We start from the raw sequence: 109,271 nt of genomic DNA on the forward strand, positions 1-109,271 counted from the left end.
TGCGTCTGTAAATGAGGCAGAGGGGTGCATCGCTTCAGTCCTGGAGGGGCACATTTCAGGAGGTTTTGGCACCACCACTATACTACACTGACTCACACAGGGGACTCTGAATAGACAACACCATTAATTCAGATCTGTTTTCAAGAAAATAAAACACCATACTATATTCAGAAATATATATACTGTATATGAATTTCCTAGACTGCAGCAGTTCTCCAAGCTATCTTAAGGAATGAATATGTGGCTTGTTTAAAATGAAGCCTGCTAAACTTGATTGTGAAAATCATGTATTCTTTTTATCGGGTGATGTCAGGCATCTTTCTGTTTTGGGATTTTACTAAAAAATGTAATTGTAACATTCTATATTGGTGTGTGATTAGCTCCACACAGATTTCCTCAGAAAATTATGGAAATGACTAATGACTGCAGCATCACTTCAGGCTTTATATAGATGTAAAATGTAAAAAAAAAAAAAAAAAAAAAAATCCAGTGGTTAGAAGGAAAAAGGGAAGCAACTGAAGGTGCAGATTTTCTTGAGGGAGTAACATGTTAAATGAGATACAGTAGCTGCCCCTCATCTCCTACTTTGTGGTGCATTGTTGAAAGCCAGCCGTGCTGTAAGGATACATTAATGCTGATCCACATTATCATAATTGAGGTGTCTTCTGAGGCTGCATGTGTGTTTTGTGTGGATGTCCTGGGGGAATACAGTGAGAGGGGGTCTTTAGAGCCAGACAGACTCCATGCTTTCATCTCTTGGCTTAACTCTACAATGGAAGATAGTCTCCTTAAAATGTCTATACTTGTGTGTTAGTGCATCACCAAGGCATGGAAAAAAAAGCCCCCTAAAAGCATTATCAAATTCATCTACAAGCCATGTTGACATTATGAATCATTGCACAAGTGCTTCAGAGCCAGAGGCCATACAGTATGAATACATTAAGACTTTATTACACATGGAACCTTATTAAAGGGCGTGCTGATCAAAGTTCAGAGCTGTTGAGAAAAGGGGTGGAAGTTGGATGAATGTAATTTTGAATTAGTGTAATTCATTTAAACCTATTAACGTAATAAAAGTTCATTGCTGACAGTCAACCTTTAACAAATAAAGGTGAGAAAGGTTGACTGTCAGCAATGAACTTCTGGATTTACCGATCAATCTAAAATCTTACCATCTTTTCTCAAACTGAGTTTTCAGTTCAGTAGATTAATTTAGCCTCAAGCAGCTCTCACACCTGGCTGAACTCAGTACAGAGTTCTCCTAGCTGATGTCCCTGCATGGCTTCTGGTACTTGACATGGCTTGATCAAGTCTGAAAAGGTCGGTTAATGTTGTGAGCTCAGTTGGACTTCAGGCTGCCGTGGCCAAAGTCAACGTTGAGTCAGTGCAACTCGGTGTCCAGTTTTCACGCAAAGTAGAGGAAAAATTCACCCAAGATACCAAGAGTTTATGAAGAGTTTGCCCTGAGTGTAAAATGCTTGGAGCCTACCTTTAGCCATTTTACAGGCAAACGTGAGCCGATTGCTGGTAAGGCTGAGCTTAAGGAAAAAATCTTTTTCCGAGCTGTACTGAGTGGTGTGCCTGCTTGCAAGGACTCCCTGCCAAAAGTGAGACCTGCTTGGTGAAATCAACCAAATGTGCATGGAGTTGTAACAGTTGCTATAGTATGAAACAATGCCAAGCTGGTGAGAGAGCTGCTTTAGTGTTGGCTTGCTGTCAATTATGAGTGACCACCAATGGTACAGCAATGAAAAAAAATCCCCTGAAGTCCCCAAACAGACAGATTTCACTGGCCAGATGGACCAATCTGATGAAAAATTTGAAAAACTGTAAGATGAATGACTCTGTCAACACTACTTTGAGTGTTCCAGGTTCTTGTCACAGGCGCTTCTTCATAAATGTGCAACTACCAAACAGCACTCCCAGTGTCCATTTAATATAAAGACATGCAGCGTTATCTCGCCACAACTCGGGCAAAGCAGCCCAACTTGGTGATGCTCAGGCAATTTTTCCAGCAAGGCATCATTCTACCATTGTTTGTAGTTACTGTAGATTTCATTATGACATCATTACGGCAGCGTTTTAGACAATCTCATCAACTTAAGTGCTTTAATGTAATAGTCCTTTTGTCCACATGGGGCCTAATGAAAATTGCAGATTGCATTGGTTACATGGTGACTTGTATCTCACAAGGGTGAGATCACAGATACAGGCATTACTCTGATTGGTTGTCTGTGTATCCAAGAGCGTCCAGGGGCAGTTTTGTCTGTGCCCAGTGGTACTGGTCCCTGGAAATAAAACATGAACGTAGGGGTACGAGACACATTATCAAGATTACTGTGCAAGTGCATATATGAGTACATGCAAAAGACAAACTAGATTACGAGCTGGCACACTGAAATATACAGTAGTGTTCAGAATAATAGTAGTGCTATGTGACTAAAAAGATTAATCCAGGTTTTGAGTATATTTCTTATTGTTACATGGGAAACAAGGTGCCAGTAGATTCAGTAGATTCTCACAAATCCAACAAGACCAAGCATTCATGATATGCACACTCTTGAGGCTATGAAATTGGGCTATTAGTAAAAAAAAGTAGAAAAAGGGGTGTTCACAATAATAGTAGCATCTGCTGTTGACGCTACAAACTCAAATCTATTATGTTCAAACTGCTTTTTTATCAATCCTGTGAATCACTAAACTAGTATTTAGTTGTACGACCACAGTTTTTCATGATTTCTTAATGTCTGCGAGGCATTAATTTTGTTGGTTTGGAACCAAGATTTTGCTCGTTTACTAGTGTGCTTGGGGTCATTGTCTTGTTGAAACACCCATTTCAAGGGTATGTTCTCTTCAGCATAAGGCAACATGACCTCTTCAAGTATTTTGACATATCCAAACTGATCCATGATACCTGGTATGTGATATATAGGCCCAACACCATAGTAGGAGAAACATGCCCATATCATGATGCTTGCACCACCATGCTTCACTGTCTTCACTGTGAACTGTGGCTTGAATGCAGAGTTTGGGGCTCATCTCACAAACTGTCTGCGGCCCTTGGACCCCAAAAGAACAATTTTACTCTCATCAGTCCACAAATATTCGGTCCTCAGAAGGTAGATCATTTAAGTTTGGGATCTTGCATTACGAGTACAATTTTAATCATATTTTAATGAGGTGAACTTGAGCTGTTGTACCTGGATACACAGCAGAAAATGAATGAATGAATGAATGAACTTCATATCATTAGGAAATAAACCATTGAAAACCCTGATGAAAAATGCATGTCCATAGTCGTTCTGGTTAATAAACCGAAATAAATAACATTACCTGGGCTCATTATAACAGTTCACCCCAACCCCGATCCTTTCCATCACTACCCTCAATACAACAGCACAACCCATTGTTGGGGGATTAGTGGTAAGGTTCTGGGCTGCTTGTTCTATTTCCTCCTCAGCAGTGGTTAGGCATGCAGCCAGCTGCGATAAAAACATGAGTGAAATAATAAGGGTGGGGAGGGTGCTAAATTGATCTGTTCGCTAATCTTATATAGTCACAACTACGATTCGGCTCGAAATTTCGATGTGGCTCCTCTGATTGGCAGCTGAACTGAGGGGGAAGTGTGCTCGGAAGGTGGAAATACGATGGGAAACGAGGCTACACTGGTCTCCGTGTTTTCCTTAACGAGTTCTAATGTTGGCTGGTGCACACATACTTGCGTGTTTTCAGGCAGCCACAGCCTCCACCATACATTAACCGCAGGGGTGCAGGGTCACGGATTGCAACCTCCCCAACACCAGGTTGTGAATATTAATGCGTGGGGACAGATAAGCAGCCGTGACAATCCCTTTAAGACCGTGCTCCTCTCTGGTTGGTGCATCTGCTTAATGTTGCCAATCTGTGCGAAACACTGTTTTTTTATTTTAGGCGATGCTGCAGAGTGGCTCGAAGGCTTCAGGTTATCTGACTGTGGGCTGATCTTCCACAATCAGCACATGCGCAGTGCAAGTATGATTATTTCTTTCCAGTGGATGCAGCTCTCGTTTTCACACCCTGCACCCACAGCACATAAATATCAAGTATAACTGCGTGTTTTTTGCACCCATGGGTGTGTTCTTCTAAAAATGAGGTGTGGTCAGGTGGAATTTTGGTGTGTCGTTACCGTGTGGCAGTGCAAATGATTACAAACCAACAAAGCCTGCACCCAAACTGAGGCTTTTTCAGCTCAGTGTTGATATGCCTCACTGGGGTGGTTTCACCTACACTCTGGTTTTACACACTTACACATAAAATGAATTTAAAACAAAAATGAACAACAACACAACCCTTTCTTTAAAATTCACAGTCTATAATCATGACAAACTTGCATTTCAAGATCTCTGTTGACCGTGAATGTGATCTTGTACATTACTTGATGATGTAACTTACTGGACTTTCCACCATGTGACTCTGTCCAAAACCAACCCTACCTGGAGAATAACTTTAGCTCAACTTTGATACTTCAGGAAAACCTATTTGTGTCACAGCATGAATGACAGTGTTAATGGGCTCCACGGAAATGTGAGGGATTACCAAAGGATGACTAAAATTTGCAATGAAAAAAGGACTTTTCAAACATCTTCAAAATCCTGCTGTGGTTAAAACAAGACCACGGCACATTGACAGAATATCCCGGTTCATTATAGACACTGTTCCTGGACTCTCTCAGGTTTTTAGAGGTATGAAAGGACAAAATTTCAAACTGTGACCTTCCAGGATGCATATTCATGAAAGCGAGAACAGGACTTAATAGAAAAGCATATATATATGAAAATATGGTATGCTGTTTACTTCCTCCCAAGAGGCCATGGTGACCAGTTGCAGCATGAGTACTGATTGCTGTCTGCACCTGGTGGGGATACAGAAGAGATTGGGTGTTTGGAGGCGGATGAGGAAGAGATGGTGTGGAAAGAGATGCTCGAATGCTTCACCTCAGGGAGCTGTGGTGGATAATTGCTGCTCTGGTAAGATGCACAGATCCATTTCCTCAACAGAAAGCCTCTTACTTTTGAGTCCACTAATCTAAACAGTAATATGGCAGGTACTAGCGCACTTGTGTCTTAAAGGCATCCCAAAATGATTTCTTGATTTCATGCACATGAAACACCCATGACTAATTAATTGGCTCAATGCAGCCGGTTTCCATCCTGTCTGACTTTGCACTTGGATTATCCATCCATCCATTTTCCGTGACCACGGGGTGGGAGTGGGGTCGGTGGAGGTTGGGCTGGAGACTATGCCAGCAGTCATAACGTGTGAGGCAGAATACACCCTGGACAGGACGCCAGTCTATCGCAAGGCCACATGTAGACAAACACATTTACACCTGCATGCACACCTGTGGACAATTTAAAGTTTCGAATTCACCTAACGTGCATGTCTTTTAGAAGTGGGAGGAAGCCAGAGCAACTGGAGGGAATCCAGAATCCGTCTGTGAAAAAGTAACTTGAAGAATTTGGTCAGAATTGAGCCAAAGTGGTGGACTGTTTGACCGACAGCCAATGGCAAAGTGATTTAATTTTTATACAAATTGGTTAAAGGTCAAGGTCACAGGTCAACATTTGGAAGTCATACTTACGCAGTACATAGGGGACGTTTAGCATAGATACTATGAGGAACTGGTGAAAGATGGTGACTATTAAATACTAATATGAAGACATTGATCACCTTAGGTGACCTTGAAAGGTCAAACTCAAGGTCATAAAAGTTGAACTCAAACAGTTTGGAGACAATATGGATTAAACATTGTGGAAGAGTTTTGCATTAATCACAAATAAATTGTTTTCTTTCCTACGGTAAGAAGTGGCTTTTTTTAAACAATGTGCTCAGTTTCTTTAAAACCAGTGCAGTGATTTCAATAAACTGGTCACTCATACATGTTTTCTGATAAACAATCAATCACTGAAATTTTACACAGCACCAGATAAACTTCCAGATCTGGTTGTGTGAAGCACGCATATGTTTTTAATCTGGTTTACATGTGTTTGTCTTGAGCAGGATATCTCAAAAACGTATGAATGGATTTCAATGAAATTTGCTGCAGATGTGGGACTTGAGTTTAAAAAGGTGACCAGATGCTGAGGCATTATAGTTTTAATAGATTTTACCATAGTATGTCTAAATGGTTTCCATGCTATCGGCATTTTAAAGAAACAGCGCCCACAATCATGCTTCAGCATGGTTAAGGACGGATAAGCGGGTGACTCTTGGCTTTATGTCAACATCTGCTTTAATCCAGATCCGCTGTGGTTATTCCAAGCAGACCCAGACGTGAACCTGAGCTTCCACCCTGACACTGATAAATATGCTCGCCACCCACTAGCCACGGGTCTAGGCGGGGTCGGGCTCTCTGCAGCCGCCGCTGATGAAGACATCCATTGTGATGCTGAGTGATGTTGAGTCACTCAAAAGTGTTTGGCCGCGTAAAGCAGAGACATGCACAGTGTGAGCTTAATCAAGCCCGATTAGAGACGCCACCGTTCACTTCTTAGCTCCATTTGGCTTTTCTTTATCGTCGCTCCCCACCTCTGACCCCTGCACCCCTCCTCCCGCTCACCCAAATCCTTTAATCCAGGCTCCTTGGTGACCTGTCCCCTTTGTCCCGGTGTCGGGGAACATGTCTGCACCCTCACCCCATGAAATCGGCAACTAAGCGCAGACGACCGCGCTGCTCTCCTACTGAGACAAACAGAGCGCGTGGTAAGAGAGCGTCATGAGACTTACAGCTGCTCCACCGTTAATTAATAACGAATGAACGCTGCGCCCATAAGGAGCATTTTTCTAATGAAACAAGCTATTTTCACATGAAACAAACCTCTTTGTGGATTATTAGAGATGTTAAAGCCTGCAGACTGTTGACCTCGTATCTCGGATTTAATCATCTTAACCCACACAAGCTCCACCCCAGGTGTCACATGACTGACAGGAAGATTAAGGAAGCCAGACCACACAGTGAAAAGAGGACATTTCTGCACAAATATGCAGCCTTTAAACAGCTATTTTTATATTTCTCAAAATTATGTTACAAACCAATTTATAGTTTTGTAGAAGGAAAATATTTAAATGTGAAAATATTTGCAAAAATATTCAGCATTTTAAAAGTGTTCTTTCTTTTACAAGAGCTTGTGAATTTGAATTGGTCTAAGTCAAATTAGACCTGTAATCCATATTTGTCTCTCAAATGAAAATGCAGTAATATTAATTGCATGATGATGCCTGAGATGTCAGCATCTTTAATTAAGAAGGATATATTATGTAGTCCATTTGTTCATTTCTGCAACAATGAATCCAGGGATCATCAGTTGCTCCCCTGTACACTGTCTGCTGGTTGCTATTGCAGGAAAACAAGTTTGTGAAATGTAGGATGATACATACTTATCACAAGAGAAGCGAGGGGGCATGAATCCGCAATGCCAAAGAAGCAAAAACGTGACTAGCATAATGCAATCAGAAATCTCCTCACTTGATAACACAAAATCCCCCACAGTGTCGCTTTAAAAACCTAAATTAAACTTTGTAGCTAAAAATACTACATAAATTTACAACCTTTAAAAAACAATTTTCAGATTTCAAAATGCTGGGTTTTACTTCTGTGCTGCAGCACATTGGCACTGGTGCTTGTCTAGACAATTGCCTTTGCAGTTCTCAATCACCAGCAGGGGGAGGTGCAACAAGCGGGTACCAGGAAACATAGAAGAAGAATCCCAAACAGTTTTCAATCTGTTAGCCTAGGCTAGTTTAGCATCATATGCAATTTCTCCTGGGTTTATATGACATCATACAAGAGAGCAGTTTCCTGGTTTTCCGGTGGACGAAGTTTCATCTGCGTTTCTTGGTAGATGATATGAACATCGAGCTCCTTGGGCAATTAATTTCAAGCTAATAACTTTTTTAGTGTCAAACAATGTGTCACTCAACCTTAAACTGTCTTTTTCTGTGTATCAGCTACAGATTACACAGATGTGTAGTGGCGCAGAAGGAAAAAACAATCTTATTCTGCACCCATTGCTTTCAATGGAAATATGACCCCAATGAACAACTTGGGATATGTGACAAAATCTCTATCTGGGACGAACAGCCTGTAAATGACCACACCCTTTTTCATCCCGAGTGTTACTTCAAATACAGCTGTATTTTCCTAATTGCAGCAGCTATAGATTTTCCAAGGTATTCGAAATGTCCAGAATGATCAATGCATGTTTGGGAGGGTCAACAGCCAACAGCCCAGAAAGTTTAAGGTACTAAATATGTGACGATTGCGGACAGTAGGTTGTTGACCTACTGTTTTCCGGTGGCTTTCTCTTAAAATATCAAAATTAGAAATTATACACTCTTCTATGACCCTTCTAAACATGTACTGGTCATTCTGAACATATTGAGCACCTTGGAAAATCTGTAGCTGCTGCAGTTTAGAAAATACAGCTGTAATTTCCAGTAACACTCAGGACAAAAGACGGCATGGTCATTTTTGGGCTGTTTGTCCCGGATAGAGATTTTGTCACATATTCCAAGATGGCATATGTGACAATGGGAGCCTAGTCTAGAACAGTTGAGTTACCCTCTCCTAAATGATATGAATACATGTCCTAGACTATATAGCAAGTTGTAGTCCGTGTGAGGACATCTGTGACATATGTCACGGAAGGCTAAAATTGGGTGTTTCAGAAATCAGTGTACCTTATTGCAGGAGATTTTCCCATACAGTCATAGAAGTGTGGGACTTTGGGTATGACACCTTACTATATATTTATGTATAAATCTGAGTACAAAATTATTTTACAATAGGACACCTTTAATATCCTGAGTTCTGTTCCATGACATTTGCAGATTGGAAGTTTATTAGACACAATATCATATATTTTACCTACTATGACAGATTTCATTTGATGCATGTGTCATTGTAGATACAACAAAACAACAGAAATACAAGAAAATATGACAATGTGTAAGTTTGAATATTTCCACGAGACAATTAAAAAATAAAATAAAATGGTTGCAGTCTGATATTTACAATCACATTTATTAATATTGTTACATTTGCATTCAGTTAACCTTGAATTACAATCAAGATTTCAGAATAAAGTAATTTTTTTTTTTATCTTTGTTGAACATAACCTCAAAACAAAGTTAATCAAAGAAAAAATTACAATGTTTGCACAGTGTCCAACCTGAAAATTAGTGTTTGTTTCCAGTAGATGAGAAGTAAAAAGATAAAAAATATATATATATACCTGTCGGCTCAGTGACGTCATCGTTTTACCTGTTCGTCCAGGTGGGCGGGGCGTATTTTCTGCAGGTTTTCTGAAGCACAGACATGAAGATTCACAGACTCGAAGATTCATTCACTCATGGAGGACATCTACTGGAGAAGTAGTGCTAGTGCAATTTATACTCTGACCAACATGATATATATGTGTGTGTGTGTGTATTTATTTATTTTCAAGGAAAAAACGCACAAAATTTGTCACTCTGTCTCAAACTGTAGTTGAAATTTCACTTGTTCTTCTCCTTAAAACCTTTTTCTTTAACACTCCATCATCATCTGGTCTTCCTTCCACTGACAATATGGGCAGATCACACAGAGTTTGTGTCTTGCAGGCTTCTGTAACGTATGTTACAAAAACCTAAAACAAGCTGTTTCAGGCTTAAATTTTGTTCACAGCGTCATTTCTACATGAATAAACCTGAATTATGGGACTTTTTGGGATGTTTCACAAGAAATCAGACAATATTTTTACACTAAAGGTCAATAAAAATAACTTTTTGGAATGACCTCTTTTAACTTGTTACACTCTTCTTACCTCTGATTTTATCTCTCATTTTTTTTGGTGTTAAGAGTTTTTGCTTTGTGGTGTGTTTCATGTATTATGTTTCGATCTTATGCCTTTAAAACACACAAATTTAAGTAATATTAACATACAGATGAGGAATTTGGACAAAGGAACCTCACAGCTGTTCCAGATTTATACACACTAACATAAAGACGCACAATAAATGTTTCATGTGCACACAAACTGTGAAGCTCCTCCCGTATGAACTCGAGCTTTGAAGCGTCGGTGTGTCAAGCTGATCGTAACAGACCGGGAGCGAGTCCTCGCCGTCACACACAGCCCAGGACACTGATCGTTATTCCGGAACCAAAAAACTTTGGATTACTTTGCAGTGCAGTTTGTCACCGGATTTCTGCGCAAACATCACTAATAATCATTCCTCTCTTGGTGCACGCATGCCGGCGTTTTTTTTTCTTTTTTCTTTTTGCGGATTCAAGCTTCACTGAGCAGATGCAAGCACTTCTGTGCGCTTTGTGCACACTGCAGCCAAAGGAATAACGCATCATTTAGACGATCGTGTTGGAATTATTAACTCATTTTGCACTGCGCGCTCTGCGCTTCCAAGCGCCAGCAATCTGGGATTTTGGTGGTGAAATCGACACGGTGGTGAAAAACCCACAGAGAGCCTTCACCCTCCAGCCCTCAGCATACCGGGGCAGGACGGGAGCCGGATCGCGATGACTCCGAGCGCCGCCACGATCCTGCTCCTGGTGTGGTGCCTGCACGCCGGAGCGTCCTCGGCAGCATCCCTGCGCGCGCCTGGAGGTGAGTGCGTGTCAGATTCTTTGTAAAAATCACAACAGTGTGGTTGGAGGCAAATCCAGACCTCCGGCTGTGGAGTCATGGCTTCAGAGTGATCGTGTTCATGCTGCGCACTAAGTTCCTGAAGTATTCGTGCGCTCTTGTTTTACGCACTTGGAGCGCGGTGCCAAAACCTTTTGACTGTGGTGCGACGCACGTTGATGCTGAAGCAAACAGGTGCCGGACTTGTTCAGCACGGACTGGGCGCACACAGTACGCCGGACGGCTGCTGCACAGCAGCTGTCACATTTAGAGGAAGGAGAAGTCAGGGATCAGGATCTCATCTTCACGATGTTTCTCGGATATGTTCACATTACAGATTGAATGTGACTTTTTTCCGCAAGCATGGTACTCAGGTCTGATCTTTTTGTGGAGTATCAACGTGCCAAATTATTATTATTATTATTATTATTATTATTATTATTATATTATTATTATATATTATTATTATTATTTATTTATTTTTTTTTTTTTACAAATTTTGGCGCATGCACTGGCAGCTATGTTATTGTAGCTACATTCACATTATTAGATGAAATGACTTGAATTTGACTTTTTTTTTTTTTTTTTTGCATCGGTGTGACACAGAAACAATCTGTTCTGACTTTATGATTCCAAGAATTTCCACTTTTTCATTATATTTGTGGTACTTGTGGTACCAAATCTGACTTTTATATATGGATATAGTCAGATTTTTTGTGTGCATGAGGAACTCAGAGCAGATCTTTTTGTATAGTAGGGACATACCAAACTAGATTATTTTGTATCAAATTTGGGTTGCATTCATATGTATGTAGTCTGTATGTTTATTATGACTGCATTCATGTTATAAGATGACCTGAAATTTCAAAATTGCATCAACATGCAAATTTGATTTTTTGTTTTGGTTTGGTTTTTTGTTTGTTTTGATCAAATTGCATTAATATTTTATACCCACCTACAGAAATTAAGGGTTGCTAGGAGGCTGGAGCCTATCCCAGGACTCATAGAGCACCCTGGTACACCCTGGACAGGATGCCAGTCGATTGCAGTGCCACATATAGACAAACACGCATATTCGCCTACAGTCAGTTTAGTCACCAGTTCACATAACCTCCATGTTTTTGGAAATGGGAGGAAGCCAGAGGAAATCCACACAAACACTGGGAGAACATGCAAACTCCACACAGAAGGAACAAGGCGGGAAGCGACCCCAGGACCTTCTTACTGTGAGGCAACACTGCTAACCACGAAACCACCCTCAAAAGTCAGCTATTTGCATATATAAATAAATATATATAAAATATATATATATATATATCATATCATAGATAGATTGTCATTATGGCTTCATTTACAGTATTGGATGAAGTGACCTGAATCGACATTTTTTGCATGCATGTGACAGATCTGATGTTTTCTGAGTCCTGTGAACATGCAAAATTAGGGTTGTTTTCTGTTAAATTTGGACTCATTTTACATGTAGTTAATATAATTGTGGCTGTATTCACTTTATGGACTGAAACCTCAAACTTTTTTTTTCTTTTCGTGTGACTGATATGCTCTTTTCTGAGTCATATGACACACACACATATATATATATATATATAAATTTTTGTGTGTGTGAAAAAAATCACACTAATACCACTTTTGATTTTAATGCAAATGCAGCCTCTGATTCCGATCTATTTGTATTCTTCCATGCAACAGGTAGATTAGATCACACATTGCTTACAAACATGAACGTTTGTGATTTCATTTTATTTAGTCTTGAAGGGACAACTGGCTGAACGTGAGAGTGATGAAGGGTAAGACGCGACCAGCGACACATTCAAACGGCTGTAAGTCAGAGCAGATGTACTCTGACAAGCCTGGATCTCTAACAAGCTCTGTCTTTGTTCCGTGACCAACAGGGTCAGTGGCACAGACTCGCCAGCCTTTTTGTTTTTTGGGAAACTGACAGCGGGTTAAAAGGAAGCTGGGAAACGACAGGAGACATGCATTACAACAAAATATTAAAATCTGGAGCTGTTGTCACCCCTTGGATGGACATGCTATGGCCAGTGTCTCCATTTATATAGTTCCTGCTTACGTCCTGCTTCTTTTCTTGTGCTTTTTTGGTGGTGTTGACACAGAGGAGCAGTGAGGAGGAAACATTCAGAGTTTGTGTTACTCTATGTTCATTGACCATGAGGCTGCATGACAGTCAGCTGACTTTTAATAGGCTTTTCTTTGCTGCTGCACTCTGCAGGTCCTCCTGGTGTCCTTTAAGTCTCATGTCTCCACCATAGTCAACATCGGCCATGTCTACATGAAAACAATTGCAGATAAAGAAAAGCGACACTGTCAGCTTTGAGAGATTAAAAGTAGAATGACATATTTGCATCTATGTGCATAATCATCAGCGTTTGCACATGTTATGATTACTACAGAAAGACTCTTATGGAAGTTCTTCTTATTTGTGTTTTTGTGCGAGTTAAGCTGGGTATGCATAGAGTAGCTGAATGAAAAACACCACAGCTATGGACTGAAGCCAAGGCAAGGAGGCAAGAGTTGTAGCTGTTCTCTGCATTAATTGTTTATACAAGTTTGTGCAGAAACATCAGCCAGATTCCAGAACTGGATGTTAAACTGTGCACCTGCAGGTGTAACATCACACCGTGGCCATGACTTGCAATACCTCAGCTAAATTGGGGAGCAGTATCACTGTTTCAGTAAGACAATAACAAAACAAAAAATGCAGATGGTTTCAATGAGAAACTGTGCAATATGCGTCACAAAGATTTAAGTATATCTTGATTAGGAGGAGTTGGTATCGCTGTTGAATCAAGCTGTTAGAGACAATAACAAAACAAATGGCAGAACATTTTGATGAGAAACTGGCCTTATGGTTCACAAAGATTTAAGTATATCTTTTGTTGTGCCACTTAGTTTAATTGAAGTATGTTTGCAATTGAAGACACACAACAGTTGTAAGTTCATTGTAGCACAGTTATCTTTTTTTCACAGTTTGATGTTCTACAACACACTCAGAAGCATCTACTAAATCAGAGTACAACAGCAACCTGAACTATCCAGACCATCAACCTGACTATCCGGACCATCAACCTGACTATCCAGACCATCAACCTGACTATCCAGACCATCAACCTGACTATCCAGACCATCAACCTGACTATCCAGACCATCAACCTGACTGTTTCGACCATCAACCTGACTATTCTGTCCATCAACCTGACTATTCTGTCCATCAACCTGACTATTTCGACCATCAACCTGACTATTCCGACCATCAACTTGACTATCCAGACCATCAGCATGACTGTCGGACCATCAGCCTGACTATCCTGACCATGAGCCTGACTATTCCGGCCATCAGCATGACTGTCGGACCATCAACCTGACTATCCTGACCATCAGCCTGACTATTCCGACCATCAGCATGACTGTCGGACCATCAGCCTGACTACTAACCATCAGCTGACTATTCCGGCATCAGCATGACTGTCGGACATCAGCCTGACTATCCTGATCATAACCTGACAGACTACACCTGACTATTCGACCATCAACTTGACTATCCCATCAGCCTGATATCTGACCATCAACCTGACTATTCTGGCCATCAGCATGACTGTCGGACCACAACCTGACTATCCAGACCATTAATCTGATTATCCCAACCTTCCTGAGTGTCAGACCATCAACCTGACTATTCCGACCATCAACCAGACTATCCTGACCATCAACCTGGCTCTCCTGACTACCAGCATCAGGGGCCTGTCTCTGCACACATGAGAGTGAAATCTTGATGTCTTTACAGCACCTTATGTTGAACAGGAAGGAAACAATGAAGATTAAATATAGTGTGTGAATGCAGCAGCATCATGCTAGTAATGCGGTACTGATAGATGTTGTTGAGATATGTGTTAAAAGTAGTTTTGTTAAAATTATTCTGCTGTTCACTGTGGTATCATGCACTGTGCACAGCAAGCATTTGTCACAGTAGAAGAGAAGTGGTCAACAAAAGGACGAGAAATAGTTGGGTGATTTACGTCAATAAGGTCCAGATTAAACCTAACATCGAATGTTTTCAAATGCCAGGAAGAGGCTTTTAATTCTTCATTGGGATCACACAGCAGCACTTATTTTCCATTTCTTCATGCACTGGCCAGAACTCATTATAAAAATTGTGGGGCTTGAAGTAATTAAGAATTGATGTCTGTCAGCTCTTGATTGGCTGAACATGTAGTCCCGCAGTCCTGGTAAAATTGGGATTAAGAACCACCCGTTTAAAGTTTGCTACTAATATCATAAACAGGCTTTATAAACACAAATCAAATGCACTAAGTCTTTGCGTGTGTTTTATGACTGGATGGGAGGGTGGGCCCTCTGCCAGACTCCTTCAGTTTCACTGGGATAGCTGCCGGTTTCAGAGCTCCTCACATGAAACTCATTAGGGTGTTGGCACACAAGGAAGGGCCTGAAGCATGGATTTACAGTGGAGGCACTTTAAGGAGTATTTGGGGTTCCCAACCCTAAACTTTTGTTCATTCAGGTTTTTCATCACAAAAGATTTCCTACCACATGCGTCCAACTAGTCCAGCAGAGCTGAGGGTATCGTTTTGTGAGCTTTCTGACAGATCTTGAGTTGGTACTTATAGGAGTATTTATCATTCAGATTGGTAAGACTTTAGAAGCTTCCTGCCTCGAGGCCACCCACTGTCCAGCTACTGTGCCACCTGCTTGACAAGCAGAGTGAGTTTGACTTGACAAAACAATATTTTCCTTTGTTTATCATCAACATTGGCTTAACAGAGTCTCTGTTCCTTAAATCCTTGAATCCTTGAGTCTTTGAATCCTTGAAGAAGTATCGACGCACCAATATGGTCTCTCTTTTTCATAGTTTAACTTGCTAGACAATATTCTTTCCACATACTGACTGAGGGAAGTGTTGGATGAAAAGTTAAAGAATCAGACTATTCCATTGTTAGGTTGACCATCTGGACGTTTGGGTGGGAAAGGTGAAAGGCCAACAATTGTCCAGCCGTCATTACCACTGCAGTTCTGCTCTTGATTGACGCTGTTAATCTGCAACTGCTCCAGCAGATGAAGGTGTCTAGTTGAACCAGACACCCTTCAGGTTCTAGGTTTAGGCTGAATGTGTTACAGAAAAACAGCAGCTCACAAAGTAATCGCGAAATGGATTTCAAGGCTTAACGTTAATGTTGGCCGGCCCACTCCATAATCTACTCTGTGGCCTGTTCAACAGATCTTCGTTTATCTTCATCTTGTACCCTTAATGTGGTTGAAGTTACCAGATGATAGAATTTTGTTTCAGAGCTATATTTAATAAACTGGAGGGGGATGGACTAATTTATCAGTTTATTTTAGAGGGTACATGCCATTGACTTTTAAAACAATAGAATAGATTTTAAACTTGGGCCGCCAAAAATGTACTTTGGGCACCAAGGTTTGGTTCTTGGTGGCTCGTGGGGCCAGTGCTTAAAAAATTAGTGATACCCCTAAATTTGCCGTATTTGTTTTGTTGTCTGAGTTCATGTGTGAACATGATGGACAAAATGCTCACTGCGTTGTTGTTTAGCGTTCAGAAAAAAGTGTCTATTGCATGAGACATGGAAAACTGAAAGAAAATACAAGAGGACTGCTGTGGATTATGTGTTTGGGTTGAGGTTGCATTGTTTTCCTCCCACCAGGGAAAAAAGGAAACGTAGTTTTACAAAGAACAGGATGAGATCTTTCTTTCCTTTACAGTCCCCACCCCCCCGCCTTTTCCGCGCCCTTCTTTCCAGTCCCTATCTCTCTGTTCCATCTAAGTGGAGCTGATAAGGGGATGGCGGAGTGGAGTGGTACCGGGGGTAAACGGTCACTGCAGAAGAAAGGCTTTTAGTTGCTTTCTTCAGTCTTGTCTGATAAGCCCTGCATCTTCCATAGCTGTGTTTGGGAGCGTTGTTTGCAGCATTTTAAAAGCTGGACTCTTTATCCTCCATTGGCTTATGTGGTAATCGATGTCACCTACTTTTAAAAAGTCCTCTTATTGTGCACGCCTCTGAATCAAACTCAATTTTCCTCCTTTTCTGTGCTTCTTCTCTCCTTATAGTTTCTTGTTCATGTTCCTTTTTGTCGTTTTTCATCACCGTTTCTTGTTTTATAGCATCAAATACATTTCTTTTTTTTGCTCATCGCAAATTGTATCTGATGGTTACTTTAATACGGGACAACCATCTAGTAGCTCTGCATAGGACCCTGGTGCCAAGAAGTGAGAAAAGGAATATTGGAAGGAATATTGCGTTGTCATTTTCTCGTGTGAAAATTCAACCCCATCATGCAAAAAGTCTGAATTTGCATCTCAAGTCAGCCACCTACACGAGCTCTGTTTTACATTCATCAGCAACATTTTTTAACACACAGTCATTTATTTTATTCATAATGTATGGTCTGTGAAGCTTTGACATTGTTGGCGAATGACATTAGCAATGCATATTGCGCCCATGATATCTGTCAATGGTCAGCCCACATAAGCACTTCTATGACTGCAGCTTGTCAGAGTAAAGGTCACACCAAGTCAGATGTTAAAGGTCACACACACAGTTGACGCAAGCACATTTCCTGGATAATTCATACTGGGAATTCCTGTGGGCTTTTTCTTGAAATACCAATTCTCCAACTCTTGTTCTGATTCCTTGCCCACTTTGTGTCTCGCTACACCTTGTTCCACTGCTGACAGTCGTTTGCACACATGCTGCCAAAAGGTTAAGTGGGATGCTGATATTCACTTCCCTGTTCTTTTCCTCCTCCATTCATTCCTCCTTCTCGCCTGGTCTTCATTTTTCACAGCATCAATGGGGCAAACAGTTTAAGAGTCACTACAACAAATAAATACAGCATGCAAATGAAATAAAACAGCTTTGAAACAAACATTCACTTAATCCTACGGATAATTGATTATAAATAAACACATGCAGGAATTCAGGAGATGTTAAGTACAGTTCAAATTAACACCTGACACAAGGATCCAAGAACTGCCATCATTATAACTCAATGAAATAATATTAATGAGCTCATTATAAGTTGCAGAAAATAGATTTAAGTTTTACTTTAAAAGACACCAGAATTTGTCTGATTTCAGCAGGACATTTGTTTGCAGATTGCAAAGCATGCGGCGGCACATAAGGCTCTGCAAACTGTAAGACATAAAGGCATAATGCTATATCACAATTTATTAATTCATTTTCTAAACCTACTTATTCCAGTTAAGAGTCATGGGGTGCCGATCTCAGTAGTCATTGTGCAGCCTGGACAGGCTGTCAGTGTAGACACATATAGACTGACAAACACTTTCACACTTGTATTCACACCTATGGTCAATGTAGAGTCACTGATTCACCATGTAGAGTCACTGATTCACCTAACCTGCATACCTTTGGCAATGAGAAGAACCCAAAGCATCCAGAGGGAACCCAGGCAACCAAAGGGAGAACATGCAAAGTCCACACTGAAAGGACCAGGTCGGACACAAACGTTTGACCTTCTTCCTGTGAGGAAATAGTCCTAACCACTAAGTCACCATGCTGTCCCATGTCATAATTTGTATGATTTAAAAACAGGGAAATTTGATCTCAGTTGTATGCATTGGCAGTAAAGTTCGGCTGTTGTGATCAAATTGACATGTAATAGCACTCGTGGGAATAAAGCCAGTAAGGACTAAGGCAATGTGACATTTGACCCCAGTGACGTTGACCTTCACCCAAATGATTGATCTCTGGCTGACCTTGCCAGGGAAATTCTGGAATCTACCTAACTGCGCCACATTTGGTCCAAATAGAGATGAAGATAAGATTCCATGATGATGACCTTTGCAAAAAATGAATTATTACAGTCATTTTGGGGTCAGCCTTCATTGTTAGTTTGTTAGAAATCAGCAAAAAGGACCTTAGAGGAAGAGGCCAACAAACACAACCTCTCCCCAGTGATTGACCTTGGCAAATTTTATCGGACTGGCAAAAATTCTGGAACCCACCTCCCATTGTGTGCCACGTTTGGTGCATATTCGTGATAAATGGGATATTGACCTTTGAACCTAATAACTTTTGTCAAAACAAACCCATTAAAAACAATTCTGGGGTCAACCTTCATCCACTTGCCAAGTTTGGTGGATCTCAGCCACAGGACCTGAGATACGTGAGGGAACAAACAGTAAAGCATTGCTGAAACATACAGTATGATTCGTTAAAAGTCTTGCAGCTTCACTTTGAACACTCTATGCACAAACGTATGAAGCAGTTTCTTCGAACAAGATAGGTTGGATCTTTGAAATATTTTGCAAATTAAAACTCATTCTTGGTTATTTCTCTAATGTGCAGATCAAAGGGCAAGGTTTGCTTTTAAACTCCTTCTTTGTAACTTTGTGAGGGAGCGTTTGCGTTCAGTATTCCTGCAAGGCTTTAGAGGAAATGATTGCGGTGCACAGCTCGAGCATGTATCATGAACTCATTGGGATTCACTCCTGCTTCCTCTTCTACACTCTTTCCTGACTCACCTTCTTTTGCCAAAAAGTTTAATTTCACTCCAAACAGTGGCGTAGGCAGGCCTCACCCTTACTAATACTCTGAATAAAAATTCACACTTGCAAAAAGTTTTGTTTGGTGTGATTTCATCTTGTGTTCGATGCCCACATATTTCCTGTCTGAGATGTCACGCTGTTCAATATTGTTTGCCCGTCATCAATCTTATAAATCAGTATTGATCACCTTGCTCCTCAGTTCAAGGTGAAACAAAGGAGAACAAGAACAAAGAGAAAGCACACTAGTTAATATTTACTGACCATTGATACATTTGTATTAAAATGAAAAGGTTGAATGAAAAGGAATCCAGGAGAGGAGGGGATTAAGTTAAAGTTAAAAAAGGGAAAGAAAGTGACAAAATTAATGTGATAAATGTAGATAGAAAATATGACTGGTAAAATGAAATAATGTGCATAATCAATCAACTCTGATCTTATCTTTGACCTACTATAATAACAACAGGGCATTTTATATGTAGACCCTCATTTCTTTGAGTCACACACTGACACACCTGTAAATGCTGCTTTTAGAACCACAGTCACACAGTAAACACAGTGTTAGCATTTTAAAGAGGGTCTTCTTTACTTACCACATTACACTGTCAGCCATTATTCCTTGGTTGCTTGAGAGTTGATTGATGACTCTACTGCATATTTCCACAGTAAGCTTAAATTATTGATCATAATTTCTTCTAGGTTATGTCGGCCCCATGATTATATCACACGTATGTATACATCATATACGCACGTATATGATGCTTGTTTCCAGGACAGCTCTGTCATGGTGCTGTGGAGCACTTCAACCCAGTGTTTTCATAAAAAAAGATCATTGCAGATGGGTGGTGTTCCTATGACAACACCACTTCCAAAAATGTTTGAGGGTCAGGTCACTTCTGTTCTGCAGGGTACACTTGTTTCACGGGTATTTGGTGCCACCAGCTTTTGTGGATTTATTGACCTGTAAACGTGTCGACCCTGAATATAAGACAACCCCATTTTTTCAGATGTATTAAAAACCCTCATCATCTAATACTTGAAACAATGTGGTATTTTGTTGTTTACACCATCTGATGATTTTTAACTGTTTGTTAGTTTCATTTGTGCAGCCCACTGAACTGCAATGTGCTCTAGGGCCATAAGGTGCAGTCGAGAAGTTTACACGGGAACTCTAAATTGTTCACACATTGCAGTCACACTGAAAAGGTCTTTGTGAGTCTGTGTATGTTGACTGACTGATTATCAATTGATCACTGGAATGTGGAAGCATGTATCTTAATTCCATTTCCATGTTATATACAGTATTTGTTTAAAATTTCACTTTATATAAGGAAACATCATATTCAGCACACAGCATGTTTACTCAACAACCTCTTCCATAGCTGAAGACTGATTCACAATTCTAATAATCAAATGGCCACTCTTGGACACTATTTCAGATGTTTTTGTGCTTATATGTAGGAATCCAGTGCAATATGAAAATAAAAAATACATGTACAGGAATGTTATGTCATATTATCTTACATTGTTTAGATGGTGGCCACCTCATTTTGCAATAAATGTCACATCAGCACTGCACCGGCAGAAGCGACAAGTCAGCTTGTTCCACATTTGTGCCTGCTGGCATTTTTTTTAATTACCTTCAATGAAAGGTAGACCGTGGAGGAACACATTCTGTGAAATGTGCAGAGTATAAGTGCTGCGAAATAACCTGCAAATTTCAGTTTTACTGTTTTTTTAATTAATTAATTACTTTTTTTTTTACAGCAACAATAATGAAAAAGAATTCGCATTTTTTAACCTGGATGCACTTTGTCACAGAATATCAACAACAGTAGTGAAAATTATGAAAATAAATTAATATTTTGAATTCACATCATCAGTTTTACAGAGGATCAGTCTTTAAGAAATACAAACAGGGTGGTAAATCTGTCTGGAGGAAGCAGTTCTCAAAAACTGAGTGACCGTGCAAAAGTGAGGGGAACCATCAAGACACCCAGGCACTTCTGTGGCTGTGATTGGAGAAGATGTGCTAGAGTGCAACATTTGTCTGTGGCTTCACGAGTATTGCAACTTGGAGTGGCCCAAAAAAGATGGGAAATTTTAGCTATAGCTTGCCAGAAGGTAAGTGAGCTAGATTTGATCTATTGTCGGAAAATTCTTCCTCGTGTGACTCCACCATTACACTATGACTGCAACAGACAAACTTTGCGCTGTGCAGTTTCTTCAGTCACTGGTATCTTGGTGGCTTCCCTCACTAGTCTCCTTGCACGATCACTCACTTTTTGAAAAGGGCCTTTTCTGGACTGTCTTAATTCCTTTTTGTTGTGTTCAAGTCGAGTGTACGTACATTGTGTGCCTGCCAACGTTAGACACGCCTGATTATTGCACCATTATAAATGGCAAAAGTTACACTCAACTTCAGACCAACGTTTTGTCGGTCTCTGGTGCAATTACTCTTTCCTGCCTTACAAAAACAATCCTCCAGCACTGCATCTGGTCACACCTCATTTTAAGATCAACACATCCGTGAGTGCACAGACGAGCGCAAGATCTCTGACTATTTAAACAACACAGGTGTTGCATGTATGAGCAGGTGGTTAATGCGCTTGGTTTCAGTTCAGAAGGTTCCGGGTTCAAATCCCACCCCTGCCACATTTCTCCATGTAATGTGGAGTTGCGTCAGGAAGGGCATCCGGCGTAAAACTTGTGCCAATTCAACATGCAGATCCACCTTGGACTTGCTGTGGCGACCCCAAGTGCAAACAAGGGAGCAGCCGAAGGGACTTACTATAGGTGTTGCATGTATAAATGCAAAACACAGCATTTGTGTTGCACTGTGCACTGTGGCGTGCAGGGCACAGTGCACTGCATGCACTCTGCGCTTTGCACTGTGCGCTGCTGCATGCAGAAAAAGGCGGAAGCTGAAAAAGTTGAATTGGTCTGATGAGAAACTTGGATAATTAACATACACTTAGTCGCTGTGAAATTCCACCTTTGAGGAGAACTTGGCAATCAGGTTGAGCTGCTCTGGCTCACTGCTGTAAACACAAATGTTCTGCCAAACTAGTTTGTAGAGAAAATAGAGACACGCGGGCGACGTTATTTAGCTCATTCGGGAGTCTGTCTGCAGTTCATCAGGACTGATCAGCACTCTGTCATACAGGTAACACACCTGGCTGTAAAATGAGCATAGTGACACACGCACAAACCCACACACTTGCTTTGCCTTCAAAGAGAAGCTGAGTAATAGGTGTTCTAACGAAAAAGGACACACTGATTTGACTGTGTGCTGTCGGCTGTAATGAATCCAGAGATCTATTTCCTCTCTGCATATTGCTCTCGTTCTGTCTTTGGCAGCCAAGTAAATCAAACCATGTTTCACTCCCCGTGTGTGTGTGTGTGTGTGTGTGTGTGTGTGTGTTCTGGCACGATGACAACAATGAGGCCTGTTGTTTCCTTACACACACATACACACAAGTTTGACAGTAAAAGCTGCTCTGCTGCTCCTCTGTTGTGTGTATTGATTGTTGGCATTTTCCGCCGTAGCGATCACGTAGTGAAGTTTTGTGTGTGTGTGTGTGTGTGTGTGTGTGTGTGTGTGTGTGTGTGTGTGTGTGTGTGTGTGTGTGTGCCAACAATAACACGTGTTGCACCAATCTGAATTTTTTTCCTTCTACTCTAATTTGTGGTATCAGCAGCTCCAGGGCGGGGCTTAATGGGGCTACAGCTCTCCAAAGAATTCCAGAATCCTCGCCGTAAACACAAAGTAGGAAAAGATTTGATTTGCTATTGAAAATTGTTGCAGCATAGATTTCTCAGTACCACACCATTCTGCAGCAAATCTGATTGCACTTCCAGTGTGCATAGCTCCCATTAGATGATGTTTATGTGCTGCACCGGGATCAACAAATTCATGCCGTTCATATCCTCTAAAATACTCTGTTGTTTTGTTGTTAAGGCCCACGTGTAGAGGTAGCACATGTAAGGGAATGTTTTCAGGCCTGTATTTTGTGTTTGATGGTTGTGAACATGATAACTGGGATTGGATCCATTTTTGGACCAAATTTGGTGGAATGACTGGGGGTTCATCAAGGAGAAAATGATTCGATTTTCATTAGTGTTATTTGAAATTGATTGATTCAGATGTGAACCTTAGAATTGAGCGTCAAAATTTGGTCCCAATGCTTATGGAATATTTAGATTTCTATTGTGACAAAACTGGTTGCTGCATCCACACCACTTCAGGACTTAAAGTCCAAGCAGATGTCGTAAGTGGAGCAGAGTGGGGCCTGATAGGGACTTGGTTGGACTTGGTTGGTTGGGAACACCAGGAGCATGGTTCTCCAGCATAAAACCCGGGCTAAATCCCTGTGTTAAACTGTACCGGATCTGATGTGGCAACTCTAAGCGACAGGGGGCAACCGAAAGGAGCAAACATCAAAGGTTGGTGGAGATACACCTATGGTTACTGTTAAACAATATATGAAGTCATTAATCACCTTTTGATATGTCATCTAACCTTGGGTGACCTTCATGGGATGAGGTAACTGGGAACTTTAGATAAATGTTGAAATTGGATATGTCCATTTGAATGCTGACATTTAGAATGCATCTAACCTGGATTGATCTGAGAAATTTGGACACATATTGATTTGGGATGCATCATTTGGGATACATCTTGCAGGGATGTTTCCATTTGGGATGAGTCCAACTTGAAAATTTGGACAGACATCAAACTGAGATGTGCCTAACAGAAATTTGGGCACACACCTAACTGGGATGCATCAGCCTTGGAAGTTTGGACCAATGACCATCTGGACTGAGTACATTTTGGATGTGTTGAACTGGGAAATCTGGACATGGCTCTACATGGGATGCATCCACTTAAGATGACACCATTCCTTCCATTTCTCCCTATTTGGACCGAGTCATTATTATCCCCCTGCATATTGATCTTCTGCTTCATTATGTAATTTCAATTTGGTGTTCACGTCCTGGAAAGAAAATGAGAGCAGCACCAGGATTCTTAATGGCAGGAAGCAGGCGGGAGCAAACACAAAGGGAAACCTGTCAGCGCCCCTGCAAACACACAAATAAATACACACTCTTCCTGTTCCTGATCTGTTTTAAAGCGCTTATCGTTTCGACTTTAAAAAGTTTCGAGGTATGAAAATGTGTTTTCTGCGTGTGCGCACAGTTCTGTGCTTTTATGTGCATGTAGTGTATTAATGTGTTCAAACTTCTCATTAAATCTGCACTCCCTTCTCCCCCCCCCCGCCTCCTCCTCGTCTCCCTTTTATTGTGGTTTCTTTTAATTGGCGTCTGAGGGTGGTAATTACAGGGAGTGAGTGAGTGTGGGACACGAGGAAGGAGGGGGAGGAGAAACAGAGGATGAGGTGGAGGAAAGAAAGATTGTGATGAAGAGTCACAGTGGAGATGAGAAAATAGTGGAAACAATTTTACCATCTCAGTTATTGGCAGCTATCAAGAACTTCTGATGTACTTCTTTTTTACTTAGACAATCACTGCATATACGAGGGTAGGCTGAAAAGTTCTAAGGCTCACTATAATGCAGTTAATGCATTACTCCTTCATGGGGAGCCTTAGAACTTGTCAGCCTACCCTCGTATATAAATGGCAAATATTCTTCTCTTGCAATATGATTTTATAATGGATTTGAATTTTTATCTCCACCAAAATGGTAAATTTCACCTTTCAATTAGCTACTGTTTAGCAGGACCCACCCCCCTCCAACATTTTACACAGTTTTTACAAACTCAGCACTTTTTTTTAATTGAATCTGCATAACTTGGTGGAAGTACGAAACATTACAAGAAAAATATAGAATATATAATATTCTAAACATTGCAAGGTTGTGTTTTGGTTTGTATGTTAGCCAAGTTCTGTACTCCTGTGAGTACTCATTTAATTAATTCATTGCTTATAAAAGTAGAATCAGAGCCACGTGGATTAAGGAAAACTGTAATGTTGCTGTGAAGTAAAAAACAAGTAATCAAAAAGGAATCAAGCATTTTTAATGATTTTGTTTATAAAATGAGGGTGGACTTTGTTTGCACTTTTTTGTGCCCTCATTTTATTCCTTTTAAAGTATTGCTCTTTTGCTCAGCAAAGCACAGACTTCAGGATTTGTTTGTCCTTAATTTCATTAATTTATTTATTGCTCACCAAAGGTCACCATGTGATCCCTGCTGTGGCAGCATACGTACACTTGGATGGGAACTTGGGTAGATTGAGGTGTAATTCCAGAAGCATCATGTTTCAGTCATGCTTTTATTTTAATTAAAATATTTCAGTGTATATCAAGGTAATTTGCCAGATGTCGACCAGGAGACAACACAGTTGCTTGTATAATCTGAATGAACGGTCATAACACTGTTGTTATTGCTTACGCAGTGTTCATTAATTTTTGTGATTGAGCTGACAGAATTCGGATGCACTTAGTAATAAAACAAACGCTGTAACCCAACTGCTTCCTGTTCGATTTTACTTATCCTGAAGTGGCACACCTCTCCAAGTCTTCAGTGTCACACTCTTCCGTAGTTTCTCCTAGACACGTAATCTTGTCCAAATGCACAGACAGGTAGCATTGCCTGTCAATCTCATGAAAGCAGCACCTTTTAGGACTGTGGCATTTTGGGGGGCTTCTAACATTACACTCTGTCACCTTATTTCTTGGCTGCTTGAGAGTTGTTTGATGACTCTGCTGAATTTATTACTAAGAGCTTAAAGGTTGCATTAGAACTTCTACTTTGCTTGTTAACTCATGATGTGCACTCTTTCCAGTGAGTGCGTCTGTAAATGAGGCAGAGGGGTGCATCGCTTCAGTCCTGGAGGGGCACATTTCAGGAGGTTTTGGCACCACCACTATACTACACTGACTCACACAGGGGACTCTGAATAGACAACACCATTAATTCAGATCTGTTTTCAAGAAAATAAAACACCATACTATATTCAGAAATATATATACTGTATATGAATTTCCTAGACTGCAGCAGTTCTCCAAGCTATCTTAAGGAATGAATATGTGGCTTGTTTAAAATGAAGCCTGCTAAACTTGATTGTGAAAATCATGTATTCTTTTTATCGGGTGATGTCAGGCATCTTTCTGTTTTGGGATTTTACTAAAAAATGTAATTGTAACATTCTATATTGGTGTGTGATTAGCTCCACACAGATTTCCTCAGAAAATTATGGAAATGACTAATGACTGCAGCATCACTTCAGGCTTTATATAGATGTAAAATGTAAAAAAAAAAAAAAAAAAAAAAAAATCCAGTGGTTAGAAGGAAAAAGGGAAGCAACTGAAGGTGCAGATTTTCTTGAGGGAGTAACATGTTAAATGAGATACAGTAGCTGCCCCTCATCTCCTACTTTGTGGTGCATTGTTGAAAGCCAGCCGTGCTGTAAGGATACATTAATGCTGATCCACATTATCATAATTGAGGTGTCTTCTGAGGCTGCATGTGTGTTTTGTGTGGATGTCCTGGGGGAATACAGTGAGAGGGGGTCTTTAGAGCCAGACAGACTCCATGCTTTCATCTCTTGGCTTAACTCTACAATGGAAGATAGTCTCCTTAAAATGTCTATACTTGTGTGTTAGTGCATCACCAAGGCATGGAAAAAAAGCCCCCTAAAAGCATTATCAAATTCATCTACAAGCCATGTTGACATTATGAATCATTGCACAAGTGCTTCAGAGCCAGAGGCCATACAGTATGAATACATTAAGACTTTATTACACATGGAACCTTATTAAAGGGCGTGCTGATCAAAGTTCAGAGCTGTTGAGAAAAGGGGTGGAAGTTGGATGAATGTAATTTTGAATTAGTGTAATTCATTTAAACCTATTAACGTAATAAAAGTTCATTGCTGACAGTCAACCTTTAACAAATAAAGGTGAGAAAGGTTGACTGTCAGCAATGAACTTCTGGATTTACCGATCAATCTAAAATCTTACCATCTTTTCTCAAACTGAGTTTTCAGTTCAGTAGATTAATTTAGCCTCAAGCAGCTCTCACACCTGGCTGAACTCAGTACAGAGTTCTCCTAGCTGATGTCCCTGCATGGCTTCTGGTACTTGACATGGCTTGATCAAGTCTGAAAAGGTCGGTTAATGTTGTGAGCTCAGTTGGACTTCAGGCTGCCGTGGCCAAAGTCAACGTTGAGTCAGTGCAACTCGGTGTCCAGTTTTCACGCAAAGTAGAGGAAAAAATTCACCCAAGATACCAAGAGTTTATGAAGAGTTTGCCCTGAGTGTAAAATGCTTGGAGCCTACCTTTAGCCATTTTACAGGCAAACGTGAGCCGATTGCTGGTAAGGCTGAGCTTAAGGAAAAAATCTTTTTCCGAGCTGTACTGAGTGGTGTGCCTGCTTGCAAGGACTCCCTGCCAAAAGTGAGACCTGCTTGGTGAAATCAACCAAATGTGCATGGAGTTGTAACAGTTGCTATAGTATGAAACAATGCCAAGCTGGTGAGAGAGCTGCTTTAGTGTTGGCTTGCTGTCAATTATGAGTGACCACCAATGGTACAGCAATGAAAAAAAAATCCCCTGAAGTCCCCAAACAGACAGATTTCACTGGCCAGATGGACCAATCTGATGAAAAATTTGAAAAACTGTAAGATGAATGACTCTGTCAACACTACTTTGAGTGTTCCAGGTTCTTGTCACAGGCGCTTCTTCATAAATGTGCAACTACCAAACAGCACTCCCAGTGTCCATTTAATATAAAGACATGCAGCGTTATCTCGCCACAACTCGGGCAAAGCAGCCCAACTTGGTGATGCTCAGGCAATTTTTCCAGCAAGGCATCATTCTACCATTGTTTGTAGTTACTGTAGATTTCATTATGACATCATTACGGCAGCGTTTTAGACAATCTCATCAACTTAAGTGCTTTAATGTAATAGTCCTTTTGTCCACATGGGGCCTAATGAAAATTGCAGATTGCATTGGTTACATGGTGACTTGTATCTCACAAGGGTGAGATCACAGATACAGGCATTACTCTGATTGGTTGTCTGTGTATCCAAGAGCGTCCAGGGGCAGTTTTGTCTGTGCCCAGTGGTACTGGTCCCTGGAAATAAAACATGAACGTAGGGGTACGAGACACATTATCAAGATTACTGTGCAAGTGCATATATGAGTACATGCAAAAGACAAACTAGATTACGAGCTGGCACACTGAAATATACAGTAGTGTTCAGAATAATAGTAGTGCTATGTGACTAAAAAGATTAATCCAGGTTTTGAGTATATTTCTTATTGTTACATGGGAAACAAGGTGCCAGTAGATTCAGTAGATTCTCACAAATCCAACAAGACCAAGCATTCATGATATGCACACTCTTGAGGCTATGAAATTGGGCTATTAGTAAAAAAAAGTAGAAAAAGGGGTGTTCACAATAATAGTAGCATCTGCTGTTGACGCTACAAACTCAATCTATTATGTTCAAACTGCTTTTTTATCAATCCTGTGAATCACTAAACTAGTATTTAGTTGTACGACCACAGTTTTTCATGATTTCTTAATGTCTGCGAGGCATTAATTTTGTTGGTTTGGAACCAAGATTTTGCTCGTTTACTAGTGTGCTTGGGGTCATTGTCTTGTTGAAACACCCATTTCAAGGGTATGTTCTCTTCAGCATAAGGCAACATGACCTCTTCAAGTATTTTGACATATCCAAACTGATCCATGATACCTGGTATGTGATATATAGGCCCAACACCATAGTAGGAGAAACATGCCCATATCATGATGCTTGCACCACCATGCTTCACTGTCTTCACTGTGAACTGTGGCTTGAATGCAGAGTTTGGGGCTCATCTCACAAACTGTCTGCGGCCCTTGGACCCCAAAAGAACAATTTTACTCTCATCAGTCCACAAAATATTCCTCCATTTCTCTTTAGGCCAGTTGATGTGTTCTTTGGCAAATTGTAACCTCTTCTGCACATGTCTTTTATTTAACTTTGCGGGGGATTCTTGCAAATAAATTAGCTTCACACAGGCATCTTCTGACTGTCACAGCACTTAAAGGTAACTCCAGACTGTCTTTGATCATCCTGGAGCTCATCAATGGGTGAGCCTTTGCCATTCTGGTTATTCTTCTATCCAGTTTGATGATTGTTTTCCGTTTTCTTCCACGCATCTCTGGTTTTTTTTTTGTCCATTTTAAAGCATTGGAGATCATTGTAGATGAACAGCCTATAATTTTTTGCACCTGTGTATAAGTTTTCCCCTCTCCAATCAACTTTTTAATGAAACTACACTGTTCTTCTGAACAATGTCTTGAACATCCCATTTTCCTCAGGCTTTCAAAGAGAAAAGCATGTTCAACAGGTGCTGGCTTCATCCTTAAATAGGGGACACCTGATTCACACCTGTTTGTTCCACAAAACTGACGAGCTCACTGACTGAATGCCACACTACTATTATTGTGAACACCCCCTTTTCTACTTTTTTTTTTTACTAATAGCCCAATTTCATAGCCTTAAGAGTGTGCATATCATGAATGCTTGGTCTTGTTGGATTTGTGAGAATCAATTGAATCTACTGGTACCTTGTTTCCCATGTAACAATAACAAATATACTCAAAACCTGGATTAATTTTTTTAGTCATATAGCACTACTATTATTCTGAACACTACTGTACTATACTCTTTATTTTAAAAGTGACCTTAGTCTAAACTGAGGTTTATGAATTGTGTGAGCGAGAAAACACTTTTACAAATTGGAACTTTGTGCACGATTAAACAAATGCCTCAAGCCTAATTAAAAAGTGGTTAATGGAGGCCTTCAGCTATTGAACTAATAGGCTCTTGACTGAATCACAATCTTTTAAAGCCATCATTTGTTCCTGGACTTGTGTCTGTTATAGTGTCGACTCTGCCTAATAAGGAATTAAAAGGAATTACTTCACAAAAGAGACTAAGAGGTGATGTGGATTTATCCTAACCAAACGTGGGTTAGGTCAGGTACGCGTATGTGTTTGTGTATTTGCCTATTGTGCGATTAATGGGGGATTTAGAGGTGTGACGACTGCTAATAAGCTTTTAGTTTAATGTGAATTACTTTGGTAATTAGTAATTCGTTTTTTCAAAGGTGTGTGTATGTGTGCGGGTTCTTACTCAGTTGGTTGGCGGTTACCTTACAGATACCGACGAGGTGTTTATGTTCTGCTGGCATTCGATTGAGCGAGTTAATAGGAGTCAGACTCCTGCAAAAGTGTTCACACCCACCTTCGCATTGGCAGGATGTGCTGTGTGTGTTTACGAGCCGAGGAAATGTGTCAGCCGACCTACTGTAGTTGCACACGTAACAGAGTTGCTTAGCTCTGATAAGCCTCCAATGCAGCTAAATTCTTAACTTTATTAATGGCCTAGTAATAATAAAAAGTGGAGATAAGACCATGTATCAAGGTTTGGGTGGGTTCCAATTGAAGCAAAAATCACTGAATTGAAAATTTTCTAGATAAGTGGAGTTGGATGTAGGTGACACGGTGGCTTAGTGGTTAGCACTGTCGCTTCACAGTGAGACTTCCATAGTGGGGCTTTCTTTGTGGATTTTCGCATGTTCTCCCCGTTTGTGTGAGTTCTCTCTCTTGGTGCTTTATCTTCCTCCCACTTTGAAAGACATGCAGGTTAGGTGAATTCATGACTCAAAGTGAGAGTGTGAATGAGTTGATCTGTCTAAATGTGCTGGCAGCCTGTCTAGGGTCTGCCTATAGCCTCTCGCCCACTGACTGCTGGTATAGGTTCCAGGTCTGTTTGATCTTTAACTGGAATAAGTAGGTTTAGAGAATGGATGGATGGAATTGGGTATTTCTGGTCTCCAGAAGTGATCAGTTCCTTGATTTTTTTTTTTTTTGCTGATTTTTGTGGCTCTGTGTGGTGGGAAAGTGTCAAAATCCTCCAGTAACATTTATTTCTCTGGGTCTTCTGCCTTTGAGATGGAGAAATATCTGGGAAAAGCTTATGGAGTCATGAGGTTGCTGGACATAGGTGTTTGGCCACATGCCGATGTGTTTGCAGGGGAATGAAGGTCTAAGTCTTTTGGGTCCTGGTGCTTTCTGTCTGTCTGTATGGTTGTGAGATTTGGGCACTAACCATTTACCTATGATTGGATGTATTTGGTACTTTGGAAGATCCTTGGGTACCACTGTAGTGAAAGACACAGAGCATCACTTGAACTGTGAGAGCCATGTGGTGTGCTTATCTGAGCATGATCCAACAGGTGGTCATCTCAGTGTTGAGGACTATAGCAAATGGAAAAGGCCGGGATTTCATATTTCACCTAGATGTGACAAATCTTTCAAGATGTGGTCAGACTGCTGTAGCAGTCAGAGGTGTCGGCTTTCAGATAATGTCCTCTGTGACAGATAATCAAACATAAGACATATATACACTTTTAATGAGTGCAATGTCATATTTGCAAGATTCGTGGAAATGCAAAACAGAGCTGAAACGTCGAATGATGACGTCTCTGCAGGGAATTCATTTTCATAGTTATTTCAGCTTCATGCAGATTGCAGGAGAATGCTTCAAGCCCATATTTGACATGGAACATACTGACATGACATTTCAATCAATCAATCAATCAATCAATTTTATTTATATAGCGCCAAATCACAACAAACAGTTGCCCCAAGGCGCTTTGTATTGTAAGGCAAGGCCATACAATAATTACGTAAAAACCCCAATGGTCAAAACGACCCCCTGCGACAGTGGGAAGGAAAAACTCCCTTTTAACAGGAAGAAACCTCCAGCAGAACCAGGCTCAGGGAGGGGCAGTCTTCTGCTGGGACTGGTTGGGGCTGAGGGAGAGAACCAGGAAAAAGACATGCTGTGGAGGGGAGCAGAGATCAGTTACTAATGATTAAATGCAGAGTGGTGCATACAGAGCAAAATTTCACACCACATGACATCTTTACATAGTCCTACACTCATAAAACTCATCCAAACTACAATTATGTGCATCATGTTATTTGTATATCACAACAAATACTGATGATAATAATAATGTGGATTGCTCTGCAGGAATAAGATGTAGTTTGCATTCCTGATATCATCTGCTGTCTTTTTACCAAAACGAGCAGTATTTTGGGAAAAAAGGTATGTTTTTATGCCTGCTTGTTGGTGCATAAACACCCGCACTATACGTTTAACATCATGGCTGCTTTCGTACAGCGTGTGCCAGTGTTTGCATTCCCATGTGTGCATCTTAGCATGGAAATGTCTGTGTTGCTTAATTACAAGCTGACTCCAATGTTTCCCATGAGTCAGGATTTTGCCCAAGCACACACTGGCACAAAAAGTACACACGCACTTCCTTTGGTGGCAGTGGCACTTAAAGGTCATACAAGATGCTCCCCTTGTTTTCTAACTGTCCTTTCAAACATTAATAATATAGTAGAAGGAAATCAGGTTAACAATGCATATGAGGGTTAATTGATTTGTTTTTGCAGTAAAGAAAAATTACAATTAATACTTGGAAAATAACATTGTGTAGAGCTTTTTGGAGTAAACAGTTTTTCTTTGCATATGATTTCAGTTGAGTTTGTTAAACTTTAGCCTGTGAGTTTGTAGTCAAACATAAGACATCTAAGAAACAACAAAAATACAAATCTCAAAATAAGAAATGTAAATTGGCCGCACTATACAATTTACTGTCATTTTATTCTGTGCAGTGCAAACATTTTGGGCATTATAGTGTTTAATGTCACGTCTTCATCACTGGATTAATAGAACATTTAAATCAAAATGTCCAAACATTCTGATTTCAAATTCATGAAAGAAATAAAACAATTAGCAAATTTGAAATCTCATGAGAAAAACAAAATACCACACTGCAAAAAATAAATAAATAAATAAATAACAGAACAACAACCCATTGCGGGATGATAATGATGATGATGATGATGATAACAACAACATAAACAAAACAGTTGAAGATGATTGTTCAAAAATAAAATCATTGTCCAAACCCAATTATAATTCTTATACATTGCAGGACAACATCTGAAAAATTATATAGCACTCCCACATAAAAAATAACATAGTTTTGCAGAAAAAAAATGGTCAGACATTATACACATTAATATTTATTTATAAATACTGAGATAATTTTTCATTAGTTGTCAAAGGCTTAAGGCACTGCCAATGTCCTTTTATAAACTGGAGTAGTCCCATAATTTGCAGTGAATATTAAAGCAAAAATGGATAGTACAAATACTATAAAATTACTGTATATCCCCTGAAAATAAATGTTGGCCTATTTTGCAGGTAATGACCAAGCAAGCAAGGTATGATACCTCAGCAAGACAGCTAGCATAGCTAGCTAGCATAGATATCTCGTAAAAGACACTGAAATCATATATTCAGAAAATATGTGTTCTTGGATATCACTAGACTGCTGTTCAGTTATTAATTATATTAACTGATGTACTACATTGTTGTTGTAGTACAAAATAAATGTGTTTGTTTGATATTTAGCTTCACACTGATTGTTTTTTTAGAAGCTATCTACACATCCATGCACTTCAGTGAAAGAACATGGGAATAGGTATTTAGAAAGTGGATAGAATTTCACTTTTTGTTGCTGTCTTGTTTTGTAATGATTCCACGAAACAGTCTTGTTGTTAAAAATCAGTCACCATATATAATGTCAAGCATTTGTTGCTACAAAATGCTAACTTCAGCTATACAGTATATCCACAGGTTGTAGCTTACAGTTCACACAGCGTCAAGAAACAACGTTTGAGCGGTTGGCGTGTCGGGGAATGAGGGAGGGATGAGATAACAGAGACAGAGATGCAGGACTACTTAATTATTCACTCCTAACCTTTTTACTGTCTGCTATTTTAGCTGATCAGATTAGACGAGCTTGAACGGCACGGTGATGCGTTTGTGTGCCATCAGATGAGCCGGGCATGCTGAGTTCTGCAGCATTAAACCAACAATGTGGATTTAACATCAGCATTTCTGAAATGTGTTACATTGGATTATAGCGCATGATTATGTGAGTTTATGTTTTTTGTCTTGTGCTTAGTGTTTGTTTTATTGTTTGCCGACAGCTTGCCAATAGGCAAATCCATTCATTATGGAGCAGACCATGCTGTTACTACTTAGCAGAGCCGTGTGCAACTCATTAATTTCAACAAGATCCAAATATCAGTTGAGCTCATTAGTGATTGGAAATTATTTTAATGACCCATATTATTTCTGTTTCCAAATGTAACACAACAGTCGATACGGTTAAAACGTGAGTGCCATTTTCTTCAAAACATAGGGAGAACCTGTAGTCATGGCATAGCTTTTCTTTATTGGCTGAAATCATACAAAATCCTTTCTGCTGGGTTGTGTGTTTGAATGTGTTTTGAATGTGTGTGAATTTCATTTTTTTTTTTTTAAATAACAAAATAAAGATAGATTGTAGAAACGGTCTGTCTCTCATGGACCTCGTTCGTTTTCACTCATGCTTGAAATCATACAAAATTCTTTCTGCGTGGTTGTGTGTATAGCTGTGTTATTTGAGTTTACAAAGTAACCACTGTGAAACAATCAGCAAATAATGATTTACTTCATTTCATACAGAAATTGTTGTCTTTCATGGACACCATTATTTTTCATTCGCAGTTAAAATCAAAGTCCTTTCTGTTTGGTTATACGGTGATATGACTGTGTTCGTTTGAGTTTTTGAAACCTTCCACTGTGATTTGGTGGGACACGCAGGTACAGCATTCAACACATATACTGTACACAGAGAGAAATGGAAAGAAATAGTTTTTGTTTTTTTTTAAATCTGTGCTTACCCATCAAAATCACACAGACTCCTGGACAAGTCATCTTTATCCCTTTATTAAAACTGCATTTTGGAGGCCTGCAAATGCGTGTTTCCCACTAAACTTGTTCCTGGATTTGGAGCACTTACATACAACCCTGATAGCATCTAATCCAGTTCCATTTCCAGGCAGTAGTCTGTCCCATTTCCAGGCAGTAGTCTGTCCCACAGCTGTCACACAAAAACAAAAAAAGTGGATCAGCAGGTTGGGATGCAGCTTAAAAGCCCTTTCAGGAACAAAGCTTTAGTTGTTAGGTCAACCGTACCCACACACACACACTTTGTATTTGCCAGGAGTGAGCTACTCATTAATCTTGATTTGCTTGGAGTAAACTGGCCAAACACACACACACGCACACACACATGCACACACAGCCAACCAGGCAGGCACAAAAAAAAATCAGCCGTCGTGTGTTTTCTGTGTCAACAAACACCCCCTTCTCATGTTCTGGGTCATGTGACATATTTTTGTGGCGCCCCTCCCTTCAGGTGTTCCAATGTACAGGTGCAACCACATCTGAGCGTGTGCGAAGCAGAAACAAACAAACGCAGACAGGGCGGCACCAGGCTTTCAGCGCTTTGTTTTTCACACTCGCCTTTTGCATGTGCAACTTGTTATTCAACAGCACACATTGTTTTTCTTCAAACAAGAAGACCTGATGCATTTTTTTGTCATTTTTTTTTTTTCTGAATTGAGAAGTTTTCTGAGTTGAGAAGAGTCTACCTCAACCCCCCGCCTTGATGTCCTAGGACTCATAGCCACATCTTCCCTACCTGCGCTCAGCTTTGTAAAGCCTGATGACATGCACAGTAACTCCAGGCAAACCTGGTGTTTGCTCTGTTCCTGACTTTGCTGAATTTCCACAGCAGATTCTGCATTAAGATTTGGCACAAGTTTTACGCTGGATGCTTTTCCTGATGCAGCTCCATGGAGATGCGGCTCCAAGGAGTGCTACATGTAGCGGAGCAGATAAGTATGATTTTCGGCCAGAATTGTTCACTTGGTGATACAAGCATCAGATCTGGCATAAATATTCTTCAGAAATCAGCGTTTGAGAAAAAAGTGATGGCCATTTGAAAATCCAATATGGCAGCCAGGTAGAGGTCAATGAAGAATTACACAGGGGTCATAATTTAAAAATGCTTCAATCATATTAAAAAGTATAACACATTATTTGTCTGATCATAAATATTCCAAAAAGGTATAGTTTGGACTATCTATGACTGAATGTTATGAAGTTACGGAGTAAAAACAGCAAGAATGGTGACAAATGTGAGTTTCAGTTTGTACAGGAGTCAAAGGTTCAGTCATAGATAGTCCAAACTATACCTTTTTGGAGTATTTGTGTTCAGACACATAATGTGGTGTAGCTTTCAAAATGATTCAAGCAATTTTAAATTTTGACTCCTGTGTAATTCTTCATTGACCCCCTGCCTGGCTGCCATATTGGATTTTCAAGTGGCCAGCACTTTTTTCTGAAACACTGATTTCTGAAGAATATTTATGCCAAATCTGATGCTTATATCACCATGTGAAGGATTGTTTCAATTATCTGTTGCACAAATGGAGAAACATGCAAAGCAAACGCCCAATCAAGTCCTAATCAGGTCCACTTCTGAGATCTGATGGGATCACAGGTGCACAGAGCTGGAATGAATATTGAATGATGGGTTGCGCTGATCTTGCTGCCTCGAGATGAGCATGAGGCGGCTGAGATGCGCGAAAGTCCAGCCAATACTCTGGAAAATTATTTGCACACTTTTGTCTGGAGGATGAATGGATATCAAGATAGAGGGGAATAAAACATTATCTCATTGCTCGAAGAAAATGAAAGTCAATGTGGAAAAAGGTAAAAGATGAGAAACTGTCACCTCCTGTCGACTGATGGCGGCATGCGAGGAGGAGTAATGAAAAGAAGAGTTGCTTCTCTCTTGCTGTGTGACCTGCTCTGTTCCTCCCTTTGGATTTAATCATCCAGACAGTTGGTTCGATCCATTCCGGGGGGGATTCTTCATCAGCAGGCATTAATCGGTGTGACAGGGGTTTATGAAATCGGGGTGACCACCCCTGCCCTGACTGGGAGGCGGCTGGAGGGAAAGTCGCACAGCGGCGACGGCCAGGACACAAAAAGACACACAGATTTATGCAACTTTAAGAAAGCGTCTTTTTTTTTTTTTTTTTTGATTGGGTGCAGTTGCAGTGACGTAAAGGAAATCTGATGCGTCACAGAGGTTGGCTGTTGTGTGTTTGGAAGGTCAACATCAATTTTATGCACAGTGGAAGCGAGAGCTTTCCATGTCAATATTATCTGACTGTGTGTTGTGTGTGTGTGTGTGTGGCTGAAAAAGGCAGGAACATGCTTTGTATCGTCTCTTGTATATGCATCTATTTTCGTGCACTTTTGTGTGTGCTTTCTCTCTGATACGCTGTCCTCACACATGAATGGCTGATGTTTAGTGCTGATTATGTAACAACACAGCAGTGCGCCAGCGTTCTGTCCTCTCACTGGGTCTCCTCAGGCTACGGCAGGACGCCTGGAGACTTAACATTTCAATGCTTTATAAAGTCTCCTCTTGCTGCTGCTCCTAACCTCTTTTACCCGGCTGCAGGAGGCGGCACGTTGACGTGTACGTACGTCACCTGTGCTGACTCATGCTTCTTTGTGCAGAGCAGTGAGGGCAGAGGACCAATCAGGGAAAAGGAACAACATCAGCCGCACCAGGAAAGTGACTATACAGCAGGGGTGGGCAGCGAGGGCCGAGACACTGCAGGTTTTCCTTGCAACCAATCACCTCAACAGGTGGGTTGCTGATGAGCTTCTCCCCTGAACATAAACACCTGATTGTCAGTGACATCACCTACAGAGACACCTGATCATGAATGAAATCACCTGCTGAGGTGATTGGTAGCAAGGAAAACCTGCAGTGTCTCAGCCCTTCATGGCACATGATTGTCCACCCCTGCTATATGGAAACGTGTCACCGTATCCACTTCAACACAGAACCGCCTTGGGTTCTGCATGGCGACCATCTCTCAAAAGTACCCAAGACCCAAGTACCCAAGAATCCTCTGAGGAGACTGAATACCGCACACATCCACTCAGTCACTGCTGAGCATCCATGTCTCACAGTCATACAGTAAGACTGCAAGAACCAGGACCCTAAAGCCTTGGACCTTCGTTCTTCTGCGCCCTTGTGGCTCCGTAAGCTTTAAATCTCATAGGCAGAGGAGCCACACACAGAAATGTCACTGCTAAGTTATGTAGATATGGGAATTGATGAAGTTTTTGTCAATATCGATGCAATTATTGATTCTGAAAATTGGCCCAATTCTTATCAGTTCCCTTATCGACTCCTTGATCAATTTTGTGTGTGGAATAATCTACATCAGCATAGGTTGTCATTTCCTCTTTTACTAGGCATACAATAGTTGCAACGCTGAACTGTCAAAAAAAGGTGGTGGCGCTGGTAAGAGGAATTGATAACATCTGATTCAACTGGATCAGTTCTCACTTCCCATCCCTAGATATAAACAAATGTTTCTATAAGTTCAACACTTTCACCATACACTTCTGAAGGCCGAGTTCAGGAACTCAGTGAAAACCATTAGTCTTGATCCAGGACAGTTGGAAGCCCTTGTGAAATAGTGGGTCATACACCACAGGAAAATTTTGCCTGTTCAGTATTATTGATTATATTTCTGGCACCGGTCATCAATACAGGACAAACAAATGAATCATATTTTTCTTAGCGATTTCAAAGCTCACATTGTATGATGTTTCATGTAGGAGGAAACACACAGAAGGATATTGTGACTGCAAAAGTTGTTTTCCAGGAAAAGCGAACGCAGTACAGTACGTGATACTACAGCCGTGGCCCCACAGTCGTTAACGTTTTCTCACTGCACATTTCTCATCTTGATTTTGTTTTGGCGCTCCAAAAGCTGGCAGGTTGTCAATTGCTGATTAGAGTTTAACCACATTTTTACAACTCCTGCCCAACAGCCAGAGTTACGTGACGCACATTAGTAAAGTTGTAGTATTTGGCCCTGCAGGTGTGCGCGAATGCCATGCCTGTGGCTTTTTGCAATTTTTTCATAAATTCTAGTAAATATGATTTGTAAAATCTCTAACGACTGTCTGTACACATAATAATTTAGGGGTGATTAATTTTTAAAGGTGCAAAATTTGAATCATACGCTCGAGTCTAGTATGCGTTTTTAAAATGCCATTTGCAATTTAATTGCGGTGTTATTTAATTATTCAAAACTTACTTAGAGGGATCTGGTGCATAATGAACAGCTGATTTGTGGTTTTGAGCACTTTGCACAGTCACTTCATTTACTGTTTCAGAAACTTACTTTTGGTCAGCATTTTCTTGCAACTTGAAACTGTGGATGCATTGCAGCACTTAAAGGTGTAATGTAATCCCTTTGGACTTTTTATGAGTCATAAAAACGATTTTATTGTGCACCAGTATATGTAAACTTATTCCCTAGTATTCCGATAAATGATTCACAATTACACTCACACAGTGCACATCGTTCACACAGCATGAACTTCACACCTTGCACAGGTGCTTCCTCCTTCATGTCATCTACAGGATTTCACAGAACAAATTGTTCCACACAGTATGTAGATGGTAGACATCCTCTGCAGGTTGTATAGTCTGATACAACATTTTTGGAAGGGCGTTGCACACGAGGCTCTTAACCTGGTGTTTCAGTTGCCCACCAACTTTGTAAATTATTTTCACAGAATAGAGTTAGTCTTAAGATTTATTTTAGGATTTAATTATGTGAAAAGCTTTAAAACTGCATTCCAACCGTGGCTTTGCACACTTCTGGAAGCCTTGCACACTAGCAGAATTCTGATTATGGTTTGGGTACAATAGCTACATTTGAAGATACTAGGGGTGCTGTGGTAGGTCACGTGCGCATGCACCGCCAACCTAGCAACGCGCCTGGCCGGGCACAACAAGCCGCGATACCATTTTGAATCTATGTTTAGGTAGTTGAAGTAATGCCTTGGTCAAGAAATGGATGATTAAAAGCACCAGAGAGTATTTAAAAGATAGGAATGTTTCAATCACGGGTTACAGAAAGCAGGAGATTTGTTAGATTTGGCGTAGAGAACGGATGACATTGGCCTGCCAGTGGGAGAAGATGATGATCAGGAACGTGAATACCAACAACATTGACTGAAGTCACTGGACATTGTTCCGATGGACCGACACCACCAGTAAAATGTAATGAGCAGACTCTAGAATTGTAAGTTGCCTCTTCTTTTGCCAACCCGACAACACATCTTCACCCATTGAGATCTTAATATAGCTTGATGAGTTTTGGGAAGGGGAAGTAAGGACAGGAGCTGGGGGAAGGATGGGCAGAGTCCATGTTGACAAACCTGTTGAAGAACAGGTTTAGCTCATTGGTTTCACATAGGTCTCCTTCCATCATCGGGTCCACCTTCTTACCATGACCAGTGATGGTTCTCATCCCACTCCACACCTCCCTCATGTTGTTCTGCTGGAGCTAGCTCTCCAGCCCTCTGGAATCTTCTCCCTCAGTTCTTGCTGCACCCTCTTCAGCTCCTCCCTGTCTCCACTCCTGAATGTAGCTTTCTTTGTGTTCAGTGTCACCTTGATATCCTTGGTCACTCACGGTTTGTTTTTGGGGTAATGACACATGGTCTTAGTTGGGATGATATTGTCTGTACAGAAGTTGATATAATCCATTATGCAGTCCGTAATGTTTTCCATTTCCTCTCCCTGCACATCACAGATCACACTCCAATCAGTCACCTCAAAACATCCACGAAGACTGTCTTCTGCCTCCTGTGACTACCTCTGTACCAGGTTGCTGCTGAACTGCAGGAATGTAGATTGGCTCTGAATAGACCAGGTTATGGTCCGCTGTACCGAGCGGGGGGAGGACTGTGGCGCTGTATGGCTCCTTGACATTAGCATACAGCAGGTCGATTGACTTATTGTCTCTTGTTTTACAGTTGACAACCTGCTTGAAAGTGGAAAGGGGTGTTGAAAGGGTAACATGGTTAAAATCCCCAGAGATGGCAATGAAAGCATTGGGGTGTAGGGTCTGCAGCCTTATTGTCGTGGATGTGATGACATCACTGCCGCCAGTGGAATGTAAACAATGAGGACGATGGCATGTGAAATCTCCCTTGACAAATAATAAGGATGAAAACTCGCTGCCAACAGTTCAATGCCTGGGTTACACACATGCTCATTCACCATAACGTGTCTTGGATTGCACCACTTGTTGGTCATGTAGACAGCGACTCCCCTGCCTTACTTTTTACGGCTGTTGGCGCAGTTCCAGTTACCTTGCATTAACTAAAAGCCAGGTAAACTCACTCCACAGTCCGGTATGTTGTCGTGCAGCCATGTCTCTGTGAAACACAAGACTGAACCCTCACGAAAAACACTGTCACTCCTCGCGAGTGATGTTAATTCATCCATTTTGTTCACCAATGATTTTACATTCCCCATCACAATGGAAGGAAGATACGGTTGATATCTCCTCTTCCTTTGCCACCATCTCCTCCCGGCTCTACAGCCCCAATATTTCCTCCGCAGTTCTTTAGGGATATCATGTCTTTCCCCATTTGGACAACTGTGTTGGAGCTCCATCAGCTGGTCCCTCGTGGAATCAGACTGTATAACTCCTCCCCCTTCTGCAGAATGAATACATAACGATCAGCGTTTTTCAGTTACTCAGAACTATGTGCAATAGTGTCAACATCTTGTGCAAGTGTCTTCAGTCATTTTGCATAAACATTTTGCACTCACTGTTGACACCATAAAAAAAAAGCACTGTTACTGTTTCGGCACTTTGGCAAAGCAATTTCCTTCGGGATTAATAAAGTTCTTATTCTTATTCTTAAAGAAATGAGCCCTGACGCTGCTCTGCCATCCAAATGCCAGGAAATTAATAAATAATGCGTGAAGCAGCATGTGTTTACTGGCTAGTAATTATTAAAAAACTATTAACTAAAAAAAGTAGAGGAAGAAAAATAAAAAGTGGTTAAAAAGGCACAACAACGGGGAGCATCTCTGGCAGGAAGCTGTCCGTGCGCGAAAAAAAAAAAAATATGTTTCACTTCTTTGTTCCTTCTCACTGCTCTGAGGATGTGCACCTTGCTTGACTTTTAACAGATCACATGTCAATCAAAGAGTGGGGTCAGTTTGGTTATTGTTTTTCACTTTTGTGGTGCATATAAACACTAAAACTTTGTTCCACTTCTTGTTCCACGTGGAACTGATCCAGTATTGAGGCTTCACTCTGGTCTCTTACTAGATTTTGTTTGCCTGATACAGACATGAGGGCCAAGTTCAGGAACCACACATGCCTTTACAACATGCAAATGTATTTTGCATCAACCACACGAGCATTTCCTTGCAGTATGCAAAGCTATGCATGTGTCTCCATGGTAATGGGGGGGAGGAAGGAAAGTCCCACCTCTGCGTTTCCCCTGCTTGCCCACTGTGTCAGTGATATGGCTGTGGGTCTTCGTGCAAGACGTCGTGGAAAATAACCTTTAGACTGAGTGAACTTACAGACCAAAGATGCTGTGCAAAGTACAAACTCAAAAACATCCATCGAACATGTGTGTTTCTACATTACAGTGACATCAGAGATTCAACACTTCACACCTGAGTCATTAAGGTCACCGAAGAATATTACTGATAAATAGTTTTTAAATAGCTGTGTACAAGAACAGAATTTTATCGTCACCTTTTAAACTGCTAAAAAAACAAATTTAAACTGGTCTAACCAGATATGAGTGATTTGGTCCATAAATAACTGGACATTACCACAATTTTTTAAAAAATTGTTCCTCTGTACACCTCCAGAATGGAGACGAAATGAATCAATCGAGACATACTTATTGTGGAGTTCAAAAAAGGATAATTTTTTTAAAGCAAATCACTTTTACAGCCAGTTTTCTTTAGACAAGTCAGGGAATTGATATATGAACATTTCCAAGTCAACGAATATGCCTTAGACATCATTTACATCAATCATTCAACAACAACAGAAAAAAATACAAACAGTATGGTGCTGTATGGTCAATATGTCTGCAATGGGCAGCACTGCAATACTGAACGGCCGTTCAAACATGAAGCTAGTGAGGGAAGCCACAAAGGCACCAAGACACCTTGGAGGACGTTCTTGGGTTCTGCAGTTGTGATTGGAGAAACTATGCACAGTGCAAACATCGTCTGTTGCATCACCAGTTGTAGAAATTCATGGTGGAGTGGCACAGACAAGAATTTTCTGAAATAAGAGACACAAACTTTCAGCTACAGTTTACCAGAAGGCACATGGGAGACATGAGCCTAAATTTGATCTGTTTTCTTGTGTGGAAAATCGTTTTCCATTCCACTCTGCCATCAAGCTGTGACTGGTGGAGCAACAACATTGGGAAATAAATGGACTGCATTTATATAGCGCTTTTCCATCTGCATCAGATGCTCAAAGTGCTTTACAATAATGCCTCACATTCATCCCGATGTGAGGGTGCTGCCATACAAGGTGCTCACTACACACTGGGAGCAGCTAGGGGATTAAGGACCTTGCCCAAGGGCCCTTAGTGATTTTCCAGTCAAGCTGGGATTTGAACTGAGGATCCTCTGGTCTCAAGCCCAACGCTTAACCAATAGACCATCACCGCCTCTGATACTCAACAAGATAACCAGTTTCTCCAATTACAGCCAAAGAAGCCTATAATGCCTTCAGAGATGTCTGCTGTCTTGGTGGCTTCCCTCATCGGCCTCCACCTTGCAGGGTCATTCAGTTTTTTTGAGGACAACCTACTAAAGACAGATTTACATACAGTACCATACTGTTTGTATTGACTAATAATCAGCGGTAGGACGAGGTCACCATCAAGTCTCTCTCAGGTCATGAATCAGCAAGTCCCAAGTCAAGTCTGAAGTCATAATGACCACCAATTGTTTGCAAGCTGACTTCAGACTTGACTTGGGACTTGCAGACTGATGGCTTGAGAATGACTTGACAGTGACTTTGTCCCACCTCTGCTAATAATTGATATAAATGAAGATATATTCACTAACTTGGAAATGTTAATGTGGTCATCTCCTCACTTGTCTACAGCAAACTGGCTGTAAAAGTAATGGTTCATCCCATAAAACCTTAAAGCTAAAAGTCTCTTGATTGTTTCATTTCAACTCCATTGTGGTGGTGTCCAAAAACAAAATGGGGAAAAAATATTGTCGCTGTCCAAATACTTATGGACCTGTCTGTATTTTGCACTAGCTTCACATGGCTCCATTTATCCATATTGTGAAGCTACTATTGCGACCTGTAGTGTTCTAGATCAATACATTTGATTGGCAATAGGGATTTTTAGAATTTTTTTTTGTTGAAATTTTCAGCATCCATCCATCTGCCGTGCACATGTGACTCCACCTACATCCGGCCACTTAGCAAATATCTTCTCAATTTCAAATCTGCATTATCTTCAACCTGCAGGGAAGTATGGAATGCATCTAACCAAAATGCACATCTGCCTGTGCACAGTGATGAGTTTTAACAAATGTAAGTAGACAAAACACTGCACAAAAACAGCTTTGCTCGCTCGTCTCCGCCAGACTCTTGTTTTACTGTCAGATATTTAAGCAAACACACGGAGCAGAGCGAGCAAGTGCACAATGAACTGAAGAAAACTCGATTCCTTTCACGTGATCGACCCACATGCGGGAGCGGATGTATTGATTTCCGGTCAGGCTGTAATCATACGATGAAATGACATCCATCTGTCGATTCACGGGACTTACAGCCAGTCGGAGGCAAATAGCAACTGTAGATCTCCTTCTGTGGAAGAAAATTCTTTTAAGTCAACTCAAAGCTGTTTTATTTTTACAGTCCAGTTGCACAAGGAGGCGACTTCACAGCTTGTTAAAACACACACATTAAAAGCAGCTGCAATAAAATCACTCGCTCCTTTCGATTTCCTCATGGGTATAGTGATTTGTGTGCTGGACTAACCCTAACCCTAGACTGGGCACAGTAACAAAAGATAACTGCTAACCTAAGCTAACTAAGACCATGAAAAAGACGCTGAACACCAGCGTTGATTGTTTCGCTGCTGATTTATTCTTCTCTCCTGCTTCATGGCCTTTTGGGACTTCCTGCTGCAGGCGGTGTCAGGAAGATATTTGCTCAAGTGACAGAAGCTCAGGATGTCAAGATGACAAACAGGATGGAGTAGCTTACAGTACGTTTTTGCAAAGCTTCACGGAAATAAGATGATGTTCACACAACACGGTTGGTATTAAAATTTTGCAGAGCAGGAAAGCAGATCAGTTGCTTCTGCCTGATACCCCGATGTCCCATTTGGAAGGACCAGAGCACCTTTATCACAGCATAGAGGTCAGGTCAGGTTTGAGAGCGTGCACTGGTGCCACGCTTCACCACGTCCACCACACGAAAGAAATCAATTTGGGTCCTGGATGGCAACCACCCAGGCACTTCTCAATAGCAACCATCTATCTTCTGCAGTCAGGTGATGCATGAGTGTCCACTTGTCATTCTCCAGCCTCTTGGGTCTTCAACACTGAGACAACTGCATGTTGGATCATGCACCACATGGCTAAAATGTTTTTGCTGGTGTTCCTTCAGAATGCAAGTGACACTCCTCATCTGAGTCTCCATTTGTTTGACACAAAGTCCACCACAACCTAAGGATGCTCCAACGAGACTGAGTGTCAAAGGTGTCTGAGTTAAATATCACAATCATACAGTCAAAGAGGAAGCACCAGGACCCTCAACATCTGGACATTCATGCTCCTTTAAAGGCAGAATAGCAGCAATATTATTATTGGGAAACTCAGTGCCAAATCCAGTCACTCAAAACTCACTGAAACACAGACAGACTAGAGATCTGTGGTCAATAACTGGCTGAACTCTGTCTCACCCTAATCTTGCCACATTTTAAATGTTTCATAACTCTCTTGCTTGACTTTGGGTTCACTGGTTAACTCCCCTCACTCCCTGTCAGTGTTAACATTTTTTAAACTGACTTGAAGATCAGGAGCTACAAGGAAAACATAATGGTTCTTGATGAATGTTTCAGTGGAACACAGTGGTGAGTTTTCCCATGCGTGTGTTATGTAAAGACGAGGCCTTCTTTATCTGAGCGAGCTTGATCAAGCCAAGTCAGAAAAGCCTCTAGAAGTATTCAAACCTCAACACTATGTTTGAAATCCACCAGTAATGTGCGAGACTGTATATTGACTGTTAGATGTCAGTAGTGTTTAGTGCGATCTTGAATGAATCTTCAAATCATAAAGCTTTTGGTGAAGCAATTGGCTATTCGGCTCTTTGAACATTCTAGCCTTTGATGCTTTTTGGCCATCTTTTCCTTTACTGCCAAAGGGAATGGTGTGTTGTGGCTATTGCAGTTTATCTTGTCCTTTCAAAAGTAAAGCCATACATACTAGCTCACATTGAAACATGTATACAGTTCCTGAAAGATACATATGGAGGGAGATCTTTGTAGATATATGGCATTTGTTTGCAATAATAAAGGGTTTTTTGCATTTAATCACCTTCTGCTTGTTTATCAGACAGGTAGGAGACGACACGCCACATAACCAAGAGGACTTTTGTCAGACTCGCTTTGATGTCTTGGCCTAGTATACTGGTTACAAGGGCTGACTACATGCAAAGGGTCATATTACTAACAGTTACCAATGAGCATGTTTGGCAGTTTTGTTATCATTGTGAACAGTTTTATTGTTGTTGTCGCATGTGTGCCGAAGAGACAATGTGAATAAACTTCACTCCAGGTCTGAAAGGGTGGAAAAAAAGAGAGAAGAGATTCTGGCCCAGAGATGCAACTACTTACTCATCGGTAAGAGATTAGCGAGATTTTGTCAGGTGTCCAACCTTCACCTTCTGACATTGACATGAGGTCTCAGGGCGGTTGTTGAGAATCTGAACAGGAAGCTGAGGATAAAATTCCACTGTCTTCAGATAGTGTTCCTTTCTCACCTTTCTAAGATTACCTCATGTAGAAGATAATGGCACCGTACAGATTAATGACTGTCACATACCGTGTTTCGGATGTGGAACACGTACATTTTCAGTGACACGAACAAGGTGAGAAATATGTAATGTGACAGCACGACAATGCACAATCATTACTGAGTGGGTTTTACATCGCATGCAAAATATCAACTTCAGTCAATCTGATAGATCACAGGCCTGTTGCCCTCTAGTGGCCACTGGATATTTCAACTGTTTGTTGTACAATCAGCTGCAGTAAACACCTACACTTTGGAAATAAAAGGAAAAAACCTAATTTCAAGCTACCTGTATCTCCAGCCATGCCTGATCTTAATTTTCGTCATTCATCCAGCGTCTACCAACCATCTATCATTGAGCAACCATCAAGTAATGTGGAATAAAATTCTTACATATAATACAATGAGATGAACTAGAACACTGTATACAACAGAAGAACTCCTAGATGTGGTGTTACTGTCTGACAGTAGAAGTAAGTTCACCTTTGACTGATCCTTGCCCGGCACCACCAAGGCGCCAGACTGACCTCGGAATGCTGTTCCATGACCAACCGGAGGTCCTGGCCTGCAGCCTACCGGTGCTGGACATTATATATTAGAAACCCAAAATGGAATCTACTGTATTTTCAATTAGGGACTTTGTTTTTGTTGCTCTTATGTTCCATCTGTTTGTAAACAAACTTTTGTACAATCTGTAAAAGCGTTATAACTGTTAAAATGGCCTAAGCAGTGGGTCAACCCTCTGGGTCTGGTCTGCTTGAGGTTTCTTCCTCATTATCACCAGAAGGACTTTTTCCTTACCACTCTCGCCTGTGTGCTTGCTCAGGGGGGTTGGTAAGGTTAGACCTTACTCATGTGAAGTGCCTTGAGGCAGGTTTGTTGTAATTTGGCATTATACAAATAAAATTAATTGAAATTGAATTGAATTGTAAGTCCAACAAAGGCCGTGAAGCTCATCAGTGGCCACGCATATGCCCAGATTCTGGAACACGAGACAGTTGGGATGCCAGTCCATTGCAGGTTCTGTACTTCCCCAGTCAAGGCTGGTACCCATTTACAGCTCAGTGGACTTGGACAATGCAGATGAAGTGTCTTGTCTAAGGACACAGTTAGGTTGCGTAACAGGTCTACAGTACATAGTGGTCACCCAACTCCTTATCCCACTGGTCTACCTGGTCTACACTTTCTGACACATAGATATCAACTTAAAGTTCATTGGTTCTCAATGTGACTTTTGGCCCTGTATTGGAGTGTGCTTTTAGTCGATGTTGACTGGATCAATAACATTTACAAAGACTGATGGCTGGACCTAAAATCCATGATGTATTATGCTCCTTCCAACTCATACAGTTTGTCTTCAGGCCCCCCCCCCCACTGGGGGTCTTCAGGCCCTGATATTGCTGACCCTCAAAGAGAGTCAGCAATATCAGCTCCATAGACCCCCAGTGACCCTTAGCACACATTTCCCTACAGTACAGCAGTTAACCTGACAGTCTGTACAATATATGTCACTAGAGGTAAAACCACCTTGTCCTGTGTGTGAAGGAACTCACAATATGAGAATGCGTGTCCAAACGTTTGACTGATAGTGTAGCTGTTGGATAGGATTGTGGAAAGCAGTGGTTTCAGTGCCTTTGTTGGTGAGGAATGACTGACGGACCTTGATTTCACAGGCAATGCTGTCATCTTTACAGAATCAATAGGTGTACTAATGGTAGCGCTTGAGGGTCCTGTGTTTGCGATTGTCCTGGATTAGGATTAAGATTCAGGCTTTCAAGGTTTGACTCAGCCATCTGAATCTGTATGCAGTGTTGAACTTGCAGAGACTCACTCATCACCTCTCTCTGCGTCCTCAACATCCAACATTGTGAGATGCCAAGGAAGAGCTTCTGAATTCATGAGATTGATGGACAAGGGGATTTGGCGATGCCGATACATTTGCATGAGAGCGAAGGTCCAAGCCGTCAGGCTTGTGGTGCTTCCGGTCTTATTGTATGGTTGTGAGGCTTGGACACTAATGAGTGACCAAAGGTGTTGGCTAAGGTGATGTCTTTGCTCCTAGGTCTTTTTTGGAGAATCGGCGGGTACCAGCACCACATACTACATTTCTCTGGGCACCATCAAGCATGTATGTGTCTGTTTATTTGTTGAGAACTCCAGCATCTGGAAAAGGCCAGTGGGAAGTCCACATTTCACCTGGCTGCAGTCGATAGATGATTACTTTTGAGAAGTTGGCATACATGAGTGGTTGACATCCAGGACTCAAGGTGTTTGGTTTCATAGTGTGATGCATACAGCAATGTGTGGCACCAGCAGCTGATACTCGTCTTATCCTGATCGCTCAGAAGCAGACTGCACCAAATGTCAAATCTGTTGAACTTTGAGTGCACAGTGCGCTGCTAAACCTTGTGCATACAGCTAATAAATGTAGCGTTGGACACCAGGACGGGATACAGGAGAAGTCAGCTCGATGCCAACCTTAACCCTAAGCCATACTCAACTCTAACCCCAGCCTGGGGCCAGGTCTCCCGGCAGCCGAGTTCTCTCGTTAGCCCAGGGCAACTTCTCTTGTTTCCGAAAAAGGTCTGTACTCACAATGGGGGGAGGGTAATGCTAATAACAGAATTGTATTTTCCAGAATGGCACAGCAACAAATTACTTTCTTATGGACAAAATTAGTTTTCCTATGGACATGGCACCAAATCCCCCTCACTCTGTGCCCTGCAGGGTCCTGCTGTATGACTGAGTTATGTTAAAAACTGTGCACACAATCACTCAGAGAGAGAGAGAGAGAGAGAGAGAGAGAGAGAGAGAGCAGCCAATAAATGCAATTTAAGAAGAATCAAAACAATCTGACCAACCGTATCTGACCTTTTCAGAACAGCCAAGCGTGGAGGAAAAAAGGGAAATGATAGATGTGGAAATAACAGCGAAAGGAAGCAGGAGGACTTTTTCGTGCTTTCTCTTTCGGCCTCCTTTTGTTGGAATGTGTCCATGTTTTTATCATGTTGCGTGGTGAGACGAGTGTCTGTGCAGCTGCAAGGTCATTATCCCCCCCACCCCACCCACCCAACACTCCCCAACTCCACACACACACACACACACACACACACACACACACACACACACACACATGTAAACACACGCTGATACTCAAAAGATCAAGCCGCATGGAAAGAGAGGTCAAAGGTCAAAGTGGGTGTCATGTTTTTGTCCCTGTCTGGTGAGAGCTCCAAATGCCCCGGGGCTCTAACGTCCAGTATTTTTTGCTCACATGCAGACGTACAGAGAGATCATTTTAGCGTCTGTTATGTCTCAGTAATAAAGCTTCTGTTGTTCTTCACACGCTTGGAAAGAGGCCATCAGAGAATTTGGGCGAACAGGCAGATGATGAGACCTAAGGGGGTTTCCAGTTTCAAGAATTGTCAAGATCGATAAGACAAACTGTTAGAAACTGTAACTCGTGATGGGTCACCTCAAAAACTGCCCCGCCTACTGTGTAGCTACGATTCGGCGATGTTACTACAGCAGAGTAGTGTGGCAAGACGCCACCACGACCGCAGCTATCATGGTACCACATGCCACTGTGCGTACAGATGTAGACAAGGCATTGCCACTTTGTGATTGACATCACGCCAAAATCCTGTATAATTGTATGTCTCAATGTATTTTCATGTTTCTGACATATGGACAGTGATTATGAAGGATGGATGTTGCTACAATCTGCAGCTGAAGAGGAGGAATGTTTGCTGTCACGTGATCTTGACCTCCTCTTGATGGCGTCTGGTGATCTTCTTGATTCGTTCGTAACAGCACCTTCCTCATTCACCACCAATTATTTGGTGGTGTGACCACGTGTCACAGTGTATTCAATGGCAGATAATGTCTGTACATTTCAAACAAGATTGTGGAACCTGGCCCACGATGAAGCATTAAGTTCTTCAGTTCAGTGCACATCATCTTAAACATCGTGTAGGTGGAAACCCCTTAACTCAGAGAAGAAATCAGACTTTCAGACCTGATGATCTTAGAGAATGGTCAATAATCTGATACCCAATCTGCTTTTCAGAGGAATTGTCCGGATCATGTCATTGGATATGATGATGACTATTGGATGGACACATGTTGGAGGTATAATATATTTTGTAATCAAAAGACCACATGTTGGACCAACATCCTAAAGGAAGCATCACAATGATACAATGACTATCCAAATTACATGGTCCTATGAGTTCTGTGGGAACTATGATTCAGTTTGTGCATGTTGATTCTACCCTAAAAGATCGTAGACCCCCTCTCCCTCACCCACACGCCCCCTCTGGGTTACTCACTTACCATTGGTTAAATGTTGGGCGCTATTCGCTGTGCTATCTGTCACCCAAACACAAGAGTAATTTTCCAGGCAGTGTGGAGTCAAGATGTGTCTCCAGTGTGTCTGTGGGCTTCTAAATTCAACACGTGATGGAAACATGTGGACGGCCAACGTGGTTTGTAGAAACAGACGTTCATCGGCGTGATTGTGTGATTATGGGTTTGGGCTGTGGCGTCTCGGATGTGGGATTACCTGGCATGTGTGGTCGTCGTGGTGGCCTCTCCATCTGGATGTGTGAATGGAAATGTATTTATTTATTCGATTGCAGACATGGGGGTGGGGCTATGTAGGCTCCGCTAATGTTTATGACACACGTGGAGGGCCGATGGGTGCCACACTTCATTATAATTGTTTCATATATTCTTTCTAACACTTTTCTGATTGGTGCCTCATGGCTCATATTGCATTTTGGGTGGAAAGAGAAAAGGAGTTTGGAGGTGAAAACAAGGAGATCAGGATTGATAGTTGTGTTACTTTATGATATAGCACGTTCACGTCTGAGTTGTCCAAACGACAGGACAAGACGACTTTTGTGTGTTGACTTAAAGGGGATATCTTGCATTTTTGTAAAATGGGCTTTATGTTAATATGTTTTTGGGTTCATCTTTTCACTCAGGAAAGAAACAATTTGAATCGTTGCAGTATTGATTTAGAACACAAACACTGCCATGGGTTAATAATAATGATAATAATAATAATAGTAGTAATGATGATGCAGGGGTGGTGGCCAAGTGGTTAATGCGCTTGGTTTCAGTGCAGAAGGTTCCGGGTTCAAATCCCACCCCTGCCACATTTCTCCATGTAACGTGGAGTTGCGTCAGGAAGGGCATCTGGCGTAAAACCTGTGCCAATTCAACATGCAGATCCACCTTGGATTTGCTGTGGTGACCCCGAGTGCAAACAAGGGAGCAGCCAAAGGGACTTACTAGTAGTAATGATGATGATGGTGATGATGTGGTTATACGGGACAAGCTATAAACACATAAAGTAAACCAAAGGATCTTTATGGAGGCAACTGTGCATGTTTATCTCTCTAAATGTAAAAAAAAAAGTAATAAATGGCCAATTATGCAGTTAGCTGCTTACCTTAGCCTTCTGGGCCTATGGCGGCACTGCTGTCCACTGAATCACCACAAATCCATTTGGTAGCACAGTCTCACTAAAGGAGTAAAATATGACGCATATGATGTAATTTCTCTACTTCCGGGGACAGAAACATGACACTTTCTCTGAGGTTTTGGGTAAATTACACACAAACAAAGTGAAAATGCAAAGAAAAAGTGATGATGCGGTTGAAAGTGGGCATGTGTTGCACTTTGTTTATGACTGAATGGTTTGTGCTGAAACTCCCACACTCCACGTGGGGATTCTCTGCCGTGTGCGTGCCGGCTGTCCCCAGATATGGTCAAATCCCGCGATATCGTGGAGGGGGTTCAAGCGAGACTGCGCTGCCCTATTGATGATGTGGCGCTAGTTCTTCTGCTTATCCATCCGAGGTTACTTGCTCAGCCAAGGCTGGTACCCAGTTACAGCTGGGTGGACTGGGACAAAGTAGACACAGACATGTAGCATCACCGCGAATTGAACCCATATATATCCAAGTCCTTTAACACTACACAACCTGCAGGCTTAATCAGTTACACCACAAAATTGCCTTTAATCTTGTATGCCAACCAACGGGGCAGACACCAGCCCATCCCAAACACTCAAAAGTAGACATCTATCTGCTGCAGCCAGGTAAAATGTGAGTGTCCTCTTGTCCTTCTCCAGCCACTGGGGTCTTCAACACTGAGGCATGTACGTGTGGGATCATGCCCAGAGAAACACACCATATGACTAATACATTGTAGCTGACATTCCCTTCTCGTCTCGTCTCGTGTGCGTTCCCAGGTTTGCTGGGTGCTACCCTACCATTTTGAGGGGGGAGCAGCACATTAGTATTTTAGATTATCCTCGATCCGTGTAAGAGCTTTCGCAGTTTCTCTTAGTTTGGTTGTATCTTCTTCAAAGATATCCTCAGTTGTTACTTTGGGGTACTCTTGCCTATTGATTTGCTGGCATTCTTCTAGTATATGTTTTTGGGTTTCCTCCTCAGCATTGCAGAACCTACAGGATACATTGGCATATTTATTCCTATAGTTGCATTTTACTGCCAGCATTCTTATTCTTGCCATCATGATGCTATGTGCTTCCATCCTGTTTAGTTTGTCCAGGTAGGGTTTCCTTTTTCCTATTTCCAATGTTTTTACATTTTCAATGTAGTGTTTTACCTCTGATTTGATCTCTCCTTGTTCTTTGATATTCTTCATTAGCTGTTCACCTATTTTCCTTTTTATATCTCCTTTGCTTGTTTGATATGTTATTTGCAGTTTTTCCCTAATCTTGAGACTTCCCTTTTCCATGGTTTACTGTTGTTGATTATGCTTTTCATTAGGTCTGATCCTACTGTATTTATCCTCTTTTGGAAGTTGACCTTGTTTTTTGTATTATATGGTCTATATCCCCTCGCAGTGCAACTAATACTCTTCATCTGAGCATCCCAAAAGCTAAAATACAAAGCTTTAGAAATTAAAACTCTGTCAGCCCCAACTGAAGTGAACCATATGTGCCCCAGTCCACTCAACTATAAATGGGTGCCTGCTTTGGTTGGGGAAATCATTATCATTACCTGCATCCCATTGGATGGGATGCAGGTAACTTCCCAGGGTGAAAAAGAAGTCAGCAGGTCAAAGAGCCTTCCCAGGGTGAAGAAGAAGTCAGCAGGTCAAAGAAACTTTTCGTATCGTGCACCCACTCTGTGGAATAGTCTTCCTGCGACCGTGAGGCAGTCGGAGTCCGTGGACATTTTTAAGTCAAGACAGAAAACCTATTTTTATTCTCTTTCTTATGGATAGTTTTTATTTTTTTTATCTGTTTTATTCTTTTACTTCTGTTTTCAATTATGTATTTGAATTTTTTTAAATTCTTTTTTAATTATTTATTTATATTTTATGTTGAATTGTTTCATGTAAGGCGCCTTGAGTGATTTTGATGTGATTTGGTGCATTATAAGCTAATTAAATTAAATTAATTAAATTAAATTAATCCAAGGGAAGGCGTAGTCTTTCATCTATCTAACTCTACAGAATCACCAACTGTCTACACCGCCAGTGTAGGACTTTCTTCTTCTGCTGTGTTTTAAGACATTTTTGATAACTGAAAATGTTTTGTCACTGAATAGGATTTAAAGTAAAATTTTTGTTTGGATGATTTTGGTGAAGCGTGAAACACCAGACCCTGTTGGGATTGTCACCATATTCTGTGTAAGGATTTTAATATTGCCTGCCAGTGAAACAGTTCTTGATGTGGTGACTAATCTTGTGCAGTTGGTTGCCTCATCTGTTGGGTGATTGTGAATCCCGTTTTGTGTGTGTGTGTGTGTGTGTGTGTGTTCAGATGATGAGAGCAGTGCTGATATTTTCAAGCATGCTTGAAATTTGTGTCTGGGACACTGCCAGAGTCTGTCTATGAAGAGTCACCATTTACTGGCACACTGGGAGCGTGTCCACTGATGCTCCCCGATCCGGAGGGTGGTTGTAAGTTTTCTGCAGGGGGAATCACTGCTAAAATTGGACAGAGTGAATGAAATTTACATAAGAATGATAGTGATTTCCCAACTGTATGGGGGAGTAAGGGGGTAGAGCGAGCAGTCAAAAAGCCATTACACTAATGCATTGTCAAGGAAATCGGTGTCAAATTCTGAAGCTTTCTCCTCACCTCTCCTCAGGCAAATTGACTAATCTATTATTGATCAGCTCTTTACCAATTAGCTCTTAGTGCCAGCAGGTTCACTAACGAACAAACCACTGGGTTGCTACTGAAACCTTTTCCAAAGCTCGACTCACCTCTTTGCTTTTGTACCCATTTTTAAGAAAGGTTTGAAAATTAACTTCCTGTTTTTACTGTTACAAAAGAGAAATGTTTATTTGAAATAATGGTAATACCGAATTATGTTATTTTATTATAAACTTAAATATTTTCTGCTTGCAAATACTAGATGTTGAGTTCACTTCCTGTCTTCCTCTTAATTTTATGCATATGTTTGAAAGGTAGAGAGCAGCTGAGATGTGGTCTTCCTATTTCCAACTACAAGAGGGGAATATTTTAACATCAACTTCATTGATTTTTGATAGCCAGGCTTATATAATGAGAAAGGATGTTGGAAATAGTTTGCATTAGAATCCATCAATAGTATACAAATATTGAATGTTTAGGAGTTCAAAGGTATGAATATTTTATGAGGTGAAATCTGGAACAAACCATTCAACGAGGCTGCCTTGTTGAATGGTTTGTTCCAGCTTTCACCAAATTAAATATTCGTTCCATTGAAAGAATGTAAAAACATTCATTATTTGTTTTATATGATGGTTAAAACAGATCCTTGTTATTTTACATTGTATTAATTTTCAAACAACAGAAAAGGGACTTACATTTTGGTACCTTCTCAGTGTGCTCACACAAGCTGGAAGGCACTTGTGCGTGCGTGTACTACCAAAAAAAAAGTGTGTATTTTCTAATTGCAGCAAAAAAAAAAATCATGCCAGACAGTTTACAGCGCAGTGGATTTGTTTTCTGTGTGTGTGTGTGTGTGTGCGTGCGCGCGCGTTGTGTGCCTATGTGCATGTGCATGCACGTGTAGGTGTGTGTTTGTGTGTAGAGTGCAATGGTACCAAATGTATGGAACCAAATTTGCACTCTAAATGGAACCAAATTGCACTCTAAATGCAGTGCAACACCAATGATGAATAATTCATGTCATGTGACATACAAAGCACCAATCAAATGACAAGGATCCACTCAGCCGTTACATAAACATTTTTATGATGTCCAGTGATGTTCCACGGCCTTATATGGAACATTACAAAGCCCCTTCAGCTTCTCAGTTTTTTCACTCGGTGGGGGGGTCCAGGATGGATCTACCTGTTGATTTGGCACAGGTTTTACACCGGATGTCTTTCCCTAGACAACTCCACATTACATGGCGAATGGGGAGGTCTTGAACCAAGAACCTTTCCTCTCTGGAAACAAGTGCATGAACCACTTGACCACCACCCCTACACTGCTGTTTCATTTGGTTCTACCCAGTTTGGAGTGACAATTATAAGGTGGAACACAAAACCGGAGATGTTAAAGTTCTGATTCTCCTCAGAATAAAGCGATTGGGGGTGGGAGCCCTGATTTTTTTATTTCCACATTTTATCCTTCAGTATCCATCTTTCCTCCCTTTTGATCTTCTCTCTTTTTCATGTATCTCCTTACAGAAGAGCAGGTAGTGCAGGAAGATATGGGGCTAATCAATCAATCAGCTGTGAATGTGTCCTGGCTTTGGCTGCAGAAGTAACCTGTGTTGGACTGATGTCCCATCCAGGAAGAGCTGTGGACTCTCATCTGTTTCATTCTATATCTGGACATAAGCTCTGGCACCATCGTCTCTCAGGACTGACTTATGAGTTATTGAAAACCTGGTGGTGTGAAAAATCTATGGTTTTTGTAAGTGGAAATATGACAGTCAAGTGTGGCGCAGCAAAAGCTCAATTAATGGTTCACTAGTCACACAGGAAACCTAGTTCAGCCTTGTGGTTGTGTAACTATGCTGTGGTTGTGTTTTTTTTTCCATCAGATGAGCTCTGTGTATACCATGAGGGGTTTCTGCTTTCTTATCAGCAACTAACACCTTGATGACTCACACACACACACACACACACACACACACACACACACACACACACACACACACACACACACACACACACACACACAGTCAACACTGTTCTTACTCATCAGTGGCAGGATGTCGGTTAAAAACGACTATAGGTGGTTGTCATTAAATGAGAAATTTGTTTCAACTATCGCGTATGTCTTCACACTTTATCATCTGTGGCAGTATCAAGTCCCACTCTGGTGCCCTTTTATTTACCTTTAAGAAATGTTGGTCATAACATTTTTCTGCAGGTAAACCAACAGGATTGTCAGTAAAACACTGCCATCATAATAACTTTGTGCTTCTGTTAGAGCTTTTGTGTGTCTGGCTGCTTCATCATGTGCTTTCGATTGGGGAAGGCAAGAGGAAGAATTGTTAAACTAGTGTTCTTCCACTTAGCCCCAACAATAACTTGTGCTATCAGGTGTTTTTATATTATGTGTTTCTGATTTTGAGCTTTGTGATACTGGAGTGCCAGTCCCAACACAAACCCCAAATTGCAGTTTTTGGGGTTTGTGTTTGCTGGAGGACCACCTAAGGTCTTGGATGCAGTTCATCATCATGCCCAGTCCCATTGGGATCAAGCAAAAAGCAATAATATAGTTCTGCTTAGGGTAAAAGCGACGGAGGAAGTCAACAAGCATATTTAGTTTGTGAGAAATCAGTGGGAAGTGTTCTAACATTTTGCAGATGGAAACCTCCAGTTACATCTCATTTGGATGAACCCCCAATGATATGGATCTCCTGTGGTTATTTAAATCAAAATCAGAATCATAATTCTCTCCACCCTAGGTGTGTCTCCATATGGCTTTGACCAAGAAGGTGAAACTCACCTGAAACTGGTGTGAACGGTGATTGGGCTAAGTATTAATAATAAGACCAGCTTCTAATCAAAAGACCAACTTCTGCTGTCCACCTACAACACTGTCCGAGGGCGCTGGCTATCTATGGCCGGCTACATTGAGGGTAAACTGGAAATCACCTATATTCATTCATGCAGTCAAGCGTCATGGTGTGTGGGAGGTTCTGTAACTGCTGTGGTAACAACCGTGCTCATCTGTGACACTTCTTGACTTCCATCTAACACTGTCGGACGCTGTCTCACCACTATTCCACCACTCACTCTTACATCCTGTTAGTATGACCACGTGTTTCCACATGATTCAGGTGAATGCTTTGCTGTTGTTAAGTAACACCAACCTACCTGACAGAGTGTCACAGTGTGTCGACTTAGACACGAGACCTGCTTTGTGTATGAACAAACCAAAAATTGCAGTCTAAAGGTGCACCCAACCGAGAACCTCGGTTGAAAATCATCTGTTTGTGTGTCATTTCATGCATGGGGTTTTTGATACCTCTCTCCCTCTCGCTCTCGTTCATTCTTCCCATTTTTTCCTCCTGTCAACACAACCAAACCCCAGGGAAAACATCTGCAGCAACAATACAAACAGGTGAACACATCAAGCAAGATACGTGTGAATTCTGTTAGAAAAGAAGAAAGGCTCTTGTCATCTTTTTCTTTTTTAAAGTAAAATTCTCCGGAGAAGTGAGTTATTACAAACGATTCCTCTAGCTTTTGTCAGAGTCAAAGTCACTTTAAATGCATCATTGATCGCTGCACAGAATCACTCTTTCTTATCTCTCTCTTTTACAACTTGTCAGTTCATGTTCTTTTCACTATCTTGCTTGTGGATCAAGCTGAAATGCACAGTATGCTTTTCATGGGTGACGGTCCTGATCATGTATTGCTGTGCCTCATGAGTATTTATGTTCCTTATCACCCCAATAGAGCGCTTCGCTCTCAGACTGCAGGCTTACTTGTAGTTCCTAGGGTTTGTAAGAGTAGAATGGGAGGCAGAGCCTTCAGCTTTCAGGCTCCTCTCCTGTGGAACCAGCTCCCAATTCAGATCAGGGAGACAGACACCCTCTCTACTTTTAAGATTAGGCTTAAAACTTTCCTTTTTGCTAAAGGTTATAGTTAGGGCTGGATCAGGTGACCCTGAACCATCCCTTAGTTATGCTGCTATAGACTTAGACTGCTGGGGGGTTCCCATGATGCACTGTTTCTTTCTCTTTTTGCTCTGTATGCACCACTCTGCATTTAATCATTAGTGATCGATCTCTGCTCCCCTCCACAGCATGTCTTTTTCCTGGTTCTCTCCCTCAGCCCCAACCAGTCCCAGCAGAGGACTGCCCCTCCCTGATCCTGGTTCTGCTGGAGGTTTCTTCCTGTTAAAAGGGAGTTTTTCCTTCCCACTGTAGCCAAGTGCTTGCTCACAGGGGGTCGTTTTGACCGTTGGGGTTTTCCATAATTATTGTATGGCCTTGCCTTACAATATAAAGCGCCTGTCAAATACTTCCAATCCATAGCTTCAATGTACTTGCCAAGTTTGATAATTCTGATTCGCCCACAAGAGCGTACGCCTCTGGCGCCATAGCTAAAGAGTAAATGGTGTCATTTGTTCCACAGTGATACGCATAACGTAACACCCACACAAATTATGTCACTTTGTACCCAAATTTGCACATAGATATTCAGGACTCCCCGTGGTTCTTTTCTGTGTTTTTTGGCCCATTTTCCCATGTTGCTCATTCTCTGTTTGGCTTTTGGAAATACACCGACTTGCTGCTTAGTCTAAATCCACTGACCAGAACATAAACATGGCTACGTGACGGACGTCTACGTCTGTTTGTTTAATTTGACTATTTCCATTCAAATTTACTGGTAGTTGTTCATATCTTCTTAAATAATTCGTCAGAAAAACCTTCAAAAGCCTCCTGGGGGTGCAGTTGACGTCATGCTGAAATATTATGCAACCATATGTCTTTATTTTATTTCTGCAGACAGTTTTACTGTAATATAAAAATAGCAGGATTGTGGCTGTTCGGTGATTCAATCATACTGGAACTCGCTCTGTGTCTTTCCCACTCACGCGGTAATCCTTCGGGGCATGCGGGTGAATTTAGGGCAAGCCTGATTAGTAGTGCTGCCGCTTATCATCCAAAGCCAGCAGTCTTCTACCCTCGAGAGCGAGAGAGAGAGAGGGAGGTGGAGAGTGAATCCGATGGGGAAGTCGAAGTGAGAGAATCTCAGGTGCGGCATTACACACCACTGAAATTTATTTTATTTATTTATTCAATGTTTTACCAGGTAAGTCAATTGAGAATACTTTCTCATTTACAATGACGACCTGGACGCATCATGATTCAGACATTCACTTTCTCACTGTACACATGCTGAATGTTAACATCCTGATCCCACACAGCGACAAAATATCAAAAGGACTGGCCACTGCAAGCTCCGCCCCACCACCCACCTCTCTGGCGCACTTCGTTCCATTTCAACTTCATCTTTTCATCTCCCTCCCTCCTTTTATCTTCCTATTTCTTCCCATCATCTCATCCACTCCTCTGAGTGTGTTTTCTTTACGGTGGATAATCCTCCGGTTCCCTCATGACTCTTGCGTGTGTGTGTGTGTGTGTGTGTGTGTGTGTGTGTGTGTGTGTGTGTGTGTGTGTTTGTGTGATCACTCTGAGTGTAACACAGTTTTTTTTAACAAGAATCATAACTGACAGCGAAGCTTCACCAGTCATAACTTCTGATGTCTTTTACATTCGTTAGATCTTTGTTTTTTAATTGCACATTTGGACCATAATGCCTTCACTTTCTCAAACTGCCCCAAAAATACTGAGTTTAACAACTTAAAGTTTACGCTTACTTCACTTTTAAAGGTCTTATAAACGTGCGGTTTCTTTGTTCATTGTTATTCAAGTGAGAAATCAACAGTTTTTCATTAAACATCAATTTTGAGGCTGACGTTATTTCTGTTGCCGTTTATTTCAGATATCTTAAAGTGCATTACAACCTGTTTAATCTGACTTGATGACATCTGCAGGCACACTGGTGTGCTGGCAAAGCTTTGTTGTGGCTTTCATATATGTAACCAAAATAAAATATTTCATGACCTTGCAAAATCCTGACAGGGATCCATGCTGTGTCTGTTTAGTCAGTTGTAAATTTATAGCGGCTCAGTACTTTGTCTCCCAGCGGCTGTTATTATTGTAGTTTAGGCGTAATATTCATAAAATGTAATGCTCCTGTTTGCGTTCTGTCTACAACACAATCAGAGTGAATTCTAATTGAATTTTCTGCATCCACTGCACCGTGGAACTGATCTGGGACCCAGATGGCAGTCACCCAGGCGGGAAACTTGGGCGTCCACTTGGGCTCCTCCACACCCGTGGCCTGAGAAATGCGCAACATGGCCAAAATGTCAGAACTGATGCATGCTAACCTTTCAGCTAGCAGAAATAAACTCTTTCCAAAACTCCAATGGGTATCGTGGTCATGTCAGGTACACTTGATGTACTTCTGCCCAACAAAATGTAAACTCTTCCAAAAGCAGACTGATATATTTTAATTGCAAAACAAGACTGGCTATAATATAGATATGTTCCCTGAGTTTGATTAACTTGACACATGGCTTAGCCCAGTTAATAAAATGCTTTGCCAAGCCAGCTCGTATGTATCTCAACAAGGATCTTTGTTGAGCTTGTTAATTCTGTTAGTTTGTGTTCACCAGGTAGAGTTGCTCAATGGTGCAATCCAGAAGGTGATGTTACTAAATTATTTCATTTTGCACATGGGATATTGGTCATTTTTGCATGAAGATTAGCCTCATCGACAACACCTGTGTAATCAGGTAAGGTAGCTCAGTATGCTAAGAGTAGGTTGCTAGATAGGGATCGATCTAGGTTCATACCCCCAATTGCACTTCCTGTTGGTGTGCTTGGACAACACATTTATTTGTTATTTTCCCAAGTCTTCCTGGTTGTAATAGGCTAGGCTAGTAACCTGTGAAGCATTGGTGCCCATTCAGTATCTTGGGGTAAGCACCAGTACCAATGGGACTCATGGACTACCTAGGATTTAAAAGTTAGGACACTAACTATGCTATTATTTTTAAGATGTGACTCCATTGCGACACCATCTATTGAGCTTTCATTGAAAAGAGAGAGAGATGATTAACATTTTGTCAGACCTGGAGAGAGACAAGTCTTCGATGCATTGTCCTATTTTCATATGGATGAGGTGGAAGCACGGAACTCTACTTGTATCTCCTAAAACAGGTTTGCAACCTAGTTTGGGAAGTCATTTCTACCCAAGTCTGTACCACTCAGTTCTGCTTTTAGATACCTCTGATCTTTTGTGGGTCACTGCATATTTTGTCTGCAAGATACCTCTTTGGATGCTGCTTGTTAAATGAACTAAATCACAGCTGCAAACACTTCAATGGAATTATCTCTGTTTTCAACTTCAAGTGGGTGATACGGTCTTTGTGCAGCATTCAGCTGCATTTGTATGGACTGACTGATGCTAACAGCCTTCTCTCTGCAGATCTAACAAGCACACAGCTTTGATGTGTTTGTAATGCCTATTTATTGACATGAAACGGGCTGAAATTGCCCGTGACTACAACAAGAGGAGGCTTGTGTCCTGCTCTTTCCCTCTGAGCCGCCTTGCACACACGTGCAAACATGAACCACTCATACATATGATACATGAAAGCAAAAATTAAGAGGTTGAAGGTTTTTTTTTTCCCTTCTTTTGTAAGTACAAGATCCAAGCCCACATTTCTCATTTCACTTTTGGAAATACATCTTTGCAGAACACGGCTCTGTCGTAATTAACTGCACTCTAGAAACAGCTGTTCGGATAGGATATGACTAAATACCCGACTTCTGTCATCAATCAAAGACAGTGAACCAAGGGTTTAAACAAACTTTGCACAAGAGTACAATATAATCACTGTTTTGTTATGTAAAGTTATCATTAAATTAAAGTACTGTGTATAATAAGGATCACCACCATGAAACAAAAACAGAAAATACTCACTACATATATGTATTGTTTTTGACAAAGTGTTCATCAATATTGTAGGTGTAGACCAGGTAGATCAGTGGGATAAGTTGGAGTTGGCCTACCAATATGTAGACTTGGGTTCAATTCCTGGTCATCCGTGGACAAGACACTTTATCTGTGTTGTCTCACTTCACCAAACTGCCAGTGGGTACTGGCCTTTACTGGGAAAATAACCCTCACACAATGGAATCTGGCGAAAAACACATTCTGATTACTTTTGTTAGCTCATCAATATCTTTGTGTGTATTTTGCATACAGTTGTGCACTGGAAATTTTGCTCATGCCAATAATTAGCTTCTGCTAAGATACATTATGGGAACTATGGAATTGGTGTCCATCCATCAGTCTATCATTCTGTCACAAAATCACATTAACCCTCTGGGGCCGACGCCGTCGTATATGACGGCTAAGACCAAGCTTTACTAAATTATAAATAACTTTCTAATGATATGAAATAGAAACTTACTTTTTTGCTGAAAAGTTAACTCTGCAGACTTTCGAGCCAGCCATCGGCCATCTTTGTACTCCTCATAGAAGCTGTGTGATGACGTGCGCAATGTGAGTGTCCAATCGGAATTGTTTCACTGTCACATGGTTTTCCAAAATCCAATCGTAGGGCAGATTTACCTCACGTGAAAAACCAAAGATTGTTTTCAGGAGTGATATGTTACTAGTTGGCCCGTTTGAATAACCCCCTGGGTGCTCCAATGAGTACATACTATTCCAGTGAGCCCTGCATCATTATGCACAGTGATCAGTGAAAGCAGGAGCAGACGGAGAGCCTCTGATTACAATCTCGTGTGCTCAAACAAAGAGTGTGTAACTATCAGGATTGCTCCACTATTTGCATGTGAATGTTACTGGATAACTCTGTTGCTTTCTCTGTGTAAAGCACTGTTTACCATATCAATGGACAACAAAACGCATAGACCATTTTGTATATATTGTTCAAAATGTGCATTTGTGTTTATTGTTTGAACCTTTTTGTTGTTCAGTCTTTCACACAAGACCTCAAATTACCTTCATAAAGTGTCAAAACAGTTGTTTATTATAGTTTGCTGTGTGTTTTGAATAAATGTGTGTGGAAAATTATTTTTCGCTTTATTTTTTCCTTGCCTATTTCTGATTGTAAACCTTTATTACTCTTATAAAACACAACAAAAACATATATATTCTGAAAGCACAGGTTGTCCTGAAAAAAGAGACATAAAACTTGATTGTGGGATGCAGGGAGAGCTGTTAACAGCAATAATAAAACATTTATGCCAGGTGAGTAAACAGTCCAAAAAATGCCCTCGGACCCCAGAGGGTTAATGCAACTCCTCTTCAGTTGGATTTGATTCAATGGATTGGGGGTGGTTCGCATTTTGTTTTGACTTTGCCCTTTGAAATGACATTGATTTGGGACATTAAGATGCAGTTTTGAGGAAATTGGGTGGTATCTTGTTTCCGTGACTCTCCAAGGCTGCAATGATACAAAACTAACATCAGTGTCATTGACATTGTACCTATTGTTTTGACCTTCAATTTAAAATGATCTTGATTCAGGATATGTCCTTATATATTGAAAAAGACTTGAGATATCAACACCAAACCAAAATATCATGGAATAGTTTCATAATGGAATAAGAATCTCAGAAAGAGCCGCGTGAGTGACATGTCTCAGATCCGTTATGCACCTGGACATGCAGACATTCTACTTGTGTCTATAAGCGATACATGGTCAAGTTTTTCCTTTTAGATGCATTTTGTTGAAAGTGCATTTTTTTGTGCATGTGCATGTGAATGATCTGGCTGATGCTCACTACCTGCAGTTGCACAGCGTAATGCATGGTTCTAGCATTAGCATTCATTCTGCTAATAGGTGCAGTGACTAATAGGGGGAACCTGTGGATTCCTCTGGCCTGGAACATTTCAAAGGCAAACAGCACGGTGGCGCTGTCGCTGCTGCTTTGTCTCCACACAGAGACAAAGCAGCTGCTTTGTCTCATGCAGCTGCGTCCCGTCCCACCAGGAGGGTTAATGTGTGTGCATGTGTGAAAAGACTCCAGGGGCAGGAGCCCATGAACACTGCTGTGCATCTCTTCTCTCCATCTCAGTTTTGATTGACAGCTGGAGCAGGGAGGTGTATAATTTATCACTTCCTGGTTGGTGCAGTCCCACAATGCCCTGCAGACAGAGACCAGGGATGGTCCTTTGGAGCCCGAGCTAGTTTATTAAACCTTTAATGGACACCACACACACACACACACACACACACACACACACACACACACTGACTACCTCTCTGCCATGTTTAATGTATTATGAATGAATGATTCATGGCAGGGGAGCGGATTTTGTATTTTATGACTACTTATTCATTTATACTCACACCAGTCGCTTTTTATACCGCTTGGTGTGATTTTATTTTTCATCTGTGTCTATCAAATCATCCTGTTGTCTCACAATAACACATAACGTCCAATGATTTTAATGTGCAATTTGACATTCTAGGTAGAGTCTGCATACAAAAAAAGAAAGAAGACAAATTGCAACAGTTGCAAGGCCATAAAATGCGGCTCGCTATTCTGACTGTCTCCACTTAATTCAATAAAATGCACTTTAACTGTGTTGTATAATCAGTGACAGCTGTTCTCTCAGTCTTTATTTGTAATTCAGTTCATTTGTTCATCTGTGTACACTGGCTAATTGAAAGAAAAATAGCATAGAAAGCAATTTTGATTCATCATTTTGAGTCACACTTTTCAAAAAAATATTTTTCTGGGTCCAGCTCTTCAAATTTGTGCTTTTTTCTTTTTCTTTATGAATTTTTTATGATGACAAATGGAAAAGATTTTTGCTTATGAGTGTTGAACAGAAAAAAATGTCATTTGAAGACATAACTTTGTTGCAGCCCTCATGCACACACAGGTATGCAGATTTACTAAATTATTCATTACAATATTTACCTCTTTTTAAAGCTACACTGTGTAGGATTTAGTGCCATCTAGTGTTGAGGTTGCAAGATGTATCATGTCATCGCTAATTTAGCAGTGGAGATTCATGCTGCCTTGCCTTCTCTTGTCATTAGCAATAAGCATGATCCTCTGTTTCACAAAAATGAGTTATAAAATTTGCTAGCATGTGCTAGCAACCAGTAGACAGTGTACAGGGGAGCAATGACTGATTCCTCGTCTATTGTTTTTTTCAGTCTTGCTGCAAAATGAGAAAGCTGGAGTAAATATGTCCCTTGTGGGCTTCTGTATTAACGTGGCACTGCAATATGGCAGCCTCCATGAGGGGGCCCACCCCCATATTAATATGAAGAGCTCATTCTAAAATTATGAAAACACATCAGTTTGTTGTCGTAGATAAATTATACTCTAATGAACAGATGGTTATGAATGCCGTGTTCCATTTCTGCAAATAAATGCCTCTAAATTCTGCACACTGTAGCTTTAATCAACATTTTTGAATTCTAGCTGGCTCCGCTCATGCACACACACACACGCACACACACACACATGTATATCAGATAACATGTGCAGGAGGTGATATTTGGTCCTGCTTCAGGCTCCTGCTGTCAAAGAGGAGGCGCTCACTCGACCTGCAGAGCATCGCCTCCTCCCTCGTGACACAAGTCAAGTCAGTTTTATTTATAAAGTGCTTCAAACTGCTGGCTACGCACGCCTGTGAGGATTTAAAGCAAATATTAGATTTTTTTTTTTAATGTAAGAAGCATATTTGGTTTTAGTTTGCATTTGGAAGCCTGGGTTCGGGGTTGGGAGGAGGAGGGCAGACGGTGTCGCTCTAGGAATCATTTTTGTACATTAGGATGCTCAGCAGGTGGTGCCGCCATGTGCACGTATGTGTTGTCATGCCGTGCACAGCCAGTGGGGACCAGATTCCAAGGACATCTCAGCAGACTTTGCCTGCAGCCTGTGTCAGTAACACTTATATCTGTAAGTGTGAAGTGTGTGAGTCCACCGGGCAGAAGGACAAAGGCTATGCAGGGAGTTTTTCCTTAAGAAGTGATGGAGTGCCATGTGGCTGAGGAGGAAAAGGATCAACGGTAAACCATGAGATCGACACCAGGAGGATTGTGTTGCTTGTTTTTTTCATTTGGAATCAGCTTGGACTGACAGACTGAGGAGAAAGTGTTTGTTTCATGAACTTGAGCTGTGAAAATGACAGTGAAAAGGCACAAAACCAACATAACTTTTCATCAACACAATGGCTTCCAGTCACATGGAAGCTCATGTCTGCCAACAGGAAACACAAAAAATGTATCTCCACTATGATTTTTTTTAAATACTTATTCTCAAAAGGTGCTTCATCATAATTATGAGAGTTGAAGTAATTATTCTGAAATAGCCAGAATTATGAAGATTCTGTGCAATAACTACGAGATCCCGTCATAATTGGGTGATGAGATGTTAAGTCAAAATAGCGAGATCGTTAATCAAACTTATGAGATACTTGGCCTTAATTCTGAGCTGTAACTGTCATAATTCTGAGATTCAAACTCATAAATACAAGACAGTAAGTCATAAGTACGAGGTAATAAGTTGTATTTATGAGATGCTAGATCATAAGTCAGTCATGACTATAAGAGCAACATATGATCTCATGATTAAGACGGCATGAATCAAATAATTATAACTTCTCACAGTAATTACTTAATATTTCTATGAGAAAGCAGCACTTGGGAATGAGTATCTGCAGTCTTGTAATTATGAGATGCTATGTTATAATATGACATGCTAAGTTATAATATTGTACGTTATCCTTATACGATACTAATATAACAAGATATTAAATCACATTATAAGATTATAAGTCATTGTTATGAGATACTAAGTAATATAACAAAATAGGAAGTCATCATTATGAGATACTAAGTAATAATAACGAGAGTCATAATTATGAGATATTAAGTCAATTATAGGATTGTAAGTCATTGTTATGAGATACTAAGTAATATAACGAGATAGTAAGTCAGTTATGATAACAAAATAGGAAGTCATCATTATGAGATACTAAGTAATAATAACTAGAGTCATAATTATGAGATATTAAGTCAATTATAGGATTGTAAGTCATTGTTATGAGATACTAAGTAATACAACAAGAAAGTAAGTCAGTTATGAGATGCTAAGTAATATAACAAAATAGGAAGTCATCATTATGAGATACTAAGTAATAATAACGAGAGTCATAATTATGAGATATTAAGTCAATTATAGGATTGTAAGTCATTGTTATGAGATACTAAGTAATATAACGAGATAGTAAGTCAGTTATGATAACAAAATAGGAAGTCATCATTATGAGATACTAAGTAATAATAACTAGAGTCATAATTATGAGATATTAAGTCAATTATAGGATTGTAAGTCATTCAATCAATCAATCAATCAATCAATTTTTTTATATAGCGCCAAATCACAACAAACAGTTGCCCCAAGGCGCTTTATATTGTAAGGCAAGGCCATACAATAATTATGTAAAACCCCAACGGTCAAAACGACCCCCTGTGAGCAAGCACTTGGCTACAGTGGGAAGGAAAAACTCCCTTTTAACAGGAAGAAACCTCCAGCAGAACCAGGCTCAGGGAGGGGCAGTCTTCTGCTGGGACTGGTTGGGGCTGAGGGAGAGAACCAGGAAAAAGACATGCTGTGGAGGGGAGCAGAGATCGGTCACTAATGATTAAATGCAGAGTGGTGCATACAGAGCAAAAAGAGAAAGAAACAGTGCATCATGGGAACCCCCCAGCAGTCTACGTCTATAGCAGCATAACTAAGGGATGGTTCAGGGTCACCTGATCCAGCCCTAACTATAAGCTTTAGCAAAAAGGAAAGTTTTAAGCCTAATCTTAAAAGTAGAGAGGGTGTCTGTCTCCCTGATCTGAATTGGGAGCTGGTTCCACAGGAGAGGAGCCTGAAAGCTGAAGGCTCTGCCTCCCATTCTACTCTTACAAACCCTAGGAACTACAAGTAAGCCTGCAGTCTGAGAGCGAAGCGCTCTATTGGGGTGATATGGTACTACGAGGTCCCTAAGATAAGATGGGACCTGATTATTCAAAACCTTATAAGTAAGAAGAAGAATTTTAAATTCTATTCTAGAATTAACAGGAAGCCAATGAAGAGAGGCCAATATGGGTGAGATATGCTCTCTCCTTCTAGTCCCCGTCAGTACTCTAGCTGCAGCATTTTGAATTAACTGAAGGCTTTTTAGGGAACTTTTAGGACAACCTGATAATAATGAATTACAATAGTCCAGCCTAGAGGAAATAAATGCATGAATTAGTTTTTCAGCATCACTCTGAGACAAGACCTTTCTGATTTTAGAGATATTGCGTAAATGCAAAAAGGCAGTCCTACATATTTGTTTAATATGCGCTTTGAATGACATATCCTGATCAAAAATGACTCCAAGATTTCTCACAGTATTACTAGAGGTCAGTAATACTAAGTAATACAACAAGAAAGTAAGTCAGTTATGAGATGCTAAGTAATATAACAAAATAGGAAGTCATCATTATGAGATACTAAGTAATAATAACCAGAGTCATAATTATGAGATATTAAGTCAATTATAGGATTGTAAGTCATTGTTATGAGATACTAAGTAATATAACAAGATAGTAAGTCAGTTATGAGATGCTAAGTCATAATTATAAGATAATAAGTCATCATTATGAGATACTAAGTAATAATAATCAGTCATAATGATGAGATATTATCTTAATTATAGGATTGTAAGTCACCGTTATGAGATACTAAGTAATATAACAAGATAGTAAGTCAGTTATGAGATGCTAAGTCATAATTATAAGATAAGTCATCATTATGAGATACTAAATAAAAATAATGAGTCATAATTATGACATATTAAGTCACAATTATAAGAATGTAAGTCATTGTTATGAGATATTATGTAGTAATAACAAGATATTAAGCCATAATTATCACATACTAAATCACTGGTATGGGATAATAATAACAAAATAGTCATAATGATTAGACAATAAGTCACAATTATAAGATTGTTAGTCATTGGTGTGAGATACTATGTAATAATAACGAAATAGCAAGTCATAATTATGAGACGCTAGGTCATAATTATAAGATTGTAAGTCATTGTATCATTGTAAGTGCAACGATAACTTTGTTGCACTTAATAATGTAATGACAATAATATCTATCTATCTATCTATCTATCTATCTATCTATCTATCTATCTATCTATCTATCTATCTATCTATCTATCTATCTATCTATCTATCTATCTATCTATCTATCATCATGGGATATGAAGTAATAATAACGAGATAGCAAGTCATAATTAGAAGATTGCAAGTCATCAGTATGAGATACGTAATAATTATGAGATAGTAAGTCATCATTATGAGATGCTAAGTCATAACTGGAAGATTGCAAGTTATGATCATCAAAATTATGCAAATATGAGATGCTCACTATTAATTGCAATACAGTAAGTTATAATTATGACATGCTAGGTCAAAATAGCAACACGTATGAGATAGTAAATCATAATAATGAAGTACAGCTTAGCATCTCTTGATTATGACTTTAAGCTACAGTGTGAAGGACTGAGGGTTGTTTATTAGCAGAAACGTAATATAATGTTCATAACCATCTGTTATTTGTGTATCTGCAACAACTAATGAGTGTCTTTTCATAAGCTGAGAATGAGCCTTTCTTACCTACATGGTACTGCCATGTCAATACAGTTGCCCAAAAAAGACATATTTACTCCACCGGTCACATTTTGCAGTGCGGCGGCCAGATTGAAGTATAAAGAATAGTAATCAATGGTTGCACCCCGTGCTCAGTCTACGGGTTGTTAGCGTAGGCTAACAAATTTGACAACTAATTTTTGTGAAATAGAGTATCATACATGCTGCTTATCACAAGAGAAAGCAAGGGAACATTCTCAAAGAAGTGAAATGTGACTGGTGATGTCACAATGCAGTCTGCAGCCTGACCACTAGATGACACTAAATCCAACACACTGTAGCTTTAAGATCTCATTATTATGAGAATGCACCACTGGATGAGTGCAAAATATTGCAAAGTGTTGGCCATATGCATGTGCTGCAACAGACTGCAGTATTCCTTCACACATTGGCTGATTTACAGGAAGTCCTTGTGGTAGCAAATCAGTGTGCAGAATGCTATTTGACAGCCGCTGCCTGGAGGCTTTTGAACTGAACAGATGGCTTCTTAGTCAATGAGAAATGACATTAATGTGAAATGTTACGAGAAGCAGACGCACACCGAGTGGATGAGAGTCTGGATGGAGAGAGGGGAGGTAACGTGGTCGGGGAGATGAACTGTCTGTGATTCTGACAGATGTCAGTGGGTTTTTTATGACAAGGAACACACAGACGGGATCTAAGTGGAAAACCATGTCAGTGCCATTTGCCAGGGGTGGCAAATGGCACTGATTCAGGTGTGTTGGAGCAGGGAGACAACTAAGAGTGTCAGGAATGTGGCTCTTGAGGACCGAACTTGGCCACCCCTGCCATATGCCATATACTTACAAGAGTGGCATGGGGCATCACACCCACCAAAACTGAAGCACACGATGACTGCACAATCAACACTGACTATTATTTAAGGTTGTTCTCATGAATTCCACTTCTGATCCTCAGTGGATTTTCCTTAAAGCATCTTCCCCTTGATGGTACACATGGTGTCCATTCTAATTATGTGTCTTTAATATTGCATTGAGAGCCATGTAATTATCTTGTGTGACCACAATGCAATAAATAAATGTTACATGAAGGGAGTATAAATCCAACTGAGTGTGAAGTATGGATGTGTTTTTGGAATACTTTGGTAGGGCAGATATTTTTTTAATTTACAAATTTTAAATTTTAAGGTTAACTAATATAGCAGCTTCCACAATAAGCTAGAATGGGGATCTATTAGAATGAGGGGGTCTGCCTTTTTTCAGCTATACCCCCTATCAGAATGGTTAGGATTAGGGTATTCAGATGCCTTCAGAAGGGCATCACCCATTAGTCAGAAGCTCCGTTAGTCAGAATGTTCTGTTGTCAGAAGGGTTACACAGTAAATTTGGCCAAGTAAAATGTACTCTGCCAGGATAACACTTGGTCCTAGTCCAAATAGAGTTAAATATACTCTATCATAGTGCTAAATCAGTTCTATCACAGTGTAAAATCAGCTCTATCATGCTGTGAATGACTCTTATTGGAGTTGAAAAACATGATTTGACAAGACGGTAGAGCTGATTTCACGCTATAATAGAGTGTATTTAACTCTATTTGGACTGGGACCAAATGTTATCCTGGCAGAGTACATTTTACTCAATTTACTGTGTAGGATTAGGGTATTGAGAGGGTTTTCTCAGGAAACCCAACTGATTTTCTAACTTCTGAGCATTTGGACTAACAAACCTTCAGAACCCTTTATCATGTCATCCATTCATCAGGAAGTAGGTAGTTGGTCCAGTAGTAAGAAGGTGTTTTAAAACAGGTTATATATTAGTAGAGCAGAATTTTTTTGCATTTTGATTGTGTTGGCATGACCACAATTTTTTCTTTACTTCCACTATGTAGACTTCAAGTCTGAACCTCAACCCTGAAAGCTGAGCCCCTGTTGTAGTATTCTGGCGCAGGGTGTGTGCGTTAGTGTGTTTGTGCTATTGTTTACTCGCCTCTTTAAATTCTCATGTTATCAGGTCAGAGAGTCAACCCCATTAAGGACAGGAAGCTTGTTTGTTCTCTGTCTACTGTTTTGGAGATTATGAAGCTGTTGACAGCTGCACATTAAGCAGAGGGTGTTACTGTGGATTTGGTTTTTGAACGACAACAAGGCTGCTTATAAGACAAAGACGCAACATCTTGAAGCTTGCAGAAATCGAGGAGGGTCCACTGATCCTAGTGTCCACTGGCCCGAACCTCTTTATATTATTTGATGGTGTATATCACAACCCCAGAATGATTTTAAAGTTCACTAATAAATGTAATATTTTCAAATAGCTAACAAACTAGATCCAGTTTTGTTCAATTTACAAAAATAAAACATATGATTCTGTTGACATACACCATTAATCACCTTTAATTGTATTGTTGTCAGTAAATCTGTTGAATTGAAAATAAAAAAAAAAAATGGAAATTCACCATAATGAAATGTTTTGTTTGTTTTTTTAAATTGTTACACTTTTGTAACATTACTTAACCTACTTTGGTGCAACATATAGCCTACCTTAAATGTAAAAACAACTTCAACATGCTCTCCGTAATAGTAGGACTAGGACTAGTGGACCCAAGGACTAGTGGGAAGTTCCCGCAGAAATCTGCCTTGCTTTTTGGTAACAAGTTAGCAAAAAGCCTTGATGCACTTTGCATTCAGCAGTAATACATCAATCTGTAAACTGTTATTGAGGTTGAGTCCATCTGTTAGCTCTGTTGTGGTGTTGGTAACCGTGAATCATCTCCTGAGTGGTTCTGTTCAATCTTAATGATGATCTTGATGAACGGTGGTAGAGCAGCTGGCTCAGTGCAATAAGCAGTTTGGTTACCAATATGCACATGAGTTAGATTCCTGGTCATGCTACCTATCTGTGTTACTGGATGCTACACTTCATTTTCACTGTCTCAGTACATGGGTACTAGCCTTGGCTGGGGAAGTAAGATGCGTCTGACTGGCGCTCCCTCCAGGTGGAGTTGTAGATTCTCCTCTGCTTCACACATCCAGAGCTTCAGGACATATGTATGTAGGATTTACTTTGAACAATAGTAAACAATCCATCTGTCCATCCATCTATCCAGATGTTTTCCTCAGGAACCCGAAAACAAGCACACCTGAGTAGCCAACCAGACAAATTCAGGAGGTGCACTAGAAATTGCTGTATACAAGTTAAAATATTGCGAAACAACAATGAAGCTGTTAACCTCCTAGGGCCTGGCATCCACATATGTGGACATGACATTTTTGGTTGTCTAGTCCATAAACTAAGTTTTGTTTCATGAGAACCTCCGGGTCTTAGGAGGTTAAAGCATATTTAGTGGAAGCTTGCAGACCGTTTCTGCTTTGCCTTTGCAAGTCTAGATGAAGTTTGACGGCGCAACAAGACTGAAGAAAGTATATACTGACAATGCAGCGGAGTTAGCAAAGCACCCCTGAGCAAGTAACAAATAAAGTGAACAAATGGTGACCAAGCAGTTTTAAACCTGTTTTGTAGATGATTAATAGATTTCTGGCAAGTCAACCAGTAAATCATAGGGTGCGACATTTAGTAATACCAGAATCACATGTGCTAAACAGGCATGTTCATTTCCTGTATGTGAAAATAATTTTTGTGGGGGTGATGCAGTTTGGACTGACTGAGAATCAAACCTACCCAAAGGTTGTCAGCTGACACCTGCACTGCAAACCCCCATCCACTGGTGTGGCAACAATGCTGACTCCACAACTAAAAGCCCAACCAGTGCATATTGAGGACACATGATTCATTATGATTACAAAGCCTTTGTTTTGCTCATATGATTCATGTTTTCATCAGCACATTGAGAGCTGCTCTTCTGCAGGGCTGTTGTTTTTGCTTTTCTTTGGTTGTGTGAGCACGACGAATGCCACGTAATGAGTCATGTGCAGGCCATTTACGTGAGGTCATATTAAGATTACCAGATTTACTTATTAGCATCTTTAATCTGTTTCGCTTGAGGGGTTCATGTGCGGCGTGATGCGTATATTTGTGCGTGTGCATAGGCTGAAGTTGCGAGACTCACTAAACAACTGCATGTTGAGGTTTTTCCGTAAAGGCCAGCTGAGGTCAGGGGTGTAGGATTAAAAAAAGAAATCCCACTCCTAAATCTTTTTTACAGCCTGTCTATGCACTAAAACACAAATTCCACCCTGACAGCTTATCTCAGAGCAGAATAGGAAAACAGCTCAAAGAGAAACCACAATTTAATAATTTGGAGTTTAATATAAAAAAATGGCTGAGATAACTTATCATCAATTATAAAAATAAAAAAAAATGTAGAATGCATTTTTTATTGTGTCATTATTGTGCATAATTTAGGTAATAAAGGCAAGAAAATGAGTGTTTTAAAGGAAAAAGAAAACAGAAAATAAAGCAATATGACTCAGACATGTCAGTTAAGAGATTCTATATTTGTCTGTTTGGGCTGAGAGTAAACATGGAAACTAAATGAAACATACTATAAGAGACTGAGAAGGATTAAAGGATTTAACCTGTCATTCTGGATGTTTTAAAGGGTGGGGTGAAACACGTGTTAGTCTCATCTCTCTAAAACATCACACCATACTTGCGCAATAGATATACCATAAGGAACAGATGATCACGTTGTATTTGAGATTTGTTTGGTGCATATATTTGCATATTAATAGGTCATTTTTTTCTGAATAAAATAACATATTAACAGTGCATAGTAGACACTTGCTACTTACACCATAGGTACCCCATATTTGATTTCAGGTGTTGTTTGTTACATATTAACAGTGTTGCCACAGTTATTTTGAAAAGTTACTTTATTACTTACTTTTTACTGTTACATTTTACAGTTACTTTATACAGTTACTACAGTTACTTGTTCGCAGCTGCTGAATTTATCTAATAAAGTAACTAGGAATCTAACGGGTATTTTTAAGATTGAGTACTCAGAAAAGTAACTATTAGTTACTTTGCTGATGACTCAATCTTAAGAGTAACCAAGTTAGATTACTAGTTACTTATTAGTTACAAGTTATTGGCAGCTGCTGATAAAGTAAATGCATGAAGCTGCTAATGAAGTAACTGTATAAAGTAACTAAAAAATTAACTAATAAAGTAACTTTTCAAAGTAACTGTTGCAACACGCCGTATTAATTAGGATTGTGTGTATAACATCATGAGACAAAAACTCTTGAAATTCATAATCCTGGTTTATTATAGCGATGAACATACAATATCATACACAAACAAAGTCTGCAAACATGACATTTTTAATCAAAGTTTTACAGCATTGTGCCTGAGAAAACCACAAGATGTATTCTGGATCCTATTACTGACATGCTAACTTGAATTTGAATTTTTCTGTGTTTTCAGATGCCATTCTAGGACCAGAAGATTTGGAGGGTGTGACAAACTTTAGCACCTTCCTCCTAAACCGTATGTCGGGCGTGCTTTACCTTGGTGCCAGAGACGCCATACTGGCTGTGGACACCAACAAAGTGAAAGAGCGTCCACTAAAGGTAGGGAAAAAAATTGGCTATCATGTCGAAAATTCACAAATTATTTACGGTGTTGTGGATAGACCAAGTGATCATCTGTCTTTTTCTCCAGATAAAATGGGATGTACCAAAGGATAAGAAGACGTTGTGTATGGGAAAAGGAAAGTCGGAGGTAAGCGGTCAGGCCCACAAGTTATCAGTCAGCAGGTTAACTCAAAAAGTTCTAAAGCAATTTTCATGAATCTTGTTGGAAAGGTTAGGCTCTGTCTGGAATAGCAACTCTCAAAATTTGGGGTTATATGGACAAAGGAATAGATCCAGATCACTTTTGTAAATTTTACCAAAACAAATGCACAGATATGAAAAATAAAATAACCCTCGTCCCATCCAGAGGGAGTCGTAAACTCTCATCTGCTTCACAGTACACAGTTACGTCTTCTTCTATTTCTTCTTCTGAGTTAGAATTTTTATAATCAGGTCATGATCAAGGAGCAAAGGCGGGATCAAGATCAAAGGAATCAAGGATTCACGCCTTGATCCCGAGCCGTACTCAGATGTAAACAACTTTTTCTTGACCTAAAGTCTTTGATTCAATTCTGTTCATGTCCTTTTGAGATATCCAGTTGACAGCCAGACCAGTTGGAACAAGAACGTCACATCTGCCCCCACAGATAGGATCAAATCTCGATTAATCAAAACCCTGTTAATGATAATTTAGTGTCTTCAAGCAGCTTCGTACATTAAAATGTGCAATTTCCTGTGCTTTTGCACATTTGGACACCAACATGCTGGTGTTTGTGTGTGTGTGTGTGTGTGTGTGTGTGTGTGTGTGTGTGTGTGTGTGTGTGTGTGTGTGTGTGTGTGTGTGTGTGTGGGTCGTAACCCCATGCTGCTAGGAATCGGGTGGAAAGTTCCGGGATTCTCGCCAAGTGTGTGGAAGCGTATATACAGGAAGAGAGAGAAATGGGGGGAGGGGAAGGGGGAACAGAGGGGGGGTGGGCAGATGTCCAGTAGCGGTCTATGGAAGCTGATTAAATAGAGCGTCCCGTGCACCCAACCTGTACGTCTCAGTGTGCTGCCACTACAAGCTAAATGAACTACCAGCATACTGGAGATACGTTTGCACAGTTCAGGTTCATTCATACTCGCTACAGTTATGTGGACATGTCCAGCACATACGTACAGCCTTTACGACAACTTTTTTTTCTACAATTTTACCTTCAAGGCCCACTTAAAATAAAAAAAACCCACCACCACTGTAACACGTCTGCAATACCAGTATCAAACAATAGGGGCAGTACATCCACATCGACAATATGATCGGAGAGATGTTATTGATAAATATTTGTATGTGTGGAGCTGAAGCACAAATGAGCTGGAATAAAATCTCCAACAAGACAGCACTCCCACGATTTTGTACTATTCTGCCCCCTGGTGGACATATGTTTTAATCTGTCAGGTTTTCGTGATGCACTTTAATTGCGTGCATATTGCACGGTTGAATTAGACTTTAATCGGACAGTGCCACAAGAAATAGTTTCTGTCTGTTGAGAAGAGAATTCTGCAACCGTGTTTCCACAAACACAGTACGGTGGTGTGAGTGGTTAGCACATCACAACCAGAGGGTTATGGGTTCAAACATTATCTTGGCCTTTTTTCCATGAGGAGTGGTAACATGGGAGAGTCTCTGAGCATGTATTGATCCTTTATTGTCAGGTTATTTATTGACTGTGTAGTGAAAGCTGGTCTTCCCACACACAGTACGTGCGTTAGGGGATTGGGTGCAGTGGTATGGTTTCTCTACCTTCAACCCATTTTGTAACATGCAGATTAAGCCATAGGTGTGAATGGTTGTCTGTCAGACAGCTGTACTCTCCAAGGTGTACCCTCTCTCTCTCACTCTCTCTCTCGCATTGCATAATGGGAAAGGTGCCACCCTGCCAGTGATCCAGGCAAAAGTAATTTGATGGGTGCTGACTGTAAAAACTCCTTCATTCCAGTTAAATCAGGTCGTGATAAACAAAGCCAACAGTTAGTTTTGACCTGTTATTACAACATTGTAAGAGAGAAAGGAGAAGAGGAGACCAAGAACGTATGAAGGGTTGTTGTTCTGATCCAACAAGACAGAAAAAAAGAGAGAGTGGAGACAGAAGAGACGCAAGACATCAGCAAAAAACTGACATGGAGAACAAAGGAGACCAAGTTATCAATGTTACACAATGTGTTGTTACTGTTTTTACTTGACTAAACAATACAAATCAGGAATATACTTCAAATGAAAATGCATTTTATGATGGTTTAATGTTTAAGCAGAAAAATACCACGATGTAAAGAATTATTTTTTTCTTAAAATTACATATGGGCATGATTTTGTCTTGAATCTGAAAATGTTGGACGAAACACATGAAAATTAGTATGACAATATTCACATGCTGCCACGTTCCAGCTGTTGCAGCTCATGCAGAGGTGTTGTCATCTACTTTGCAAATTATTAACATAAATAATTGCAAAAATCAGTTTTGTTCCGTGGTGAACCCGACTCTTTTCTATTTTCTAAATTTTTTTTTTGTTTAATTTGTGACTTTATTTCCTGAAAATGTCAGATTTTTTATTTATTTATTTATTTATTTATTTATTTATTTATTTATTTATTTTATTGCAAATTTCTGTGTTTATTTTCTGAGTTTTGTTTTTCCTGACTATACACTCCCCAAGACACACACACACACACACACACACACACACACACACACACACACACACACACACACACACACACACACACACACACACACACACACACACACACACACACACACACAAACCACCATTTATTATTATTATTGCCTACAATGGGAATAATATGTCATAGGCAACAAAAAATAAGTATTTTGTTATTTTCGATGGTACTCTTTACTCAAAAATGTATACGCATTTATTGGTGGAGCTTGATGACTGATTATTCCTGCATTTTTAAATCAGGCAGCAGGAAGTGTGTTTTCAGGCCTTTCTCTGATATTTAGTGAACAATTTTAAGAATAAAGGCAAAACTATTTGCAGAAGATGATTTATGTCTATCTTTAAGTGCAACATGTTTAAATGTATATATTTTCTGGTGTTGGAGAATGAAGCTACTATATGTTTTTTGGCATATTTTGTGGTTTTAGGGACATCAGTGGACTAATAAAAACACGTGCAACAATTTAAAAATAAATTATTGCAGATAATATTGGGTTAGAAGCATAACTTGATGTTGTAATAAGTGGTGCGCTACGCTGTCAAAAAGATATAACACATATTATGATCACATATAACACATGTTACGATCAGCCTGTCCATGTGGAGCTGTAGCAGTGGGAGGGTTGGGTGTTCAGTGATATGATCTCAGTGTCAGAGAGGATCAGGTCCCTGGGCTGAAGGTGACTCAAGGTCTGGAGCTCATCCAGAATGACTTAAGGCCATTATTCGGCCCACAAACACACAGATGCTTGCTGACATTGCTTGCGTCACACTTGTGGGTGGTCTCTGTTCAGAGCTTCAGGGATTATCAGGTGTCCCTTCCAGCAGTGGGGGTCTCCTGTTTCCAATCAGGCTCATTGATACTCAAATGGTTCTCAGAATCACCTCCAACCTTTCTCCTAAATCTAAAAACCATCACGACTGGAGCACTAACACTGGAACCAAACTCTATTATGTATTTGATGTTTATAACATATATTTTTGAACAGTCTTTTTTATGATATATGAAACATTGTGATGAACACTTCTTCATTTCTGTCTTTATTTGTTTGTGTTTGCCTCCCCCTGCAGGAAGACTGCAATAACTACATCCGTCTTTTGGAGTTTTTAGGAGATGACCGAATCTACGTGTGCGGCACTTATGCCTTTGACCCTCAGTGTGCTTTTTTGGTGAGTGTGCACGACTGCTTCCTGTCACAAGGAAGATCGACATTTGCACGTGATGTCATTTCCCTCAGGACTGATGGAAAAACGGCTGAAAATGTTTCAAAATTTTGTATTCTGTTTTACAATTTTGGTATCTACAGTTGCAGAAACTCATCAAGTTTTTTCTCTTTTGCAGATTCTTCTTCTTCAGAATTGTAAAATTATTCATGTGACTTTTGATATTATAAATATTTGAAACTAAGGAGTGTTTTTGTGTTCACCCTGTATATTCAAATGAGGAGCAGTGAACCTACAATTTTGGGCCATTCTGGCATTTTTAACAATAACATGTTTTTATTCTTTATATATTGTATTAGTTTAAATAGGAACGTTGGCAATTTGGGCATGTCAAACTTGTTGCTACCAACAGGGTCCTGGTGGCCACGAAATCCATCATTGCTTGTTTGATAGTCAAGATGTTTAGGTGCACTGGGAATAATGTTTCCAGAAGTTATGGTGAATAGTGGTGTTAGGAAAGCTTTAAACATGCACATTCTTCTTATATCGCAAGAAAGCTTGCACATCCTTATGTGCCTTCCTCCTGTTGTGCTCATTTTCTTTGGAATAATCTGCTGACATGAGGCACCTTTTGATTGTGTTCTAAGACATAAAATGTTTCCTTAAGGTGCCTTAACGCTTGCATGAATTTGATACGCACACTCACATGCAATCTGCCATGCCAGAGAGTAAATTTGCTGGCCAACATGGAAGGCTCAACTGGATGCAGTTGTGTCAAGGTTCCTCTTTACTGAGCTAACGCTCTGTTGGAATGTCAGCCATTTATGGGTTCTTGGATCGAAAGCGTTGAGGTTGTTTCTTGTTGGACAAACCTTTGGTCAGAATATCGTTGCAAATGGTTGGCACACCTGCCTCCTAACAAGTAGGTCCCTGATTAAAGGACACCCACGGGCCATTGTTCTTGTACATCTGGAGTCACATTCTATATGAAACTTGCTGTGGTGACCCGGATCCAAACAGGAGAAGCCAAAGAAATCTCAGTTAATTGACAAATCTTCGCTCTGCTTCTAATCTCTCGTCTTTTTTTTTTTTTTTTGTCATTTTGCAGGAGCTACCCTCCTTCACTCTAGAGGAAACTGAAAATGGTGGGATAAAGTTGGAGACTGGGAAGGGCAAGTGTCCCTTTGAGCCCATGCAGCACTTTACGGCTGTAATGGCAGGTGAGTCAATGCCACTGGAGAGTTTGATTTATTGTCCCATTTTTAGCTTGTTGGGTATCCATCTAGACTTTTGTACTACCTGACAAATACTCTACCCTTGAACTCTAAGCCTGGAGTATTTGCAGATGAACCCCTCTATTTAAATTCATCGTACGTTCGTTGAACTTGCTTTGGTTTTTCTTTTCCCTGCGTCTTGGTGTGTGCTTGTCTAGATGGTACTCTGTATACAGCAGCCACAAGTAACTTCCTGGGAACGCAGTTTGACATCTCCCGGGCGACGGGACCCGAGCAGGAGCGCATCCGCACGGAACAATCCATCAACTGGCTCAGCGGTGAGACAAAACAAACGCGCCTGCGCAAGCCTTCCCTACTTACACAAACACATTCACATTTACAGCATTGTTCAGCCCAACCTGTCTTAAGGATTGCTATGGGCTCTAACCCCCTGTGTGTCTTATGTGTACTTCACAGACCCAGAGTTTGTGAGTTCAGCCTTCATAAAGCAGTCTCCAACAAACAACCCTACTGGAGATGATGACAAAATCTACTTCTTCTTCACTGAGGTGGTCAGGGAGAATGACCTGTACACCAAGGTCCAAATCTCCAGGGTAGCTCGTGTCTGCAAGGTAATTTGCCGTCTTTCTAAATGTTTGACTGAATGATTCATGGGTCACCTTTCCTCAGTTCCATGTTGACTTTGTCTTTTGCCTGTGTAGTCTGACGTGGGAGGGCTGAAGACTTTGCAGCGACGTTGGACCACCTTCCTCAAGGCTCAGCTGGTGTGTGAGGACAAACCCAGTGGGCAGCGCTATAACATCCTGACCGACGTCTTCACCGTGCAGCACACACCAGAAGACCCCAGCAGCACACACTTCTATGGACTGTTCATGTCCCAGTGGTAAGCTGAAGATCAAGCAGCCCCAGGACATGGAAAGAGCAGAGGTCTGTTGCTAGTACTGGCCTTTGAACAGCTCTCACCAGCTCTCACACATGGCCAAGTTTAGCATCATTTCAGGCTGTGATAGGACAAGTTATATTTTGGTACAGCCTAGCTGGTTTCTAAAAGTAGCTCTTGCCTGGCAGTATTTCTCACTAAGTTCTCCTGAGCAGGTACAACATTCAGAAAATGTTGGAGAAAAGAAGTTCTTGCACTTTTAATCTCTTAGGCTCAGAACAGCCTGGGGCAGGACCGGTGTCGCCGATCGAACAGTCCCTCCTTAAAAGTGGTCCACCCTGCCTTCACCATGCATGCGTCATTTCAGACCATAGCAGCACATCTGAGTCAGACTCTCTACACCCAAAGTGATCAAATGGAAAAATGTGATTTTTAACCATCAGATAACAAAGTAAAACCTCTTAAATCATACTAAAGTCAAACGAGGCAATAATCGCCTCATTTCGCTACTGACGCACCGAAATGATGTAGGTGCAGCAACACATCAGACGTCTGCCGTGCTGCTGTGTGCTCTGATCGGTCCGCTGTCTTTTATGATGAAATAATGCTGAATTTATGTGGAAATGATTGTTGTACTAAAGCTTCAGATAGCTGAGATACAGTAGATGATGACTGGAGTGCAGTTTTAAGCAGAAACGAAGTGATAATCGGTGGATCGTAGCTGACGCTCCGAAATGACGCATGCACAGTGAAGGCAGGGTGGACCAATTTTTAGAGGGGACCGTTCGGTCCATGACACTGGGGGAGTCAGTGTAATCCCAGTAGAAAATGCTCACTCTGTCCTCAACTCTCGATATCTCAGGGTAATTCATGCCACGTTTGGCATGAAGAATAGAGTTGAGTCAATCCTGCATGAGATCACCTGGATCTGAGTGACAAGCAGCATACCGACTTTGGTCCATGCCGAATTGCAGCTCAGGAAAAAGTGATAGATCCTTATACACTAAGGAGGCCAAACGGTTATGACTGAAGTGTTTTCCCAGAGGCATCACCTGGTTCTCATGGATTGGATCGTGAGGCCAAGTGATGCATTTGTGATGATGAAAATAATGCAGTCACTCAGCTGAGGAATTTGGGGCTATTGAAGGGTACTGGTCTTTGACAAGTAAATCGCTGCCCCTGTCCACGCACAGCCCTTCTTCAAACTGCTCACCCAAAACAAATCGTGCAAAATAGATATGAGTAGCTAGGTTCTAATTTGAACTTTTTAACTTAAATTTGCCATCATCAAATGAAAAGAAAATGCATACGAAGGAATGATATAGTTTGCAGTAAGCTGCAGCAAAGAATTGGTCAGTACAGAAACACACCCTTCCAGTAACTGTTAATGTAATTGGTATTGACCAAGCTAGGTAGCTAGCTTAACTCAGGCACTGCACTCCAATGGGCCTCAGGGCCTAAAAAGGATTTTCTTCTCTCACATCCTGTTGTCCTCTTTGTGCACCAGTATATTGAGTTTTCCAGTCTGTAGCTGTGACTGACTTGCTATGCATGATTGACCTAGAAATGTGGTGAGACCATGGTGGCGCCTTCATGGTCCTTGAGCCACTCATCAATTTTGACCTAATCGGTGTCACTTTAGGTAACTCAACAACAACACTTACAATCCAGCCTCAGTGTACCATGGCCTACACAAAAATGTATGATAGCCATCTCAGGGTGGTAGGTATAGCCAGGGAGGGGTCAGTGAAGGGTTACACAGAGTCTAAATTTTAAAATGCTCCAATCATGTTGAAAAATATACCATATAAAGGTATAGTTAGGACTAACTATGACTGAATGTTATGGAGTTATGGGGTAAAAACAGCAAAAATTGAGACAAAGGTCAGTTTCAGTTTGTACAGGGCTCAAAAGTTAAAGTTGTTCCAGTTTCAGTAAAAACAAAATATGCAAATTATTAGTTGAAATAAAAGGATTAATAAATTGAATAGTTTTGAATGTCTTGAATGCTTGGCCTCCAAAGTAAAGGTCAAATAAGGTCGACATCCATTGAATTCTATGACATGTGACATATGTTACCCTGTAATGATAACTATGCATGACAAATGGTGAATGGATGTCTCTGTACCTGAGCTGTGAATACTTATGTACTTGTGATTTCTTCATTTTTTTATTTTTTTTTTATTAATTTGTAAAAATCTTTTAAAAAACAACTTTTTTCACATATCATTATGGGGTATTGTGTGTAGAATTGTGAGTTAAAAAAAAATCATCTATTTGGCAATAAGTCTGTAACATAAAACATGGAAAAAGTGAAGCACTGTGAATATTTAGTAATATTAAGATGCACTGTATGTAGTATCTGGGACATGATGCCATCTCTCTGTGTGTGTGTGTGTGTGTGTGTCTGTCATAGGGAGCGCGAGGCAGTATCGGCAGTCTGCGTTTTCAGCTTGTCTGACATTAGTGTGGTAATGGATGGACCCTTTAAGGAACTGAAGAAAAACTGTGACTCCTGGATTAACCCTGAACCTGTTCCTGCACCAAGACCTGGCCAGGTCAACTCCCAAATTATTTTATGGCACAACATTGAAATCTCCAACAGTGAGAACTGGCAACTTTATTTAATAACATTTGTTTCATTGGTAAAATCTTCTTTCCTCTTCATCCTGCTGCTGTCTATAGTGCCTGAACAATGCGTTGAAGGCAGACGGGTGTGACTCATCCTTAAAACTCCCTGACAAGGTGTTGACTTTTGTGAGAGATCACCCGCTGATGGAGAACAGTGTCGCCACGGCACCCCTGCTGGTCCGGCAGGGAATCACATACACCAAACTGGCTGTGACGCGGAGCGGCAGCGGGAAGGCGAGGAAAGGAACAGTGTTGCACCTTGGAACAGGTGAGGAGAACAAGACAGTGTGAAACAGAACATTATAAATGCAGGATGTTGTTGACTACATGCTTGTGTTGCAGATCGTGGGGAGCTCCACCGGGTGGCAGTAGTGGACCAGAGAGCCACCTTACTGCAGGAGCTCTCGCTGTTCACTGCACAGGAGCCTGTCAACAATATATTACTGTATAAGGTAATAGAAACACAAAAGCACACTTGGAAACATGAGCTTTGCTTTTTTAAAATTCTTTCTTTTTGTTGTGTGCAGGGCTGGGCACTGGTGGGCAGCCCTCGGTCTCTGGCTCGCGTGCAGGCTGAAGGCTGTGCTGTGTATAACAGTTGTAAGGTTTGTGCTGCAGCCAGCGGACTGGGCTGTGTGTGGAGCAACGCGGAAAAAACCTGCACAGCCACAGAGGCTGAGTGAGTAATACAGGGGAATGAATGCACAACTTCAAAACAATGTCATACCTATTTAAAATTTAAAGCTGTTAGATAATTTATTTTATATATAAACTTTATAATGTATTTATAAATTGTTTAGGCTCTTGTTATCATATGCACACGATTATTATTATTATTATTATGTTATTACTTCTATTTTGTCATTTGATGTTTAAATGGACCACAATGGAGATAAGTGTTTTCACTTTCTTGTGTCATCCATGTATTTTTAACATATTTACAATTATATTGTGTACTGACATTGAACTTACTAAATAAAATCACGCACGCATGCATGTTTTAATATATAGGTAGCCCACTGCTGGATTACTGTGAGTCCAGAATGTAAATATCAATGTCCATTGTTCAGTGATTTTAGATAATATTTCTTTACAAATATTACTCCTATCAATGTTCCATTTTGGCGACGTTCATCCTTGACCCAAAATACATAAGCATACCAAATGGCAAATGTCAGGTCTCCCCAGTTTGTCCGTTCTCAAAATTGCATGCACTCACGCACACTTTTACTTTTACACACCTACAAACAGAGATGGTGGCAGAAGACATCAAACGCACTATCCTTTTCACTCATGGTAATGGCAACATGACACTTATCTCGCTCATGGTAACGGTGACATGAATTTAATTTAAATTTATTTCATTTTATATAGCACCAAATCATAACAAAGTTGCCTCAAGGCGCTTCATCCAAGTAAGGTCTAACCTTACCAACTCCTAGCACACAGGCGACAGTGGTAAAGAAAAACTCCCTCTGATGATTTGAGGAAGAAACCTCAAGCAGACCAGACTCAGGGGGGTGACCCATTGCTTAGGCCATTCTAACAGTTGCAAGGTTTTCACAAAGTGGAAGAAACAGAAAACAATGAAATCAAAACAACATCTACCGCATCAGCTTCAGACCAGCCACCTATTCAACAACATCAGCCTGCGAAATGCCTCATCATTATCCTGGGAGGGGAAGGGACCAGAGACTATTAATTGATGCCGACACATATCATTGCTGCCAACATGAATAACTATGTGGCTATATCAAGTGTTGTGTTCTTTTTGCTGACTATTCTTGTGCAACGTCAGCACCCTAATGTGAGAGTCAGTGTCGGGTGCTGTGGCCCTAGGAATACGTTTAATGTCATGTGGTGTTTATAATGTAACTTTGCGGGTCATAGAGTCCCTTATCAGTAATGCATGGCTTTTTGGCCTGGATATAGGGGTAGAAGTCACCTGTGGACTTGGAGGGCAATCAACAGGCATGTCCAAGGCTGAAAAACAGTTCACAGTTGGCAGTGGCGACCGTGATCTGGGTACCACAACCAGGTATCAGGCCCTACGCAGCTTCTTCTGCCAAACAACAGTCCGAAAGCCGTCCTCTTTATCCAGCGTTGCTAAGCCAATGCTAATAAACACACTACCCGGCCTGATACTTCTCAGAAGCTGCTCTGGCTTGAGACTTACCTAAACTGACAAAACCAACTGAACTACAAAAACACATTAAATCAATAACACTAACAACACCATTAAACCAACATGAACTACAATAACAACATTTAAAACCCGAAAACCCTAAACTCCCATGGTACATTGCAGCACATCCATTGTTCACTGTTGTTAGCTAATATTGCTAATTTCTCCAAAAATATTAGTCCTATCAACTTTCCCTTGTTGGCAACGTTCATCCTTGACCCATCCTTGCTTGTGTGCATGCATGTAACTTTGATCATGAAGAAACTGGGGAGACATTTGCTGTTTGGTATGCTTATGTATTTTGGGTCCAGGATGGACGTTGCTAATTACATTCTGGACTCACACGCCATTCCAGCAGGGGGCGGTAAGTCATCTCTATATTAAAAGCGTGTGTGATTTTATTTAGTCAGTTCAGTGTAAGTACATAATATAATTAAATACATTAAAAATATATGGATGACACAAGAAAGTGAAAACACCTTTTTCCATTGTGGTCCATTTAAAAATCAAATGACAAAATAGAAGTAATAATAAAATAATAATAATAACAACACTGACAATAATAATTAAGATAATAATAATAGTGTGTACATGACAACAAGAAAATACATTAAGACAGTAAATTAGCATAGAAAAATGACGTAATTAACAGGAAATAAATGGGTTGAGTTCTTCTTCTAAAAATGATTGAGGTCTAAGGTCCTAAAAACATTTGGGACTTGCACACCATTCCAACTCATTGTACAAACTTTCCAGAATTTATCACCACCTTTGAAAAATGTCAGCTATCCCGTGGATCCCCATGGGCAACACGGGATAGCTATAGCTATATATATATATATATCCTTTCCAGGTTTAAAACTCACACCTTAGGGGAGGTGATGGGTTCAAATCCCCACCTGACTGGAAAATCACTAAGGGCCCTTGGGCAAGGCCTTTAATCCCGTATTGCTCCCGGTGTGTAGTGAGCGCCTTGTATGGCAGCATCCTGACATTGGGGTGAATGTGAGGCATAATTGTAAAGCGCTTTGAGCGTCTGATACAGATGGAAAAGCGCTATATAAATGCAGTCCATTTACCATTACCATCAAGTAAGGCACTCACAAGTCCACAAAACCCCGCAGAAAGGATTTTGTATGAGACTCACCAAAGTTTGTCATTTTTATTTCTAATTTTTTTTTCATCTGAGGTTTTATTTATTTATTTTAATTTCCAAAGTCTAGATCTGATGGGCATGAAGGCCAAAACTGCTTTTTGGTTGGCCTGATTATGAAAAAATTATTTGAAATATACATGCTTGACGTAATTACTCTGATAACATTTTGTGTTTCCAGGCCTGATTCAGGTGATACTGTCGACGCCGCCTTGAAGAAGTGCAACATTTATGAGGGTAAGTTTAATTTATTTTGGTGAACACACGTTCCTGCTTGATTCCAAGTGTGTTTTACCTACATTATTACACCTGCTGTATTTGATTAGGGCGGTGCTCGCCGTCCATCACGGAGATCCAGGTGTCCAGTGGACTGCACCTCGTGTTGCCATGCGTCCAGCTCTCCTCCATGCCGTGTAGCTGGGACCATCCTCCCCACAGACACACCAGGCAACACCACTCTGACCTTCACCTGACTGTGTCTGAGGAGACCGTGGGGAAATACATCTGCACCTGCCAGGTAACACCGCCACCTGAGACCCGCCTCCACACCTAATTCCATTGTTTTGCGCACATTTCACGTCTCTGCTCTCTGTCCTGCCTCTGCTGTAGGAAGCGTGGCCGGGTAAAAGAGACCCTGTTCCCTGCCGCAGGGCGTTCTATCAGCTGACACTAGAGGGCCCCATTGCAGGAGGATCGTTTGCGAGGGCTGGAGGTCGTGACCGCGTGGCTACCTACATCCTCACCTTCTGCGCTGGTGTGCTGCTGAGTGTGTTCGTCATGTTCTACATAAACCGCCGCTGCAGCCTCGGCCATCAGGGCCACCGCCTGCCGGATAACTCACAGTCCTCAGAAAAGGGGCGGGAACTGCTGGGATCCTCTGCCACGCCACAGTCACCAATCAGCACCAGTCTTCTCTCTGACGGGTTCCAGCTGATGGAAAAACACAACGGAACTAGCACCACGAGCACCACGCTGCACAGTATCCAGGGCAATGGTGGTCACCACGGAAACAGCTACAACCTGATCCATTGCAACCCCAGTAATGGCCATGGGAACGTGCTGCACACCAGCTCCACGTGCAACCGGAGCAGCACGGAGCTGGATTTCACCAAAGACATTTTTGCAGGAGATGGAAGGACAGAGGAAAGGGTGAGGGGCATGCAGGAGAGGGAGGACAGGGAGTTGGGGGACGACGTGGGCGATGGGTTGAGGGATGGATTAGGTGACAGCGTGAAAAGACTCGAGGAGCTGTCACGCTTTCAGGCGTACAGTTCACCAGCGCCACTGGCTAAGTGTGAGGAGAGCTCAATATAAGCCAAAAACATGCAACAGACTTTCGGAAAAGGAGAGATAAATATAATATATATTCTGTCATTTTGCATTTTTGACTGATCCGGATGTTATGAAGAGAAAAGCAAAACAGCTGCATCAGATCAGCCACTGCCAGATGGGTTTGGACGGAAACAAAGAGATACTAAAGAGATAGAAATCTATAAGAAGTATGTGTGAGACAGACTCGGCTCCTCCGGAACTGTTAAGAGTCGGGACTTTGAGAGCCACGGCGAAATGTAAATAAGATAAGACTTTATTGATCTCACAGTGGAGAAATTCACGTTACGTCAGCTCTTAATAAACACACAAGTTGAGAGTTTCAACTGTGGATAAGGAAGTGAGTCAAATGTTAAAGAATCAAAGATGGAAAAGCCATACCGCCTTTCCCCAGGTGCACAGTATTTCGATCCTCCCTCCTTCGTTCTCTGAAGCACGGCTTTAAAAGGCTTTTCAGTCCCTGACCTTCCTGCCTCTGAAGGAAGCCTGCAGTCAAAACGGACACGGAAAATCACAGCTAAGTGTCAGCTGGTACCACGTGGTGCTCCGTGTCCGTCTTGGTAGTTCCTGACTTTCTGATGCACCCTGGCAGACACACAGCTGCCATCACCTTTCATATGTGTGTGGATTTAAAAGCGTAAAGACGTATTGGTTTTGTCACTGTGTGTGTGTGTGTGTGTGTGTGTGTTTTTATAAATAAAGCATAAAAAAGCTCTTTCCAACCTGTTTTAAGGTCTGTGGTTACAATCTGTGTATGTTCAAAGGATAAAAAAAGAATTTTTCATTTGAACTGCTCCAATATTTTGATGTGTCAGTCCAATACTGGACAAAATTCCTGGATCAGACATTAGAAATAATAATAATAATAATAATAATAATAATAATAATAATAATAATAATAATAATAATGAAAAAAAACAACTAAATCCAGTTACGTTGCATTGAGGATTTTTCAATTATTAACAGTTAAATAGTCAGAATTTTCTGTACAGTTGACGCCAAGTAGATATTTAACGTCTTTTTAAAACCAAGCTTTCAAGGTCTTTGGACCAAAAATAATACAGGGAGGTGATGGTGTAGTGGTTAAGTGTTGGGCTTCAGACCAAAGATGTCCTTGGTTCAAAATCCAACCAGACCAGAAAGTCACCAAGAGCCCTTGGGCAAGGTCCTTAATCCCGTAGTTGCTCCCCGTGTGACATCAGTGTGTGACAGTGGCAGCTGAACCATAGGGGGCGCTGGGGCGTAGAGGTGGGCGGATCAATCCCAATATCAATACTATCGATACCAACGCTGGTATTGATATTGAATGATCCTCGTGTAAAAAGATCGATACTCAAGCTTTTTTCCTCTCCCGCACGCACTGACTGCTGCGCACGTACATTCATCAAAGTCTACTCTCTGTCTGTAAGAGCAGTGCTGCGCTGTGTCACACAACACGGAGCAGCGCACAGTTGTATTGTGGTTTGTCAGGAGATTTTAAGTTGTGTTGAGTGATATTTTTTAAACAAAAATGTTGATTGTGATAATAAAGTGTTTTGTTGTCACATACAATGTTTGACGAAATTCTATCCTAGGTCTTTTGGATCCTTTGGATCTATGTAGCTTAAATATGAAAAGGTATCGGTATTGGTATTGAAATCGGCGATACTGGGCCTGTATTTACTTGGTATCGGATCAATACCAAAATTCCCGGTATCGCCTACCTCTACTGGGGCGCCACCCTCCCAGGTGTGGAAGGGAAAATTATGAAATATATATTTTTAAAAAGTATTATCAATGTCAGATTTATTTAATATGTGCCTACATGTAGCAGGGGTGGTGACCAAGTGGTTAATGCGCTTGGTTTCAGTTCGGAAGGTTCTGGGTTCAAATCCCACCCCTGCCACATTTCTCCATGTAATGTGGAGTTGCGTCAGGAAGGGCATCCGGCGTAAAACCTGTGCCAAATCAACATACAGATCCACCTTGGATTTGCTGTGGCAACCCCAAGTGCAAACAAGGGAGCAGCCGAAGGGACTTACTATGTGCCTACATGTAATCTGAATTATTAAAACAACATTTCCACCAACTGACTCTCATTCCACAGTGCATTTCCCCCTACAGAAGCAGAGAATGTATCATTTCCCGTCTTGGACGATCACTCATCTGCCCTTGAAGTGCCACAAAATGACCAATTGTGTATGTTGCTAAGCAGATTAATAAATATTTGGCCAATCAGCATCGCCAAATTTAATGGTTTGTGGGCGCCAGAACTGGTGCCCATGGGGCCAATTGTGCGTGGTTGCTAAGGAAATATAATAAATATTTGGCCAATCAGCATCGCCAGATTTAATGGCTTGGGTCGCCCGTGGATTTATCAAAGTGCTGCTGTTTTTGGCGGAAACAGAAACACCACCGACGTTTGGGTTATATTTATTTTTTTTTGTCTCCGTGTGTTTTGCTGGAGTAAGTTGAAGAACTTTGGGACTTTACGGTTGCTGCTCCTCCTGGTCGTTATGTCCTCGGAGGTTTTCAGCTGCGGACTGACTCGCCTTTGGATCCACTTCAGCTCAGGTGAGCTGACGAGCTGTAAAGATGTATTCCCGAATGTTGCTCCTGGTGTGGAAATGAGGATGAAAATTTCAGATAAAACGAAAGTGATTTTTTTGTTTGTTTGTTTGTTTGTTTGTTTTGTTTTTTTGGGGGGGGGGGGGGGGTGTCAAAGCTGTGATCTTTATTGGTACAGCGGACCAGTACGGTTAGGGGAGGCCGGGGCTGTTTGTAACAGTGTTCAGACTTGCAGCCGTGGTGGCATTTTGATTTCAATTTACACATAATGAGGATCAGTGCACAGAAGTGAAATATTCTGTGGAGTATTCCACAGTCTAAAACGAATGATTTGCTCAGTTAAAAAAAAAAAAAAACAAAAACCTAAAACCCTATGTTTTTTAAAAAAGAAATTCTAACTCAGCCACTGCGTACACATGAGACACATAGTCAGACTAACTCAAGTTTAGCAAAGCATTTAATTAAGTGGTTTTGTATACTTAATTTGGTTTGTCCGCTACACTTTTAAATAATTTTAACCAATTTAATTTAAAGATTTTGGTGTTATTAGTTAGCCAAATTATTTAATTTAAGTTATTCTCGCTTCTTTATTTTGCCTCCATTCCACTCAGTAATGTTCATGCAAAATATTACCTTAATTTTCTCTCTCTCTCTCTCTCTCTCTCTCACACACACACGCACTTCCCCCCCATCTCACTCTCTCTACCTCTCTTTTTGGAAGGTGGTGTGAACATTGTAGTATGTACATAATGTTCTTTGGTCAATTGAGGAATTTGCAAACACAGATTCTGCAAACACGCACGTAGCGATATTTGACCGGATCTCCACGCTGATTGGCTAGTTCAAATGATGTCATCATAGAGGGTATTTCAACATGGCGGCGCTCTCTGCATTGAGTGTTGCTACGTCCTTGTCTAATGGTACTAATTTTTCATTTTTAAATGCTGTTTTGGGTGCCATAAAGTTGTTTGAATCAGAACAGAAAAATCACCTACTGGCGGAGGGATTCTCGGACACTAAAAGCAAAAACGTGGTAAATTATTTCCACCGCCACGGCCAAAATGATTTCCACCTGCGCTTTTTGCCACGCGGTGGAAATAATTTTGTGCACGGTGGAAATAATTTTTGCAGTCTTGGTAATTTTCTGTGTAGGGAGGGGATGATAAACAACTTATTTTTTTATTTGGCCTTAAGTGGCCTCATTTTGTGTAGCTAACATGATAAAACATTCAAAATGCCATGGTAAACAGAAATAATCTCTTAAGCCGCGTTCACACCAGGCGCGATCAGACGCTCCAAATTCATGTGGGTCGCCAGGCGACGGACGCACCTCCTTCGCCCGGTGTGTCGCTCTGCTTGGGTGGACTTTCGCTGCGAAAATTCGCCCTGGTGCGTCATCAAATAGGAGGAGCTTCCATTCCGCTCGCCGGCTCCGGTTGTCAGTCAAGCTAACATGACGGACCTTGATCACACGGACCGAGTTGCTGTGGAAAGCTCCCAATACAGAGAGTATCATTATTTGCTGCAGGAGCTGTGTCTGGGGGTGACGGCCGCTTTCAGCGGTCCTTCCACCTCTGCGGGACCCAGTTTGAGGATCAACTGTCCCGTTCACGCGTGCACATGTAAACAATAAAAAAAAAAAAAAAGAAACTCCGCTGCTTGCTGCAGCTGGCTCTTCCCCCAAAAAACTCTGTCATAATTGTGTTTAGAAACCAGTCACCGTTTGTTTTATTATACAGCTGTGTAGTTAATTAATAAGATATTCTCTACAGACGATTCGCTCGCGCGTGCACGTAAAAAAAAAAAAAGGAAAAAGCTCCGCTCCCGCTGCTGCAAGTAGGGCTGCTGCTCGCTCCAAAAACTCTGTCATAATTGTGTTTAGAAACCAGTCACCGTTTGTTTTATTATACAGCTGTGTAGTTAATTAATAAGATATTCTCTACAGACGATTCGCTCGCGCGTGCACGTAAAAAAAAAAAAAAAAGGAAAAAGCTCCGCTCCCGCTGCTGCAAGTAGGGCTGCTGCTCGCTCCAAAAACTCTGTCATAATTGTGCTTAGAAACCAGTAACCATTTGCTTTATTATACAGCTGTGTAGTTAATAAGTAAAATAATCTCAGGACGATTCGCGCGCGCGCACGTAAAATAAAAACAAAAAGCAACTCCGCTCCCCGCTGCTGTGGTGCTGCTGTTCACTCCAAAAATTCTGTCATGATTGTGAAATAAAGGACAAAAGAGACATAAGTCCTGCTCACAGGCTGCTACCAGATACAGGACATGTTCACATCTTCAGTCAAACTCCAGACATCTCCACGTCACTACATATTCAGTCCCTGATTGGTCATCGTGACGAGACGAAAAAGTTCAGATTTTTGAACTTGGGGAGGAGGGCAACGCGACGTGACGCGACGCAATATCGCGCCACAAATGTGCAAAAAGCTCAAAAACGCTTCACTCGCATCGCTTCACTCGCGTCCATCGCGTCGCGCTGCGCGGTTTGGCGCCAAAACGCGTCCTTACATAGGGATTACATGGCAGCCTGTGGCTGCAGTCGCTCGCGTCGCGCCCGGTGTGAAAGCAACTTAAGATTTGTGATGTCCAAAACCTGCAAATTCAAGACAAAATAAAAACAAAAATACAGAAGTCCGCACGTGTATTTATCCTATTTTTCCTCTGTCAGTGTCCTTCGATCAGTCCACCCCTGAAAATAGTGAATGGTAAAATATGCCAATTTTCAATAATGAAAATCACCAATATCGAGCTACTATCATGAATGTGAAATAAGGAGATCTTAAACTCCAGTCGCCTTGTTCCGTTGTGAATAAATTTAGACGGCCGGCAAAACAGCGCAAGCCGCGTACGGAGAAATATCGTCCAGTTCAACTTTGCCTGAGCTGATTTCATCACAGGTTCTGGTACCGATGACGTCATTTGAATTAGCCAATCAGCTAGGAGATTCGGCAAAACATTGCTAGCTGTAAGTTTGCCAGGTCCAGCAAAATATACACTGCCTGTTTTGAAAGAGTCTAAATTTGGTGATATCTTCTATTCTGTTAAGGGGGTGTCATTGTGAACCCCATGATCTGATTAGCTGGAGATGATGGCCGTGCAGTACAGTTTGGTGTACTGTGTGTGTCATTGGTGTCAAATGGTGAAATGTTCCTTGCTTAGGAACTTGAGTGTTGTATTGTATTTGATACTGTTCCTTTCCAAAGAATAAATGAGGCCTAATATAGCTGTAAATGGTTAACTTTATCTGTAAAACTGCTGATTTTGAGAAGGACATGAAATGATTATTGTGGAATTGTAGGAAGTTTCCGACTATCCATTTGAATGCCTGTACTGGACAAGGCAAGGAAGCACACCAGGCCCACCAAGACTTTTTTTCACCAGGCGCCACTGGTGTGTGAATGTGTCTGGGTGAATATGAGGCATAATTTTAAAGCTCTTTGAGTTTCTAATGCAGATGGATAAAGCGCTTTTTAAATGCAGCCCATTTAAACTACATCAGAATTTGTATTTTGTGTTCAAATTGTTGATTTCCCAATTGCATGTGGATTAATATGGCCAAACGTTGAGGATTATTATTTTACAGATTCAAGACTCTGTAGGTGAAAAACCTCCAGTTGTCTCAGGCATTTGCAAAACAGAAAAGTCTGTTAAGTTGTGATTCAAGTCGACAACCATGTGATATAACCAGGGTCAAAATGCATAGAACACTGCCATCTACTGGCGCCTGGTTATATCACACGCTGTCGACTTGAATCACAACTTAACAGACTTTTCGGTTTTGCAAATGCCTTTTTTAAACAAATGAAGAAATGACATTTTACAAAAGCACATTTATTTGTAAACACCAACACACACTTTGCATTCACTTGTGTTGGATTTTACATGGAATGAATGAGTCAACCAATCAGTATGAGCGGATGCTCATTTTACCCATAATCTCTTTGGGCATCTGTGTGTTAATGTTCAAATCTTCATATCCCGACCGATATGGATTTTTTTGAGGCCGATGCCGATAATGATATTTGGATGAAAAAATGCAGATAATCGATAAATTGGCTTTTTTGCCGATAGCCGATAAATCAGCCGATATTATTATTATTTGAAATGAATAAAAATTTTTTTGGACCCTTAACAAAAAAGGTATGAGCTAAAAGCTGAAGCTTTGTCATCATATTGATTAACTTTATAACAGAGAAGAATTTTCAAGTTCAAAAAATGCAATCACGAATTAAACCTTTGTGAAATTAGCAAATACATATTCTTAAAAAGAGTTGTGAAATACATCTAATCTTGTACCTCTTTTTTACCTCTCTTTTTTACAACTTTTTCAGTTGTAGACAAGTAATTGTGAGAGGAAAGAAACACAAACACTAAGGAAACATTATTTTCACAACACTCCTTCTATTCTGCAACTTTCAAGAACAAAAAAACTTTCAAACAACCTTAGTGCAAGCAGAGGTTGGTTTTAGTGCTGGTAGAACATTTTAACAAGAAAACATGGATCCTGATATAACATGTGAGGACCAGTAAATCTGAATGTTTCAATCTCTTAGCAGTAAACAAAAGTTTTTCATGCTATAAGTAAGGTCTACACAACGTGGGCTTAATAAAAAGCGTGACCGACGCAATGAAGCACATTTAACACATTACTACATAAACTGAGTTAATCAAACTGAGTTGAACTGAAATGGGAGAAATGTGGGGTGAATGTAATTGCAAAGTTATTACAAACAACATCCTTATAAACTAACTTGTATGCATTTTTCAGCCGATCAGTGCAGCGTGACAGCGAACTACGGGGGCTGGTGATGAACACATTTAAGCAGGGTGTAAGCAGCTCTCAGTTGAATGGAGTCAGTGTTCCATCTACTGGACAAACGGCGCAAGGACATTTTACATTGCCGACACAAACGTTATTTCAATAACTGTTCCGTTTATGAGAAATTATCGGTGTTCTGTCGGCAAAAGTTTGGCTGATAGTGAGTACTTTGAAAAGGGCTTATATCGGCTGATAATATCGGCTGGCCGATATATTGGTCGGGCTCTAATTATTTTAAAATTAACAGATATTTATTATATTTTCAGTTTGTACATTTTAAGAGTTGCCATTAATGTAGTTATTCTATCCAGATTAATTTGATTTATAAGTGAAAACCATGAGTCAAACCTGCTTTCCTGTTCAAGATGTCTGCCTCACGGCTGGACAACTGTATGCTGTCAAGGTAAATGATGCTCCGTTATAGCAGGGTGCACAAAGACAGAAGCGCTGACTCATTGGCTGTCTTTGGGTTTGTAATCGCCTTTGATTCTATCAGAAGCGTTGACGGTGTTTAAATTCAGAATCGGCTTGTTAGTAGCTGAGCGTGTACTGAAGACAGTACTGAACGTTATCGGTTAGCTGTAACTTTCAATATGTTTTTTTTGGTGGTTTATCGTTATTTTTTTCTTCTGTGTGAACTGTCATGTGCTGTGTCAGTCGTCTTTTCTATGTAAAATGTTTATTACAACATGAGCAGGGAATATGTTTAACTCTTTTGTTTTTTTCATTTATCTTTGATGTCTTTTTAATAGAGTGCAATGGGCCCCAGACCTGGGGTCTAAAGTTGCACCCTAGACTCTATAGTTATCCTAACCAGAGCTGGCATTGTATCCGAGGGCTCTCTTCAGGATGGTGATCGTTCCCTTAATTACAGACAACTGCACCTCATGTGCACTTGGGTGACTGGGGATTGCCTCAAGGTATTTCTTCAGGTTCTTCTTCATCAGGCCTATTGCTCCCACCACAACTGGGATGATATCGATGTCTTTCAATGACCATGTTGTTCGTAGGTCATTTTTCAGGTCTTGGTATTTCGAGATCTTTCCCCTTTCCGCTCAGTTCAGGCCGTAGTCATTGGGGACTGTCACATCGATGATTTTGGCTTTTTTCTCTTGCTTGTTCCAGATGACAATATCAGGGTTGATTGCACCTCCTTCGATGTGTCTTCCTTCTGGGATCACTTTGTCATAGAAGACAGTTACTTTTCCGTTGGATGAGACTGGTGCTGGCTCATGCTCCCAGACATGTTCTTTGACTTCCATCTCTAGTTCCATGCATACCTTCCAGTGGAGATATTGACAGATCTTGTTGTGTCTGGATGTATAATGTCTGTCTGCCATGAGGCTCTGGCATGCTGAAGTTAGATGGTTTACACTCTCAACAGCTGTATGACAGAATCGGCATTTATCATTTTGTGAGATCCCTGCCATTTTTTTGAAGCCATTTGTTAGAAGTCCCTGATCTTGTGCTCCAATCAGAATTCTTTCTCCATCAAAACCAAGTTCTCCATTTTTTAGCCACTGCATTGATTCAACTTTGTCGATGTATTCCTTTTCGAGTTCTTGTTGGAATCGTCCGGCTCTTTTGTGCTGTTTCCATCTTTCCACTCGATGTTTTCCTTCTCTTTTGCTGTATTGTTCCCTGGTCTGTCTTGCAAGTTTTGTTGCAGGCATGAGACTGTTGCTTTCTCTCTCTTGTAGAAGTTCTCCGCCAAAGTTTTTTGCCAGTTTAGTGATTGAGGTCCATTTGGTTAAGGTCTCCTGGTGGTGGTGTGCGACCTTTTTTACGATTTCTTCTTCAGAGCTCTTTAAGTACTGTCCAATACTTATTATCGATGCTCTGTAGGCCTGGTTGATTTCAGTGAGACCCAGACCGCCTTCTCTGCGAGGGAGATATATTCTGTCCATGCACTGATTTCTGTATGTGACTTTGTGGAGGGTGAGCATCTTCCTGGTTTTTGTGTCCAACTTATTAAGCTCATGCTGAGGCCAGTCAACTGTGTGGATTGTCACGTGTCCTGCCAGGTTTTTCATCCTAAACGTTTTTGTTGCAAATTGAGCAATAATCAAGTTTCCCTCCTGAGTGGACTGTCAAGTTTTTCAAATTAATATTTTTTGTGTAAAACTTAAGTTAAGCAACGCTAATGTTTCACTCATGTCTTTCAAAATCTCCCGTCTGTCTGATGCTTTTCTGAGGAACTGAACACTTGAAACAATCCTTCTGTGTAACTTAAACTTGACCTCTGACTGGATGTTTTGCCGCAAACTGAGCATCTCAATAATTTCTCCTCCTCTGTGAATCCTGGTGTGATTCTTCAATATGTGCTCGTATCACAAGGCAGAGACAGGGACATGTAGGAGATGAGAGACCACAATGGAGAAGCACACGCTGAACCACTGAGATTTAGTAAAGCAGGTTTATTAACATGAAGAGAAAAGCCACAGGAGCTGATCAGGAAAACTAAACACAAATGCCCTCAGTTCTGAAACAGCAACTCAAGGAGGGCTTAAATAAATGAGAATATAAAACCAAAATAGTCTCTCTAAATTAATACCACACAGTTCTTCTTTTGGCTTCTTCCATTAGGGGTCGCCACAGCATCTCACCCTGTCCTCTGTATCTTCCTCTGTCACACCAACCACCTGCATGTCCTCTCTCAGCACATTCATAGCCACCAGGCCTCCTGCCTGGTGGATCCATCATCAACATCCTTCTCCCTAGACATGGGCCGATAACCGGTTTCATGGTATACCGCAGTATGAAAAAGCCACGGTATCAAAACCACTAAAATTTTCCGTTATACTGTCCCTACGGTATGAGCGGGTTATGAGAATTCTTGACAGGCAGAGCAGAGGCGGCCACTGCCACCCTTCCCCATGGCGTGCACCTCTGTCTCTGTTTACAAACAGGCAGCTAACGTTAGCTAGCGCTACATCATGGTTGAAGGAGGCGAAGCCTGCACTGAACTTTTCCCTCCGTCCAAAAGGACCAAGTCGGCTTTTTCGTTTTTTGTTTTTTTTTTCCCGCGGAATAGCACTTCAAACCAAAAACTATGGCTATGGCCTGTGTTGGACTCGGAGCGATTCAACAAACCCGCAAAGGATTACATGGAAGAAGTAAACTTTATCCCTTCTATGAAACCACTGCGAAGTACAAGCGGTGGACTTGAGTCGTGCTCGTGGTTCACCAAATTTCTCCCACAAACATGCCAAGAATGACAAATACATCTATTCCAAGCACTTTGTTGGTGAAGCTGGGCCAAGTATTGAGCATCCGGATTTCTGGACCTTATTCCAACCACGTTTCTCCCTAAGCAAGTAAGTCATGTTTCCCATGGGGCAGATGCTATATGTCTAAAAGAGAGACAGTCATTTTGGTATTTTCTCTAAAGTTATCAGTGGTTTAGTGCTCGTAGCGGAAGACATCGCGTCTCACGCGTGCTTCATATTCAAATAGCCATAATGTTGTTAAAACACATTTTAAAGCTATACATAATACTGTGAAACCGCGGTATTTTTGCCCACGGTTATCATACCGTCCAGATCTCGTACCGGTCCATGCCTACTTCTCCCAATATACCCTGGGTCCCTCCTCTGCACATGTCCAAACCGTCTCAATCTTGCCTCTCTGACTTTGTCTCCAAGCTGTCCCTCCTGGGCTGTCCCTCTGATATGTTCGTTCCTAATGTCCATTCTCATCAGTCCCAAAGAGAATCGTAACATCTCCAGCTCTGCCTCCTGTCTTTTTGTTAGTGCCACCGTCTCTAAGCTGTTCAATATAGCTGATCTCACTACTGTCTTTCAAACTTTCCCCTTCACGCTTGTTGTTATTCTTCGGTCACAAATCACTCCTGCTCCCTTTCTCTACCCCACTATACTCTGCCTGCACTCTGTTCTTCACCTCTCTACCACACTTTCCATGACTTTGGGTAGTTGATCCCAAGTATTTAAACTCATCTACTTTCACCACTTCTACTCTTGCAACTGCACTATTCCACTGGGCTCCCTCTCATTCACACACATGAACTCATTCTCAACATATTGATTTATTCTGCCTTACAGAAACCTGGTTACAGCAGGATGAATATGTTAGTTTAAATGAGTCAACACCCCCGAGTCACACTAACTGTCAGAATGCTCGTAGCACGGGCCGGGGCGGAGGATTACCAGCAATCTTCCATTCCAGCTTATTAATTAATCAAAAACCCAGACAGAGCTTTAATTCATTTGAAAGCTTGTCTCTTAGTCTTGTCCATCCAAATTGGAAGTCCCAAAAACCAGTTTTATTTGTTATTATCTATCATCCACCTGGTCGTTACTGTGAGTTTCTCTGTGAATTTTCAGACCTTTTGTCTGACTTAGTGCTTAGCTCAGATAAGATAATTATAGTGGGCGATTTTAACATCCACACAGATGCTGAGAATGACAGCCTCAACACTGCATTTAATCTATTATTAGACTCTATTGGCTTTGCTCAAAAAGTAAATGAGTCCACCCACCACTTTAATCATATCTTAGATCTTGTTCTGACTTATGGTATGGAAATAGAAGACTTAACAGTATTCCCTGAAAACTCCCTTCTGTCTGATCATTTCTTAATAACATTTACATTTACTCTGATGGACTACCCAGCAGTGGGGAATAAGTTTCATTACACTAGAGGTCTTTCAGAAAGCGCTGTAACTAGGTTTAAGGATATGATTCCTTCCTTATGTTCTCTAATGCCATATACCAACACAGTGCAGAGTAGCTACCTAAACTCTGTAAGTGAGATAGAGTATCTCGTCAATAGTTTTACATCCTCATTGAAGACAACTTTGGATGCTGTAGCTCCTCTGAAAAAGAGAGCTTTAAATCAGAAGTGTCTGACTCCGTGGTATAACTCACAAACTCGTAGCTTAAAGCAGATAACCCGTAAGTTGGAGAGGAAATGGGGTCTCACTAATTTAGAAGATCTTCACTTAGCCTGGAAAAAGAGTCTGTTGCTCTATAAAAAAGCCCTCCGTAAAGCTAGGACATCTTTCTACTCATCACTAATTGAAGAAAATAAGAACAACCCCAGGTTTCTTTTCAGCACTGTAGCCAGGCTGACAAAGAGTCAGAGCTCTATTGAGCTGAGTATTCCATTAACTTTAACTAGTAATGACTTCATGACTTTCTTTGCTAAGAAAATTTTAACTATTAGAGAAAAAATTACTCATAACCATCCCAAAGACGTATCGTTATCTTTGGCTGCTTTCAGTGATGCCGGTATTTGGTTAGACTCTTTCTCTCCGATTGTTCTGTCTGAGTTATTTTCATTAGTTACTTCATCCAAACCATCAACATGTTTATTAGACCCCATTCCTACCAGGCTGCTCAAGGAAGCCCTACCATTATTTAATGCTTTGATCTTAAATATGATCAATCTATCTTTGTTAGTTGGCTATGTACCACAGGCTTTTAAGGTGGCAGTAATTAAACCATTACTTAAAAAGCCATCACTTGACCCAGCTATCTTAGCTAATTATAGGCCAATCTCCAACCTTCCTTTTCTCTCAAAAATTCTTGAAAGGGTAGTTGTAAAACAGCTAACTGATCATCTGCAGAGGAATGGTCTATTTGAAGAGTTTCAGTCAGGTTTTAGAATTCATCATAGTACAGAAACAGCATTAGTGAAGGTTACAAATGATCTTCTTATGGCCTCGGACAGTGGACTCATCTCTGTGCTTGTTCTGTTAGACCTCAGTGCTGCTTTTGATACTGTTGACCATAAAATTTTATTACAGAGATTAGAGCATGCCATAGGTATTAAAGGCACTGCGCTGCGGTGGTTTGAATCATATTTGTCTAATAGATTACAATTTGTTCATGTAAATGGGGAATCTTCTTCACAGACTAAAGTTAATTATGGAGTTCCACAAGGTTCTGTGCTAGGACCAATTTTATTCACTTTATACATGCTTTCCTTAGGCAGTATTATTAGACGGTATTGCTTAAATTTTCATTGTTACGCAGATGATACCCAGCTTTATCTATCCATGAAGCCAGAGGACACACACCAATTAGCTAAACTGCAGGATTGTCTTACAGACATAAAGACATGGATGACCTCTAATTTCCTGCTTTTAAACTCAGATAAAACTGAAGTTATTGTACTTGGCCCCACAAATCTTAGAAACATGGTGTCTAACCAGATCCTTACTCTGGATGGCATTACCCTGACCTCTAGTAATACTGTGAGAAATCTTGGAGTCATTTTTGATCAGGATATGTCATTCAAAGCGCATATTAAACAAATATGTAGGACTGCTTTTTTGCATTTATGCAATATCTCTAAAATCAGAAAGGTCTTGTCTCAGAGTGATGCTGAAAAACTAATTCATGCATTTATTTCCTCTAGGCTGGACTATTGTAATTCATTATTATCAGGTTGTCCTAAAAGTTCCCTAAAAGCCTTCAGTTAATTCAAAATGCTGCAGCTAGAGTACTGACGGGGACTAGAAGGAGAGAGCATATCTCACCCATATTGGCCTCTCTTCATTGGCTTCCTGTTAATTCTAGAATAGAATTTAAAATTCTTCTTCTTACTTATAAGGTTTTGAATAATCAGGTCCCATCTTATCTTAGGGACCTCGTAGTACCATATCACCCCAATAGAGCGCTTCGCTCTCAGACTGCAGGCTTACTTGTAGTTCCTAGGGTTTGTAAGAGTAGAATGGGAGGCAGAGCCTTCAGCTTTCAGGCTCCTCTCCTGTGGAACCAGCTCCCAATTCAGATCAGGGAGACAGACACCCTCTCTACTTTTAAGATTACGCTTAAAACTTTCCTTTTTGCTAAAGCTTATAGTTAGGGCTGGATCAGGTGACCCTGAACCATCCCTTAGTTATGCTGCTATAGACGTAGACTGCTGGGGGGTTCCCATGATGCACTGTTTCTTTCTCTTTTTGCTCTGTATGCACCACTCTGCATTTAATCATTAGTGATCGATCTCTGCTCCCCTCCACAGCATGTCTTTTTCCTGGTTCTCTCCCTCAGCCCCAACCAGTCCCAGCAGAAGACTGCCCCTCCCTGAGCCTGGTTCTGCTGGAGGTTTCTTTCTGTTAAAAGGAAGTTTTTCCTTCCCACTGTAGCCAAGTGCTTGCTCACAGGGGGTCGTTTTGACCGTTGGGGTTTTACATAATTATTGTATGGCCTTGCCTTACAATATAAAGCGCCTTGGGGCAACTGTTTGTTGTGATTTGGCGCTATATAAAAAAATTCATTGATTGATTGATTGATTCTTGCTCCTTCTGACATTTATTCCCCTTCTCTCCAGAGCATATCTCCGGACTCATCTCAATCTGTTCTCTACTCTCAGGACAGATCACAGTGTCATCTGCAAACACCATAGACCACGGAGACTCCTGTCTGATCTGATCCATCAACCTGTTCATCACCATTGCAACCAAGATAGGACTCAGAACTGATCCTTGGTGTAATCTCACCTCCACCTTGAATGAATGTCATTCCTACTGCACATCTTACTGCTGTCACACTGTCCTTGAACATATCCTGCACTACTTTACTGCTCTACCACTCCTGACTTCTCAAACAATACCACAACTCTTCTCTTGGTACCCTGTCATCAGCTTTTTCTAAAACCACAAGCACAATGTAACTCCTTCTGGCCTTCTCTATACTTCTCCCTCAGCATACTCAGAGCAAGCATTGCATCTGTTGTTCTTTTTCCTCAGTATTAAACCATATTGCTGCCCACAGATCTTCACCTGGTTTCTCAGCCTTACTTCTACTGCTTTTTCCCATAACTTCAGACTGTGGTTTATCAACGTAATGCCTCTGTATTTACTGCAGCTCTGCACATCATCCTTGTTCTTATAAATAGGAACCAGCACACTTCATCTCCACTGCTCAGGCATCATTTCACTTTCCAAGATTTTATTAAACAATCTGGTTAGAAACTCCACTGACATCTCTCCTAGACATTTCCATGCCTCCACTGAATGTTTCTTTTAGGTTGCATCTCTTACAAAGAATGGAGTCCACCTCTGTGCACCTTCCTCCACAATCTTATATGTCACCCTGAGCTCCTCAGTTTTCTTAAAATAGGTATTCACTGCAGCCATTTCCATCCTTTTTCCATAATCAACCACCATCTGCCTTTCCACATTCTTGTCCTTGATACCATATCTACTCCACCCATTATTTCCTCATCACCTTTGCTTCCTTCACCAACATGCCCATTGAAGTCCTCTCCTATCACCACTCTTTCATCCTTGGGTACACTCTCCACCACCTCATCTGACTCACTCCAGAAATCTTTGTTCTTTGTCTCACAACCAACATGTGAGGCATATGCACTGATGATATTCATCGCCCCTTCGATTTCCAACTTCACACTTATCACCGTGTCAGACACTCGCTTAACCTCCAACACACTCTTAACATACTCTTCCTTTAAAATGTCCCCGGTACCATTTCTCTTCCCATCCACACCATGATACAACTTGAACCCACCACCTATGCTCCTGGCCTTACTTCTTTTCCACTTGGTATCTTGCACACACAATATGTCTACTTTTATCCTCTCCATCATATCAGTATCATCATATCCAGTCATACTGCCACCATTCAAATTTCCAACTCTCACTTCCACCCATTTAGGTTTCCTCTTCTCCCACTGTCTTTGAACACATTCTCCTCCTCTTCTTCTTCTTTGCCCAGCAGTAGTCCAATTTCCGCTGGCACCCGGTTCGGCAACAGCAGCAGTTGCGGTTGTTGTTACCCAGGCCTCAACCAATCTGGTTTGGAAATTAGATTTGTACTCTGTATGGTTGTGTTGGCTTGTTTCACGGCGTATGCCCTTTTTGACGCAACCCTTCTCATTTTTCCAGGCTTTGGTTCCGGTACTCAGCATGTACTGCCTGCACACCCCATGTGCCGAGTTAAATGCTGCACAGTTAATCACGGAAATAAGTACAGCAAGTAAAGTAATTAAGTTGTCCAGGACACACAGGCTGAGTTGGAAGTCACAAAAAGTCACAGGAAGTGTCTATATTATAATACACAGTTTAATCCATGGGTCAGAAACTCAGGAAGGTGATACTTATTTCCATAAATCACAGTGAGCACAGGGAACAAGGAACATCAGGATCTTGATGAACAGCTATATGTAAACGCACATGAAAGAAGACAGAACAAGGAAACTCAGTGGTGTGGCAGGAATGCAGACAAAGAAAACAGCAAGAACGGATGCAGAACACAGACAGTGACAGCACAATCAACTAAATGGGCACATGACTGCAGAGGAGAATAAACACAGTGAGGGAGGACATACAAAGCTCTAAGACACAATGAAATAAAACAAATAAAACAGCGAGAGGAGCACCAAGTCCACATCACCTCTGGGCGATGTGAAGTGGACAGATAGTAACAGCTTGTTACTAAAGTCATATGGGAGAGAAACCATTAAGCTGCTCTTTGTGCAACCAAAGTTTTGGCTGTAAGAGAAATTTGAAAACATAACAGTTCACATGGAAACAAAACCATTTTGTTGCTCCAGGTGTGATCAAAATGACTCAAAACAGCAATCTGAAGACACATATGAGAGTTCACAGGGGAGAGAAACCATTTAGCTGCTGAGTGTGATGGAACATGAGCAGACTAAAACATGTAGGAATGGGTCTCGGCATTTTAAAGTCTGAAAGCATCTTGTTGCTCACTTTGCTCCAGACTTGTCTGTGAGAAATCTGCATTGAGACACATCCAGGTCTGATATCAGAAAATGCCCACCTTCGAGAAGGGTGGGGGGTCAGGGGTGGGGTGCAGTTTATTCAAAGGGCTAGACACTCCCCTTCCCCCAAATCTTGTGTTTTTGTATGACATTTCAATTTTTTCAGACTTTCAAACACAATTTAACAGAAATCATTCTCTCCATTCACACAATTTTACTTTTCAGCAAAGGACTTCACATGTTTCCTTATGTGATGTTGTTTATTCATGTTATATTGTCTGGTATTGCACTGCGTGCACTTTTTAAGGAGCAGCCCCCTAATCTCGTTGTACTATGCAGACTGTGTTTGCTGTGTATAATGACAATAAAGGCTTTCTATTCTAGGCTTTCTATTCTATTCTATTCTATTCTATTCTGAGCACTGTAACATCTTCAGGGATGTCATGGATATACTGGCGGCTCTCCTCATGTCTCCTTCATGCCCAGTGACTCAGTTCATGAGGATGATCTGATGTAGCCAGTTTTCCATACTGTGACACAGTCCACATTTCTTAATGACTGATTGAACTGAACTCCACGAGATTTTAAGGAACTTGGAAATGTTCTCGCGTGCATCTTCTGACTTGTGTGGAATCAATTGCCTGAAAAATAATTACAAATAATATTATATTAAATTGTATGAGTGTTTGTGCTGTCCTGTGGTTGTTTATTGTATAATGAGTGATTTGAAGAAATTTGTTTTCATTTTAATATTTATGAGTATAACTTTATTTTATGGAAAACATAAAATAAATATATATTTTATGGTGTTTATTTTGTTTGCTGTACTCTGCATTGAAAAACAAACAAACAAAACAAACCTGAATTTATCCTTCAATGTGTCCAAAATTTGGTTACATTAAAGACTGCCAGCAAGACTGAAACTAACTTTCAGACAATACCTAAGAAACAAACTGTGAGTGTATGACAGTAGTTTTGAAGTATGTCAACAATGACCTGTCGCTCTGGTTTGAGGAGTTGATTCAAGAAAGTGAACTTACTGCTGTGAGTCAACGTCAGTATCTGTGGACATGAGGTCTTGATCTGGCTTGCTCTGATTCAAGACAATTGTCAGCCTCTTCCCATTTGTACACACCACCTGTGCAAACAGTGAAGCAAGAAAGTATGTGTGGTGTCCAGAAGAAAACCAGTAGGGGGCCTCACCTCTGGTCAGAATAGGAGGTGGGAGAAAAGGCTGGGTTTTCAAGTGTTAAATTCTGGATCCGCTTCTGACGGAGTTGTTAGTGTTGGTGAACAGGGATGAGCAACAGGTGGATTCTGTAGCTGTGAATAAAGTTGTCATTCTTTTCAAAAGACAGTCTTTTTTTCCCTGGATACCCACAAATCACTGTGAAAACAACAGCATGTTTTTTGCAGTCTTCAAACAGCTCCTTCAAAATATTTTTTTGCAATGCAGTAATTTTGAGTTTGGCTCAGCGGTACCAAACTAGGAGCTGATCATGGCTGGGCCGGTTCAGGAAATGAAGCATTGCACAAATTCCCCCAGAAGACTCAGTTTCGCATCTCTCACAGTCAGCTTATTGACTTGAGCCACATACACAATCCTAAACACAGACCACCGTTAACAATCATCACAAACCAATCATACACAGGCACGTCCTTTAAAAGCTTCAACATCTCTCACCTCTCAATGACTACGTTTACATGCCGTTAATATTCGGGTTAAGGTCAATATTCTGGTTTCTGAATCATTAGGAATAACCCATTTACATGATTAAGCAGACAGAGTTACTCCTGTATACATGGTCATTGGTATCATTTGGAATATCCCCATCTAAACGCACATCGTCCACCGGTGCTTGATTTGGTCTGGCGTTTGTGCAAATCCTGCTTCGTGTAAAACCCCTCACTACACACTTTTCTCAAACAGGCATTAACATTTTCTCATTTCTCTCCTGCGGGCTGCCTCCGCATCAAAACAGCGAGCGTCGTCTCTGGACCTGTTGCCAGATTTGGCGCAGCTACGCACAGAAGAGAGGGGGGTGGTGTGAGTTTACTGAGCCCGCAGACGGTAAGCGCATCGAAGGCAGAGCAATCGCGGTGATATGCTGACCGGTGCCGCGACCGGCCCGCCTGATAAGGATGCAGAGCACAATGCGCTGTTTGTCTCTGTTTCTGTGGTGTCCGGTGGGCTGTGCGCGCAGCATACAAGTAGTTGCCGTACTCAAAAGACCCTCCTCCATCATCAGGACTGGAGATCATGTTGGCTCATCCCAGCGCTCTAACGGGGACTGAAGCCAAATCAAATTCATAACTCTGCACTCACTTGTGTAATGAATCACTTTCTTTAACCTGTTGAGTCTTCTGGCGGAATTGCTTTTGGGTTAGCACAGTAGCACATCTAAAGTGCACTACAGTGACAGATACAGTGAGAAACACAACATGGAA

The 109,271-nt window shown here is 40.9% G+C and overlaps 1 protein-coding gene and 1 long non-coding RNA gene across 2 annotated transcripts; one reads left to right on the forward strand and one right to left on the reverse strand.

Annotated features, from left to right (window-relative positions):
• Positions 1-10,197: 10,197 nt before the first annotated feature.
• Positions 10,198-89,867, forward strand: sema4f (sema domain, immunoglobulin domain (Ig), transmembrane domain (TM) and short cytoplasmic domain, (semaphorin) 4F). The gene is made up of 15 exons (XM_034164154.1): positions 10,198-10,637; positions 76,296-76,441; positions 76,533-76,592; positions 80,231-80,329; positions 81,432-81,543; positions 81,756-81,875; positions 82,015-82,169; positions 82,260-82,441; positions 84,855-84,996; positions 85,124-85,337; positions 85,412-85,521; positions 85,597-85,748; positions 88,589-88,644; positions 88,734-88,924; positions 89,017-89,867. Exons 1-15 carry the CDS (start codon positions 10,550-10,552, stop codon positions 89,719-89,721), a joined length of 2,532 nt encoding a protein of 843 aa, XP_034020045.1. The 5' UTR covers positions 10,198-10,549; the 3' UTR covers positions 89,722-89,867.
• On the reverse strand, positions 37,512-37,795 carry LOC117504662. The gene is made up of 2 exons (XR_004558869.1): positions 37,736-37,795; positions 37,512-37,672 (listed from the first exon to the last, which is right to left on the reverse strand). It is a non-coding gene; the product is annotated as an uncharacterized LOC117504662 (long non-coding RNA).
• Positions 89,868-109,271: the final 19,404 nt, after the last annotated feature.

The sequence above is a fragment of the Thalassophryne amazonica genome, chromosome 23 (assembly GCF_902500255.1).
Source record: "Thalassophryne amazonica chromosome 23, fThaAma1.1, whole genome shotgun sequence".
Taxonomy (NCBI): domain Eukaryota; kingdom Metazoa; phylum Chordata; class Actinopteri; order Batrachoidiformes; family Batrachoididae; genus Thalassophryne; species Thalassophryne amazonica.

Bases quoted from the DNA above. Each gene is read 5' to 3' on its own strand.
- sema4f (XM_034164154.1), top strand. From the start codon at position 10,550: ATGACTCCGAGCGCCGCCACGATCCTGCTCCTGGTGTGGTGCCTGCAC. The intron at 80,330-81,431 runs GTGAGTGTGCAC...GTCATTTTGCAG, and splicing joins ACCCTCAGTGTGCTTTTTTG to GAGCTACCCTCCTTCACTCT. The intron at 82,442-84,854 runs GTAAGCTGAAGA...TGTCTGTCATAG, and splicing joins GGACTGTTCATGTCCCAGTG to GGAGCGCGAGGCAGTATCGG.